The sequence below is a fragment of the Panthera tigris genome, chromosome C1 (assembly GCF_018350195.1).
Source record: "Panthera tigris isolate Pti1 chromosome C1, P.tigris_Pti1_mat1.1, whole genome shotgun sequence".
Taxonomy (NCBI): domain Eukaryota; kingdom Metazoa; phylum Chordata; class Mammalia; order Carnivora; family Felidae; genus Panthera; species Panthera tigris.
In genome coordinates this window covers 172,566,530-172,688,425 of record NC_056667.1, presented here as the reverse complement: position 1 = coordinate 172,688,425, position 121,896 = coordinate 172,566,530, and the positions used below count along the sequence as shown (strand labels likewise).

At 36.3% G+C, this 121,896-nt stretch overlaps 1 protein-coding gene, 1 long non-coding RNA gene and 1 pseudogene across 3 annotated transcripts; 1 reads left to right on the top strand and 2 right to left on the bottom strand.

Annotated features, from left to right (window-relative positions):
- Positions 1-23,350: 23,350 nt before the first annotated feature.
- LOC102971883 lies at positions 23,351-23,486 on the bottom strand (annotated as a pseudogene).
- Positions 23,487-24,310: 824 nt separating this feature from the next.
- Positions 24,311-38,980, bottom strand: LOC122241393. Its single transcript, XR_006221505.1, has 3 exons — positions 38,818-38,980; positions 24,613-24,740; positions 24,311-24,436 (listed from the first exon to the last, which is right to left on the bottom strand). It is a non-coding gene; the product is annotated as an uncharacterized LOC122241393 (long non-coding RNA).
- A 168-nt stretch (positions 38,981-39,148) lies between these two features.
- Positions 39,149-75,783, top strand: ZSWIM2 (zinc finger SWIM-type containing 2). Of its 2 annotated transcripts, XM_042994877.1 has the most exons (10): positions 39,149-39,224; positions 39,868-39,921; positions 45,241-45,317; positions 47,370-47,410; positions 52,892-53,102; positions 62,780-63,031; positions 66,509-66,593; positions 67,289-67,401; positions 73,801-73,954; positions 74,882-75,783. In XM_042994877.1, the coding sequence occupies exons 2-10, from the start codon at positions 39,877-39,879 to the stop codon at positions 75,686-75,688; spliced, it is 1,785 nt and encodes a 594-aa protein (XP_042850811.1). In that variant the 5' UTR covers positions 39,149-39,224; positions 39,868-39,876; the 3' UTR covers positions 75,689-75,783. The 2 variants fall into 2 exon arrangements, with proteins under 2 accessions (XP_042850811.1, XP_007083928.2); XM_007083866.3 differs by lacking the exons at positions 39,149-39,224; positions 39,868-39,921 and adding an exon at positions 43,824-44,061.
- The last annotated feature ends 46,113 nt before the right edge of the window (positions 75,784-121,896 follow it).

Genomic DNA, 121,896 nt, shown 5'->3' with positions numbered 1-121,896 from the left:
GAAACACTTTCCCCAACAGGTGGGATTGTGACTCAGTTCCTTGCCTTGGTGTAGGTAAATCAAGCTGTAGAGCCAGCAAAATGCCTCATTTGACAATTCAATGAGGTAGATCTAAATTCCCTAGTCAGAGTGTGCCCCCAGCTTGGTTCTGCAGATGAACAAAACCACTGTTTGGGATTAGTTCTTGGGCAGTGCAGGTATGAACTTGTTCTGCTAAGATCCATGTGCTGGTTGCAAGCCCCTTCCCCTTCTCCATCATAGTCAAATTCCCATTGGTTGAGCCCCACAGATTTCCCTGCAATCCCCCTGGTGCAGATCAGAGTAGGGACTCCCATAAAGTGACAATGCTGAGGAGTGCTGGTTGTCACCCCCTGTGTTTTCTTTTCCCACTAGAGGAATGGAGGCTCAGGGAAGACCTCTTTGGGTGGTGCTCTGCTGGCCTGGGGGAGGGATAATGTAGTAAATGTGTACTTCTCTTACCCTTCTAATGCCATCTGTCTTGGTGTCTGTGGTGCAGGGGGTGTTTCAACCTTACCCTCACGTTCTAGGATTTGCTCAGTGGTGTCTTGTTTGTGAATACTTGTTAGTTGTTCTTCTGGTGAGGGGGAGCAAAGTCAGGAATGGCCTGCGTCACCATTTTGTTGATGTCACTCTCCAAAAGCTTGACTCATAGTCATAAAATTAGAATTCTATTAGATTAAATCATATCTACCACAATAGCTTCATAAATGTCATTGATGTTCCTGTTAAGTTTTTGATTGTTCTTATTACTATATTCTACTCTTCCTGGCAAAAGACCTTAGAAACTCAATAGCATCATTGCATGTTAAAATTTTAATCTGATTGTGAAGTCTCTTCCTTAACTGGGAGGAGGAGGAAGAAGAGGAAGGGGAGGAGAAGAAGGCAGCCAGCAGACTCAGTGATAATAAAAAATAATGTCTTTGGATCTAAAAGAAGACAGAATAATGTTCCTGGAGACCATAAGAGCTACTCTCTAACAAACTGTTCTTTTAACTTGCAAGATTAACCTTGTCCTCAGGATCAAGTCCTTCTTTAAGTATGTTGAAACAACTACTCCATAAATCAAAGAAAGTTAGTGGCAAGGATTATTAGGAGTGCTTCAAAATGTATTTTTAAACAATGAATAATATGAGGGGCTTTTTCTACATTTACAGTAATCAACACTCTAATAAAGTGTCTGTAAAATTGAATTTAAAAATTAATATTGCAGAAATGGAGACTTCTTTAAACTAACAACTGAGTTTGAGGCTCTTCTGTGGTAGAAAACTATTGATATAACATTGGTCATTAGATACCTAAAAAACAAGTGAAACATTTGCAAACTACCTGACAGCCACAAGCTTACATATGTATCAAACCAAGAAAAGGCAAGCCCTATTTTAACATTAGGGTGAACAGATCAGGTTACCAACTACTAACCTCAAGGGATTACTTCTGAGGTTTCTCAGGGTGGGGGCGGGGGAAGAAATAGTGTACCATTGACGGTCCACCATCAAACCTAAGAGCTCTGAGTATAAGCACTCCACCCACACACAGCTGCATGGCCCAGTTTAAGCATGTGATCTTCACAGGGAAAAGTTGGAAAAAAACAGAGTCAGAGATTGCACAATTCAGGAGATTTTTGCCAAAGTGCTCCCTAGCTTGCCTGAGACACCCTGGATCTGGCTCTCAGACATGCTGAAAGGGCTTTCCTTGATCTCCACAAAGCCAGAAGCAGGGTCCCTCTAGCAGCCAAGTGATTCTCCTGGGTCAGTTAAACCCAAGTTCAACAGCCTCATAACATCTGGGCTGCAGCAGAGAAAGACTCATTCTTCTCTTTGTTGTTGTGTCCAGCATCAGCCCAGCACAAAACTAAACTAGCTAAATAATGTCTGTCTTTTGATATTTCCATGTGTGATTTTCCTAAATAAAAATAAGGCAGAGTTTGTTTTTTAATCAAGCTGTGATAGTAAGCTTCTTTTTTTTAATATATTGTGGTTTTTCAAACACAGTTCCTTATGAAAAAAAAATGAAATAGACTTATTAAATGATAAACTATTTGAAATCAGGGCCATAAATAAGAAAAATGGAATATTTCAATATAAAAACCTGATAAGGTCAACAGAAGGTTAGAGATATAAATGTAATTATTAAAACATCACTATTCCTATGAAGGTAAAAATGACCCTTTATTCCATGATAAACCCTATAAGGCAAAAAGGTACACAATTGCTTCAATGTATTTGATCTCTTAAAAATCTGGTTGTCAAATCCATCCCCTTAAATAAAAAGAATGGGCTGGTGGGAAGAGAAAGAAAGAAAAAATTAGGGGGAAAAGAAGATATAACACAATAATAAAATTTCCTTTCTTTAGTGTCGGAGGCCATACAATAATGTTCCATGGTGGGGGGCACCTGGGTGGCTCAGTCAGTTAAGTGTCCGACTTGAGCTCAGGTCATGATCTTACAGTACATGTGTTCGAGCCCTGCATTGAGCTCTGTGCAGACAGCTCAGAGCCTGGAACCTGCTTCATATTCTGTGTCTGTCTCCCACTCTGCCCCTTGTCCACTTGCACTCTGTTTTTCCCTCTCAAAAATAAATAAAAATTAAAAGAAAAATTTTTTAATGATAATGTTTCTGTGGATGATGACAAGTACTCTGATAAAGTGTCGTTTGCTTTAGGACTTTTGTATTTGGCTCTTCATAAGCAATAGCCAGAGAAGACAATCAATGTATGGCTATTAGAATTTTCCTGGGGTCCTAATTAGTATTGTCCTGGGATCCTAAAAGCAAGTTGCACAACCAGCATAATTTTTCCAACACAAATAGATATAGAGAATCACATATGGACCTAGTGTGTTTTGTAACATATCCAAACAAAACCATACTTTAAGACATTTGTGTTACTTATTAACCCTGATTTTGTCTCAGACATGAGTTTTTTCTATCTGTGCTTTTGCAGTGGACTACCAGCTTAATTCTGCTCTAAGATTGGATGATAGATATTTTAAGCCTCTTTAGAAGTCTAAAGGTCTTTAGACCTTTTCCTGCTCAAAACCAAACTGCAAATGGCTCCTGCCATCGTGTACATTTCTGTACACAAATGTACAGAACTACAACACTTCCTACGCAACACTTTCTATGCAACTTCCTATGCAACAATTAACTTAATGTTTTAATATTTAATACTTTATGCTACGTACAAGTGCATTACAATTGGTCCATTAAATCCAACAGTTTTATCTACATAACATGGGCCTTCCTCATAATGGCCATAAGAAGAAACAAGATATAGGGAGTCACTGTCCCTATGGTAACCAGAAGAGTTGAAGAGTCCATCAAAGAAAGATATTCATACACCCCATACAAATGTTCACTGAATAAATAAATTATGTCTTGCTTAATCATGAAAACTTATGCAGCCATTAAAACTGAAAATTCTAAAAAATACCAACATAAACATGAAAATGTGTGATGTAATATTGATTTTTACGAAAAAGTTATATTCAGAATTATAAACATATATATACATTCGTGTGTTTGTATACACATTTTACTGCAATCTTGAAAATGCATTGAAAAATATACATGGAGAGAAAATGAATCAAAATGCTGATAGTGACTGTCAAAGTTTAAGACTATATATTATTATTGTTGTTTTCTCTTCAAAAGTTTTTGTAATCCATTTTGTTTATATTTTTAATTAGTTAATTATTTTTAGGGAGAGAGAGAGTGTGTGGGGGGAGAGAGAGGGGCAGAAGGAGAGAGAGACAGAATATTAAGCAGGCTCCATGCCCAGTGTGCAGCGCAACATGGGGCTGGATCCCATGACCGTGGGATCATGACTTGAACCAAAATCAAGACTCGGTCACTCAATGGACAGAGCCACCCAGGCACCCTGTTTGTAATCTTTTTAAAAGAAGGGATTTGGAAATCATTTTGCAAACTCTTCAGATATTTTTTTTAACAAATTCAGTATGGTACATAAAACTAGATATCACTAGAATATATCCACCATTAACAAATCCAATATGGTACATAAAACTACATTGGTAGATATGACTAGAATATATCCACCATGACTCTTTAAAACCAGATGCATACCCCAATTAAAACTGACAACATAAAATCCCTGAATGAAATGAGTTCTTTAGTTTCCAAAAGGCATGCATTCTTTATTTGTGACTAAATTTTAGCCACAAAATGGAAATCCCCATTTTTTGTTTTTTTTTTTTTTTGGTTTTTTTTTTTTTTTTTGCAATAAGGGAATACAATTGGAATTTTTATCACACAAAGCAGAGGGGAACAATTTTTAAGTTTTAAGAAATTGTGTAATTGTATGTTTTGAGAAATCATGTCATTTCCTGACTTTTCTGTTTTAAGTGTTATTTTACTATTTTTAAAAAATGGGGTCATAATTCCAAAGTGGGGAAGATAAAATGGCTACTTTCTATATAGGTTTTGACTGTTTAAGGATTTCTAACTACTTTATGGTGAAATCTAATAACATATCTCCGGTTCTATCTGAAATATTATTAGCATAATATTCTCTTAGCAGAGCTCTACCAGCTTTTAACCTACCTGACACTTTTCCTGTATTTGTGCTCTGTTTAACACAAGCAAGCCCGCAGCTTCCTGTGTGATGGTGATAACATATGCCTGACTTTGTTGTTGGTTGCTGGAGTGAAAGGGAAGACAATGCCCTTTAACCTGTGTCAAGTAGAATAAAGCTTATCAGATCCTCCCCAGATATCATTAAAGGAAATGGGCTGAGAAGGCTGCCTCTGGTAGGAAACATATATTTTAGAAAACTGTCACTGCTAATCTTTTTTGTTATGGCACTAGAAAATCACCTCTAGAAATTTCAGCCCTTCTAGACAATGAAATCCTACCAAGATAAACTGAAGAAAGTAACAAGAAAAATGTAACAGGCAATAAATTATCTTCTTGCAACCACTATGACAAATGCCCTTCACCAAAAGAATTACCTCACTATGATTATTGGAAATTGAATCTGAAATCCATTAAGTGTTCAAAAGATAAGAAGTAATACAGAATTTTATTAGCTTGCTTATAAAATCCAAATGTATAAAATATTACTTACATTTAAGTTGCAAAAGGTTTATTACCAACTAAGTTTATTCAGTCTCTTGGGAAATTCTATCAGGCATAATACCGATAGTCGCACACTCAAATCTCCTTGCCCCCTCCCCGTCTCCACTTTCACATACACAAGAAAACTGTTAGACCTAATAAACGAATGCAGTAAAGTTTCAGGATACAAAACCAACAGACAAAAAATCATTATTTTCTACACACTAACAATAAGCAATCTGAAAGAAAATTAAGAAAACAATTCTGTTTATAATAGTATCAAAAGGAATAAAATGTTTAGGAATAAACTTAACCAAGGAGGTAAAAGACTTGTATACTGAAAACTACAAAACATTGCTGAAAGAAATTAAAGGAAACATAAATAAATAGAGATCCATGTTCATGGATGGAAAACATAACATTGTTAAAATTACTATACTACCCAAAGCAATCTACAGAATCAGTGCAATTCCTTTCAAAACTCCAATGGCATTTTAACAGAAATAGAAAACACAATCCTAAAACCATATGGAACCACAAAGAACTGTGAAAAACCAGAATCTTGAGAAAGAATAAAGCTGGAGACCTCATACTTCCTGATTTCAAAACATAAATACTACAAAGCTACAATAATCAAAAGAGCATGGTACTGATATAGAGACCAATGGAACAACAGCAAAAAAAAAGAGCCTAGAAATCAATTCATGCATCAACTGATCTTCAACAAGGGTGAGAAGAGTACACAATGGGGAAAAGATAGAGTCTTCAACAAATGGTGCTGGGAAAACTGGGTATCCACATACAAAAGAATGAAACTGAACTCTTTATCTTATTCCGTCCACAAAAATCAACTCCAAATGGATTAAAGACTTAAACATGAGACATGAAATGGTAAAACCCAGAAAACAGAAAGTAACAGATGTTGATAAGGATGTGGAGAGTGAATCCCTTGTGTACCTGTGGTGGGAATGTGAAATGATGCAGCCATTATGCAGGACAATATGGAAGTCCCTCAAAAAGTTAAAAATGGAATTACCGTATGATTCAGATATCCTACTTCTGTGTATTTATCCAAAAAATTGAAATCAATATCAGAAAGAGGCATCTATACTTCCATTGTTCATTACAGCTATGTTCACAATAGCTAAGAGGTAGAAGCAATCTAAGTGCCTATCAACAGATGAATGGATAAATAAAATATGGTTTAGACACAATATGGAATATTATTCACCCATAAAAAATTCTATGACATGCTACAACATGGATGAACCTTGAGGAAACTATGCTAAGTGAAATAAACTAATCATTGAAGAAAAAATACTGTATCATTCCACTTATATGAGGTATCAAAAATAGTCAAACTCGGGGTGCCTGGGTGGCTCAGTAGGTTAAGTGACCGACTCTTGATTTCAGCTCAGGTCATGATCTCATGGTTTGTGAGTTTGAACCCCACATTGGGCTCTGCACGGTGCAGAGCCTGCTTGGGATTCTCTCTTTGACCCTCACCTGCTCATGCTCATTCTCGCTCTCTCACTCTCTCTCAAATAAATAAACTTTTAAAAATAGTAAAAAATAAAATAAAATAGTCAAAATCATCAAAGCAGGAAGCAGGATGATGGTTGTCAGGAGCTGAGGGAAAGGAGAAATGTGGAGTTGTTATTTAATGGGTATAAAGTTGCAATCACTCAAGATAAAAGAGTTCTAGAGACCTTTTGTTATAACATTGTGCTTATACTTAGCAATACTATACTGTATACTTAAAATTTTTTTTAAGTACAAAAAGTATTATACTTGCACAACACACAAATCACTTCACTTGATATGGTTGCAATCTAAAGATGTAATTCAAAGAATAATCATTAGAATAGTATTTGTACCAATATGTCCATTTTTTCTTAAGAATTATCCAGGTAAATTATAATTCTCTTGTGTCATGTAATGTATACAACAAATTTTGACCACCTTACACGTGTCAAATACTAGTGCAGCTCTTATTAAAAATCCCATACAATGGACACATCAGTCCACTCCCATCTCTTAGATTGCAAAACAGTTTAAATTGTGAGCCCAAATCTATCCCACATCCATTCTCAGAATTTCTACATTTTCAACATTATCAGGTTATTTATGGATCCTCATTCTTCCTATCATGGCACTGTTTCTGTAATCTATACCTCTTACCTCCAGGTAGAGATGGCTTTGCTAAGATACTACCTTGTCTGCTATTTTGCATGCTGTGTAAATAGCTCCAGTACCCTGTTGGTAAACTTCTCTGCAGTCTTTACTCACAGCTCCTAATTTCCCAACAACTAGTAAAACCTTGTTATTTTGTTTAACAAGCAAATAGCTTATGTAAAAAGGTGGAGAAGGAAGTATAAAATGAATATCACAGAATCACAAAGCACAAAGAAAACCAGACCTAGAAAGTTGTTAATATCAGGTTGCTCTCCATATCTCTGCTTCTCTCACTGCTTGGGACTGTGGGCCCTGAGTCAGACTACCTAAGCCTAAAATCTTGTTCCACCATTTGCTAGCTATATCACTCTGACTAAACCATTTACTATGTCTAAGCCTCATTTTCTCCATCTGAAAAATTGGAACAAAAAAAGTACCTTTCTAATAAAGATATGGTGACATTAGAGAGTAAAGTTCTTATGTAGTATGTAGTAAGTGCTCCATATGTGTAAGCTGTCAAATTATTCTCTTTACTTCTTCGTCTACACTGAATCACTCAGACTCAACATGGCTGCTGCCCAAACTCTGGGCATCATCCTATCTGAGAATGCAACACAGTGATATGGCTAATATTGGGTCAACTGTCCTCTGTGGTTTAAATAATTGTTGCCCACAGCCAGGATTTTGAGACATGAAGGGTAGCACTGTCTAAGAGACCTGAACATGCTAAATTTACACAAGCAATAGAATCTATCTTGGACATTGTGTCCTGAATCTATAAATTATATACTCTTGGTTAAGTTACTATTTACAGGTACAGTCATTTTTCTGCTGCTGTTTCCAAAAAAATTGGTGGCACATATAGGGCTAGGTCCAAAGAGGACAAATTCCTGCTGAAGAACTTTTCGCTCTTATGCCTCCAAATAGCTATTTTATGCTAAGCAATTTATTTCACCTCTCTGATCACTCAGTTGAGATCACAGTTGAGATCACAGTTGTCTCAACTGTAATAATGTAAGTTATATTTGTCAACTGTAATAATGTAAATTATATAGAACAGTGTTTCTCAAAATCTATCCACATGCAGCTCACAAGCTAACACTCTCCTATGGACTGTACCACAAATGAGATGGATAGTAGAGTATATGAGAAATTCCTAGAACTTTCTCTGTAACTTCACCTCTTTTCCTCCAAATCAAAAAACATATGTATGTATCAGTGAGTAAATCAGGGTACTTGAAACAGCCTAAATAGATGATCTCTAAAACCTCTTAAGTTCTAAGACTTACAATTCTAAGACAATCTTAAAACTAATTCAAAGAAGATCCTTTAGGTAATCTAAAGTAACACAAATTTGCTACATTTCTCCAGTAATTCTGTAGCCTTATTATATGAGATGAACAAAGATTTCAGTAAGTTATTCTCAAGAATGAGTGTTTCATATGCATTGGAAAAAAAGCAAAAATGGTTGTCCCGTAGACTGGTTGAAGAGCTTATAAAATTATAAAATCGTTCTTTATCTATTAACATTTGCAGAATGATTTATGAAATATTGATGAAGACATATGGAGTTTATTATTCAGTTACAAACATAGCCTACTTTCTTATTCTTAGCAATAATTCATGAAATATATAAAAAGAATACTTCATTTCTAACATCTTTCACATTTATTTTGGGTGTGCAGTTAAATATGGGCATTTCCTTCAGTCAAAAACTTTGGCCATATTTGCAAAAGTGTTTGGCATAAAATAGGCTTAAATCTAAAATTATCTTCTAAATTACTAGGATAAAAATGTTTTATTAACAACAATATTTCCAAGTTTTACATGATCTTATACCAATATTTCTGCAGGGCCTAGTGCCCTCTCAGGTTATTCCCAGTGGTACTTCTCTTCATTAATGGCAGAGAGAACAATTCTTTCAGGATAGGATTTCCAGTTCAGTGGCTATAAAATTACAAGGATGTTAGTTTGGAATAACTTTGATCTAAGTACTTAATAGTAAGTAATAACAGCATATATTTGACAGACCCCAAATGAAGATGTGGGCCTACCTACAGAAATAATTTTCGTTCACATTCTATTTTGTTTTAAAGACATCAACTTGTGTTCCTTTAATTCCCTAAAGTAAATTATGTATTCTATTTTTTGAAGATTAACCTAATCTAATATAATAATATATTAATGTATTAATTAATTAATATATTAATCTAATATAATAATATATTAATCTAATATAATAATGTTTACCAGTTGAGCAACTCTCTATCAACTATTATGAGACTACAATAATAGGTAGCATTCCTATCAAAACTCATTAAATTTTCTGGTTAATTCTCTCCTCTTTTTTAGAGAATAATCTGAAAATCATGCTTACATTTTACTCTAGAAGAGTATTGTAATATCGTAATCAATGAACAATAAAATTTTCATAATTCTGCAGCCATCCAGAAAATATTGGAGCAAGGCTAGTAGTAAGTGGATTCTAAGGAAAATTATAATGGTGTAGAATTGTAATTGTTTAAGTGAATTGATAGGTTGAACTTCTCCAGGAAAATGTTTAGGTGCCAATCTAATTCATGTACAATAGGGAGTTACTATAGAAAGTAGTAGTGGAGATTTACTAACCATAATAATTAGAATTCTAAAACTGTGAGCCCCAATTCCAACCTGTACCGGCTTCCAGATTGGATGACAGTTTCGCCGCAAGGAATATTATTGACTGGAAACAACATAATAAGATGGCTTAAATAACAAACACATTCAGTCATTATACATACTAAGAAATCTGAAGGTGGGCAGTTTAAAGGTTTGTTGGCAAGCTAAAAATGACAGGGTTCTGGGATTTTCTCTTTACAGTTCTTTTGGCCTTTCCTTCATGTTTGTAAAATGGGTTCCACAGTTCTAGACATCATTTGTCTAAAGGCAAGGATCGGGAAGGGGGAAAGCTGTGGGACTAGAGTATGATAAATTTGTGTTCCTTCCTCTTTTTTATAAGTAAGGGTTAAATCTTTCCCAAATGTTCTCCAACAGAGTTCTAACAGTTCTGTCAGATAACCATTCCTGGGTGCACAGGATTATGGGAAAGAGACCACTTGGCCAAGGAAAATGTGATTGCCAGACTACAAATGATTGGTTCAGATCACTTTTGAGTCTGCACAAATAGATTTGTGATTCCATTAGCATTAAAAGGAGGCCAATCTCAGGGGAAAAAAAGGAATAAACTACTCATACATGCAATAACATGGAAGAATCTCGAAAATGTTATGCTAAGTGCAAGCATTATGCCAGATTCAAAAGGCTCCATACTGTATGACTCAGTTTATGACATTCTAAAAAAAAAGGCAAACTATAGGGACAGAAAGCAGATCAGTGGTTTCCCAAAGTGGGAAAGGGATTGATTACAAAGAAGCATGAAGGAGATTTTTAGATAATGGAAATCTTTTCTGGATTGATTGTGGTGTTAAACTACTCTATAAATTTGTCAAAATTCATAGAACTGTACACCTAAAAAAGCATTGCTTTTTATTAAATATTAATTATATGTAAATAAACAAAAAAGTTAGAGACTTCTCTGGCAAAAGGCAATTAGTAGTATATATTACCACTCCCTCTATTACTGTTTCTCTCTGAGACCTTTAGCATATTCTGAAACTCCTCATGGAGATCTAGAATTAAATCAATTCATTTTAAAACTGTAGCCCAAAAGTAGACTAGACCTGGAAAAATCATTTCAGTAGAGACTAGTTAATTAAGAAAAAAACTCCAGGTGTGCCAGAAAGTTCCTGGAATAATCTTAGCATCTGTTTTGGCCAAAATCTGTTTCCCATGGTCAGCAACAACTTGTGGAGCTGGACTTTGCCAGAAAATATTCCTCTGGCTGCTCTCTATTTGCACAGCATTCAGAACTTTGTGTGCCTGCAGAGGATGGCTAATTAACATAAAAGTGTGATCAATTACACAGAACAGCAGTTACATTTCAGTGTTAAAACTTTTAGGAAATGCTAATCTTATAAAATTTCTTTACATAGAAATTTCTTAAATAGAAAACTTTATTTTATCCTCTTTCTACATCTTCACCAATAATCTATTCAAGAGAGTAAAATACAAAACACTAAATATCTTCTACAATAGTAGAGCCCCAGTTCTTAGTGTTGTTAAAAGGGACACTTTAACTTCTCATTTTTAGTGTAGATAATGCCTCTGAATTAACCAAAATTTTATTGGATGAAATTCTAAACATATTTCTAAATGCATATTAGCCATTGGTCTAATACTTAAATAAAAACAGTACTGGCACTATGAGAATTGAACAGAACAATCACTAAAACTAGGCAACAGGCCTAAAAAGCTTTTTAATGACTTTCCGTACAACATTACCCACATACATGTGGCCTCGTCCACATGGCAGTGGTTTTTTTTTTACACAGTTACTAACATGCTAAGTATACACAATAGCAAGTTTGAATAAAATGTGAGAAATTCAATCATTTCTATGATTTAAAAAATCCAGATGTTTAAAATCAAGTAGATCAAACATTTGAACATTTGAATATTCCTTCTTAATTTTATCCAAATGTTTTGACATTTTAGAGGAGGAAAATTAGGAGTAAGAAATAATGGGACTAAAATGAACCAAGCAGAATTTTTATTTTGAGTAGATCTTGAGGAACAGTTGATAAGCATTTGAGTGAATATTTGTGCTTTTCGAAACAATGGACAATCTCCAGTATCTACTCTAAAATTTGAATAGTGATTTCCTACTACCTTGCCTCCAGTCTTCTAATGTGGTTAATCTTGGGAGGTCATTTAGAGATCAAGAGTACTCTGTTAGTTTAGCTGTAAAATGTATCACAACTCCCACCAAATTTCCCAAGCTTGACTTCAGTGGGATATGTGTTTCCTAGTTGCAGAATCAAACATAATACCCTTATAAACACAGCAGTTCTGCTGAGTAACCAAACTTAACCTCTCAAAACAAAGCATTTCTATTAAAATAACTTGTTTGGCACATCATTAGGGTTGTACTATTATTAGTTCCAGGCAAACAGATGTCTTCCTGGATGAAATCCAAGCCAGGCATCTTTTTTCTTTTTTTTTTTTTTTTGGCAAGTGGGTGATAGGCTAAATTATATTTTTTTCCAGCTCAGTAAGCTTTTAGCATTAGAAAGAGATACAGTCTTGCAATTCCATTTGACTTCAATTTTTAATTTATTCTTTTACAGTACATATTACAACAATTTAATTCATTACAAAAGCAAGATAGTAAATTCCATGTTTTCTGAAAATGTAAATATACTAGCCAATGACATAGAAAAGTTCAAGATGAAATTCATAATTTTAGAGCATCATCTCTTAAAAGTAAAAAAATTTGTTAATATTATTTCTAAAATATGCATTGTAATATCAAACATTAAACCATCCTTCAATAGTACCACCATTTGTAAAGGGCTTCTTTTTTTTTTTTTTTTTTTTTTTTTTTTTGCATGGAGCCCAACATGGGGCTTGAACTTATGACCCTGAAACCAAGACCTGAGCTGAAATCAAGAGTCAGATGCTTAACCAACTAAGCCACCCAGGCGCCCCCATTTGTAAAGAACTTTAAAATGTACCAAACATTTATCCTGCAACTTTTTCTTTTATTATGAAAGTGAAAATTCTCTTTTCCCTTATGTTTTCCATAGTACAAGTAGTTTTTAATTTTTCCCCAATATAAGTTTGTACATCTCAAGGTTAAAAGAAGTAACTGTTGCAGAGACAGCTACTTTTCCACTTATACATATTCACCTTCTTCTTTTTAGTAATAGAATCCCTGAACACACTGTTACCCAGAAAGATGCCATATTTACTAGATTCCTTTGCCACCACAAATGGTCATTTGACTATGTTTTGGCCAATGGGATATTAGCAGAATTGATAGGTGCCACTTCTGGATCATTTCCTTAAACAGAAGTTGCTTCCTCTTTTTTTAATTCTTCTGTGTCCCCTTTATCCCTTCCTGGGGACTGCTGCCAATGAGCTTGCTTTAGCACTGGGAAACAAAACACAGCAAAATAGAAGGAACTGGAAATTCTAACTGACCTTAAAAGCCACTTTATATTTAATTCTTTCTTACGGATATTTAGCCTATTTGATGCCTCCATTTTTATGATGTGGTTAATTGATACAATATATATGCAAAAAGATTTTAGATGTCATATTATCTTGTCTGGTAACAGTCTGTGGGGATTTTCACTCCATGCAGTTCAGGTAGGGAATACCTCAACACCAATCGTTTCTTTTTATTTTTTTTTTTTAATTTTTTTAATGTTTATTTTTGAGAGAGACAGAGCACGAGTCAGGGAGGGGCAGAAAGAGAGAGAGACGCAGAATCCTAAGCAGGCTCCAGGCTCTGAGCTGTCAGCACAGAGCCTGATGTGGGGCTTGAACTCACAAACCGTGAGATCATAACCTGAGCCGAAGTTGGACACAACCAACTGAGCCACCCAGGTGCCCCATCACCAGTCTTTTCTACAGGGATACAAAGAATCCAGATCTGATCAGAGTATTACATTGTGCTGACCATCATGAATGCTCCATGGCTGGATTCATGACCTATACCAGGCCCATAAAACCTCTCCCAGCTTTCTTTGCTAAAACTGTCAGCAAAAAGACCCATCTTCTCCTTCAGAACTCAAAAGCACTAAGTGCTAAACAAATTTGGATTATTGATGCTCTCTTGGCCACCCAAGTAGGGAAAATCTGCCTAGAAATAAATGCAACACAAAGAAAACAAAGCCAAGGGAGGAAGAAAGAGGGGGATCTTGATTATATTATTTAAGCTCCTGCATCCAGCTGTGCTAAAGCTATATACATTCTGGGCTTCCCACTTTTCTGGGCCAGTAAATTCCCACTTACTGTTGAAACTAATTAAAGTTGGATTTTTATAATTTGCAATTATATAACTCTAGTTATAGCAATTAATTATAGTCATTTTAATTGACAGAAAATATCAAGACTTTTAATCTAAAAATATTCTTAACTTCAAAGTCATCCCCGTGTTCCCAAGAATATCAGTTGGAGATGTTGCTAGTCTTCTTATTTTACACGATCATTCTGGCTTATTAAAAGCTAAATCTGTGACATTTTCAACTCCATAATACCAAGTCTGATATGAAGTTTTAGCCTATTCTGTGCTGTCAGCCAAACATACAAATACTCTTTACCACATGTTGCCATATATGAATAACTTAATTATGGTATATGTAATGTAATTTAATAATATTACCATTTGAATTATACTTTTTTTAGTGATATGTAGCACCTGTATCCCTCATTTTAGGTAATGAAAGAGATATGAGATTTATTTGGAAGAGAATTTTCAAACTGAATTATATAAACACAAATATATAATTGGTACCTATTTTTGTTCCAATCCAAGTGGAGTAAACAAATAATATATAAATTAAAATAGGCTCTATTAGAAATTGGTAAATCAAATTAATTCCACTAAGTTAAGACTTGGGAGTCTTGGCTACCTCCAACCACTGACAATTCATTCAACAGAAAATATTTAAGTACTCTATGCCAGGCAGTGTTCTAAGTATTCAGAATATTATGAAGAAAATAGTCAAGGGGTGCCAGTCAGTTAGGCGTCCAACTCTTGATCTTGGCTCAGGTCATGATCTCACAGTTCATGAGTTCCAGCCCTGCCTCAAGTTCCATGTAGAGCCCCCTGTAGGGCTCCACGCTGACAATGCAGATCCTGTTTGGGATTCTCTCTCTCCCTGTCTCTCTGCCACTCTCCTGCTCATGCACACACACACACACACACACACACACACTCCCAAAAATAAATAAATAAACTTTAAAAAAAACAGTCAAGTTCTTATTCCATAAGTGGTGAATTGATTTTTCTTCGGTATATTGAGTCTCCTCATACCATCTGATGGGAGGGTTCTCTTCAGAATCCATCCAATCACAGTCAATGTTGTCTTGAATTTCTAAATCATGAATCCTGAGGAAGAACTAGTGCTTGCTTTGGCAACACATACACTAAAATTGGAACAATACTGAGGAGGAACTAGAGTTAAAGATAGTTGGCCTTGTTGGACCTCATATCACCTGAGGCCTCTGTCAGTCTCTGCTTAGAACCTTCAAACCTGAGAAACTAATCCCATTATGTCACTGTTTTTCCAGTCCAGTGTAACATCCATGCCCCTTACTGACCTTTCCTTTCATATAATACCACTCAACACTTCTTAATTTCTAACTGCCAATGCTCTTGTCTTCCCAATGCTTTCCTTTATATACCCGGGAATTCTTTGTTACTGTTTTGTTTTGTTTTTTAATTAGTTTAAACAACAACACATATTATTTATGGTGGAAGGCAGTGTTAAACATGGATTTAATTCTTTGTTGTTGTTTTTATAAATACTGAGCAAAATTGTTCACATAACAATGTGGTATTGGACAGATGGAATGGAAGTTTTGGTATTAGCAATGTAACTCAACTATTTGCCCTCCTTTCAAGTTTATGCCAAAAATTACATGGTGATCTATTATAAAAAAGTATATTTTAATGATCTATTAGTTTCTTCAATTGTTTTGAAAGCAAAGAATTAGAAATGCCTTGACTTTCAAAAGGATTTGTTTCTGAGCCATTAGAGACATTCACTTTCTTATCATCAATACAAATTTTCCTTTTGTTTGGTATACCAAGGACTTTCACATGCTGGGGTGATGAATACCAGATTGGGTGTGAGATATGATTTTGTTTTCTAAAATGAGAAAAGTATGGTTACAAAAGCAAAGTGGGGGAAAAAGACAAGCATAATGTTTTAAGTGAAGGTCTCCTGCCAATTAATATTAGGAAACAGTAAGCATGGGAGTTGAGTATCTTGACACTGAATTTCTTAAAATTCTAAGCCCCATGAACTTTGTAAAAGTCTTTGTGGACTTCAAGAAGTTTGAAAATTGCCAATCCACTGCCCTATAAAATACCACTTTTACATCAAATGGCTTTAAGAAACACCAAGTGACATGTTCTCTTGCTCCTTTTTTTTTTTTTTTTTTTTGCATATCCAAAGTCCATCACAGTATAGTCTACAGTCTATATTCACTGTCTTCACTTTCTTACCTCCCTCTTACCCTCAGTCATACCATAAATTTAGACAGTAAATTCATTCACATAACTCCACTGAACTAGCTCCTATAAGAGTCATCAATAATTTCCTAACTTACAAATCCATACACTTCCTTTATTGCTCAAATGGCTGGACTTATTTGCAGTTTCTGACCCTGGTGACCACTCTGTTTTTCTTGAAATTACTATTCTCTGAGCCTGTTGATTTATTCCTGCTTTTCCAGCCTGCTTTCTAAGACCTCGTTGCACTGTCATCCTAAAATGTTGTTCTGCAAGGTTTCTGCTTTTTCTCTCCTCATTGAACCACTCCACCCAGATGATCTAATCCACCTCTCTGACCCTTCCTACATCATAACTTCTGTATCTCCAGCTCAAACTTCTCCACCAAATGCATGTGTTTTATAGCCAATGCTTTGTCAGACAGCTTTCACTTTGCTGTCTGCTACACTGCCTCAAAATGGCAAATTTTGAACTTTCCTGCCGAATTTGTGTCTCTTCCTAGAGTCTCAAATTTTAATGAATGCTACCACCAAGGCTTCTAAAACCTTAGAAAACACCAAGACTCCTTCTCAATTCTTCACACTCTGCTTCCATAGAGACCAAGTCTTACTAATCAAATCTTTTACACACGCATCTTCTCTGGTCACATTTCTTAATTTATCCTCCTAACAAATATTTATTACATACCTATTATGTTCCAGGTACTGTTCTAAACATAATGAACAGAATGTAGAGACAGACATATTCCTTGTATTTTTACATGTGTGTATGCATATACACGAGTGGGGAATAAGTTTAAGAATTCTGTACACTTGCACCAATGGGTTAACAAGGCTTAGGGAGGGAAGCCACCACAGGGTGAAAGCACCCAAGACCAGTCATTAAGTAAGACAAAGCATAGAGCCAGAAAACCACCACCACTGGAGGAAAGTGCCCAGGGCTAGTCACTAAGTAAAACAAGCCTCATGTCCAAAAGCTGCCTCCACAGGAAAAAAAGCATCAGAGAACAGTTAGAGGTGGAAAGCCACACAGGGCAAACACACCCAAGGTTAGCTAGTGAAAAGGGTGCTTTGTTGGCCTTGAGGCAGCATGCTCCAGCAATCTTAAACTTTGAGATAGCAGCTCCTTGACTGTATCACCTACAGAGAAACACTGTCCATCTGGCGTCTGGCACACCAGTATATCATTGTGCTTTAATCTCAACTTCAAACACCACTTGCCCCCCCAACTCTTTGCTTCTTACACACACAAGTTAATGGTCACCATCTTATTGTTTTCTTCTGCATGTTCACCACATATGTAAAATCTTGATAGCTCGATAAATACATCAACAATAAATACATCGACAAAACATCCAGGGCTCTTGTCTCCTCCTGGACATTAGCCTCTCTCGTTTTCATTTCTGCGTCAGCTCTCTTGCTGGACAAGAGAGAACTCCAGACTCATAGTCTGCAACAAAAACATACACATAATATATATAATATATGTGTACATATCCTCTACTTTAGATTTGTACCATTTAGGGGCACCAGGGTGGCTCAGTCGGTAAAGCGTCTGACTTTTGATCGGTCATGATCTCACAGTTCATGAGTTTGGGCCCCACATCTGGCTCTCTGCTCTCAGCACAGAACCCGCATGGGATCTTCTGTCCCCATCTCTCTCTGCACCTCCCCAGCTCATTCTCTGTCTCAAAATAAATAAATAAACTTATACATATATATGTGTGAGTACATGTATATGTGTGTGTGTATAAGATTTGTATCATTTGAAATTTTTTCAATCTAAATTTTTAAAACATTATTTTGCCAAAAAAATAATAGAACAGATCAATGAAACCAGGAGCAGATTCTTTGAAAAAATTAATAAAATTGATAAGCTCCTAGCCAGACTTATCTAAAAGAAAAGAGAAAAGACTCAAACAAATAACATCATAAATGATAGAGGAGAAATAACAATGAACACCACAGAAATACCAACAATTATACGAGAATATTATGAAAAAGTATACACCAACAAATTGGACAACCTAGAAGAAATAGGTAAATTCCTAGAAACGTTTTAACTACCAAAACTGAAACAGGAAGAAATAGAAAACTTGAACAGACTGATAACCAGCACAGAAACTGAATTAATAATCAAAATCTCCCAATAAACAAAAATCCAGGACCAGATGGCTTCACAGGGGAATTCTACCAAACATTTTTTTTTTGAGAGAGAGAGAGACAGCCCATGTTGGGGAGGGGGAGAGAGAGAGGAAAAGAAAGGATCCCAAGCAGGCTCTGCACTGGCAGCAGAGCTGGACTCGGGGCTTGACTCACAAAACCATGAGATCATGACCTGAGCTGAAACCGAGAGTCAGAGGCTTAGCCACCTGAGCCACCCAGGCACCCCTCTACCAAACATTTAAAGAAGAGTTTTACCTATTCTTCTCAAACTATTCCAAAAAACAGACATGGAAGGAAAACTTCCAAATTCATTCTGTGGGGCCAACATTACCCTAATATCAAAACCAAAGACTCCACTAAAAAAGAGAGCTACAGACAAATTTCCCTGATGAACATGGATACAAAAATTCCCGATAAAATACTACCAAACTGAATCCAACAGTACATCAAAAGAATCATTCACCATGATCAAGTGGGATTTATTCCTGGGTTGCAAGGGTGGTTCAGTGTTTGCAAATCAATCAACATGATACATCACATTAATAAAAGAAAGGATAAGAATCATATAATCCTCTCAATAGATGCAGAAAAGGCATTTGACAAAGTATAATATTCATTCATGATAAAAACTCTCAACAATGTAGAGTTATAGGGAATACACCTCAACAGAGAAAACGTCACATGCAAAAAACCCACAGTTAATATTATCCTCAATGGGGAAAGATAGCTTTTCCTCTATGGTCAGGGACAAGACAGTATGTCCACTCTCACTACTGTTATTTAACATAGTACTAGATAGAAGTCCTAGCCCCAGCAATCAGACAACAAAAAGAAATAAAAGGCATCAAATCAGCAAGGAAGAAGTTAATCATTTCCTATTTGCAGATGACATGATACTCTATATAAAAAACCCAAAAGACTCCATCAAAAAATTACTAGAACTGATACGTGAATTCAGTAAAGTAACAGAATACAAAATCAATGTACCAAAGTTTGTTACATTTCTCTACACAAATAATGAAGCAGCAGAAAAAGAAATCAAGGAATGGACTGCATTTACATTTGCACTAAAACCATAAGATACCTAGAAATAAATCTAACCAAAGAGATAAAAGATCTGCACTCTAAAAACTATAAAACACTGATGAAAGAAATTGAAGATGACACAAAGAAATTGAAAGACATTTCATGCTCATGGACTGGAAAAATAAATATTGTTAAAAAGTATATATTACCCAAAACAATCTACACATTTAATGCAATCCCTATCAAAATACCAAAAGCATTTTTCACAGAGCTAAAACAATCCTAAACTTTGTATAGAACCACAAAAGACTCCAAATAGCCAAAGCAATCTTGAAAAAGCAAAGCAAAACTGGAGGCATCACAATTTTGGACTTTAAGCTATATTATAAAACTGTAGTGAGCAAGACAGTAGGGTAACTGTCACAAAAACAGTCACATAGATCAATAGAACAGAATAGAAAACCCAGAAATGAACCTACAACTATATGGTCAATTAATCTTTGAGAAAGCAGGAAAGAGTATCCAATGGAAAAAAAAAAAGACAGTCTTTTCAACAAATGGTGTTGGGAAAACTGGACAGCAACATGCAAAAGAATGAAACTGGATCACTTTCTTACACCATACACAAAAAATGAATTCTAAATGGTTGAAAGACTGAAATGTGAGATGGGAAACCATCAAAATCCTAGAGGAGAACACAGGCAGCAACTTCTTTGACCTCAGCCATAACAACTTTTTACTAGATATGTTTCCTGAGGCAAGGGAAACAAAAGCAAAAATGAACTATTGGGACTTCATCAAGATAAAAAGCTTCTGCACAGCAAAGGAAACAACCAACAAAACTAAAAGGCAACCTACAGATTAGAAGAAGGTATTTGCAAATGATAATTTGTTAGTGTCCAAAATCTATGAAGAATTTATCAAACTCAACACCCAAAAAACAAATAACCCAGTTTAAAAATGGGCAGAAGATATAAATAGACATTTTTCCAAAGAAGACATCCGGCTGGCTAATAGGCACATGAAAAAATGTTCAACATCACTCATCATCAGAGAAATACAAATCAAAACCACAATGAGATATCACCTGTCAGCATGTCTAAAATTAACAACACAGGAAACAACAGGTGTTGGTGAGGATGAGGAGAAAGGGGAACACTCTTACACTGCTGGTGAGAATGCAAATTTGTGCAGCCACTCTGGAAAACAGTATGGAGATTCTTTAAAAAGTTAAAAATAGAATTACCCTACAACCCAGCAATTGCACTACTTGGTATTTACTGATTTGAAGGCACACATGCCTTCCAATGTTTACAGCAGATTTATCAACAATACTAAATTATGGATAGGGCCCAAATATCCATCGATTGATGAATGGATAAGGAAGATATGTGTGTGTCATGTGTGTGTGTGTGTGTGTGTGTGTGCGTGCGTGAATATATAATAGAATATTACTCAGCTATAAAAAAGAATGATATCTGCCCATTTGCAATGATATGGATGGAACTAGAGAGTATTATGCTAAGCAAAATAAGTCAGCCAAAGAAAGAAAAATACCTTATGATTGATCTCACTCTTAAGAGTAATTTAAGAAAAAACGAATATGGAGGGAGGAAGAGAGGCTAACCAAGAAATAGACTCTTTACTATAGAGTACTGGTTACGGAGGGGCGATGGGCAGGGAGTTGTGTTAAATGGGTGATAAGGATTAAGGAGGCACTTGTGATGAGGACTAGATGTTGTATGTAAATGAGGAATCACTAAATTCTACACCTGAAACTAATATTACACTGTATGTTAACTAAATGGGATTTAAATAAAAATTTGGAAAAAAAAATACTTCTATTTTGCAAAAAAAAAAAAAAAAAAAAGAAGACCTTTAGAGATATCAGTGTACCTAACATTTCTCTGGTCTCTTTCCCTTACAGTATGGAATAATTTAATATCCCTAAATTTCTATATTTTGTAGTGTTGGGTATTAACTTTTTATTATGTAATTAATATTGTGAGTAAATTGACACTGAAAAGAAATCTTTTACTATGAGAAAATAGCATGAAGAAGTGGAACTTCCTGTGAATTCTGAGGAAAAATTTTAAAGAAAAATTTCGAGAGTATAACTGAAAATTAATTAGTGAGAGACTGATAATACTTCATTCAAATCAGAATACATCGGCACTGAGTATCCCCCTTTCCTCTGTGGCTAAAAACTTATTACAATGTTGACCACATTAAAACTACTACTAAAAATGGCAAATGTTAATGCATTTTTATATACTGTTATTTGAAAAATAACTTCAACATGTCATTTTTTCCTTTAAAATGCTAACAGTTGTCTAAACAAAAAGACAAAAATTTTGCCTACTAAGGAAAACAGAACTCAGTATGAAATAACTCTCAACAATTATTCAGCTATTTCTGGCCTATGAACATCTAACCTAAGACATGTTTTCATTATTTAATATAATAAGTTGAAGCTGATGTTCAAATGAATCAAGGTCAAGCCAACACAAAGCCAAAGCCTCTGATGCCACATTGGGTAGTCAGAGAGGGAAAAATAAGTTAAAAATATCTAACTTATGAATTACCCAACACGTTCTTTTAGCAAGAAAACTTATCAGTCAACATGATATTAAGCTAGTCAAGTATTGCTCATATCCTTTAAAGCATATTTATAAACTAGATAACACAAGGGGGAAATGTTATACTTTTGATCTCTCTATTGGCCAAATGTCTTTCATAACCTATTGAAGAAAAAAAGCCACTGGCTGAAAACCCAAAATAGAGTGCAGGAAACAAAGTCATTGCTGTCATTCCTGTGTGTGATTGTTTTCTTTCTCTATTCTGTTAATGTAGATTAGCACGAAAGCTTAACTAATTTAAGCAGCTGACATTAATTTGAATAGGTGCAATAAAAATGAACATTTGAGTAGACAATAATTATTTTAATACACAAGAGATTACATTATTAGATCTACATTTCACATCATCATCCTTGGAATGATAAATAAAAATATGTTTGTGAACAAGCAAGGATTTAACAATTGTTCGCCCAACAGCATTCAGATTCACGGACTTATGCTGACACCTAGTGGAATGAAAACAAGATGCATTGCAGCCAAGATCTTCACTCTCAGGCTTTTTGCACTTAGCCTATATGATAAATAATACATATACATACACACTATATACATTTTCTGAATATATGCCCAAAGAAAATATAGCTTTGGAGTCAATTTGGTAAGAGATTACTTGAAAGCAATTGAAAATGGATGCTATTAGATCTCAAGTAATAATACCTCACCAAAATCTATGAAAATTAAATTACTTAAAACTAGCCATGAAATTTATTTTTATTTTAATCAAAGTTTTTTTCACACCAACCACATTTTAAACTTTTTATTTGCATATTTAAAAATTGTGCATTCCGATAATGAAAATCATTTGAAGGAAAAAATGGCACTCTGATTAAACTGCATTTTACAGTCTGTCTAACACCTGCACCAACTTACTTTCTACTGGCGGTTCCCACCCGCTTCCTCCTTCACCAGCCTTCAAGTTCTTTTCTTTCCCTGCCAGCCAGACAGGCAGACAGGAGAGGAGGCCCAGTGTTCATGGTCAGTAGTTCAGATTCTTTGATGAGAAAAGGGGCAGAAGTCATTTAAACTCGATCTAACCTCTTTTCAGCTTACAAAGTTAAACAGCTCAAACAAGTAAAATAAGGGAATGCTTGTGGAATATACGGCCCATATTGGCAGCTCAGGCCTCATTACGATTCGCCTGCTTGCTCCTCCTGTTCAATTGTTTCCTAGGACGGCAGTGGACTTTTTTTCTTGCATCTTTCTCTTCTTTAGTTTCTACGTATCGAATTTCTCAATCTCAGCCATATCATGTTTGTCAGACATGGTTGCAGAGGAAGCAGAACCAGGCGGCCAGCAAGCGCCGTGGCCGCTGCCGAGTCTTAATCAGGGTGCCTGAGTGGCTCAGCAAGTAAAGCCTCCAACTCTGGATTTTGGCTCAGGTCATGATCTCACACTTAGTGATTTCAAGCCCCGTGTGGAGCTCTGCACTGAGCACAGAACCTGCTCCTAAGCAGGCAGGCCCTCTCTCTCTCTCTCTCTCTCTCTCTCTCTGCCCCTCCCCCGCTCGCTATGATAAGTTAGTAAGTAAATAAATAAATATTTTTTTTTTTACTTTTAAATGAACATAGTTTAAAGAATTAATGCTTAATAAGACAAAAGAGGTCCCTGGCTCCTCTATACCTGTTCTTCTTCCGCAGCAGCTTTGTTTTTTTGGTTTTTTTGTTTTGTTTTGTTTTTTTGTCCATTTATTTACTTATTTTTTTATCTTCAAACAACTTCTTAATTTTTAATTTCCTTCCCACTACAGAAGTTAAGGGTTTGCCTTTTGCTCACCCCTCTCTCACCACACACCACTCACCCTTCTTTCATTTTCCCAATTTCCATCATGCTTTCAGTTGGGTTACTACAAAATATATTAAAATATCGTCAATATGTAAACACTAGTCAGAGTAAAGCCACGCAGTAAGCTATGATTAAATTTCAAATTTCTGTACAATATTTTTATTCCTAGAACTGATCATTGTTGAGGAAGTATTTGTTTGTCTCTAAGCCTGGGTTCCCTAGAAAACAGTACCTAAGATAAAACTTGTATACCAGCATTTTACTGGGTGGTGAAACCCTTAGGAACACAGGAATAAAGGAAAGGAATGAGGGGCAGGAAAATAGTGCAAGCAAATATGAGGGAGTGAATAACTGAACCAGTCTCCATTTGGTATCAGGTGCAGCTGATGCTCCATCTTGCAGGACCATCTTCAGAGTCTATTTCAGGAGGCCTGGAATGGGGGCAGAGGGCAACTTACCCATCAGTTCCCATCTCCCAGGATTTGCAAGCTCTAGTTGTAATGGTTTGCCTGTGGTTTTACTGGGTTTAATAACTGAAAATCCCCCTTGCCAGAACCACCCTCCCACCCCCCACACCCCATCCCCCCACAACAGGATAACTGATTACCTAAAGGCATCTCAAACATGACAGCCAACAGATCAGCCTGAAGAATGGAAGGTTGAGGTGCTGGCAGGTTGGACCCATGTGAGGAAACAAATCCCAATGGCCGCCAAAAGAGTTGTGACCAAGGTAACCTGAGATGGCATATGAAAGGTCTGTTACAGATTCTTTCTTAACTTTCTGTGCCTTAGGACTGATTCAGCTAGAAACTCTAAACATCATGCAAAAAAAAAAAAAAAAAAAACCTTAAACTTTTCATATTCAGTCTGTCAACTTCACTTTCCTGAAGAAACAAATCTGATGGGGTTTTCTGAACTCCAGTTTGGACTGTTTTTCTTCTCCTTATTATTCTGGAGATTCCTTCCACCTGTATCCTCATTAGATTCCCTGTGTCCTGTAGCCTGTGTCTTTCTCTCTATGGGTTTACTTCTGTGTATCACTAGATCACATACTCTAGTAGCTTCCTGAGGACGGGCAAGTTTGATGGGAGGTAAATATTTTAAAAACCTTGCATGTCTGAAAATGTTTTCATTCTTTCTGCATAATACTAACTTCAGCTAGGTGTGGAACTCTAGGATTGAAATCACTTTTCCTCAGAATTTTTAAGGCATTGCTGCATGTTTTATAGCTTCAGTGTTGTTGATGAGAAGTAAAAAGCAATTCTTGTTCCAGATCCTTTCATTTCTCTCTCCCTCTCTTAAAATTCTCTTGTGTCTTATTTTAAATTAAGTTCTTTTTTGTTCTCTTACTATTTCTTTATTGTAGCTTTTTGTTCTTTTTTATTATTTCAGTAGACTTAACTCTCTAAAAAGCTTATGCAAAATTTTTATGTTTTCTTCCCCCTGCAGAGTTTCTGTTTCTTCCTCAGAGTGTTTTGATTTTGGCTATTTGATATTTATTTTTATGTTAAAGGCCTCCCTTAGGTTTCCTATTTTGTGTTCATATTTACCAGTTCATCATTAAGAGTGGGTGATGGAAAGCCCTAGTTTAAAACTGAGTGTGCAGGTGGGGCTTGTTGACTATAAGTATCACTACAAATGATCTAGCCAGGCCATGTCCTTGTCATCAAGGAGCCCGCATTGTATTGTACTGCATTGTATGTATCGTATTGTATTGTATTGTATTGTATTGTATTGTATTGTATTGTATTGTATTTAGGTCTTTCATCTAGAGCTGATCAGATTCCCTAGAGAAGATTCTTTTTTCTTCTCTGAAAGTAAATGCCTGAGGACCAGTGATCTAGCTGTAGAGTAAGGTGCTGGGATTCAGCCTCTAATATGCATATGTTTACTTAATACCACAGTTTTCAGTTTGGTGCAAACATCCTTGATTATGCTCAGGGTTCCCCAGTGTTGAGCCTGCTGTGTCACCACCTCTGCTAATTCACCTAGATGGAGGCAGTTGTCTAAGTGTTCAGAAAGAGGAAGGGGACCTGGGGATATAACCCCCTCCTACATAGGTTTCAATCAATTTTTTCTTATTTTAGAGTATCATCCCACTGCACCTTGCAACTGCCAGAAGTAGCTGAGCCCATAAATCCTTCGTCTCTTTTGCAGTTCTTTAAGGAAACTGGACTGATTCTTACCTTTTACAACACAAGTTCAGTATACAGCTTTTACCAGTTTGCTACAATGCCTACCTACCACTCGTTGGTCATTTCATTTTCCAATATTATGTTGCTGTTGTCTCCACTTTCATCTTTTGCATTTGTGGGTTCCTGCCTTTTAGAATATTTCCTTACTATAGCCATTGGAGTCTGGAAGTTTAATTAGATTTGTATCTTTAATTCACCAAGCAGCAAACTTATATCTCTGTACAGTTAATAGATTTGTTTTAGGGTTTTTTTGTTTTGTGTGTGTGTGTGTGTGTGTGTGTGTGTGTGTGTGTGTTTTGTTTTTGTTTGTTTTATTTTGTTTTGTTTTTGTTTTGTTTTTATTTTTTGCCACTTAGGTAACTAAGAAGAAAAGCCAAAATATAATACACATATGTTGTAAGTGTTTTAATGCAACAGAACCAAAAAATGATATCTAAAGTCCAACTGTCCACCTCCACACCCAAATTATCTGGGATACATTATAAGTTCATGACAGATTCCTCCAGAAACACAATGTGATTGCTAGTTCATAATTTCTCAGTCCTTTAGCAACTAGCTCATACTAATAAAAAAAATGCACAAAGAACTGCTGCATTAAAAAAGCTTTATAATTTATTGACTTAAAGTAAGAAACATACTATCAATTGAATAAAGTATTCAAACTTTATGAATTGCAATTCTATGATCAAAGTACAAAAGGCCACAATAATAATGAGGTTATTTTAAAATAATTAAACATTAAGTATTAATTATATGATGCTATATTAATTTGATGTACTCTTACTATGTCAATTTGCCAGTTAAACCATTCTCAAAATTCTTTTTTTTTTTTTAATGTTTATTTACTTTTGAGAGGGGAGTGGGCAGAAAGAGAGAGAGACAGAATCTGAAGCAGGCTCCAGGCTTTGACCTGTCAGCACAGACCCTGACGTGTGGCTTGAGCCCGTGGACCGCGAGTTCATGACCTGAGCCAAAGTCTGACGCTTAACCGACTGAGCCACCAAGGTGCCCCTCAAAATTCTTAATTATAAATAATTCAATATGAAAGAAATTCATGGCAATGAAGGTTTATTGGGGGGAGTCTGGATATTGCATCAAGACAAGTCCAAACTGATATATCTAACTGTTTAGTATGCATCTCCACTGAAAGCCCCACAGGCACCACAATCTTAACACATTTAAACCTAGACTCAACATATTCTTGACCAACCCTGCTCTTTCTTCTGTGTTACCTATCCCAGTGAGTTGAGACTCATCTTGGCCTCTTTCCTCTATCATCCAAATCCTATTGATTTCTAAGACATTCTGATTCTATACCCGAGACCCATTATTTCTTGTATATCTCCTCAGCTATTAAGTTAATGCAGAACCTCATTTTAGTTACTCATCTGTGGTCACAAAAAACAAACAAAAAACAAAAACAAAAACAAAAAAACAGAATCACTGAGGCTAATTCGAGCAAGAGGATTTATTGTAGTAAGTGTTAAAAGATAAACTGAGGCACATCAAAATTTTCAAGAGTTTACTTGAGCATACATTGATTTGAATCAGGCAGCACCAAACCATAGATAGTTAGGAGTACTCGGAGTATGGGAGCTAGGAGGAAGGCTTTTATAGAAAGGACAGGGAAGCAAAGCAAGGAAATTATTTGATTGGCTATAACTTAAGTAGTTATTTATTTGGGAAAGCCTACTACTTAGCTATGATTGGTTGTTCATATGTTTCATCTTCTCAGACTTGAGTGCATTGACTCTGCTTTAGGTTTTGGTTTGTCTAATGGCCTCCTTGCTTAATTACTTGACATGAGTAAGTGAGGAAATGACAATAATCTGGATGGAGGGACTATAACAGAGACGGTCTGTTAGGGCTAGAGAGTAGTTTAGGTTGATGGTAGCTCCAAAGACTTTGGCAGCAGCAACCCACGGAGCTTTACTCTAGTACTCTGTATGACCATGCAGCACCTTAAAGATCTGCTTATTACTATCTTCTCCAGAAATTTCCCTTTGAGTATTAGCTCAGTTTCCAAAGAAGGGAACTTAGATCATCTTCATGAGCCAGGCCCCTAAGTTAGACTTGCCTGTGAACCTTTGTTGAATGTAGTGTCCACTCTTGGTCCAAATAGCTATAATGAGATAGTATTCACATGATTATTTGCCCTAGGACATCATCTCACTTTGAGATTTTCCAGAGGTTAGGTCGAAGTACGATTTTTTTTCCTGACTCTGAAAACACACACACACACACACACACACACACACACACACACATTTCCATTTCCATTCATTTTGCTTAGGGAATGTAATATTTTTCTATTTATAATATTCTTATGGGCTTTACCCTGAGAATGTCAGGTGTTGTCATTTGTTACAAAGGCAATTTCCAATAATATATTCATATAGATCAGCTGAATTCAGTTCCTGTTCTACAGTTAAGAATAGTGCCAAAATGATATCAGAAAAATTACCATCTGGAGGATATGAAGAGAAGAGATAGACTGAATGTATTTTCCAAGTCAACAATTAAATAATTGAGATAAAAGAAGACACTTTTTAAATATTGATTTAATTTTTGATTTACATAGGCCAAAATGTCAAATATTTAGTCTTGTGATATTACACCCCACGAGGTCCACGAGAAATATTCTCCAATGAATAAGATACTTATATTTACATATCAAATATTCAAAGTCAACTATATGTTTAGAGAACTTTCAAAATGTTTTCATGTTGATTTTCTTTCAGTATGACAACTAAAGTAATATTTCCATATCTCATATTTATAGGAAATAGTCATGAATGGTACTTAAAATTGTATAATAAATCTTAAATTAGACATGGTTTCTATAGCAAGTGAATAGTGAGAGGCAACTATTTCAGATAAGCTTGGGTGGTTTAGTTGGTTGAGTGTAAGACTCTTGATTTTGTTCAAGTCATGATCTCACAGTCATGAGATTGAGCCCCAGTTCAGGCTCTGGGATGGGCATGGAGCCTGTTTGAAATTCTCTCTCTCCCTCTCGCTATGCCCCTCCCCCACTTGCACACACAATCTCTCTCAAAACAAAACAAAACAAAACAAAACACCCCACAACGTTAATCTATATAACTATAGACCCTAAGAAAGCTAAAATATTTCTTATATGACATTTAGGATAATCTTTCATTTCTGCAAGAAAACCCTCTGCAGTATTCCTAGAATATGCCAATTCAGTATGCCTTTAAAAGTTTTCTGTGATGGGAATCTTCAAGCAACATAAGAGATCCACTTCATTTTTGGACAGGTGAAATTGTCCAAATATTCCTTCTTATAAGGAGCCAGTCTGACTCTCTAATATATCAAGCCCTCTAGAATGACATAGATCAAAGTGGTACCTTTTCATATGCATGCCTTTTAAAAGTATTCCTTCTTAAGTGTTCTAAGAACCTCTCATAAGATGTAATGCCTAGAGACTTCCAGATGCAGTTAGTAACTAAAACAAAGGCATCTGACACTCTTTGACTCCTTTATGGCATAAAGATTAAATAAATGCAAAACAGTAGGAGAAAATCTGGAACACTAATCTGCGCTATTTGCAGAAAATTATACCAGAGGAACCAGGGAGATACACCATGTAGACTACATTGCTAATCAAGGAGCTAGTCTATAAAAATCAATAGCTCTAACCTCGACTATGTGAGCTGCAGCAACAGTAAGGAGAGTAAAATGATTTCAAGAACAGCTGTGTCAGGAGACCAGAAGTAAAGAAAGCACACAAAATAAGTTATTAGTGACATTAGTATAGGAGCTTCTTTTTTTAACATCAATATTCTTTGATGCCATTGGGAACAAACTTAGAAAGGAGCTTGGACCAAATTTTAGAGTAAAGCCCCTAAAAATTATTTCACAAAACCTGAGAAAAAAAAACCTTACAAAGACAAGTACCCCTGGTGTATTGACCACAGTCTTAGCTTCTTCCTATTCCCGTATCACTGAACTATGAACCAACCCATTAGTCTAAAATGTTAACATGAGGATTCTAACAATTCCAAGTAGATGTTGAAACAAAACAAGAAGACTCCATTTGTCCCCTGCTAGAGGAAAATACTAAGACTAGAAGAAATTACCACCATCAAAGATGAATGTAGTAGACTCTGGGTCTGGAGTTCTCTCTTGTCCAGCAAGAGAGCGGACGCAGGATTGAAACGCGAGAGAAGCTAACGTCCAGGAGGAGACAAGAGCCCCGAGTAAGGGTCCTTGCTCCATTTTTATTCGGATCAGAAGGCTTACAAGCATGATGGACTTGCACAAAGAGACAATGAAATCTTGAACATTAACTCATGGGCGTGGGGGAACAGGGCAGGGGCGGGGTGGGGGGTGGTTTTGAAGATACAAGCTGTTAGAGGTTTGAGTCAATACAAAACAAAGTCCTTGTGCCTGGCAGATGGTTGTTTAAGGCAGGCTTGAGGAGCCAAATCTGTTTACTTAAACTTGTCTAGGGGACAAGAGAGAGCAGGCTACTTCAGGGTCAACAAGGTACCTTTCTTTTGTTAATTAGTTCCACTCCAGGCAACTTGCTGCTGCTGTCTATAGCCCTGTAGTCTATAACCCTGTATACCTATTTACCAATTTTGGTCTTTCCTTCCAATGAAAGCGGCTTTCTGCTATTGTACTAAACTGGGGGGAGGGGGGGCGGGGGGTGCAGGGGGGGGTGATGTGCTTCCACCCTGAATACCTAATCTTGTTTACCTAATCTTGGATGTTTTCATCCTGAGATTTCCTATTCCTATACCTTTGTCCTATAGTGGGGGCCTTTGCCTTGTTTACCTAATCTGTTTTACCTAATCTTGTATGCGTTCATCCTGTGGCTTTCTATTTCTTTATGCCTTGTTAACCCATTGATGCAAGCTCAGGGAATTCCTAAACTTATTTTTTCCCCACAGATGAATAAAAAGAAGAAGGCAACTTAGAAAAGATTCTATCAGAATAATAAAAAAGTCACACCTTTCAAGAGGTAGACAAAGGGTGTGCTTTAAAAAAAAAGTATAAATCTTCAGCAGCATCTGTTTTAATGCTTGGTAAAATTCACTAAAACATGGTCTCATGGTTTTATTTTTTAAAAAAGTAATTTTTTAAAAAAGGTGATAAGATGTCTGCAATCAAAGGAGAACTGGCTGAGACAAAAGAACTGTATGAAAAATTGGCAGAAATAGCAATGAACTAGAATTTTCTAAAGCGTTGCGAAATAAACATTCAATGACATGATTTTTAAATGCCTTAGGATGAAGAGCGAAAATATGAAAAGCTCTCACAGACCAAAATGGCAACATAGGTTGTTCCTGACTTCACTCCCCCCTCACAAGAAATAAAGCTCACAACTCTTCAAGAACAAGACACCACTAAGAGAATCCTAGAACATGGGGAATGAAGCTGAAGCACCCCCTGCACCCCGGAGACCAAGACGATTGCATTAGAAGGGCAAGTGAAGCAGCTACACGTTGATCACAATGCTCCTTCCTCAGGCCAACATCACACCACTTGGAGAGGTCTCCCCTAAGCTTCCATTCCCCCAGTGGTAAAAGAGAACCCGTCAACCCCCAGCATTGTGGGTTGCATTGTGGAAGCTTCTACTCTTATCTCACACCATGAACATTACAGGGGATCTGCTCAACCAATGGGCATATGACTGTGACCGAGAAAGGGAGAGGAGCTTGCCATGGCCAGCACATGGATCTTGGCTGACTGAGTTCACATCTGCAGTGCCCAAGTACTGATCTCAACCAGAGGTTTTGCTCATCTGCAGAACAAGCTAGGGGCACACTCCGACCAGAGAACTCAGTGGTGTGCAGATCTGACTGATTCAGAAGAGTTTTGCTACCCTTAGAGCAGAGTTTGCTCACACCCAGGCAAGAAGCAGAATCATAGTCCCACCCTCAGTGGAGAGTGTCTTCCAGCCCCATCTGACCAGAAAGGTGGTGACAGCTCCTGGGAGCAGTACAGCTCAGCAATGCTTGTGCCAAGAGGCAGGCAGGCAAGCAGAGCTGATCACCCCCAAAGTAAAGCCAGTACTGGGCATGGAGCATTTCCATGCTACACATAGGCAGGGGATTAACTCATAGCCAAGGCTGAAAGTAGTTCTTGGCCCCTCCACCTGGAGAGCCTGTTTGAGAAATTGAGTAGCCTGGAGCAGCCCTCCCTCCCCCAACCCAAACAAGGGAACTGAGACATAGCCCCACCGGCTCTGTAGCGTGCCTTCTATCCTTATCTGATCAGAAAGGCCTGAGACAACTCCTGAAGCTGAGGGGCTGGCAGGCAGAGCCAGTAGTTTGTAGAACAAAGCCAGTGGCCCTGTTCAGTCAGGGGATTTGTGGTGTAGGTCGGCTTGAGTTAAGACAACAAAGAGCCTTACCAGCTTTACAGCTCTTTCTCCCACTATACCTGATCAGGGAGTCAAATTTCTAGCCCCACTCATTAGTGAACACAGTCTTCAGCCTGTTGACCAGAGAACCTACCTGGAGCACACAGTAAGCTGCATAGCCCATCTTGTAAGGGAGAACCTCTGTATACAGTGGCACTCAAACAGAGTGTACAGCCCATGGTTTCCCCTGTCTACAGAACAAAGCTAGTGGCCTCAACTGACCAGAGAATTCAGTGCACACTCTGGCCTAATTCAGATCCACAAACAATGATCTATACAGGCCTTGGGCCCTGTCCTGCTGCCCTGTCAGGGCAGGGAAGATAATTCACAGCCCTATCTACTACTGAATATAGTACCTAGTGTGATCATCTATTAAGCCTGACCAGAGAATCTAGGCAACCACAAAGCCAATCCTTCAGCCTCACTTGGGAAAGGAATCAAGCAGCAGTCCTTTCCAACTGTTTTGAGCCAATGACACACCCATCCATCCATGTTCTCAGAGCTCAAACAGTTGCCTCACCCCAAAACAGACCATCATAGCAGGCCCCACCTGCCCAAGGACATTATCAATAAACACACCAGAAACCCAAACTGGGCTGACTAGTAAAGAACTGTCTCTGTCAAAACCTGTAAAGTTTGAAAGAAAAGTCTGATTACTCAAATGTACAGATACTAACATAAGGAATCAAGGATCACAAAAAAATCAGGTAAGTGTGGCACCACCAAAGGAAACTAATAAAGCTCCAATAACTAACCCTAAAGAAACAGAGATCTATTAACTGTTAGACAAAAAATTCAGAATAATCCTCTTAAGGAAGTTTAGTGAACTACCAAAAAACATAGACAGACAACTAAATGAATTTAGAAAAACAATGCATGAACAAAAGAGAAGCACAAGGAAACAGAAACCATCTAAAAAAATAAAACAAATCCTATAGTTGAAAAATACAAGAATTGAACTAAAGAATTCAATAGAGAGGTTTAAAAGTAGATTCAATCATAAAGAAGAAACACTCAACTATTTGGAGGATAGGACATTGGAAATTACCTAGACAGAGAAGCAAAAAAAAAAAAAAAAAAAAAAGAATGAAAAGAATAAAAAAAAAAAATCCTGTGGAAATTATGGGACACAATGAAAAGAAACAATATTTGCATTATTGGAATTCCAGAAGGAGAAGCAGAAGAGAAAGGGACAGAAACTATATATAAAGCAATAATGGCTAAAAACTTCTTGAACCTGCAGAGAGAAATGAACACCTCAAATAGGTTGAATCCAAATACAGCTAACCTAAGACACATTATAGTTAAATTGCCAAAAGCCCAAGAAAGAATTTTAAGAGTAACAAAAGAAAAGAAAGAAGCTATATACAAGAAAAGCCCTTATAAGACTACTAGTGGATTTCTCAACAGAGACTTTTCAGGCCAGGAGAAAATGGGATGATGTATTCAAAACACTGACAGAAAATAACTGTCAACCAAGAATTCTAAACCTGGTAAAGCTGTCTTTCAGAAACTGAGGGATAGACTTGCTTGAACAAACAAAAACTGAGGGAGTACTTAAAAAAAATGCCATAGAGGTTCTCCCTTACAAGAAATGTTAAAGATGGTTCTTTGAGTGGAAGTAAAAGAATGCTAATTAACATCATAAAAACTTATGGTGCTTGGGTGGCTCAGTGAGTTAAGAGTCAGACTCTTGATTTCAGCTCACCGTTTGTGGGATCGACTCCCCCACTGTCAGTGCGGAGCCTGCTCGGAATTCTCTGTCTCCCTCCCCCCGTTCATGCTCTCTCTCTCAAAATAAGTAAAATTACAAAAAAAAAAAACCTCAAAAAGGTAGCATAAATCTCACTGATAATAGTAAATATAGTCATAGATTCTACAATATGGTAATAGTGATGCATAATTCATTTACAACTCTAGTTTAAAAAGAAAACAAACCATAACTACAATAATCTGTTATTAGTTACACAATAAGAATAAGTAAATTATAACAGCAATTACCTAAAATGTGAGGGGGGAGGAGAAATAACATTATAAAGCTTAAAAATTCTATTAAAGTTAAGTTGTTATCAGTTTAAAATAGGGTGTTATAAACTTAAGACATGTTCTGTAAGCCTTACCAACCACAAGAAACAAACCCTGTAGTAATTACACAAAGAACACAATAAAGAAGTCAAAGCATACTAATACTAAAAGACATCAAAACACACCAAAAAAGACAGGATAAGAAACACAGAAAAACAGATATACAAAACAACCATAAAGCAATTAACAAAATGATAATAGTAAGTTCTTACCTATCAAAAATCACTTTAAAGATAAACAAATTCTCCAATTAGAAGATATAGAATGACTGAATGAATAAAAAACCAGATCCAACAATATGCTGCCTATAAGACACTCACTTTAGCCTTAAAGACACATAGACTGAGAATGAAGGATGGAAAAAGACACTTCAGGCAAATGGTAAAAAAAAAAAAAAAAAAAAAAAAAGTGCAGTTGTACTATATTTATATCAGATAAAATAGGCCTCAATTGAAAAATGGTTAAAAAAAAAAAGTCATTATATAATGATAAATGGGTGAATACATCAAAAAGATATAACAATTATAAATATTTATGCACCTAACATCAGAGAACCCAAATGTATAAATCAAAAATTAACAGAGCTAAAAGGAGAAATAAAAAGTAATACAGTAACAGTTGAGGACTTTAATTTTTTTTTAATGTTTATTTTTGAGAAAGAGAGAGAGAGTGAGTGGGGAGGGGCAGAGAGAGAAACACAGAATCTGAAGCAGGCTCCAGGCTCTGAGCTGTCAGCACACAGCTCAATGCGAGGCTGGAACTCACAAGCTGTGAGATCATGACCTGAGTTGAAGTCGGGCGCTTAACCGACTGAGCCACCCAGGCACCCCAACAGTTGGGGACTTTAATACCCCACTCTCAACAATGAATCTCTCATCCAAAGAATCAGTAAGGAAATGGTGGATTTGAATAACACCAGAGACCAAATGGACCTAAAAGACATATACAGAACATTCACTCCAACAGCCACAGAATACACATTCTTTTCAAGTGCACATGAAACATATTCTAGATTGACTCTATGTTAGGCTACAAAACAAGTCTCAGCAAATTCAAGAAGACTGAAATCATACCAAGTATCTTTTCTGAACACAATGGCCTGAAACTAGAAATCAGTAAGTGGATAACTGGAAAATTCATGAACACATGGAAATTTATACAATACTCTCCTGAACAACCAATGGATAAAAAAAGAAAGGAAAAATAAAAAGTTTCTTGAGACAAATGAAAAGGAAAACACAACATACTGGAACTTGTGGGATATAGCAAAAACAGTTCTAAAAGGAGTTCAAGGCAGTAAATGACTATATTAAGAAGCAAGAAAGATCCTAAATAAACAACCTAGCTCTTTGCCTTAATGACCTAGAAAAAGGAGAACAATCTGAGTCCAAAGTTAGCAGGAGAAAGGAAATAATAAAAGTTAGAGAAAAAATAAGTTAAATAGGGAACAGAAGATTAGAAAAGACTACCTGACCCAAGAGTTGATTTTTTTGAAAAGGTAAACAAAATGGACAAACACTTAGCTAGACTAAACAAGGCTGACTAAACATTGTAAATGAAAAAGGAGACATTAAAATTGATACCACAGAAATTCAAAGGATCCTAAGAGGCTACCACAAATAACTATACACCAACAAATTATACAACCTAGAAGATATGGAAAAATTACCAAGACTGAATCAGTAATAAATAGAAAATCTGAATAGAACTGATACCATCACTTTAGAAAATCCTCAGTCAGTATGAAGAATCCGCAAAAAATTAAAAGTAGAACTGCCATATGACTCACCAATTCACTTCTGGGAATATATCCAAAGATAACAAAAACACTAAATTGAAAAATGCACTTTCACATTCATAGCAGCATTATTTATAATAGCGAAGGCATGGAAACAACCTAAGCATTCACTGATGGATGAACGAAAAAGATAAGGGATATATGTACAATGGACTATTACTCAGCCATAAACAAACAAATAAAAAGCACAAGGAATTCCTACCATTTGTGACAACATGGATGGACCTTGAAGGCATTATGCTAAGTGAAATAAGTCAAACAGAAAAAGAAAAATACTATATGATCTCACTTATATGTGAAATCTAAAACAAAAGAAAACAAACAAAATTAACTCAAAAAAAGACACCAGACTTGTGGGTACCAGAGATGGGGGGAGGGGAATTAGGTGATAGGAGGAAGGTGGTCAAAAGGTACATACTTCCAGTTACAGATCAGTACTAGGGATGTAATGTACAACATGATGATGATAGCAAACATTGCCATATGACATATAGGAAAATTGTTAAGAGAATAAATCCCAAGAGTTCTCATCACGAAGGGAAAATTTTTTTTCCTTTTTTCTTCCTTTCTTTTCCTTTTATTGTATCTATATGAGAAGACAGATGTTAGCTGAACCTATAGTGGCTATTATTTCACAATGTATATAAATCAAATCATCATGCCATATGCCTGAAACTTATACAGTCATGTATGTCAGGTTTTCTCAATAAAATTGGAAAAGAAAAGCTCTCCCAGAAAGCAGAAGAAAAGGTTGAGAAAAAAATAATGAAACAGTAAATAATATATAAGAATAACCAAAAAGAAGCAAATAAAATCTGATACAAAATATAGATAATTTGTATTCTTTTTAATGGAACATAAGCAATTATAACATAGACTAAGACACTATGTTGACCAAGTGTTAAAAAAATTATGAAAAACAACTTATGAAATGATCCTGGTTGAAGTCTTAAGTACAAAGAATTTTTTTTAATGTTACCAATACATAAAGGATAAAAAAATTAGACTAGTCTCAGAGATATACCCTCTATATCATGGATCACCTACAAAATGTATAGCAATATTTTTAGGGTTAGAGGAGAAAGATTTTTATCCAAGTATTTTATAGCCAGCCAAATTGTCATTCACCTGTGAAAGCAATTTTAAGACAATTTACATTATTCAAGACTGCAGAAAATATATATTGCACATTCTCTTCCTGCAAAAAGTATTCAAGAAACTATTCAAACCAATCAATAAATGAATCAACTAAATAAAGAAAATAGAAAAGCTATGTTATAAAAGGGCAGGTGTTGATTAATAGAAACCATTTAAACATAAAATTAAACAACAAAATAATAATAAATAAACATAAAATTAAAATGACCCTGGTTTTACTAGTATATATCCTCTAGTTCTTTACTCATTAATTATATGTAGGAGATAAACTTTCCCTATTTAGCTAGATATAAATGCAAATAAAAAATTTGATGCTAATCAAATTTTTGCCTTTTTATACCTATTTTTTAATTCTCTTTTTTTAAATGTTTATTTATTTTGAGAGAGAGTAAGCATGAGCAGGAGAGGGAAAGAGAAAGAGGGAGAGAGAGAATCCCAAGAAGGATCCATGCCATCAGCACAGAGCCCAACTCGGGTCTCAATTCCACAACCCGAAGATCATGACCTGAGCCAAGATCAAAAGTCAGACGCTCAACTGACTGAGCCACCCAGACACTCCTGTTTTTTTAATTCTGTAAACAGGTTTTTTCAATCTCTTTAACATTCTGAAATGTGCTAATCACATATGTAGTTATGGTAGTAATTATTATTCATTTATCCTAATGCTTGATATCCTAAGCTCTTTCCACTTGAAGGTAAGTTCCCTTTGTGATGGGATTTTTTTTTTAATTTCACAATCATTTTTAAAACCAAAAACCTATTTCTGATTCTCTAGTTGTTCCCCAAATTATTTTAACCTCTCCCTCTGGCCCATTTTGTTACTGGTCTAATTTCTTAAAACCACCTTTCCATATTTCTCATATTTTTTTTTCTTTTGGCTTCAGATTGTAGTACATTACTAACTTCCACCAAGACCTGAAAGGCAGAAGTGAATGAGAGCATGAAACCCAAGTAGCAATTACAGTTATAAAGTCCTTTGGTTTTCTGCAATAGTGGAGGTACTGATGTCCAGTCCCTAGCTTCTTGAGTGACTCAGAGGTACTTCTGCTGCAAAAAAAAATCTCATGGTATGAGTAAATAATTTTCCTCAGTGCCTCACTTTAGTATATGATCAAATCTTGATCTCTGTGGCCTTACTAGACATTTTGCAAGCTAGCTTAGATCCTATAATAAATTATTTTGTACCTGGAACCAGCCAGAGTGACTCTCTTGTCCAACCCAATGCTGGCAGGTAAGAAGGAGTAAACTGTTCCACGTTTATGCCTTCACTTATTCCCCCCCGAGACAGTCAGCGCCCTCCATTCATATTTGTTCCTCTAGCGGTTGCTGAAATTTGCCAATGGCTCCATGTATTTATTTTCTATTGGTTTTTAAAAAATTACCACAAACAGTGGCTTAAAACAACACCATTATTAGGTCACAGTTCAGTAGGTCAGTAGTTGAAGCAGGCCCAGCTGCATTCTCTGGTCAGAGTATTAGGAGACTGAAATCAAGATGTCAGCCAGTCTGTACTCTTATCTGAAAGCTCTAAGGAAGAATCTGATTTCAACTTTATTTAGGCTGTGGCAAAGTCCAGCTCCTTAGTGTTATAGGTCTGAGTCCCCCATTTCCTTTTTGGCTCTTCTTCCAGAGGCCCCCAGCATTCCTTTAAGGTGGATCCCTCCATCTTCAAGAAAATTATGCTTCATCTCAGACTTCTCCTTCTGCCACTAGCCAGAGAAAACTCTGTGCTTAATTTATTTTATTTAAAACAAATTTTTTTTGAGGTTTATTTATTTTTGAGAGAGGGAGAGAGAACGTGAGTGGGGGAAGGGCAGAGAGAGGGAGACACAGAATCTGAAGCAGGCTCCAGGCTCTGAGCTGTCAGCACAGAGCCAGATGTGGGGCTTGAACTCACAGACTGTGAGATCATGACCTGAGCCAAAGTTGGACACTTAACCGACTGAGCCATCCAGGTGCCCCTTGTGCTTAATTTTAAACGAGTTGTATGATTAGATCAGGATGACCCAAATCATCTTCCTTTTAATTAACTCAAAGTCAACTGACAGCAACCTTAATTACATCAGCAAAATCTCTTCGCCATGTAACAGGACATATTCACGGGACAGGGAAATATAGAAGGACAAAGGTCACTGGGGTCATTCTTAGAAGTCTACTACCTCAGTCCTCCCTAGTTTTTTCAGTAGCAGAGGTTGAAACCTTTTTATTTTTTATTTTTTATTATTATTTTCAAAGGCTCTTTGGATGGAAGTCTGGCATCTTAAACTAAAAGTCCCAATCACACTCACAGTAAGTTGCAAATTTATTTATATTACACTTGGATGTACAAAAAACTGAAGTATGCTTTCTCTCTAAATGATCCAATCACCTTTGCTAGCTACCACTCCACTTGAGGACAAGAAAAAAAAAACTTTTTAGTCTGATTTAATAGCCTTTTTTAGATTAATGAGTATCTATTGCCAAAGAAAAATTGAACTGGACAGGGTTAAACAGTCAAGGAAGACTTGTTCACAATGATTGCTTGGGCAGCCGGGTGGCTTGGTCAGTTAAGCATTCAACTCTTAATTTTGGCTCAGGTCATGATCCCAGGATTGTGGGATCGAGCCCCACATGGGGCTCTGAGCTGAGCATGGAACCTGCTCAAGATTCTCTCTATAAGATTCTCTCTCTCTCTCTCTCTATCTCTCTCTCTCTCCTCCTCTCCCCTGCTCACACTCATTCTCTGTCTCTCAAAAAAAAAAAAAAAAAAAAAAAAAAAAAAGCTTGCAGTAGAGGAGAGAGAGACTGAGAACTCAACTACATTGAAACAAAAGGAGCATTTTGAAGCCTGCAGCAAGCTAGTGGAAAAGTACTAGAGGAGGTTGTTAGGAAGGGGGTTGGTCAATGTAATTAGGCCATCTATGACTGCTAACTGGTGAGTACCAAAGTTAGGTTTCATACTGCCACAAAGACCAGGAGATGGGGGCACTATCATTTTTTTTTTTTTTTAGTTTAGTTTATTTACTTTGAGAGAGACAGAGACAGTGCAAGTGGGGGAGGAGCAGAGAGAGGGAGAGAGAGAATCTCAAGCAGGCTCTGCACTGCCAGTGCAGAGGCACTAGGCTCAGACTCATGAAACTGAGAGATCATGACTCCAGCCAATACCAAGAGTCTGGTTGGCTCAACTGACTGAGCTACCCAGGCAGGGGGCACTATCATTCTTGATGATTCCATTTCAAAGGGATGCTTCCCAGGTCCTTCCGAAATATACTACTGTGTTGTAAAACTGGCAAGAGGCTGGGAGAAGAGGTACATCTCAAAGGGACAAAGAAAAAAATTACGATTTAATGTTTCCTAGAATAAATGCTCTAAGAAAAGGGAGGTCAGGGACCTACTGGTAACTGGCCCTATTGAACTTTGATTAAAAAAAAAAGAAAGGTATTGTGTTGAAGCACCTTCACTGGAGTCCTCGGTTCTCTTTGCCACTTTCTATTGTCTTGAAATTGCTGAGTTCTGCATCATCTTAGTCAGACACTAGTTTACTTCTTCTTGTGCCCATTCTTTGTATGTAAACACAGACTCTATATTCAGTGTATGTCTTTAATCCTTGAGGACCAGGACATTACAAGCAGTTCATTTACTCTCTGTCTTCCACTGGCATCTCGCATATTGCTCACTTCATGTTAGGGGACAGTAAGCAAAAAGCTGAAGTTCCCCAGTAATCTGCACCTCTCTGACACTATTCCAAAAGTAAACACACCTTCCATAGGTGTTCTCAGTCTTCCCAAACCAATCTCAATGTTTCAATCCATCCCTTGCCTCACCCTCACATCTCCCACCCTCACCCCAACACAAACACACCCACATTAAGATTAGCAGCTGACTTCTTCCACTGACTTGTTAGTCTTCTTTTCATCCCCCAATGGCATACTCTTCCACTATTCCAAGTCTAATACTCTAAGCCCAGCTTATTCTATTGTACCCTATAGAGTTAAGATCCATTTATTTATAAAATGTATTAGCTCCTGTCTTTTATGGCTAAATTGTATTGCTAAAGGGGCTAAAACTTAATTCATGAAACTCAAAGCTTATCAATGACTCATTTCTAGTACCACTTCCCTCATCCTGGGGCAATATGCTTCAAAATGTAACTTGGAAGGGAACATGACAAACTTATGGGAGAAATTTAATTCCCTGATTTAATATTTGCAAATATTACTCATGTCATACTCTCTTAATTGATGAAGGAAACATATGGGATAGTCACCTAGCTATAAGAACGTTTTTAAAGTCTTAACTGACAGATATAAAAACAAATGTCTTACATCTAGACTGAAGTTCTAACAATCTGTGCTTTCTCTTTTTAACTTCCATGAAAGTATGAATACTCCTACTTTTATCACCCCCCAAAATGGAATTTATGAACCCACATTTCGCTTACATAAAGTTTATTGTGTCTTAAACATGTGTCCTTTCTGAAAATTATGTCTATCACTTACACATAAGTATTATCTAATTACAATAAGTAATAACAGTTTTAACAATTATTTACTGTTTATTTTTTAAAGTTCTCTTCAAGATAATTCTTAAATAACTATATAATACTTCATATGTATATTATATATAGAAAGAGATATTATATGGATATACATATATATTGTGTGTGTGTATATATATATATATATACACACACACACAATATATATATATGGAGAGAGAGAGCAGGAATGGCAATTGAATAAAATGCCTTCACTCTGAAACCCATCTCATCTTATTAAATAGAAAGTGTAGATTGTCAGTAATTTATATTGAGTTTTTAAATTGTGAATATTAATAAATAAACTAATTCAATTTATAATTTCTTTTGGTTTCAATATGAGGTTTTTCCCTAATGTGTGTTTCACTTTAACACCTAGCACCATTAAGTTGACAGTAAAATTGGGATTATGGTCATATGTATGTTAGTTGTTATTAGTCAGAATAGAAAAGTAGTAATAAAATTTAGTAAGTTAAGATCTTAGACCTAGGATTGGTGGTGTTTATCTGCACATTTAACATGTGCAAGGGGAGCCTGGGTGGCGCAGTCGGTTAAGCGTCCGACTTCAGCCAGGTCAGGATCTCGCGGTCTGTGAGTTCGAGCCCCGCGTCAGGCTCTGGGCTGATGGCTCGGAGCCTGGAGCCTGTTTCCGATTCTGTGTCTCCCTCTCTCTCTGCCCCTCCCCCGTGCATGCTCTGTCTCTCTCTGTCCCAAAAATAAAAAACGTTGAGAAAAAAAAAAAAGTTTAACATGTGCAAGTTACCATTTCCATCATCTTCTCTCATATCGTGGCCTTTGCCATTTTCTCCTCTCTGCTCTTGGCATAGTCTAGTTATGGTCTCCTCCCATGATAAAATGGACAACTATCCTTCATCTTCGCTTATGTTACTGAGCCACCAAGTAGCTATTTCCTGATTTCAATTTCTTAGAAAGATTCTAGTGACATGGCTTCTTTACTTGACTCAACTTTATTACAGCTCTTCTAGTAGAATGCAGTTACACAGTTCGTAGACAATGTGAATTATTTAATCAACATTGCATACCTCAAAAATATTCCTTAGAACAGAGATTGTGGATTTGGGGGACAGGGTCAATGGATTTGGCACCACCCCCCACACCCATCCCTATCTAAGAAATGCTCCTCTGGCTTTAAAACCAAACCCGCCCACACCCTGCACACGTCCCGATTTAAGGATCTAGCTCCCTAGGGGTTAGATTCCTGTCTTTTCTTTCCCCAGCGAATCGCTCAGATTATGCAGATAGTGAGCACTCTGGAAATGGTGGAATATTGTTGAACAAAAAATTACTCTGGGGTTTCTGATAAAGATGATGAATCATCACAGGAAAATTTGAGCACGCAGAGCCCACACAGTAACCCGCTCGTGCGACTGTCCTAACACACATAATTTACCAGCCCTGCCTGCAAGGAACCAGCAAAAGGAACACGAGAGATTTGACAGCTGTGTCTTTAGCCGCCACCTTAACGTTGGGCAGGTCGGGGTATTAGAAACGCTTCCCAGCCAGGAACGTGGCTCCAGGAACGAGCGGAGGCGGCTCTGAGCTGCGGAATCCACTCTCCACCCCTTGCCCTTTGGTTGCCAGCTATAGCTTGGCCGCAAGGCACTCTGGGACATCAGGAAGCTCAACCTTTATCACCAAGGCAACCGGCCGGCACGCGGTTGTCATGGAAACCGGCGGGCACTCGGAGAGTCTCGTAGAGAAGTTGCCTTCGCCCTCACCCAAGCAAGATGCTTCGCCGAGGCTGTAAAGCCTCTGAAAGGCGAAGACACTTGAGCAACCACCTCAGCTGGCAACAGGACTTGGCGCTGAGCGGCAGCATCTACCTCCTACGAGAGATGGGCCCCACCGGCTTCCTGCTGAGGGAGGAGGAGCCGGAAAACAGGGATTTCCGAGTAATTACCACCCCCAACTTGCCTCCACTCCCGCCCGGCCCACCCACCCGGTCCTCCTGGGCCTTCCTTATTTCTAAACCACCTTCACAATCCCTGCGGATTCTCGCTGCCACACCCACCCCACCCGCGCGAGATCCAGACTCTAAAGATGTGCAAATTGCAGAGGGAAGTCGTGTTTTCATAGAAAAGTTTAATTTTGGGAAGTCAGGACTCCAAAATGGCATCCAACTCTTGTAAGATGATGGCACCTGCTTGATGTTTAGGCTTGAAAATGTGAGACGTTTTACTTGAATACATGCTTTGCGTTGCGTGCGTTCTTGGATCCGTTGTTGGCAGTCACGAGCCCTGTAACTAAAACGAAATGAAAATCCTACGACCTATTTCATACTGTAAATACTAAATAAATAAAATCTGTTTTTCTTTACTCTTTAGTCACTCTAAACCTCCAAGAAGATCCTTTTAAAGTATCGTTTAGGTGGCGATGCCTTGGAAAGGTCTTAATAAAAACCTGAAAAAAAGATATTTTATATTTGCATATCCCACTCTTGCCACTCAAAAATCAGCCACCATCCCACCTCCCGGGTGTTGATTTGGAAAATTTTAATGTAGTGTCCTGCATTCTAAGTACTGAATACAAATTACTAGCCTGTGCTTATTTAAGACATCTTTTTTTTTTTACTTTGTCCCTTAGAACACTTAGTTAAAAAATTATTTTAGCCAATATAAACTTGGTGAATAAAATTAGTCTTCTCAAGTGAAATTATATACCAATTAAGTGTACAAAACAAAAGATCCAAAATAAGCTAATTTACAAAAAGTCTTTAGCTCCACTGCAAGGCAGAATGAACTTTCATTAAGAAATGTATCGATACAGAGATATTTTTTAGCTTTTAAAATTAGATTTCTTTTCACTTGCCTGAGTGTAGGTCACTGAAGAAGTCTTAAGTGATAATACAAGTTGTTGAGCAAGACAATATGACAGTGAAAAATCAGCCTGGAGACTGGTGTCAAGCGTTAAGATGTCTCCATAGACTATATTCAACATTTGAAGTCACCTAAACTAAATTACTTCTTGAAATCTCTTTTAATCCTATCGTCCATTAAATTATTTTTATTCTAACTCTAAAAATTAACTGGAGGGTTGTTTTTTTTTTTTAAGTATGCATTTTTCTTTTAAAGGTTTTCTTAGGAAATCCTCATGTTTGTAACTGTTCCACATTTCTGAAAGGAGGGGAACTTTGTAAGCATATATGCTGGTAAGTAACTCTGTAATCCAGATCTGACACAAAGGAACATCTTGGTATATTGCCTTTTTCATGATTTGAGTACTTAAGGTAATAGAAATTTGTTGTTGGGAGATATAAGGGTAAAATGGCTGTAGTTTTTCAGTATATTTTGGGGTATTTTATTTCATTCTGAAAATTAAATAAAGTTTAACTTGAGAAACATACTACCACCTCTGCAAGTTTTAAAAGTTCATGTTTATAATTTAAAAAATCACTTTTTAAATTCTTACTGTCTAAGAATCTTATGTACAAATGTGAAATCTAACTATAAAACAGAAAAAGAAAAACCTCCCTGATTCACATCAATAACAATAATTATGTTCTCACTATAGGATTTCTATTTGCTGTCAGTTAAAAATAAATTCCCGAATACATTTTTATTTTTATTCTTTCTACTGGGTGCATTGTTTGTTTTCTTTGTAAATGTAGTACAACAAACAAATCATTTAATAACAAAAAATTCGTTATGTTTTTTAAATTTTTATTATTTTTATTATTTTCTTCAATTTCTTTAATGTTTATTTATTTTTGAGAGAGAGAGACAGAGTGCAAGCCGGGGAGGTACAGCGCGAGGAGATGCAGAATCTGAAGGCTCTGGCTCTGAGCTGTCAGCATAGAGCCAGACACGGGGCTCAAACCCACAAACTGTTAGATCATAACCTGAGCCAAAGTCGGCTACTCAACCGACTGAGTCACCCACGTGCCCCTCATTATTTTTTTAATTATGATATTTTCTAATGTATTATTTTTATTTTCAATAAGCATTTTACTATGAATCTTTTAAGATAGTAATAGGACTACACTGAGAATTACTTCTGTTGAATCTGAAAGTTTTCCTCTAGTGACAGAACCTACTTACAGGGAAATCCCAAAAATGAAAAGTTTTTAAAAAATTGTTTTAATTTAGTGTTTGGAGTTAGTCTGGAATTCTTTCCCTTCTTTCCATTTTTTCATTCTTTCAACTCATTTTGTTTTACCTATCTGTATTTATATGAACAAATCATGAATTATATTATTATAGAATATTTGTGACTGAAATTGGAGGGTAAAACAAATCTAACAAAAAATTGAGAGAAGAATATGTATCTCACATTTTGAATGCTTTTCTTTATAAGTTAAAAAAAAAAGTATATACCTTCATTTCCAAAGCTTGTATTACCAAGTTTTTGTTGTTTTGTTTTGATCAGTTTTTATTGAGCATTGCTAACACAATTTACTCTAGTTAGCATAGAAGATATAAAATATGGTCCTTTAAAAACTTGCAGTTTGGTTTTATTATTAAAAATAATAAATTATGTTTATTAAAATAGTTTTTTTTCATTTTTTTAATGCCAGCTTCCTCAGGGCAAGGGCCTTCTGTTCTGATTTCTATATAATGTTACTTGTTTTTTACAATATATTAACCAAACTAAATGGAAATATAATTCAAGTATTTAATATACTAAAGTATATTTAATATATTTAAGTAAGAATTTTTTATGTATTTCTCAGCTTTTAAAAAAGTCATATTCCATTTCAATTGGCGATATTTGAAGTATTTTTTCTGTCATACATTCAAGTGGTATATGTAGGAAAACAGTATTGGTACTCTCCAGAAAATTACTCCATTTTCAGGACTAAGAAACTTCTAGGGAAGTTTAAAGGAATTACAATGAATATCTCATTCCTTTACTAACCTGTCTCTGTGAATAAATGTATGTTATAAAGAAATACATGGACTCTTTCTGGCAAATCTCTTTATTATAAATGTCTTTTATTTTCATTTATAATACTTTTTTCACATATGCTTACTTTAAAACATTTATTTAACTACTGTTTTTGTATGAATTTTTTATTTTGATTTCAGTACAGTTAACATTTAACTACTTATTATTATAACAGAAAACTGATGAGAGTGTTAAGTATATTTATAACACCATCAGCAATATAAATTCTATAATGCTACTCCTAATATTAAAATATATCATTTTAGGTTATATCATAAATAAATATTTCTTTTGGTTTTCCACCTGTGAATACTAGGGTCTTGTTGAAAAAATTCAAACTTCCAAGGAATCATGAATGTAAGTTGCATTTCTTCTTTTATTATTTTGAAGTTAACATATTTAATAATTTTTTGTTTAGACATATTCTAAATTTAAACAATTATTTTCCTAGACAATCTGACAACTATCTGTAGCTCAGTTTGTTGCATTTAAGACACTTGGGACATTTTTCTTCCTTAATAAAAAAATGTAACTTTATATGTCATTTCGAATTCAGGGGCACTTAATAAAAAAAGCGATGAAACAATGGCTAGTTATTCTGAAGGCAAAATTTCCTTCATGTGTGCTAAGCAAAGATTCACAGTGGTTTCTAGGCGTAAAATTATTTTAATTATAAAAAAAATCAGAAATGTAATTTTTTAGATCACAGTAATAGTTGACATGGAACATAATTTCATTCAAAAATATCTACTAACTGAAATTTGTATGTAAAAAATATAAATACATGTTTTTAAGAGTAAAATAGTTTTTATGACAGTACTTAAATTGAGTTTAGAGTCAAGCATATAGGTATGTAACTTTAAGTTCTAGAGTCCTCAAAATTAAAAGAGAAAAAATTAATTTTGTTATAGGTCATTTGGATTTATAGATTTTATAAAAAAGATGTTGTCATTATGGTAATCACAGTAAACATTTAAAAGTTGTACTAGATAATAAATTAATATTAGTGTTTCACAGACACTTTTTTTTTGTACTCTTCTCTCATTTTACACATTTCTCTTATCAACAGAGCACTATTTTCAGTTGCCTTCGGGGCAGCTCAGATTTGGAGGTCCCACAGGCATTTTAAATACCAAATTCCCCCCCCTCCCCCATTTGTGCTCCCCTCTTGTATCCCCTACCTCATATATTAGCTTTCCTTTTTCTTTAGTCTCCAAAACTAGAAACCATGGGATTCTCCTTGATTTTTCCTCTCCCAACTTCCTCTCTCCTGTCTAAGGAGTCATTTCATAAATCCCGTTCATGTTACATCCTACCTCCTTCTCAACGGTGTTTTCATCTCTCCATTCTCATTCTCACCTTTGTCCAACCTTCATCAGCCCTTCATAGTGTTCTAGAGCCTGTTTCTTTTCGGTGCCTGCACTTGGTTTCTTCCTTCTCCACATTGTAGACAAAAGGTTCTTTCTGGAATGTCACTTAGTTCTCTACTTCATCCTCTCTTCCAATCCCTTCATACACAATGATTGGGTTGTTTGATATTGCATACACTGTTTATTTCTCTATTTCTTCATTTTATCCACCTGAAGTTAAGCGCTCACGTCCTCTCCAAATCTTACTTGTTCTCTACACTGTTTTACATACCATTTTCACAAGCTTCCATACTAGTGCTGTCCAATAGAAATATAATGCAAACCACATATGTAATTTTCTAGTAGCCATATTACAAAGAGTAAAAAGAAACAGGGAAAGTTTATTTTAATAATATATTTTAATTTAATCTAATACATTAAAATATTACCATATCAACATGTAATCAATATAAAAATATGCAATATTTTTGATACTGTCTTCAAAGTCTTAGTATTTTATACTTACAGAGAATCTCATCTAGACACTATATTTTCAATGGAAATATTTGATCTGCATTTAGATTTTATAAAATACTCAGTTGAAAAATAGATTCATGTAATACCTAAATTGTTACATATACATACTTACAAATTTTTCAGTAACTATATATTATGAGTTTTCAATTTCAATTTAAGTGAAACAAAATTAGAAATTTAGTTTTTTAGTCACATGAACCGTATTTCAAGTGCTTAGTAGTCACATGTGGCTAATGGCTACTCTTATTACAGTGAAGCTCTATACAACCAAATTCAACAAACATCTATTGTACTATGTATTAGCCAGGAGCCTCTGTTAGATACTTCTTTATGAATTGAAAAATGAATACTAACATTTGTGGAGTTTTTCATTTCCAAAAGTAGCAATTTCATATGGATCAACCTAATAGTTAATATTCTGTTATCCTTTTTATTTCTTAAAGGCAGAAACTATGTCTTGTTCTTTTTATAAATATCAGCCTATGGTTGGGAATTTTTTTAAATGTTTTTTAATGTTTAATCCTAAATGTTAATTTTGAAAAATATATACTTCCTACAAAAATAAAAGATCTTTCATATCTCTATATTTAAAAGAAGTTTTGGTCAACATTGAGAGAATCCTATTTGCACAAATATTCAAAAAAGTAGAAGTCTTAATCATCTTAAAATTTATCATGTAAATGAAAGCTAGAATGGGGGTGCCTGGCTGGCTTAGTCCGTTGAGTAACCCACTTTGCCTCAGGTCATGCTCTCACGGTCCATTGGTTCAAGCTCTGTGTAGGGCTCTGTGCTGACAGCTCAGAGCCTGGAGCCTGCTTTGGATTCTTTGCCTCTCTCTCTTTCTCTGCCCCTCCCCTGCTTGCGCTCTCTCTCTCTCTCTCAGAAATAAATAAACATAAGAAAAAATTTTTTAATGAAAGCTGGAACAAACAGATTATTTAAATTAAAGAAAGCTATAAATGATTATTCATTTGGATTATGTGAGTGTTTTGAATATCATTCCTAGATTCTTCTAAAACAAATCAGGAAACAAATATTTGTGCTCTAGTGTTGCATATCAAAAACAATTGACTTTTATTTTTGAACATTTACAAAGATGATTACAAAGGAATTTTATTGTAAAGATATCAGTTTTTGAACATGGAGCATTATTTTTCCCATCACCCAATAAATGTTTTCCAGCAAAACCTACATTTATCACCTAATAGTTTCTTCTAAAGACAATGTCTATTTTTTTTTTATAGTTTACTTTTTAATAGAGAGCTGAGGGACAAAATAGCTAAGAGTCAAAAACGTATCCTTCTCTTTGTTTCATAAACGTTGGCATTAGAGAAACTTTTAGTTTATCCAATTCCCCTCTCTTCTTTTATAAGGGAGATTCTAAAAGTTCCAATGCTAACAGTAGTCAAAACCCAAAGTATAAACTAGATTTTTTTCCCTCTTCTCCTCCATTTTCTCTTTTTCTTTTTGTCTAGTAAATGCCATCCATTCCTTTTTTTAATTAAATATTTACAAATAAATTAAGAACCATGTTTAAGAAAAAAAATTTTAAATTCCCACTACAAAGATGCAATAAACTTTTTTGCTCCCATTTTCATTTATTACTTTATATTTATGTATGTCTAATAGTGCATGGGAATTTTGTCCCCTGCTTTTATCACACATTGTTACTTTATACCCATTTTCAATGCTGTGTAATCTCTGTAATTAAAGTCATCAGGGGCTAAATATGGTATATCATAATTTAGTTAACATTATTCTATTGTTAGGCATTTAATTTATTTCTAACTGTCATATTCTTTGTACATGAAGCTTTCTCTTCTTTCAATCATTTGTTTAGCCTAATGTCTCACTAATCAAATTTTGGAGTAAAAGTATTAAAATTTTTATGTCTGCCAACCAGATGTATTGCCAAATTGGTCTTAAAATACTTTTGCTGATTTGCAATTTCAGCTACCTGTCAATTTTCTGCTAGGTTTGGTTTGAGATTCGTGTTTTAGGTACATATTATTACTTAAGCACATAATGAAAGACATGAACAGAATATTAAGTCCCCAAAGAAAATAATTTAAAAATATGAAGAAATATTTTCAAATGTTAATAATATTTCTATAGTGTAGGGGAAAAAAAGGCTGTCCTACAGAGCACAAAAAAATGCCAGCTACAAGGTTCATTGTAATCTGTTCGCTCCTGGCAAATTAAATAAATTTCCATTCTTCCATACATCTAACATACCCTTAGAAGGTCTAAAGTATCTTCATATAACTTTTTTAAATGCAAAAAGAAATGACATAAGGCAAACAAACATAACATTTCATTGATTTACTATTGCTTATTCAATAGGTTTTATTCTGTGTCTGTGTGTCATTCTTATTTTAACTAATTTTCTTTTATGTTAATGAAGTTGAACATCTTCCATTGCCCTCTGATAAGATTAGCTGTCTTGCTCTTCTCTATAAAAGAATATTCTTTCATAGTCTCATACATTAATTTTTTAAATTAATTTCAGAAGAGTTTGTTTCTGCCTTTCATTTTCCAATTCATGTTATACCACATAAGACATTTATGGCCAGCTCCTCTTATGAACTTTTAAGTTTCAATAATTCTGCTGCCCTAGGAAATCTTTATTCCCAAAAGCACAGTTTTTGTTCTTCATTTTCCTCCCTGTCTTTTTTAGAGAGCAGATGTTGCTCTGTCTCTGTGACAAATAGCTCTCATCCTCCAAAGTAATGGTTAATTAAATTATGTTACCCTCTTACATTCCACCTGCCACCCCACCTCATGCAAGGAACGGAGATTTCTATATTGTTCTATGATGTTTTCAGTATTCTTAGTGTTTAATTTGGAAGTCTTTCCAGAAAAAATGAAGTTTTTATTATCTTGCAAGTATTTTAAAATTTATTAAATAATGTATTAAATGTATTAAAGAATGTATAAAATGAATAGAATTCAAGAGGACCAATAACAGATGGCATTTAAATTATGGCATGTTAAGGAGAGAAAAAAGGAAAGGAGCCTGGGATGGAGAAAGGAATAAAGAATCTAGGATTCCCTGATCAAAACTAAATGTATTAGAAACGATTTCTTATAAGGACAGTAGGATGGAGAAAATTCATAATTCAAAGAATACACATCCCAAGATTATAAGCAACATAGTTCCAAATAGATTATTCAGAAGAATACTAACCAAATCTGTGAAAGATGTGGCTACCAAGACACTCTTGTAGAAACTGAAAACCAAGATAGGAGAGTAGTTACAATTGAGTCTTGCTCTCCTGTTATCTATTCATTCATTATTCATCTAACAAAGACTAATTTCACTAACTACTCAAATATCCCTGTTTCCCCTTTATGTATTTGTGTCCATTTCTTTTGGTGGTATGTTGATAAAATATTATTTATGGACAAATTGAACAGATTAAAATCTAAGACATGATTATAACACCAATCCAAGGATGAACACTGTCATATAATTAATGCAAAACCTTTACAATGCAACATTTGCACTGACTCTTTTCAGTTATAAGAAAAAAAATATAATTTCCATTCATTTACTTTTATGTTTATTTATTTTTTAGGGAGAGAGAACAAGTCAGGGAGGGACAGAGAGAGAGGGAGACACAGAATCTGAAGCAGCCTCCAGGCTCTGAGCTATCAGCACAGAGCCTGGCATGGGGCTCAAACCCATGAACTGTGAGGTCATGACCTGATTTGAAGTCAGATGCTTAACCAACTGAGCCACCCAGCACCTCCCATTCTTTTTATCAATGACTCTTACTTGACCTTTTGGTTCTGAAAAAAAATACAAGAAGTGGTAAATCTCAGTGTAACAATTCAATCAAAACTGTCTTTCTGATATTTGAAAGAAAATTCTAACTTTCAGCATAAGTTATTTACATTTCTGTATCTCTAATTTTGCCACTGAATTTTAATACTTTGGAATTTTTCATAGGTGCTTTGCAGTTAGGTCTTGTGGAAAGAGAAATCAGTGACTTGCTTCGAGGGATACATCGAGTTCAAACTCCACAACAAGGAACAAATGATGAAACTGTGCATATTGAAGAAGATGGGTACATTAAACAGAAGGAAATTGGTTCAGATGATATCTGCTCTATTTGTCAAGAAGTACTTTTAGAGAAAAAACTTCCTGTCACATTTTGCAGGTGACATGTTTTTTCTTTATCTTTGTTATTGAAGTACAATTAAAATACATTATATTAGTTTCATGTATACAGTATAATGATTCAGCAGTTCTGAGGAATATTTAGTACTCATCAAGATAAGTGTACTCTTAATCTGCGTTATCTATTTCACCCATTCCCCTACTCACCTTCCCTCCGACAACCACCAGTATCTTTTCTGTATTTAAGAGTCTGGTATTTTGCTGATCTTTTTATTGTTGTTGTTCATTTGTTTTGTTTCTTAAATTTCACATATGAGTGAAATCATATGGTATTTGTCTTTCTTTGGCTGATTTATTTCACTTAGGATTATACCATCTAGGTTAATCCATGTTGTTGCAAATGACAAGGTCTTATTCTTTTCTGTGGTTGAGTAATATTCCATTCTGTGTGTGTATGACACCTTTATCCATTCATTTGTTGATGGACACTTGGGTTGCTTTCACATCTTGGCTATTGTAAATATGCTGCAATAAGCATAGGGGTACATATATCTTTTGAATCCATGTTTTTGTTTTCCTTCAGCAAATTACCTTTAGTGAAATTACTAAATCATGGTAATTCTATTTTTAATTTTTTGAAGAACCACCATACTGCTTTCCACAGTGGTTGCACCAGTTTGCATTTCCACCAACAGTGCATGAAGGTTCCTTTTTCTCCACATCCTTGCCAACACTTGTTATTTTTTGTGTTTTTTGTGTCAGCCATTCTGACAGGTTTAAGGTGATATCTCTTTGTGGTTTGGATATGCATTTCTCTGACGGTTTGTGATGCTGAGCATCTTTTCACGTGTATATCAACCATCTGTATGTCTGCCTTGGAAAATGTCAGTTCAAATCCTCTGCCCATTTTTTGATCAGATTATTTGGGGGTTTTTGGTGTTGAGTTATATAAGTTCTTTATATATTTTGGATACACCAAAATCAGATATATCACTTGAAAATATCTTCCCCCCATTCAGTAGGTTGCCTTTTGGTTTTGTTGATGGTTTCCATTGCTGTGCAAAAGCTTTTAATTTTGATGTAGTCCCAAATAGTTTAATTTTGATTTTGTTTTCCCTGACTGAGGAGACATATCTAGAAACATGATTCTATGGCTGCAGTCAAAGAAATTATTGCCTGTATTTTCTTTGGGGATTTTTATGGTTTTGGATCTCACTTTCCTTTAATATTTTAGAGTGAGAAAGGGAGAGCATGAGCGGGAGGAGTGGGAGAGAGGAAGAGAGAGAATCCCAAGCAGGCTCCCCATTTAGTACAGAGCCAAACACAGGGCTCGATCCCACAACCCTGAGATCATTATCTGAACCAAAATCAAGAATTGGATGCTCAACTGACTGAGCCACCCAGGCAACCCCAGGTCTTACATTTATATCTTTAATCCATTTTGAGCTGATTTTTGTGTGTGGTGTAAGAAAGTGGTCCAATTTTATTCTTTTTGCCTATAGCTATCTAGTTTTCCCAGAACCGTTCATTGAAGAAACTGTCTTCTCCTCATTGTAAATTCTTGCCTTCTTTGTTGTAGATTAATTGACCATACAAGTGTGTGTTAATTTTGGGCCCTCTATTCTGTTCTGTTGATCTGTGTGTCTATTTTTGTGCCAGTATTATACTGTTTTCAATTACTACAGCTTTATATATATCTTAAAACTTGGAATTTGAAGTGCCAGCTTTATTTTTCTTTCTCAAGCTGTCTTTGGCTATCTTTGAGGTTCCATACATATTTTAGGATTATTGGTTCTAGTTCTGCCAAAACTGTTGTTTGTCTTCTGATAGAAATTACATTGACTCTGTAGATTGCTTTGGGTAGTGTGGACATTTTCATAGTATTAATTCTTTCAGTCCTAGGGCATGGAATATCTTTCCATTTGTTGTCTCATCTTCAATTTCTTTCATCAATGTTTTATAGTTAGGTTTATTCCTAAGTATTTTGTTCATTTTGATGCAATTATAAATGGGATTTTTTTCTTTGTTTCTCTTTTTGCTACTTCATTATTAGTATACAGAAATGTAATAGATTTCTGTAAATTGATTTTGTATCCTGTGACCTTACTGAATTCATTTATTAGTTCTAGTGGTTTTTGGTGGTGTTTTAAAGGTTTACTATATATAGTATTCTGTGATTTGCAAATACTGAATGTTTTACTTCTTACTTACTAATTTGGATGCCATTTATTTATTTTAGCCTGGTTGCTGTGGCTAGGACTCTCAGTATTATATTTAATAAAAACAGTGAGAGCAGACACCCTTATCTTATTATGATCTTAAAGGAAAAGCTCTCAGTACTTCACTGCTGAGTATGATTTTAGTGTGGGTTTTTTATATACAGTCTTTATTATGTTGAGAAATGTTCCCTCTAAACCTACTTTGCTGAGAGTTTTTATCATGAATGGATGTTGTACTTTCTCAATGCTTTTTCTGCATCTATTGAGATGATCATATGGTTTTTGTCCTTTCTCTTACTAATGTATCATGTTCATTGATTTTTGAAATTTTTCTAGGGATAGAGAGAGAGACAGAGGATGAGCAGGGGAGGGGCAGAGAGAGAGGGAGACACAGAATTCGAAGCAGGCTCCAGGCTCTGAGCTGTCAGCACAGAGTCTGACACGGGGCTCGAACCCACAAACCACAAGATCATGACCCGAGCCAAAGTCAGACGCTTAACCAACTTAGCCACCCAGGTGCCCCTGTTTTATTTACTTTTTAGAGAGAGACAGACAGAGACAGAGACAGAGAATGAGCAGGGGAGGGGCAGAGAGAGGGAGTCACAGAATCCAAAACAGGCTGCAGGCTCTGTGCTATCAGCACAGAGTCCAACACAGGGCTCAAACTCGTGAACCGTGAGATCATGACCTGAGTCGAAGTCAGAAGCCTAACTGATTGAGCCACCCAGGCACCCCTCCTTCTTCATTTCTGATTTTATTTATTTGAGTCCTCTCTCATTTTCTCTTAATGAGTCTGATAAAAGGTTTATCAATTTTATTGATTTTTTCAAAGAACCAGCTACTGGTTTCATTGATCTGTTCTATTGTTGGGGGGCGGGAGTTGTCTCTATTTCATTCATTTCTACTTTAATTTTTATTATTTCCTTCCTTCTACTGGCTTTGGGCTATGTTCTTTTTCTAGCTCCTTTAGGTATAAGGTTAGGTTGTTTATTAGAGATCTTTCTTGCTTCTTGAGGTATATCTGTATTGCTATAAATTTCTCTCTTTGATCAGCTTTTGCTGCATCCCAAAGATTTGGACCATTGTGTTTTCTTTTTTAGTTGTCTCCCATGTATTTTGATTTCCTCTTATTTTTTTGATTAACCCATTCATTGTTTAGTAGCGTGTTATTTAGCCTCCATATATTTGCCTTCTGTTTGATTTCTGATTTCATAATGTCATGATCAGAAAATGTGCAGGATAAGATTTCATTCTTTTTAAATTTATCGATATTTGTTAGTGACCTAATATGCAATCTATTCTGGAGAATGTTCCATGTGCACTTGAAAAGACTGTGTAATCTGCTGTTTTGGGATATAATGTTCTGAATATCTGTTAGGTCCATCCGGCCAGTCCTGTCATTCAAAGCTACTCCTTCCTTGTTTATTTTCCATCTGGCAGATGTATCCATTGATGTAAGTGGGGTGTTAAAGTCCCCTACTATTATCGTATCATTGTCAGTTTATTCCTTTATGCCTGTTAATAGGTCCTTTCTGGCTTTAGGTACTTCCATGTTGAGTGCATAAATATTTACAGTTGTTATATCCTTTTGTTGGATTGTTCCCTTTATCATTATTAGTGTCCTTCCTTTTCTCTTGTCACAGTCTTTGTTTTCAAGTCTATTTTGTCCAGTATAAGCATTGCTACTTCAGCTTTCTTTTCACTTTCATTTGCATGGTAAGTGGTTTTCTAGCTCTTCATTTTCAATCTGCATATGTCTTTAGGTCTGAAGTGAGTCTCTTGAAGGTGACATATAGATGAGTCTTTTTTTTTTTTGAAAAATATTTGCTAACATTTATTTTGTAGGAGATAAAAATGGGTCCCAGAAAGGCTAAATGAATAGACCACAATCATACAGGTTGTTAATAAAAGAACTATAACACATAACTCTCTCATAATAACGTAATTAAAAATTCTTCAAAAAACCCATTAGCTGTATCTGAGAAAAAGAATAAAGCTAATTTTTCTTTTTTTTTTAATATGAAATTTATTGTCAAATTGGTTTCCATATAACACCCAGTGCTCATCCCAACGGGTGCCCTCCTCAATGCCCATCACCCACTTTCCCCTCCCTCTCACCCTGCCCCTCCCCCCATCAACCCTCAGTTTGTTCTCAGTTTTTAAGAGTCTCTTATAGTTTGCCTCCTTCCCTCTCTGTAACTTTTTTTCCCCCTTCCCCTCCCCGATGGTCTTCCGTTAAGTTTCATAGGATCCACATAAGAGTGAAAACATATGGTATCTGTCTTTCTCTGTATGACTTATTTCACTTAGCATAACACTCTCCAGTTCCATCCATGTTGCTACAAAAGGCCATATTTCATTCTTTCTCACTGCCAAGTAGTATTCCATTGTATATATAAACCACAACTTCTTTATCCATTCATCATTTGATGGACATTTAGGCCCTTTCCATAATTTGGCTATTGTTGAAAGTGCTGCTATAAACATTGGGGTACGAGTGCCCCTATGCATCAGCACTCCTGTATCCCTTGGGTAAAATCCTACCAGTACTATTGCTGGGTCATAGGGTAGATCTATTTTTAATTTTGTGAGGAACCTCTACACTGTTTTCCAGAGTTTGCATTCCCACCAACAGTGCAAGAGGGTTTCCGTTTCTCCACATCCTCGCCAGCATCTATAGTCTCCTGATTTGTTCATTTTGGCCACTCTGACTGGTGTGAGGTGATTTCTCAGTGTGGTTTTGATTTGTATTTCCCTGATGAGGAGTGATGTTGAGCATCTTTTCATGTGCCTGTTGGCCATCTGGATGTCTTCTTTAGAGAAGTGTCTATTCATGTCTTCTGCCTATTTCTTCACTGGATTATTTGTTTTTCAGGTGTGGAGTTTGGTGAGTACTTTGTACCTTTTGGATACTAGCCTTTTGTCCGATACGTCATTTGCAAATATCTTTTCCCATTCTGTTGGTTCCCTTTTAGTTTTGTTGATTGTTTCCTTTGCAGTGCAGAATCTTTTTATCTTCATGAGGTCCCAATAGTTCATTTTTGCTTTAATTCCCTTGCCTTTGGAGATGTGTCAAGTAAGAAATTGCTGCAGCTGAGGTCAGAGAGGTTTTTTCCTGCTTTCTCCTCTAGGGTTTTGATGGTTTCCTGTCACATTCAGGTCCTTCATCCATTTTGAGTTTGTTTTGTGTTTGGTGTAAGAAAGTGGTCTAGTTTCATTCTTCTGCATGTTGCTGTCCAGTTCTCCCAGCACCATTTGTTAAAGAGACTGTCTTTTTTCCGTTGGATATTCTTTCCTGCTTTGTCAAAGATTAGTTGGCCATACTTTTGTGGGTCCAATTCTGGAGTCTCTATTCTATTCCATTGATCTATGTGTCTGTTTTTGTGCCAGTACCATGCTGTCTTGATGATTACAGCTTTGTAGTAAAGGCTAAAGTCTGGGATTGTGATACCTCCCGCTTTGGTCTTCTTCAATATTACTTTGGCTATTTGGAGTCTTTTGTGGTTCCATACAAATTTTAGGATTGCTTGTTCTAGCTTCACAAAAAAAGAGAACTACAGGCCAATATCCCTGATGAATATGGATGCAAAAATTCTCAACAAGATACTAGCAAATCGAATTCAACAGCATATAAAAAGAATTATTCACCATGATCAAGTGGGATTCATTCCTGGGATGCAGGGCTGGTTCAACATTTGCAAATCAATCAACGTGATACATCACATTAATAAAAGAAAAGATAAGAACCATATGATCCTGTCAATCAATGCAGAAAAGGCCTTTGACAAAATTCAGCAATGTTTCTTAATAAAAACCCTCAAGAAAGTCGGGATAGAAGGAACATACTTAAAGATCATAAAAGCCATTTATGAAAAGCCCACAGCTAACATCATCCTCAATGAGGAAAAACTGAGAGCTTTTTCCCTGAGATCAGGAAACGACAGGGATGTCCACTCTCACCGCTGTTGTTTAACATAGTGTTGGAAGTTCTAGCATCAGCAATCAGACAACAAAAGGAAATCAAAGGCATCAAAATTGGCAAAGATGAAGTCAAGCTTTCACTTTTTGCAGATGACAAGATATTATACATGGAAAACCCGATAGACTCCAGTCTGCTAGCAGTTCTAGTCTGCTAGAACTGATACATGAATTCAGCAAAGTCACAGGATATAAAATTAATGTACCAAAATCAGTTGCATTCTTATAAACTAATAATGAAGCAACAGAAAGACATAAAGAAACTGATCCCATTCACAATTGCACCAAGAAGCATAAAATACCTAGGAATAAACCTAACCAAAGATGTAAAAGATCTGTATTCTGAAAACTATAGAGAGCTTATGAAAGAAATTGAGGAAGATACAGAGAAATGGAGAAACAGTCCATGCTCATGGATTGGAAGAATAAATACTGTTAAAATGTCAATACTACCCAAAGCAGTCTACACATTCAATACAATCCCAATCAAAATTGCACCAGCATTCTTCTCAAAGCGAGATGAGTCTTATATATATATATATATATATATATATATATATATATATATATATATATATTTACTCACCCTGTGTCCTTTGATTGGAACATTTAATTCATTTATATTTAAAAGTATTTATTGGTATATATGTACTAATTGCCATTTTGTTACTTGTTTTATGGTTGTTTTTGTAGTTCTCTGTTCCTTTCTTCTTTCTTGCTCTCTTCTCTTGTGGTTTGATGGCTTCCTTTTGTGTTGTGCTTGGATTCCTTTCTCTTTATTTTTTCTATATCAATTATAAGGTTGTTTTTATATGGTTGTCATTTTTATGTGTGGTTGCCATTGGGTTCATATATAACATCCTATGAATATAATAGTCTATATACGTTAATGTTGCTTTAATTTGAACCCATCTAAAGCACTAGGCTTGTAGTTGGGCAGCATTAGTAGTCACACCAGATGCCTGCCCTCAGCCTGTCTGTTGGAGCTGCAGTCATGCTGAAGTGCAGAGTGCTCTCCTGTGTTGTCACCTGAGAGGGCTTCATTGGTAAATGAAGCCAGATGTCAGACTAGATGCCTACCTCCAGTCCATCTGTGTTGGGGCTGTTGTCACACCTGTCTGCAGGGTACTCTCTCTGCCTTGTCTCCTGAGAGGCTTTCATGGGTGGATGGGTCCAGAAGTCAGACCCCATGCCTGCCCCCATTCTGTGTGCCCATGCTACAGTTGCACTGATTGACAGGGCAGTCTCTGAGCTTCCAACTGTAAGATTTGGCTTCTGGGACTGTGGGTGCACTGGTGTGTGTAGTTACCTTCTCCTCTCCCGAGAGCAGGAGTCGCTTTAGAGTGGTGCTGGTCCTTGCCAGGGCTGCCTACGGAGCATGTTAGGGCAAGAGCTGCTATGGGGGGACACCTACTGAGTGGGGCAAGTTGGTTGTCATGGATCCACATGATAATATGAGGGCCAGAAGCACTGCAATAGCAAGATAGGTGGAAAGTGTTTAGCTGATTGCTGCAAACATCCAGGTATCTAGCCTATGGGGCTGGGAAGAGGATAGAAATGGCACCCACCGGCTCTTTTGTTCTTGAAGTCTCTTAATGATCCTTGCCCTTCTAGGGCATGTTCTGAAATTAGTAAATAATCTCCTTCATGTGTACCCCCTGGTGCTTTTCAAACTGCTGCTTTTATTACTATATCTGGGCTGGGTTATTTGTTATGCTGGCTCTTTAACGGCAGGGACCCAGTTTCCTATCACCCTCTGGCTCTCCTGGAGCTAGGCCCTGCTGGCAGTGTTAAGCCCCATTGGTTTTCAAAGCCAAATGTTATGGGGACTTGTCTTCCCAGTGCAGGTTCCCTGTGCCTGAGGTGCCTGGTGTGGGGTCTGATTCTCTCACTTCTCCATGCTTGTGTTGCCCTTCCCATTGTGGTTAACCTCCACACGGGTTTAGTTCTTGACCACGTCTCTGCTCCCCCTACACTTTTGAATGTTGCATTCTCTCTACGATGAACTGTGAAAAATATGTTCTGCCAGTCTTTGGTTGTTTCTGAGTTAATTGCACTGATGTAGCTGTTATCTCAGTGTGTCCATAGGACAACGTGACCTCAGGATTCTCCTACTTTGCCATCTTCCCAGCGTTCTACGTGTTTTTTTCCTTTGGTGATTTAAAGGTTATGAAAAAATTCTAATTTAATATGTGTGTAATTTCTTGTTAGGAGACATGTTGATAGAAAAACAATAAAAAGCTTTACCTATTGCTTAATTTATATTTAAATGGCCTTCTTTTGTTTCCTAACATATATGTTGTAACGGGTCCTGTTCTTATTCTAAATATTTCTAGGCTACAATATAAAGGGTGAAAATTAAAATCTAACTCCACTTTATTCCCTTCTCCCTTCTCCACTTTAAGCTATTAAGGTAGGATAATTTTCACATTTTTGTTTTATACCCATTGGCTCAGAGAAGTTACAAAGAATTTTCTGAGTAAAGATAGTACTTTAATATTCTAAAAATTCCTTTCAGTTTCAAATTCTATCTTTCAACCTAAGTAATTCAAATTTTTACCTATACACAAACATTTATTGAGAGTGTCATATTCATACTATTCTTCAAGGCACTGTAAAGTTGGACTTGGATATTTGGGCAACCATTTGCTATTGAATTTTTCATTTTCTTACTCCTGATTATTTGCCAAAATTTTCATCCATGTAGTTTTTCATATAGCAGCTTCTTTTTTTTATTTTTTTTCATGTTTATTTATTATTGAGAGAGACAGAGACAGAATGCGAGTGGGTTGGGGCAGAGAGAGAGGGAAGCACAGAATCTGAAGCAGGCTCCAGTCTCTGAGCTGTCAGCACAGAGCCTGACACGGGGCTCAAACTCACAGGCTGTGAGATCATGACCTGAGCCGAAGGCGGACACTCAACCGACTGAGCCACCCAGGCACCCCTCATATGGCAGCTTCTATTGCATATTTTTAAATTATTAACTGTTTCCCAAAATATTATTTCTCTCAGTAGATATTTTTCGGGTACTATCAAATATTGTGATTTCTAGAATGAGGTGATAGCCCTGCTCTCAGTGATGTCTTTCATTTAAAAATAATTACTATTGTTATAATTTTCTTTTTGGTCAAGATTATATTTATCCTGACTTTAAAAATGAAAAATACTGGAGTGCCTGAGTGGCTCTCTTAATCTCAGGGTTGTGGGTTTGAGCCCTAGGTTGGGTGTAGAGATTACTCAAAAATAAAATCTTAAAAAAAAAGAAAATGATGCAAAATTGTTTGCCACCATTTCATTGGAATGGGGGAGAATTTGTTAGGAATTCTGATGTATAGATTAAAGATGATAGATTAGGTAGGTGAGTTAGATAGTGTTTATGTGTATAATCAAGCCATATCTGGAAAATTGGTTCAGAATCTGTTTTTATAGGAAACAAAGATGGTAGCACAGAAAGTTTTATTTATATAAATACATATAACTTTGATGGATACAAATGGTAAACTCATTTTATTTCTAACAGGTTTGGCTGTGGCAATAGCCTCCATATAAAATGCATGAAGATCCTAGCTAATTATCAGGATATGATATCAAATGCTTCCATGTTGAAATGTCCTCTATGTAGGAAAGAGTTTGCACCAATAAAACTTATTTTAGAGGAATTCAGAAACTCTAGCAAACTTGTAACTGCAGCTGAAAAAGAGCGACTGGACAAACACCTTGGAATTCCCTGTAATAACTGTAAACAATTTCCAATTGAGGGGAGATGTTATAAGTAAGTGTCATCAGTAAAATGATAAACATGTTTTCTAACTCTTTTTAACATTAGAAAACTTGAAGCATTAGAGTACTAGTCATTTAGGCTGGGTTCTTCCTTCTGTATGTAGTATGTTTGAGTAAGTGATGGTTGCTTATTTAGGATTTCCAGACTGGTGATCTATGTCAGCCTAGTACCTCAAACACTCATTGTTTTATTCCTTCACTTACAGAAAGGTATTGGCTTTGCACTCCAGTCTAGATTGAGAGTCTGAAGTAGCATTCTGTCCTGGAAGCTCTAGACACAGGCTTGTTGCTTTGGCCTAAATGAGTTTCCAAATTCAGAACCCTCCACTTCTAGACCTCTCAGCTTCTGTAACTTTCTTTGAACCATCATTGATATTGCCAAAAACTTCTATAATTGAGCTAGAGGGATATTGACTAGATTGACTGAATATTTAATTGAGTTTCCTGAACTCCAAATTTCAACAAGTACATGTGTTTTTTGTTTCAATCCTGTGCTTCAATGGCAATAAGATAATTATTAGAGAAAACAGTTTTTGTTACTTTTGTACTTAATCCCCAAACTTTCCCGCAATTGCCACACTAAAACATCAATTAATTGCTATGCTTAGGAATTGTGTTTTAATTAAAATTTTAGCTTAACTCTATGTGAAGAAAATATTTTTTCCAGTCTTCCTAGGAATACATTATGATGAGCCCAATTCATACATTTTTTTAGAACCCTCTCATAAAATCATAAAACTGTTTTTAATTACTCCTGTCAGCAAATGGTAACTTTTCTGGTTTATAGTGTTTTAGTTCTTTGTTTTCCTTATGTGTCACATAGAAGAAAATCAACTGGAACACTGTAAGTAAGAGTCTTTACTGGAAAATGACTGGCCTGAGAAGACTCCAAAGGAACATTTTAACTTGAGAAAGAAGGTCAGAATTTTTGTGGAGGTTTAGCAGGTATTCAGCTAGCATCAGGAATGTTAGTTAAATAGGTTCCAGAAAAAGGAAGGACTTGACCTTCGGTATTAGCAACCGTTGTTTTCAAGAGGTACGGGTCCAAACAGTAAGAAGCTAAGATAACATGTGAAAGAGGGGGGTTGGGAGGAACAGCTGTGAGAGATGAGGACATGAAGCAGACATGGTGTAAAATTCTCAGTCCTCATTGTTGCCTGTTCCTCAGATTATTAGAGTGTTAGTAGATAATTTCAAATCTTTCTTTTAAGTATTTTGTTAATGGTAGTGCACTCTTTTCCTCTGAGTTTTCTGACTGCTCTTTCTGTCTTTGTGGATGATTCTTCACACTACCCCTTGTACAGGAGGAAAAAATTTTCTATACCTTTCTAGGTTCTTTCATCTGGTCTATTAATTAAACTGACGTAAGACAGATTAATAGCAGAAAAAGCAAATTTAAATTTGTTCATGCAGGAGCCTCACACTGACATGAAAGTTTCAAAGACAAGCAGTTAAGGCTTAGAAGCCATCCTGGGCTAAGGAGAAAGGGGTTCGTGTCTTCAAAGGGAAAGAGGACAATTTATGGGAAGTTGGGAAAAACAAATGTCAAGCCATGGTGAGACAATAGGACACAGAGAGGAATTTGAACAAAGAGGTCCTGCTGAGCTCCCTCCAGTTTACCATACCTAGTGCATACTCTTTGTAGTTATCTCTAGTGATAGCTCTCTTCCTGGACTGGGCCTCTATCTAAATTCCTTTAGGTAGTTGAGGGGGAGATAAAAAGCTCTTCCTGACTCTTTTTGGGCCTTGATTGACTTGAGCTCAAAGTAATCCACATGCCAAAGTGGCACATTCTGGGGAGACTTGTTCCAAATACGGGCATTCTCCACTGTTTTGCTCCCTGTTTACTGCCCTACATTCGGATAATAATTTCTCCACTCTAGGTTTGGCTTACAATTACTTACCTCTATATCAGTCCTCTCTTACAAATTAAAGAATTTATTTCAATATTTGTGACTTCACCTTCATTTCATTCCCGCAGATACTGACATTTTAGTCATTAGCCTGAAAAACTATTCCCAGTAGTTTTAGTAATGTATTGAGTAGGAGACAAACTAGAAAGATTTTCAGTTCCTTCTTCATTAGAGTTTCACAACAGAGCTACTTATCTTTTAAGAAGTTAATTCTAAATACATATATATGTGTGTGTGTGTGTGTGTGTGTATGTGTATATATATATATGTATATATATGTATATATATATACATATGTATATATGTATACATATGTATATGTATACACACACACACATATATATATGTTGAAATATAGAGATACTTAATTTTTTCTTGCCTAACAAAATTTGGTGTATCAAATAAAATGCTCCATTGCTATGATTGGTTAATGTTAAAATAATAACAATAATAAATTAGTGCATGCACTTCTAAATGTTTAAAGGACATATTTTCCCAGATTTCTCATGGAAATAGTTTTCTAAAACTTTAATAACTTGCATAAGAAAATAAGTTTGTTTGATTACGGCCCAAAATATTATTTGTTTGGTAAATATTGCTGCAAGTAAATTAAAATTATGTACTTATTGCAAAATTTTTTATAAATGATGTAAGTTTGAGATTAAAGCTTTTGTGGAAAGTGAAGTTTCTGTTTATTTAATAACTTTTTACACATATAACTTTTTACATATTGTGAGAAAAAAAGGGAATATAATTTTTATTTTTAAGAAGTATTCTGCTAAGCACAACTCTCGCATTCTTGAAACAATTGGAAAACACTGGCTAATCAAATGATAGAATATCTAATAGGCTATAAATCCTATAGGAATTTAGATAAAGAAAGAAATGAAAATTAAGGTACTGTGGAAAGAAATCATGGAAGGATTGTGTGGTAGACAAAATAATGCCTTCCCAAATATGTCCACATTCTTATGCCCAGAACTTACCTAACATAGGGGAATTAAGGTTGCAGATGTAATTAAGATTGCTAAACACCTGACCTTGAAGTAAGAAGATTATTCTTGATTGCCTGGGCCCAATGTAATCACAAGTGTTCTTAAAAGTGGAAAGGGAGGCAAAAAAAGAGTCAGAGGGAGATGTGACTTTGGAAGAAAAGCCCAGAGAGACAAAGCATTGCTTGCTTTGAAGATAAAGGAAAGGACAACAAGCTAAGCCAAGGAAGGTAGACAGCTTCTAGAAAATGGAAAGACCAAGGAAAGGGGTCCCCTTTAGAACCTCCAGAAACAAATGCAACCCTGTTGACCCTTTGATTTTGGTCCCTTGAGACCTATGTCAGCCTTCTATCCTACAAAACTATAAGATAATTAAGTTGTGTTGTTAAGCTGCTAACTTTGCTGTAATTTGTTACAGTAGTGGTAGGAAGATAATAACAGGTGAGAAAAGATGGGACTTGTCCTATCTGGCTAGTTCCCAGGAAATTTTAGCTGGAATTTTTCACCAAAACCATCAAAATAATTGGTTTTTTTCTTGTATGTCTTAATATTTTGCCTTTTTAGGTGTACCAAATGCATAGAATATCACTTATGCCAGGAATGTTTTGATAGTTGCTGCCATCTTTCTCATCCCTTTACATTTCGTGAGGTACAGTTTCCATCTTGAATTATATGGTGTTTGTATTTATCCTGTTGTAAATCTAAATAAAGTAAATCTAAGAATAATAATACATAACACTTTGGAATAGAGATGATTGTTTTTTAATAAAAACCTAAGACTATATTTTTAGGAGAATTCTTTTTCATAGAGATGTACAGTGCAACTAACTCTCACATTGGTAGTTTATAAAATCTAACAATAACAAACATCTGATGACATTACACATAAATCTTAAGTATAGGAATTACAGCCACTAAACTTGAAAATTCATTTTAAAAAAAGCTCAGCATTTCTAATTGGCATAACTTATTGACAACAACTTATGGTTTTAAATTTTCTTATATCAACAATAATGAAATTTTATTTCAATCCTTTATACTGTATACTTAGAAGTAAATGCCTCCTGATGTTGAATAATAATCCTACCTTCTACCTATTAGACAAGATAAAACATCCACAAAAAAATTACCGTTATTCATTAATATTCTTACCTTAAAAAGTAATGTTATTATAGTAGCTGTACAATAGTATATTAGACTCACTAATAATTTATAAATTTTTAATGTTAAAAATTTTTAAATGAATATTATTCACATTATGTTGTTAATATGTGGCTGATTTTAATCCACAAAATTAAAAATTTCCATGATTTGCAAAGTAACATTTATTTTTACCTATTACAGAAGAGAAATCAAAGATGGAGATCACTAGAAAAGAGATCAGATGAAACTGTAAAATATGTAGATATTAAAAATGAGACAGAAGAAAAGATGCCACATTTTCAAGGAAAGCAAGGGTAAGATTCTCAGTGAAGCTTACATTTCTTTTGTGACTTGGGACATTTAAATAATTTTTCAGTTTGAATAAGTTTTATTCATTCCTTTATTCAGTAAATATTAATTATATCCTAGTAACATTATTATGCAAGTAAAAAGGAAGGCTTTAGAGTCAGACTGCCTGAATCTAATCCTTGTACAACTATAAGTTGGCAGTGTGACTTTTGGGCTAGTTAACTACTTTGCTTCTCTTCCACATTTTTTTCATCTTTAAAATGTGGATGGGGTGCCTGGGTGGCTCAATCAGTTGAATGTCTGACTTCAACTCAGGTCATCATCTTGTGGCTCGTGAGTTCGAGTCCCACATTAGGCTCTGTGCTGACAACTCAGAGCCTACTAGCCTGCTTCAGATTCTGTGTCTCCCTCTCTCTCTGCTCCTGCTCTGCTCGTGCTCTGTCTCTCTCTCTCTGAAACATTAAAAAATAATAAATAAATAAGTAAATAAGTAAATAAGTAAATAAGTAAATAAATAAATAAATAAATAAATAAATAAATAAATAAAATGTGGATAATTATAAAACCAGCCTCATAGGAATTTTGTGAATATAAAATGGTTCAGACACACAGCAAATACTCAAATAATGTCTGTTATTATTAATACTACCAGAGATTCTACTAGGCATTAGGGATATAGTAGTTTCCTCAGTAAATAATTGATCATCTAAGTAAATGTAAAATTAAAAATGACATAAGTTATTAAAAAAATACAGGGGGATTTGATACTTGTTTTGAAGCGATTGATCTCTAGGGGAAGGAAGTCTTTTCTGCCTCACTCCCTCACTGTTTCTCCCTCATGGAGGAAGAATGCTGAGTGGATTGGTTGTATTTCACAACCTTGATTGAGCTGTTTATTAGTGGACAGGCCTTCAAATTTTTTGTCATATTCCTTATTAAAGAAAATTAAATATACTGTGTATTATTAACACATTAGCTATAAAAATATACAAAAGAAATAATTTTGAAAGGATATGGGATAAAATTAGTTTTTAAAAATAACTTCAGGGGCACCTGGGTGACTCAGTCAGTTAAGTGTCTGACTCGATTTCGGCTCAGGTCATGATCTCACAGTCATGAGATGGATCCCCATGCTGGGCTCTGCACTGAATGTGGGGCCTGCTTGAGATTCTCTCCCTTCCTTTTCCTCTGCACCTCCTCCACTTGCACTCTCTCTCTGAATGAATGAATGAATGAATGAATGAATGAATAAATAAATAAATAAGTCCCTTTATTAGTAATAATAATAATTTTAGTGAATTATCCAAATAAAAATTGTCCTTACTCTCATTAACACAAAAACACACATACATTTCTGTCCAATCCAGTGGATATTTACCCATGTCCTGTGGGTGCTTCAGACACTTTGTAGACCACAGCTCTTATGAAGCATAAAATAACTTGTGGGTATATAATAAGCCTATACTAAGGCTCTCCATCTCCATTTCCTCTGGCTCTGGCTAGGTTCCTAGGCTCTGGCTATTACACTTCAACCTATTTGGATAATAAATTGTATAACTAAATGTGTTGAAGATATTGTAGATAGAGACAAGAGAACATTAAGGTAGAGAAACATTCTAGGCAGAGAAAGTGGATTAAATAAAAGGAGAGAGTTTCAAGATAAGGAATACTCACCACATTAAATAATAAAAATACACAGGTATTTTTTTTTAGTTGACAATCACAGGTATTTTTTTTAGTTGACAATTAGATGATCTTGGTAAAAGCAGTTTCTGCAATATTATGGAAATATATCTGTAGAGTGATAAGAAACACAATAGAACATAGCATGCAACCCATGAATCAATGAGTAATTTTGACTTTCAAGTCTTATTATTTAAGAAATACATTTCTAAATTTTAATTCCAGTATAATTGACATACAGTGTTATATTAGTTTCAGGTACACAATAGAGTGATTCAACAATTCTGCATATAACTCAGTTCTCATCCTGATAACTATATTCAATCCTCTTCACATACTTCATGCATCCCCCACCCACCTCCCCTTTGGTAACCACCAATTTGTTCTCTATAGTTAAGAGTTTTTTGAGGTGCCAGGGTGCCTCAGTTAGTTTAGTGCCCAACTCTTGATTTTGGCTCAGGTCATTATCTCATGGTTCATAAGTTCAAGCCCCATGCTGGGGAAGCCTGCTTGGAACTCTCTCTCTCTCCCTGTCTCTCTGCCCTTCCCCTACTCTCATTCTGTCTCTCTCTTTCTCCCTCTCTCTCTCTCTCTCTCTCTCTGTCTCTCTCTCTCTCTCTCTCAAAATAAGTAAATACTTAAAAAAAAGAGAGTTTTTTGGCTTGTCTCTTTTTTTCTTTGTTTTGTTTCTTAAATTCCACATATGAGTGAAATCATATGGTATTTGTCTTTTTCTGACTGACTTATTTCACTTAACATTATACCCTCTACATCCCATGTTGTCATAAATGGCAAGATTTCATTCGTTTTTATGGCTGAGTAATATTCCAGTGTGTGTGTGTATACTTCTTTTTTGTCCATTCATCTATCTTCTTTGTCCACTCATCTATCAGTGGACATTTGGGTTGTTTCCATAATTTGGCTATTGTGTATAATGCTGCAATAAATATAGAGGCACATATATTCTCTCAAATTAGTGTTTTCATATTCTTTGGGTAATACCCAGTAGTGTGATTACTGGATCATAGAGTACTTCTATTTTTAATTTTTTGAGGAACCTCCATATTGTCTTCAATAATGGGGCCATACCAGTTTGCATTCCCACCAATAGTACAAGAGGGTTCCTTTTTTGTCCACATTCTCACCAACACATGTTGTTGCTTGTATTTTTTATTTTAACCATTCTGGAAGGTGTGAGGTGATATCTTATTGTGATTCCCTGATGATTAGTGATGTTGAGCATCTTTCCATGTGTCTGTTGACCATCTGTAAGTCTTCACTGAAGAAATGTCTGTTCACGTCCTCTGCCCACTTTTAATTAGATTATTTGATTCGTGTTGAGTTTTGTAAGTTCTTTATACATTTTAGATGCTAACCACTTGTCAGATAAGTCATTTGTAAATATCTTCTCCCATTCAGTAGGTTGGCTTTTAGTTTTGTTTGTTGTTTACTTTGCTGTGAAGAAGTTTTTTTTATTCTTATTTTGATGTAGTCCTAATAGGTTTTTTGTCTTTTTTTTTTTTTTTTTTTTTGCTTTTGCTTCTGTTTCCTCAAGAGACATAGCTAGAAAGATGTTCTTATGGCTGATATTTGAAGAGTTACTGCCTGTGCTCTCTTCTATGATTTTTATGGTTTCAGGTCTCACATTTAGGTCTGCAATCCATTTTGAGTTGATATTTGTATATGATGTAAGAGAATGGTCCAGTTTCATTCTTTTGCATATAACTGTGCAGCTGGTCCACAAACCATTTATTGAAGATACTTTTCTTCCATTGCATATTCTTGCCACCTTTGTTGACGATTAATTGGCCATATAATTGTGGGTTTATTTTTGGACTTTCTGTTCTGCTCCATTGATCTATATGTCTGTTTTTCTGCCAGTACCATACTGTTTTGATTACTACAGCTTTGTAATACAACTTGAAATCTGGAATTGTGATACCTCCAGCTTTGTTTTTCTTTTTCAAGATGTCTTTGACTATTCAGGGTCTTTTGTGATTCCATACAAATTTTAGGGTTGTTCTAGTTCTGTGAAAAATGCTGTTGGTAGTTTTTTTTTTTAAGTTTATTTATTTATTTTGAGAGAGAGAGAGAGAGAGCGCCTGCATGAAAGTGGGGGAAGGGCAGAAAGAGAGACAGAGGATCTGAAGCAGGCTCTGTGCTGACAGCAGAGAGCCCAGTGTGGGGCTCAAACCTACGAACCATGAGATCATGACCTTAGCTAAAGTCAGATGCTTAACTGACTGAGCCACCCAGGTGCCCCTGTTAGTATTTTTATAGAGATTGCATTAAAGCTGTAGATTGCTTTGGGTAGTATGGACATTTTAACAATATTTTTTTTCAATCCATGAGCATGGGATGTTTTCCCATTTGAGTGTTGGCACTGCACTTATTCCCACACATGTCTGTGTATCTAGACTGGGGGCTAGGGGAGGGAAATGGTGCCCACCAGCTATTTGGTTCTTGGAATTATCTCCCAAAGATTGCTTCCTCTCCAGCACATACTCTGAGATTTGCAAATACATCTCCTTCCTGTATATCCCAGCCATTTTTTAAACTTCTGTTTCTATGCTGATCTCAGTGGGGCTGTTTGCTTTGCTCTTTTAGGGTGGAGACTCAGTTTCTTATCCCTCTGGCTCTCCCAGAGCCAACCCTTTTGATTTTTAAGGTTCCAGTTGTTAAGCCCCACTGATTATAAGAACTCACAAAGTTAGGCCCCTCTAGTTTTCATAGCTAAATGTTATGGGGATTTGTCTTCCCAGTGCAGATTCCCCATGCCTGAAGTGCCTAGTTTGGGGTCTGGTCCTCCCCCCTTTCCACACTAATGGCATCTCTCCCCATTCTGGACAGTACCACAGGTCAGTTTGGCTCCCAACTGCATCTCCACCCTCCTTACCTTCTTTGATGTAGACTCTTCCCTACATTTAGCTGTGAACAGTCTGTTCTTCCAGTCTTCATGTCATTTTTTGGGTTATTTAACCTGATGTGAGTGTTATGTAGGTGTACAAATGGGACAAGGTGATCCTAAGATACTCCTACTCTGCCATCTTCCCCAGAAGTGTGGAAATACATTTTGTAAGGCTATAGTTGTCATACTGACTCCTCTGATGGATCTGGCAAAGTAAATTGAAAACCTTCTGGAAAAAAATTCACCATTCTAGATGCCATTAAGAACATTATTCATGGGGAGAGGTCATAATATTAACATTAACAAGAGTTTGGAAGAAGTTGATTCCAACCCTCATGGATGATTTTGAGGGGTTCACTATTTCAGTGGAGGAAGTAACTGCAGATATGGTGGAAATAGCAAAGGAAATAGAATTAGAAGTGGAGCCTGAATATGTGACTGAATTGCTGCAATCTCATGATAAAACTTAAATAGGTGAGGGGTTGCTTCCTATGGATGAGCAAAGAAAGTGGTTTCTTGAGAGAGAATCTATTCCTGGTGAAGATGCTGTAAAAATTGTTGGAATGACAACAAAGGATTTAGAATATTATATCAACTTAGTTAATAAAGCAGCTGTAGGGGTTTAAGAGTATTGATTAATTTTGAAATAAGTTCTTCTGTGGGTAAACTGCAATCAAGCAACATCACATGCTACAGAAAAATCATCCATGGAAGGAAGTGTCAGTTGATGAGGCAAACTTCATTGTTATCTTGCTTTAAAAAATTGTCTCAGCCATTCCAACCTTCAGCAACCAGCACCCTGATCAGTCAGCAGTCTTTAACATTGAGACAAGACCAGCAAAATATTATAATGCACTCACAGCTCAAATAACGTTAGCATTTTTAACAGTAAGGCATTTTTTTAGTTCAAGTACGTATATTGCTTTCTCAAACATAGTATTATCGCACACTTAATAGATTACAGTATAATGTAAACATAACTTTTATGTGTACTGAAAGCCAAAAAATTCATTTGGCTTGCTTTACTGTGATACTCACTTTATTGTGGTGGTCTGGAACCAAACCCACAATATCTCCAAGGTATGCCTGTATTTGAACTATGTTCTGAATGACTTTTGAATAATAGGATTGTGTCTAACCTTTAGCTAAGTTGTGTTTTTAAATGTTTATCTGTGTCATCAGTTGGTAATGGCATCAAATAGCAGTTAATTTACATTGATCTGAGTTATGTTGGTTCATACTTCTGGTACAAAAATGGGTTTGGTACTTTTAGAGTCACATTAACATAGTCTAACAACACTAAAGTAGTAAACACATCCCAAGGGAAAATGAGTTTCCTCCTAGATTCGTATCTACCAATTTATCATAGTAGCCTGAAATATTTAATGTGGCTTACTGTGCCCCTTACTTCCTACCAGATGGCAGAGTGAATTGGATTGTATTTTTCTAAACACAAGGTGTATGTGTTGGCTCAGACTGAAATAATTTGAGTATATGTTTCTTATTAAAATTTTGTTCTTGTTTCATATACATTAAAAAGTGCAAATCAAAAAATTTCAGGTTAGGGTTTTTATTTGAAATGACTAAATTAAATTTTGTTATTTATGAAGTTGATGTTGAAGTTGGATCTATCTTGTTCAGCATCAATATAGTAGATTTTTTAACTTTATAGTGTATGAGATTTATTACCTTCAGTTCAAGAAAATATTGGAATCGTTTACATTATTTATATGGAGGTAATTTACCTGTGCTATTGACTACTTCCTGATCTATAATCACATATAAACATATCTTTCTGCTCATTCTCATTCAGCCAAGTTTACACACCAAAACAAGTGGTAAAGTCACTGCCTCTCTTACTGATTACAAAAACTAGTAAGCTGCTTGCTCCAGGCTACCAGTGTCGACTTTGTTTGAAGGCATTTTGTCTTGGTCAACATACAAGATTGCTACCATGTGCTCACAAGGTAGAAGTCACATCATTTTAGTTTGTCTTTCCTTGTAGGGCCAGTGTTTATAAATGAATTGACAGTTTAAGTTTCTCCTGTCACTTTTTAGTTATATCATGTGCAGAGATGTTCATATTGAACAGCGTATGGTAGAAGAGCCGTAGCAGAGACCATTGAGAAGGCAGCTCTGTCCCCTGTGGATGGATTTTTGTTGATTAGGACTCATTTCTGTCTATGCTATCCAGAAAAGATAAATGGCTCTTCAAGTTAGATTATTTTATCTTACTTCAGTTACTTGCAGAAAGAAAAAGCTTATAGAATATTAACTTAACGTGTTTTGTGATTCTTTGGATGAAACAGATGCTTAATTTGACATAGTTTTTATTTCAAATGAATTCACTAGAATTAAAGTCTAATGTTGTTTGATCATTATATTTGGTAACCAGGTTTTTTTCTGAAATAAAGTTACTGTAAATATTTATAGCTTTAGAGTCACCTTTATTTAAAATGTCTGATAGGTTGTTTTCTTCCCAAGAATGTGATTTATTTTTATATATTTTTATATCTTATATTTTACCATTTTATATCTTACCATTACCAGATCTATTTCCAAGTCTAGTTGGTTATGACTGTTTTTATTATTTAATACATGTCATTCATTAGAAAGCAACAGTGAAATTGATGACTTAAGTAGTAAGATTTCATGAGATTACAAAAAAAAATCCATAGAAGGATTTCCATTTTAGTGTTGAAAATAGACATCAGTCCATAACCAATTCAGTTTTACTCTTCAAAATATTTCCATAAAACTTGATAAATTAGTTATCTTCCATTTTTCTAGTTTTAATAATAACATAATAATGAAACCTGGAGAAATTTGCATAGATAATGTACATTATAAACAAGACAATTATATCTCTGATTAATTCGTAATTTTTTTTTTAGTTTCATAGGAAATGTATTGACAGTTGGTTATTATACAAGTGCAATTCATGCCCTATTGATGGACAAGTTATATATAACCCTTTAATCTGGAAAGATACAGCAGTAAATGGACACACACATCAGTCCATTTCAAACACAAACATCACTCATCTGTCAAAACAGGAAGAACCAGAACTTTTAATTCCTGGTACTGGATTAGTCTTAAAACAAAATAAACTTGAAATTTTACCTAGCATACCTCAACATGATTCTGAAAAGTTGAATACACCTGAAAGTCCAACAGATACCTATCAGAATATAACAATAGATGATCTATTCTCCATCAAGTTAGATGATTCAAACTCAAGAAGGTTAATCTATGAATATAAAATTAGCCAACATTTCCCCAAGTATCTTCAAGATTCACTCACTGAACACACTGGAAAAATGTCATCTCAAGCATTTCTTCCTTCCATTACTAACAAGAATATTATATGTCTCACGGCAATGGAAAGCCCATGTATCAGTGAAAAATGGCACACTAGTCAAAGCCAGAAGATGGCCAAGGACTGTAAACATATTAACCACAATCCAAAGAAGACTCTTGGTACTAGAATAAAAGACAAGAAGAGATCAAATACTTCACTACAAGAAGATTTAAATCTTATTGTCAGTTGGGGTACAAGTAAACTTAGTTTGTCTAAAAGATATAGTAATTATATGAGAAAAGTTAGACAAAAATGTAATCTGTCAAGAAGGCCTGTATCTCACCCTTTAAATACAAAAAGTACTGAGCTATCTTTAATATTGGAAGGAGTTCAGTTATGAAAATGCATGTTTTATTAACATCAGAAAATGTTTGAATATTGAATATAAAAATGTTTCATTTGTAGAACATAAACATCGTATATTCTTGACAAATGTGTATAGAATTCTTTGTTGTCATTTTGCCTATTTGTCTGAATGATTAGCTACACTTAAATGACCCCATTCCTTATAAGACTTAAATCATTAGGTGCTTTGATCAATATGTTCAGGATATTAATTATGAATAATTTTTAAAAATTTTATTTCATACTGATTAAAATAACTATTTTTACTTAAATTAAGGAAATAGATTTTCCTTGCATGGAGTCACTGTTTTTAAACATTGAACTTGATACATGTAACATAGAAGGATTCTTTCTAGGTCTTTGTGTATTTTTTGCATTTTAATATTCATACAAACCTATAGGAATATTCACACAAACCTATAAGAAAATCCAGATGGTAGTTGTCTCTTTCACTTTATATCCATAAAGGTATTTTTTATACATTAAAGTAAAATAAAATATAGTGCTGTAAGTTATGCCACATTTACAATGGTTTCACTTATTTCAAGAAACTTATAAGTACTACCAAATTTCTTGATACAATCAGTATTAAAGGATCTGTTTTTTTTAAACCAGCCCCATTTCCAAAATAATGAACTATTGTTTCAAAATATTCACTTGAAAAATATAACCCTTAGATTCTTATTTTGCTTATTTTTAAAAAATTTATGGCTCAGTACTTTTCAAATTTTTGTATTAAAATATTGATATTATTTCATTGACTTTTATTATCTATGACAAGGAAAAAAACCTCACATAATATTTTTGTCACAGTGTTAATGGAATACATAGTTCTATGAAACAGATCTTGAAGACATCAAGCAGAGAAAGTTCTTTGAAATAGCATTTGAATTTAAAGACATGACTAAATTGAAGTTAATCACAGACAGAAATCACTAAAATGTAGTTCAGAAATAGTAACCGAGAGTTCATTAGACCATGAGCTACATTTTTAAATGAATGGAAAATTTGGTTCATTTTTGATATGCAAATGGAGGACCAAATACATTTGTCAGCAATCACAAATTTTATCAGCCTTTTTTTTTTCCCTTGGTAAGTTAAGGTGAAGCAAACTGCAAAATAACTTTCCAATTAATCAAATATTATTTATGTTCTAATTGATATTCTTTTTAAAAGAATTCTTCCAAAAGGAAAAGGAAAGAAAATGCTTTGGAAAGCAAAGTATATGAAAGAGATACAAAAGAACCATAAGAAATTGGGATGTTAGTAAAGAAAAAAAAAGATTTATTATTTAGTTTAAAGAAAGATATACTATGGACACTATTCCTATACTAGTCAAACTTATCATGATCATTCCGCAATTATTTGAGTTTTTATTATTGCAGTAGTATACTATACATAAAATACTACACCCATGATTTTGAAAGGAGAGTAGATAACTACTGGAATAAAAATTTCTTAGGTTATGAGCAAGCTTTGCCCTGAAAGAGTTAGGGATATGAATTGGGTGACAAAGCAGAAGAGGATAAATAGTTCTCTGGTTTGTTATTAGACAAAATGAATTTCATAGAAGATGTCTGATTTCTAAGAATAGAGGTAATCCTATTTATGAAGAAGAAGATATGGCCTGAGATCAAGGGTAGCAATGAATGACCTAACAGCCTGGTCAGGGACCTAGAAGAAGAAACATTGAAAGACTGCAGACAAGCAGGCTAGGTGATGATGGACATATGGGTGAGGGTCCTGCTGAAAGCTCCACCCACTGGGAGAATTTTCTCTTACCACTGCCTTTAAAGGCTACTCCTAGTGAGGCTACAGGGCAGTTGGCCATCCATTTTCAGTTTTCACCTACATATCCAGCCAACCCATCCAGAAGCCAAGACCACATTTTTTTCTCTGTCAGTCAGTCATAGGTTATTAACCAAAGGAGGGACACTGGTCCAACATTAATACTGATGAATGACATGGCAGTCTGGGCTCTCTGCTGATGCAGCTTGCCTTCTGATACTGCTAAAGTTATCTGGATGTACTGCTTCCACATGATGATGGTTTGCTGCTGCACCCAGCCAACTTTATGACATGATGGCTCTAATAGACTCCAGCTTATGATGGGCATTTATGGATACATCATCAATCAAGTGGAATACCATGGTCAGGGGCTCCTCCACCAGAGCATGCCATGAATTGTTTTTCAAAAGGCAAATTTTATGGCCTTGCTCCAAAACCTCAGAAACCACATGTGATTCCCCTATACATGGGCTTGCCACAAGCTCCACTGGTCATGTTACTTATCATCAATACTTCTAATATTATAGGGCCTTCCAGGTTGTATGGCCAGAGCAGCATTATTGCTTATACCACAATCTAGACCTGTGGCAGAGCTCTTGTGTGCCCCAAGTGCCACCAAAGCTAGCAGCCATTAGTGTCAGCCATATGGGCCACAGCAGTATTCCCAGATGTGGGATAATGGAATATACTGCTCCATAACTCAGAGATACCAACCAGGTGTTAAACTTCCTTTTCTGTTGTGGGGAGTGCAAGATGTGATCATTTGTCTTTTATTTTGGAGTGGATATCTGGCATGCCTCTGTCCACAGAAACCCCCAAAATTTTAGTAATAAGAAGTCCCTGAATCTCTCTGGAGCACGATGTGTCTACCAAGGGGCAGGGTCAGATTTCCTGGCTACTAGTTTGAAATTTCCACTTGTTACAATGATTTCATCTACCTGGATTTTGACATTTAAGTGCTACCACTTGGCCTTTATTTAGATCCAGTCACCACCACCACCACCACCCCCCGTGATATCCATGAGCCTATTAGTAAGGGCCTTTCCTACTCTCAGCCCTAGGTTATAGAAGAGACCTACCACTGAACTTTTAGTGATTCTGGTGCTCAAAGCAGAACAGTTTATAACTTTGGTTAGTGGTATATTTTGCAGGCCTTTGATGGTGGGGCTTTTGGCCTTACAAAGTGTATTTACTCCAGCATGCTGGCTTCCATGGGTTTTTAAATCCCTTGGTCTACTGTTTGCTATGGTGTTCTGGTATTTCAACTTAGCATTGGGCGTTGCTTTTTCCACGTCTCTAGGAGTCATCTCCATAGTGAATACACCATCACCTGTAGTCCTCACCAAGCTGATTAACCCAATATCCCTGGAAAGTTCGCAATAAACTCACCCTGCCCTATCATATATTCTGGTCCCCTTGATTAAGCACTATCAGATTTCAGACCCACAGATTCTCCTCCAGTACACAATGTCTAGGTCTTACATATTCTTTAGGATATTAGACCTTATTAGCACCAGCATATTCCTGAGTTCTTCTGTGACTTAACCTTAATTATATGCCTAGTGGCCATAAAAATGTAAGGTCAGATTCTGGAGGGGGGCAAATGATGTTTTGTGGAGAGAGGACTCTGCATTGCCTTCAAGTAAGAGGGGTGGGCAGGCTAGCTATTTAAGAGAAGGGGTCGGCTTACTTAAGCATTTTCAGAGAGTTCAGAAGATTCAAGTGGTTCCAAATGTACAGGGTCATCCACCCAAATGTTCTCTTCCCAAATGTTAGGATCCCATTCTTCCCCAACCAGACCCTGATCTTATCACAATTAACCTGCCTTGATTGGGCATTTAATCTTATCTGGAGTTCTACCACTCCATTAACTCCTGATCCTCAGTATTTCCTCTGCTTCCCTGCAGGAGAGTGTTTTTGTAAGCTACCAGGAAGGTCTGTTGGCTTTCACACTTGGAGTTTCATTGTGAATATCTTTTTCTAGGGTAGCGGTGGGCTTGACAACAGCCATCCATTCTCATTGTCCTAATAATTAGTTTCCCCAGTACTTCTCAAAGGTCTGATTCTTTATGCAAGGAATATTTTCCTACCCCAGGGGTATACTCTCATACCTCACCAACAAAGAGAATTTTAATAATTGGGCATACACCTTCTGCCCAGGATGTCTGTGTTCCCCTTACCAATGACAGGGTCCTCATTGCAAGCTGGGCTGGAAATGATTGATCTCTCAAATCCCATTATTTCACCTAATTTCTCCTACCCCTCCCATTGCCAACTGGCAAAGGTTATTTCTTCCAAAAGCAAATGTTTAAATAGAAATCGGTATGCAAGCTGTTCATTAACTATCAACACCTGTGGAAAGGAGGAACATGAGCCTGTCTTTATTTGAAATTTTGATGTTCATCATCTCTCCTTACCCTGGTCCCTTTTCTGGGGAAAGAAAACCAACTTTGTCAGAGGGAGAAGCAGAACTGTAAAGACTTGTTCATACTCCCACCACAGTCAGTCATGGGATATAGGCCATTATCTTGGGTGTGCTCTTGGCCCAGGTAATGCTCTGCAGCTGAGGCAGATGCTAAAAGAAGCAGACAACTGCAGGCTGTTAGCAGATTGCACGCTCAGGAGCCAAGACAAGTCCTTTTTTGAAGGCTGATCTGGGCAATGCATCTCCAGTTTACTGTAGGCATGGAGAAAATTACTGAATTAAAGAGACGTTTAGAAGGTGATTGATAAGAAAAAGGAGGAAATAGAAGTCTAAACAAACTTTTTTCTGTGGTAGCTATTACTTGTGCTCAGAGATATCTGGTTCCTTTCTGACCATTTACTACACTTCCTAGCCCCTTTGTAGTTAGGTTGAGCTCTGTGACTAGTTCAGACTAAGGAAACGTAAGAAAAAGTGAAGGCTGTCACTTCCTGCTAGAGACTGTGAAAACCTCCTCCGCTGTCCAGCCTCTCTTCTGCAGCCACAGTACTTGCAGAGCCACAGAAAATTTGTTCTAGGTGGTACAGCAACAAAAGAGTGGAGCGTCCAACAGCTCGAACCCTGAGGTAAGCACTTAAACATAAGTTTGGAGGTCAGAAGAAGTTTGGGGTGAAAATACAAATTTAAGGGGCATAGGCATGCTGATGGAACCTACATGAATAAATATCAGCCAAGGAGTGAATACAGCGTAAATACATGACACTGGACAGAGCTCTGAAGAATGTTAACATTAAAACTCAGAATACACTAGCAAAGGAGGCTGAAAAAGAGTAAGAAATGTTCTAATGTGGTTATATCTAACAATATAACTATTCTATCTTCATATAACTTTTGGTGACTCTGTGAAATTACTTAATTCCTCCCCCCCTTAAAATATAAGATATTTGGGGCAAGGACCTTGTTGTCTTGCTTACTGCTGTATGCTTAGCATACAGTGCTTGATAAACATGAGTATTCTATAATATTTGTTGAACTACTGAATTATGAAGACAAGTGACCAAATAGGAGGGAGGCAAAAAGAAAAAAATATGTGGTATTAGAAAACCAAAGAAGGAAATCTAGTCAATTATTGGTCAGGTAAGATCAGGACTGAAAAATGTAATTTTGCTTTAGCAATAAGGAGAATGTTAGTGAACTTAGCTAGGAGAGTTTTGGTGGGGTGGTGGGAGCAAAGTCCAGATTGGATTGGGTTGAAGAGAAAATGGCAGGTGTGGGCATGGAAACAGGGAATGTATACAACTCAAGACAAGAGATTATGAATGAGAGAAGAACAAAAAGTAACTGGAAGGAGATGTTTGTTTCAAGGTTTTTCTTTTTAAGCTATGACTTAAAACTATTTAAATGTCATTAAAAATACATCTGGTGTGTGTGATAATTGATAGCAGACAGATAAAGCTGGTGTGTATGATAGCTGATAAGGACAGAAGGATCTAGAGCATAGATGTCAGGATAGCCTATAGTGGGATGCAGGGACATATCCACTATAACTGAAGGGAGCAGTGCCTAATATAGATGTAGATAGGTTTAGATGCAAAAGGTGGTGAAATTGCAGTCTAGGTCAGCAGAGAATAAAGAAGTGGTTTAAGGTTATTGGAAAAGAATTAAAGAAACTATTTTATTGAGAGAAATGGAAAGTGAACTGGTGAAGGATGATAGAAATTCAGGCAATTTTAAGGTTCTTTTAAGTTTGCTGGCTATACATTTATACAGTGCTACCAATCTGACTCATTTGGATGATGTTTAGCAAGCACAATGCAGTCTATGTGTAACCAGAGAAGTTGAAGGGTTGAATTCATCATGGTTTGCATCTCAGTAGGCAGTTCCAATTAAAGGAAAAGGGGCAAGCAAGTTTGAGGCCTCAGCAAGGGAGAGATCAAAGAGACTCAAAATCTGAACAAATTAGAAGAGACTGTAGGAAAAGGCTGACTCACAAGACAAGATAAATAAGTGAAATGAATTGGAAGACTAAGACTGGTCAAACAGGAGTTCTCAGGCAGACAAGCTGCAAAAACAGGAAGTTTGGGTCAGAGAAAGTGATACCTGAAGAAGAGACTTCAGAAGGAGGCAGGTTTCAGTGAGGTTCCAGGTATGGCCATAGGTTGGTGGAGGCGACAGAAAGAACCTGCAAGAATGAAAACAGGAAGGAAGAATGAGACGCAATGGCAATAACTGGGTCAACCTCCTAGACATTAACATTCTCCTTGATAAGAGGAGTTAGGGAGGAAAGAAAGTTCATAAATCTGTTGCCAAAAATCCTCAGTAGGGGAGTGTCTACAAGGTCTACAAAGGAGAGAATATGTATAAAAGAAGAGAAATCAAGAAATGGTAAACCTTCAAGGACTCTGGCATTTTGTTTCCAATATGTGAAATTTATTGTCAAATTGGTTTCCATATAACACCCAGTGCTCATCCCAAAAGGTACCCTCCTCAATACCCATCACCCACCCTCCTCTCCCTCCCACCCCCATCAACCCTCAGTTTGTTCTCAGTTTTTAAGAGTCTCTTATGCTTTGGCTCTCTCCCACTCTAACCTCTTTTTTTTTCCTTCCCCTCCCCCATGGGTTTCTGTTAAGTTTCTCAGGATCCACCTAAGAATGAAAACATATGGTATCTGTCTTTCTCTGTATGGCTTATTTCACTTAGCATCACACTCTCCAGTTCCATCCATGTTGCTACAAAGGGCCATATTTCATTCTTTCTCATTGCCACGTAGTACTCCATTGTGTATATAAACCACAATTTCTTTATCCATTCGTCAGTTGGTGGACATTTAGGCTCTTTCCATAATTTGGCTATTGTTGAGAGTGCTGCTATAAACATTGGGGTATAAGTGCCCCTATGCATCAGTACTCCTGTATCCCTTGTGTAAATTCCTAGCCGTGCTATTGCTGGGTCATAGGGTGGGTCTATTTTTAATTTTTTGAGGAACCTCCACACTGTTTTCCAGAGTGCCTGCACCAATTTGCATTCCCACCAACAGTGCAAGAGGGTTCCCGTTTCTCCACATCCTCTCCAGCATCTATAGTCTCCTGATTTCTTCATTTTGGCCACTCTGACTGGCGTGAGGTGATATCTGAGTGTGGTTTTGATTTGTATTTCCCTGATGAGGAGCGATGTTGAGCATTTTCTCATGTGTCTGTTGGCCATCCAGATGTCTTCTTTAGAGAAGTGTCTATTCATGTTTTCTGCCCATTTCTTCACTGGGTTATTTGTTTCTCGGGTGTGGAGTTTGGTGAGCTCTTTATAGATTTTGGATACTAGCCCTTTGTCCGATGTGTCATTTGCAAATATCTTTTCTCATTCCGTTGGTTGCCTTTTAGTTTTGTTGGTTGTTTCCTATGCTGTGCAGAAGCTTTTTATCTTCGTGAGGTCCCAGTAGTTCATTTTTGCTTTTAATTCCCTTGCCTTTGGGGATGTGTCAAGTAAGAAATTGCTATGGCTGAGGTCAGAGAGGTCTTTTCCTGCTTTCTCCTCTAGGGTTTTGATGGTTTCCTGTCTCACATTCAGGTCCTTTATCCATTTTGAGTTTATTTTTGTGAATGGTGTGAGAAAGTGGTCTAGTTTCAACCTTCTGCATGTTGCTGTCCAGTTCTCCCAGCACCATTTGTTAAAAGAGACTGTCTTTTTTCCATTGGATGTTCTTTCCTGCTTTGTCAAATATGAGTTGGCCATATGTTTGTGGGTCTAGTTCTGGGGATTCTATTCTATTCCATTGGTCTATGTGTCTGTTTTTGTGCCAATACCATGCTGTCTTGATGATGACAGCTTTGTAGTAGAGGCTAAAGTCTGGGATTGTGATGCCTCCTGCTTTGGTCTTCTTCTTCAAAATTACTTTGGCTATTCGGGGCCTTTTGTGGTTCCATATGAATTTTAGGATTGCTTGTTCTAGTTTCGAGAAGAATGCTGGTGCAATTTTGATTGGGATTGCATTGAATGTGTAGATAGCTTTGGGTAGTCAATTTCAAAATTGACATTTTGAAAATATTCTTCCAATCCATGAGCACGGAATTTTTTTCCATTTCTTTATATCTTCTTCAATTTCCTTCATAAGCTTTCCATACTTTTCAGCATACAGATCTTTTACATCTTTGGTTAGATTTATTCCTAGGTATTTTATGCTTCTTGGTGCAGTTGTGAATGGGATCAATTTATTTGTCTTTCTGTTGCTTCATTGTTAGTGTATAAGAATGCAACTGACTTCTGTACATTGATTTTGTATCCTGCAACTTTGCTGAATTCATGTATCAGTTCTAGCAGACTTTTTCTGGAGTCTATCGGGTTTTCCATGTATAATATCATGTCATCTGCAAAAAGCGAAAGCTTGACTTCATCTTTGCCAATTTTGATGCCTTTGATTTCCTTTTGTTGTCTGATTGCTGATGCTAGAACTTCCAACACTATGTTAAACAACAGCGGTGAGAGTGGACATCCCTGTCGTTTCCTGATCTCAGGGAAAAGCTCTCAGTTTTTCCTCATTGAGGATGATGTTAGCTGTGGGCTTTTCATAAATGACTCTTATGATCTTTAAGTATGTTCCTTCTAACCCGACTTTCTTGAGGGTTTTTATTAAGAAACGTTGCTGAATTTTGTCAAAGGCCTTTTCTGCATCGATTGACAGGATCATATGGTTCTTATCTTTTCTTTTATTAATGTGATGTATCACGTTGATTGATTTGCAAATGTTGAACCAGCCCTGCATCCCAGGAATGAATCCCACTTGATCATGGTGAATAATTCTTTTTATATGCTGTTGAATTCGATTTGCTAGTATCTTATTGAGAATTTTTCATCCATATTCATCAGGGATATTGGTCTGTAGTTCTCTTTTTTAAATGGGTCTCTGTCTGGTTTAGGAATCAAAGTAATGCTGGCTTCATAGAATGAGTCTGGAAGTTTTCTTTCCCTTTCTATTTTTTGGAATAGCTTGAGAAGGACAGGTATTATTTCTGCTTTAAATGTCTGGTAGAACTCCCCTGGGAAGCCATCTGGTCCTGGACTCTTATTTGTTGGGAGATTTTTGATAACTGATTCAATTTCTTCGCTGGTTATGGGTCTGTTCAAGCTTTCTATTTCCTCCTGATTGAGTTTTGGAAGAGTGTGGGTGTTTAGGAATTTGTCCATTTCTTCCAGGTTGTCCAGTTTGTTGGCATATAATTTTTCATAGTATTCCCTGATAATTGCTTGTATCTCTGAGGGATTGGTTGTAATAATTCCATTTTCATTCATGATTTTATCTATTTGGGTCATCTCCCTTTTCTTTTTGAGAAGCCTGGCTAGAGGTTTATCAATTTTGTTTATTTTTTCAAAAAACCAACTCTTGGTTTCGTTGATCTGCTCTACAGTTTTTTTAGATTCTATATTGTTTATTTCTGCTCTGATCTTTATTATTTCTCTTCTTCTGCTGGGTTTAGGCTGTCTTTGCTGTTCTGATTCTATTTCCTTTAGGTGTGCTGTTAGATTTTGTATTCGGGATTTTTCTTGTTTCTTGAGATAGGCCTGGATTGCAATGTATTTTCCTCTCAGGACTGCCTTCACTGAATCCCAAAGCGTTTGGATTGTTGTATTTTCATTTTCGTTTGTTTCCATATATTTTTTAATTTCTTCTCTAATTGCCTGGTTGACCCATTCATTCTTTAGTAGGGTGCTCTTTAACCTCCATGCTTTTGGAGGTTTTCCAGACTTTTTCCTGTGGTTGATTTCAAGCTTCATAGCATTGTGGTCTGAAAGTATGCATGGTATGATTTCAATTCTTGTATACTTATGAAGGGCTGTTTTGTGACCCAGTATGTGATCTATCTTGGAGAATGTTCCATGTGCACTTGAAAAGAAAGTATATTCTGTTGCTTTGGGATGGAGAGTTCTAAATATATGTCAAGTCCATCTGATCCAATGTATCATTCAGGGCCCTTGTTTCTTTATTGACCATGTGTCTAGATGATCTATCCATTTCTGTAAGTGGAGTGTGAAAGTCCCCTGCAATTACCACATTCTTATCAATAAGGTTGCTTATGTTTGTGAGTAATTGTTTTATATAGTTGGGGGCTCCCGTATTCGGCGCATAGACATTTATAATTGTTAGCTCTTGCTGATGGATAGACCCTGTAATTATCATATAATGCCCTTCTTCATCTTTTGTTACAGCCTTTAATTTAAAGTCTAGTTTGTCTGATATAAGTATGGCTACTCCAGCTTTCTTTTGACTTCCAGTAGAATGATAAATAGTTCTCCATCCCCTCACTCTCAATCTGAAGGTGTCCTCAGGTCTAAAATGAGTCTCTTGTAGACAGCAAATAGATGGGTCTTGTTTTTTTATCCATTCTGATACCCTATGTCTTTTGGTTGGCGCATTTAGTCCATTTATATTCAGTGTTATTATAGAAAGATACGGGTTTAGAGTAATTGTGATTCTGTATGTTTCATGCTTGTAGCGATGTCTCTGGTACTTTGTCTCACAGGATCCCCCTTAGGATCTCTTGTAGAACTGTCTAGTGGTGACGAATTCCTTCAGTTTTTGTTTGTTTGGGAAGACCTTTATCTCTCTTTCTATTCTAAATGACAGACTTGCTGGATAAAGGATTCTCGGCTGCATATTTTTCCTGTTCATCACATTGAAGATCTCCTGCCATTCCTTTCTGGCCTGCCAAGTTTCAGAAGAGAGATCGGTCACAAGTCTTATAGGTCTCCTTTTATATGTTAGTGCACATTTATCCCTCACTGCTTTCAGAATTTTCTCTTTATCCTTGTATTTTGCCAGTTTCACTATGATATGTCGTGCAGAAGATCAGTTCAAGTTACGTCTGAAAGGAGTTCTCTGTGCCTCTTGGATTTCAATGCCTTCTTCCTTCCCCAGATCCGGGAAGTTCTCAGCTATTATTTCTTCAAGTACACCTTCAGCACCTTTCCCTCTCTCTTCCTCCTCTGGAATACCAATTATGCGTAGATTATTTCTCTTTAGTGCATCACTTAGTTCTCTAATTTTCCCCTCATACTCCTGGATTTTTTTATCTCTCTTTTTCTCAGCTTCTTCTTTTTCCATAATTTTATCTTCTAGTTCACCTATTCTCTCCTCTGCCTCTTCAATCTGAGCCGTGGTCGTTTCCATTTTCTTTTGCAGCTCATTTATTGCATTTTTAGGTCCTTCCGACTATTCCTTAGACCCTTGATCTCTGTAGCAATAGATTCTCTGCTGTCCTCTATCCTGTTTTCAAGCCCAGCGATTAATTTTATGAATATTATTCTAAATTCACTTTCTGTTATATTGTTTAAATCCTTTTTGATCAGTTTGTTAGCTGTTGTTATTTCCTGGAGAGTATTTGAGGGGAATTCTTCCGTTTGGTCATTTTGGATAGTTCCTGGAGTGGTGTGGAACTGCAGGGCACTTCCTCTGTGCTGTCTTGAATAACTCGTGTTGGTGGGTGTGGCCGCAGTCAGACCTGATGTCTGCTCCCAGCCCACCGCTGGGGCCATAGTCAGACTGGTGTGTGCCTTCTCTTTCCCTCTCCTAGGGGCGGGATTCACTGTGGGGTGGCATGGCCTGTCTGGGCTACTTGCACACTGCCAGGCTTGTGGTGCTGGGGATCTGACGTATTAGCTGGGGTGGGTAGGCAAGGTGCACGGGGGTGGGAAGGGTAGACTCAGCTCACTTCTCCTTCAGTGATCCACTTCGGGAGGGGTCCTGCGGCAGCGGGAGGGAGTCAGACCCGCCGCCGGAGGTGTGGATCCGCAGAAGCACAGCGTTGGGTGTTTGCATGGTACCAGCAAGTTCCCTGGCAGGAACTGGTTCCCTTTGGGATTTTGGCTGGGGGATGGGCGAGGGAGATGGCACTGGCGAGCGCCTTTGTCCCCCGCCAAACTGAGCTCTGTTGTCCCAGGGCTCAGCAACTCTCCCTCCCGTTGTCCTCCAGCCTTCCTGGTCTCTGAGCAGAGCTGTTAACTTATAACCTTGCAGATGTTAAGTCCCGCTTGCTGTCCGAACACACTCTGTCTGGCCCCTCTGCTTTTGCAAGCCAGACTCGGGGGCTCTGCTTGGTCAGCTGGCCGCCCCTCCACGCCGGCTCCCTCCCGCCAGTCCGTGTAGCCTGCACCACCTTGCCACCCTTCCTACCCTCTTCCGTGGGCCTCTTGTCTGCGCTTGGCTCCTGAGACTCTGTTCTTCTAGTCTTGTGGCATTTTACTGGGTTATTTAGGCAGGTGTAGGTGGAATCTAAGTGATCAGCAGGACGCGGTGAGCCCAGCGTCCTCCTACACTGCCATCTTCCAATCGAGCGGAACTGGCATTTTTATAAGAAAGTCTGGAGCTGTGATCTGAAAACATCAACAAGGAGTACAGAGAACTTGACCCCACTCCGTGATCCTGATGCAAGGACAGTGTGAGAAAATAAACGTTTTCTGACAGGGCTTCAGGAAAGAGAATTTCTCAGAAGGAACACACGTTAAAGCAAGAGGGGAGGGAGGAAGGAAATGAAGCATTTTATGAAAAGACCACAGGTGTAGGGAGCTCATGGTAATGGAATCAGAAGTCCAGAGAAAAAAGGTAGGGGTTTGGGTTGGGAAGCAGAGTGTGCTGTTAGGGGAGTTTTGGGAAGAAGGGAAACACAAGGTATTCTAGAAATTAAGGTGAGCATAAGAAGATGGGACTTTTCTTGAGAAGTAACCAACAAATGGAAATTTGAGGCAGAGTTAACAGGTCATTTCTAAGATTGACTTTTAGTTGCCACTCGGTTGTGGACAGGTAGGGAGACTCACAGGTGGATATGACCTTCAGCACTGGTTGCTCCTTAAACTCAATATCTCAGTCACAAATTTATAGGCCCAGTCGTGTTGCCAGGTGTTATGGCAACGAAGCATGTAGTGAGGCAGCAGGAGCCTAAATCAATGGAAGGTTGCTGGGCAGTGCAGCTGTGCACTGGTGGGAAGAGTAACCAAGAACCCAGGGGGAACATGGCAGGAGACTTGGGTGAAAGGAAGCTGGCTGGCTAGTTGGCTCAAACCCTTCTCTGTGTCTCTTAATTTCACCTGTCAGAGTGTAAGAGCTGAAAGAATTTGGAGGGGGTCCTGGGGTTTTTTTTTAATGAGGAAAAATAAAGTTTAAAGGGTTTTAATGTCAAACCCAAGGTGAGAAGCCAAAATGAGAACAAAAAGTCACATTTTCTTCTAGTCTGACACTAGAACATAGTGGTGTTCTTTCTCAGTCTCTTTCTCTGAGTTTCTTTCAGATTTTAATTGAGGGAGTATTATATTATCCCATTTTAAACAATTTTTTTTTAATTTTATGTTTTCTGGAGCTTGTAAAGAAAAAATATTGTTCTTAACAGTGAAATGTAGTTATAGTCAGTATTATACGGAGCACATACCTTCATGAATATTATCATGTTCAGTTACTCCATATAATGTTTCCTTTACACATGGTAATAAATATTTTATTCAAAGCCATTAAAATGAAATATTCAGAGGTACACATTTGCAACAACATTTCCAAAAGCAATTAGAAGATTGCAAACTGATGGAAATATTTTCTAAGTGATGTCTACTGTGAAACAAGTTCTACTTTTAATCTGTTCTTTGAAGAGGATGACCAAATTTTTTTAAGTTAAAATGTCATAATGGTTGGATGAGTGAGCGATCCCTTTGGGCTGGAAGGAGCATTTTTCAAGTTGGAATAGGAAACATTGATTTATATAAGACAATTTGGCATATCCTGGATGTTTAAATCATTGGAGAGGCTCTACTGTTTGAAAGTTAGATTTCAGCTGTTGAATAAATTGTACTGTTTTGTGGCCATCTGTTCCATAATGAAACACATTTGTTAGATGTATACTTGTTCAAATATTTGAAATCCTGAGAGTAAGAACTGGAAGATAACACTAAAGATAAAATTGTGCTTCCGATGCAACTTAATTAGCATGTTACTCTTATAGTGTAAAGGAGCATGGCAGTGAAGAAAATTTAAATATTTTAAGTAGTTGCTTTTATTTGAAAAATGTCAATAATTGACCAGAAGTATTTCAGTGATATTTCAATGATATCTGAACAAAGAGCACCTGGGTGGCTCAGTTGGCTAAGCATCTGACTCTTGATTTTGGCTCAAGTCATCATCTCATAGTTATGAGATCAAGCCCTGCATCAGGCTCTGCACTGAGCATTGAGGCTGCTTAAGATTCTCTCTCTCAGAGTGCCTGCGTGGCTCAGTTGGTTAAACATTGGACTCTTGATTTCAGCTCAGGTCATGATTTCACCATTTGTGAGATTGAGCCCCGTGTCAGGCTCTATGCTGACAGCTAGGAACCTGCTTGGAATTCTCACTCTGTCCCTCTTTCTTTGCCCTTCCCTTGCACTCACTTCCTCTATCTCTCCCCCAAACCCCCCCAAAAAAGAATAAATAAACTTAAAAAAACACACACACAAAGTAGTTGGTATTAATTATAGGTAATATCAGCTGTTCACACTGAATATTTTAGAACTTTATACCTTTCCTAAAGTAATAGTTAAAACTGTGATTCAATTAAGAAAATGCATTCAAGAGCATACACAATTACATTTATTTTTCTATTATAGAGATTTTATAAAAATAATTTTTAAAAATGGAGGCATGAATATCCTGTTTGTATAGCATCAAATGATGTGTTTTTGACCTAACTGAAAATATTGTCAAATATTTTTGAGTTTTAAATATTTTGCATTTGTAAGATAAGTCAAGTGAAGAAATCTGGTCAACAATTACCAATCTTACATAAACATTGCATGTATTAAATATTCTGAAATTTTTTTGTTTATTGATGCTTGAAAGTAATATTTTTTAGACTGAACTTAAAGATGAAGGCCTTCTTATAGTTTTTCCCAATATGTGTAACTTTTATAATTGTTGTAAGTGTTTTGCAGTTAAGATTCAATCAAGTAGAACCAGAAAATGGTTTTCAGATTATGTTGTCTTTTTGTTTGGTAGGATTTTGTGAAATGAAAGAGGATTAGAAAAGGAGAAGCAGTAACCTGAAGGAATAGTACTCAGCGTACTGATGTTAGGAGGGAGCACATTTTTTGTACAGGGTAATGTTTTATTTCCTTTGTCCTATTCTGTCCCAATGCCAGGAGTTACACAGCCCCTTGAAATGGAGTGTTTTGATGGTGATGATTGATGCCCAGATAATGCTCTCTGGACCAAGGCTAAGGATGCAGGCACCTTACTGTATACATTCTGGAAAGAATATCAGTTAATGTCCATTAGCCTCCAAATGGTAAATTTCAGCAGCTGCTTGGAGAAGATGGTGGGGGAAAAGTTGAGGGTCTGAGAAATCATTTCCTTAAAGCAAGATTTAAGAAGCCTGGAAAGTTTGCAAGACCTATTATGAAAATGAAAGCTAACTTGCTTGGCATCTAACCTGTATTTGCTTGGATTAAAAAAAATAGTTGTTTTTATTGAAATATAATTGGCCCAAAATACTGTATTAGTTTCCGGTATACACAATAATGATTTTATATATGTATATATTAAAAATGATTACTACAATAAGTCTAGTTAACATCCATCACCACAGTTATATATTTTTTCTTATGAGAACTTTTAAGATCTACTCTCAGCAAATTTCAAATATACCACACAATATTAACTAAAGCACCATGTAGTACATTAAACCCTATTGCTTTTATGTAACTGAAACTTTGTATCTTTTGGCCACCTATCTCACAGATAACCCACCCCCACCACTAGCAACCACCAACCTGTTCATTGTCTGTAAGTTTGGTTGGTTGATTGTTTTTAAGATTCAGTATATACATGAGATGATACGGTATTTATCATCCTTTGATTTATTTTACTTAACATAATGCCCGCAAGGTCCAACCATGTTGTCCAAAATTTCAGAATGTGTACACCCACACACACACACACATATACATCACATCACATTACATTTTGGTTGGCTATTTCCATCATGTCTTGGCTATTGTAAATAATGCTGCAGTGAAAATGGGGGTACAGTTTTGGTATATTGTATTTCCATTTTCATTTCTCTCAAGGTGTTTTTTGACTTCTCTTTCAACTTTTAACTTCTTTTTTGACCTATTCGTTGACCATAGCATATTGTTTAGTCTCTATGTTTTTGTGAATTTTCCAATTTTCTTATAATTTCTAGTTTCATACCATTGTGGTCAGAATAAATGTTTGATATGGTTCAATCTTCTTAAATTTATTAAGAATCGTTTGTGATATGATCTAACCTAGAGCATGTTCCATGTATGCTTAAGAAGAATGTGTATTGTGCTGCTGTTCAATGGATTGTTCTGTAAATGTCTGTTAAGTTCATTTTATGTAATGTGTCATTTAGGTCCAATGTTTTCTTATTGATTTTCTGTCTGGGTGATTAATCCATTGATAAAAGTGGACATTAAAGTCCTCTACTATCATATTGCTATCTATTTCTCACTTCAGGTGTGTTAATACTTCATATATTAGGTGTTCCTATATTGGGTGCACACATATTTACAAATATTATAATCTTTCATTGGAGGAACAGTTTTATCATTACATAATAACTTTTTAAATTTTTATGTTGCTTTCTTTTTGAAGTATAGTTGACACACAGTCTTACATTAGTTTCAGGTATATGACACAGTGCTTCACCAACCCATTTGTTATATTATGCTCACCACAGTGTAGCTACTATCTGTCACTATGCTAATACCACTTACTATATTCCCTCTGTTGTGCCCTTTATCCCCATGAGTTTATTCCATAAATGAAAGCTTATATCTCCCACTCCCCTTTACCCATTTTGCCCATTACCTTACCCACTTTTCTTACAATCTTGAGTTTATTCTTTGTATTTATGAACCTGTTTCTGCTTTTGTTTATTCATTTGTTTTTTAGATTCCACATATAAGTAAAATCATATGATATTTGTCTTTCCCTGACATTTTACCCAGCATAATACCTTTAGGTCCATCCATGTTATTGCAAGTGGTGAAATCTCATTCTTTTTCATGATATCCCTGTGTGTGTGTGTGTGTGTGTGTGTACGCATGTGCACACGTGCTCACACGCATGTATACTATGTCTTCTTTATCCATTCAACTGTCAGTGGACACTTGGTTTACTTCCATGTCTTAGTCATTGTAAATACTGTGCAATAAACATAGAGGTGCATATATCTTTTGGAATTAATGTTTTCATTTTTTCTGGATAAATACACAATAGTGGAATTACTGGATCATATGGTCATTGTAATTTTAATTTTTTGAGGAAACTCTATACTGTTTTCCATAGTGGCTGTACCAATTACATTCCCACCAACAGTGCATGAGGGTTCCTTTTTCTCCATATCCTCATCAACACTTGTTATGCCTTGTCTTTTTATTTTAGCCATTCTGACAGGCATGAGGTGATGTCTCATTGTAGTTTTCATTTGAATTTTTCTGATTAGTGATGTTCAGCATCTTTTCATATGTCTGTTGGCCATCTGCATGTCTTCTTTGGAAAAATGTCTATCCAAGTCCTCTGCACATTTTTAAATCAATTATTTGGTTGTGTTGTTGTTTGTTGTTGTTTGCTGTTGATTTCTATAAGTTCTTTATATATTTTGGATATTAACCCCCCATCAGATATGTTATTTGCAAACATCTTGTCCCATTCAGTAGGTTGCTTTTTCATTTTGTTGATGGTTTTTTTTCACTGTGCAGAAGCTTTTAATTTTAGTGTACTCGCGATATTTTATTTCTGCTTTTGTTTCCCTGGCCCAAGAGGAGATATCTGGAAAAATGTTACTAAGGTCAATGTGACTAAGGTCAAAGAAATTACTGCCTGTTTTCTTCAGGGATTTTTATGGTTTCAGGTCTCACGTTTAGATCTTGAATCCATTTTGAATTTATTTTTGTGTATGGTGTAAGAAAGTGGTCCAGTTTTATTCTTTTGCATGTAGATGTCCAGTTTTCCCAATACCTGTTTGTTCAAGAAACTATCTTTTCCCCATTGTATATTCTCTTTTGTCATAGACGGACCATACAAATTTGGGTTTATTTCTGGACTCTCTGTTCTGTTGATCTTTGTGTCTATTTTTGTGCCAGTATTTTACTGTTTTGATTACCACAGCTTTGTATATATCTTCAAATCTAGAATTGTGATACCTCTGGCTTGTTTTTTTTCTATCTCAAGATGTCTTTGGCTCTTCAGCGTCTTTTGTGGTTCCATACAAATTTTAAGATTATTTATTCTAGTTCTGTGAAAAATGTTGTTATTATTTTGATAGAAATTTCATTGACTCTATAGATTGCTTTGCATAGTATAGGCATTTAAATATTAATTCTTTGACTCCTGGAACTTGGAATATCTTTCCATTTGTATCTTATTCAATTTCTTTCAATGGTGTTTTAAAGTTTTCAGAGTAGAGGTCTTTCATCTTCTTTGCTAAGTTTATTCCTAGGTATTTTATTATGTTTGGTGCAATTGTAAGTGAAATTTTTTTCTAGTTTCTCTGCTATTTCATTATTAGTATATAGAAAAACAACCAATTGCTGTGTATTAATTTTGTATCCTGCAATTTTGCTTAATTCATTTATTACTTAAAGTTGTTTTTGGGTGGGATCTTCAGGGTTTTCTCTGTGTAGTACCATGTTATCTGTGAATTGTGACAATTTAATGTCCTCCATACTAATGTGGATACCTTCATATTTCTTTCTCTTGTCTGATTGATGTGGCTAAGGACTTCTAATATGATGAATAAAAATAGCAAGAGTTTCCATTCTTGTCTCATTCCAGATCTTAGGAGGGAAAGCTCTCAGTTTTTCACCAATGAGTATGATGTTAGCTGTGTCTTTTTTTACAGATGGCCTCTATTACATTGAGGTATATTCTCTCTAAAGCCACTTTGTTGAGTTTTTGTCATCAACATTATAAATTTTATCAAATGCTTTTTATGCACCTATTGAAGAGATAATATGATTTTTATCTTTTGTTAATGTGGTATATATCACTTTGATTGATTTGGAAATATTGAACCACTCTGGTGAATAATACTTTCAATGAATTTTTTAATTCATTTTAATGCAGTTTGCTAACATTTTATTGAAGATTTTTGCATCAGTGTTCATCAGGGATAATAATGACCTTATTTTTAAATATTAATATAATATGATTAATACCGTTAGAAATTAATACAGTGATATTATACAAGTTGTCATGGGTCAGTTTACAAGAGAATGATTTACCTAAGGTCACAAAAATTGATTCTTGCCACCATTAAATGTGAAACAGTTTTGACCCTTATTACTAAAGAGAAGCCAATCAATGTTGAGTCAAGGTAAATAATGTAGTATTTTAGGAAGTTCAGCTTGCTGGAGTCTGGGGATTAGGTTGGGGGAAAAAATACAAGAGATAAGAACACCAGTGAGAGATTGTTGCTATACCCCAGGTGACGCAAGAGTCAAGGTACAGCATGGTACAAAAGAACAAGCCCAGGCAATGGCATCAGAGAGTTGAAGATACTGGCTCTACCACTTATCAGCCATGTAGTATGGGGGAGTCATAGAATCAATTATCAATTTTATAATGACATTCTTTTCTATTATCACAGTCTTTCTCCTAAAGTCTATTTTGCCTGAAATAAATGTACCTCCCCAGCATTCGTTTAGTTTCTATTTGCATATAATATCTATTTCCATTGTGATATTTTTAGTCTATGCATTCCTCTAGTCTATGTATTTGTTTTTGTACCAGCACCTTACTGTTTTGATTACTATAGCTTTATAATATAGCATAAAATCAGGAAGTATGGTGCCTCCTGCTTTGTTTTTCTTTCTCAGAATTGCTTTTGCTATTTAGGTGTTTTGAGTTACATATAAATTTTAGGATTCTTTTCTTCTGTAAAAAATACCATGGGAATCTAGATAGGAATTTCTACAGGTGGCTTTTCATAGTATGAATATTTTAATACTATTCCTCCAATCCATGAACATGGGGTAATTTATTTGTATCTTCATTTTCTTTTATTAAAATGTCTTACAGTTCTCAGTGTAGAGATCTTTTACCTCCTTGATTAAGTTTATCTCTAAGTATTTTATTGTTTTGATGCTATTGTAAATGGGATCAATTTCTTTATTTTTAGATAATTTATGGTTAGTGTTTAGAAATGCTACTGATTTCTATTTAACTTTGTATCTTGCAAATTTGCTTAATTAATTTATTTGGTTTAGTGTTTTGGTGGGGTCTTTAAGATTTTATACATATAAAATATATCATCTGCAAATAGAGACAATTTTACTTCAGTTCTTTTTTTTCCATTAAAACAAATTTTTTTTTAATTTATCATCAAGCTAGCTAACATACAGTATATACAGTGTGCTTTTGGTTTCAGGGGTGGATTCCTGTGATTCATCGCTTACATACAACACCCAGTGCTCATCCCAACAAGTGCCCTCCTCAATGGCCATCACCCATTTTCCCCTCTCCCCTGGCCTCCCCCAATCAACTCTGTTTGTTCTCTATATTTAAGAGTTTCTTATGGGTTTGCCTCCCTCTCTGTTTGAAACTATTTTTTCCCTTCCCTTTCCCCATGGTCTTCTGTTAAGTTTCTCAAGATCCACAAATGAGTGAAAACATATGGTATCTGTCTTTCTCTGACTGACTTATTTATTTCATTTAACATAATACCCTCCAGTTCCATCAACGTTTTTGCAAATGGCAGGATTTCATTCTTTCTCATTGCCAAGTAGTATTCCATTGTGTATATAAACCACATCTTTATCCATTTATCAGTTGATGGACATTTGAGCTCTTTCCATGATTTGGCTATTGTCGAAAGCACTGCTATAAACATTGGGTTACAAGTGCCTCTATTAATCAACACTCCTGTATCCTTTGAATAAATTCCTAGTAGTGGTATTGCTCGGTCGTAGGGTAGTTCTATTTTTAATTTTTTGAGGAACCTCTACACTGTTTCCAGAGCAGCTGCACCAGGTTGCATTCCCACCAACAGTGCAAGAGGTTCACGTTTCTCTACATACTTGCCAACATCCATTGTTTCCTGAGTTGTTAATTTTAGCCACTCTGACTGGTGTGAGGTGGTATCTCAGTGTGGTTTTGATTTGTATTTCCCTGGTGATGAGTGATGTTGAGCATCTTTTCATGTGTCTGTTGGCCATCTGGATGTCTTCTTTAGAAAAGGATCTATTCATGTCTTCTGCCCATGTCTTCACTGGATTATTTGTTTTTCTGGTGTTGAGTTTGGTAATTTATAGATTTTGGATACTAACCCTTTATCCAACATGCCATTTGCAAATATCTTCTTCCATTCTGTCCGTTGCCTTTTAGTTTTGTTGATTGTTTCCTTTGCTATGCAGAAGCTTATTTTGATGAGGTCCCAATAGTTCATTTTTACTTTTATTTCCGTTGCCTTTAGAGATGTGTCAAGCAAGAAATTGCTGTGGCTAAGGTCAAAGAGGTTGTTGCCTGTTTTCTCTTCTAGAGTTTTGGTGGTTTCCTGTCTCACATATAGGTCTTTCTTCCATTTTGAGTTTATTTTTGTGTTTGGTGTAATAAAGTGGTCCAGTTTCATTCTTTATGTTGCTGTCCAGTTCTCCCAGCACCATTTGGTAAAGAGACTGTCTTTTTTCCATTGGATACTCTTTCCTGCTTTGTCAGAGATTAGTTGGCCATACATTTGTGGGTCCAATTCTGGGTTCTCTATTCTACTCCATTGGTCTATGTGTCTGTTTTTGTGCCAATACCATATTGTCTTGATGATTACAGCTTTGTAGTAGAAGCTAAAGTCCGGAATTGTGATGCCTCCCACTTTGGTTTTCTTTTTCAACATTACTTTGGCTATTTGGGGTCTTTTCTGGTTCCATACAAAATTTAGGATTGTTAGTTCTAGCTTTAAAAAGAATGTCGGTGCAATTTTGATTGGGATTGCATTGAATGTGTAGATTGCTTTGGGTAATATGGACATTTTAACAATATTTGTTCTTCCAATCCATGAGTATGGAATGTTTTTCCATTTCTTTGTGTATTCTTTAATTTCTTTCATAAGCTTTCTATAGTTGTCAGCATACAGATCTTTTACATCTTTGATTAAGTTTATTCCTAGGTATTTTATGGTTCTTGGTGCAATTGTAAATGTGATCTATTTCTTGATTTCTATTTCTATTGCTTCATTATTGGCGTATAGAAATGCAACCAATTTCTGTACATTGATTTTGTATCCTGTGACTTTGCTGAATTCATGGATCAGTTCTAGAAGCTTTTTGGTGCAAATCTTTCAGGTTTATTATGTAGAGTATCATGTCATCTGCAAAAAGTGAAAGTTTGACTTCTTCTTTGCCAATTTGGATGCCTCTTATTTCATTTTGTTGTCTGATTTCTGAGGCTAGGACTTCTAACACTATGTTAAACAACAGTGGTGAGAGTGGACATCCCCGCTGTGTTCCTGATCTCAGGGGGAAAGATCTCAGTTTTTCCCCATTGAAGATGATATTAGCTATGATCTTTCCACATATGGCTTTTATGGTGTTTAAGTATGTTCCTTCTATCCCAACTTTCTTGAGGGTTTTTATTAAGAAAGGATGCGGAATTTTGTCAAATACTTTTTCTGCATCTATTGACAGGATCATATGGTTCTTATTCTTTCTTCTGTTATTGTGATGTATCACATTGATTTGAAAATATTGAACCAGCACTGCAGCCCAGGAATGAATCTCACTTGATTGTGGTGAATAATTCTTTTGATATACTGTTGAATTATATTTGCTAGTCCCTTGTTGAGAATTTTCGCATCCATGTTCATCAGGGATATTGGCCTGTAATTCTCCTTTTTTGTGGGGTCTCTGTCTAGTTTGGGAATCAAGGTAATTCTGGTTTCATAGAATGAGTCCAGAATTTTTCCTTCATCTTCTAGTTTTTGGAACAGCTTGAGAAAGATAGATATTAACTCTGCTTTAAATGTCTCGTAGAATTCCCCTGGGAAGCCATCTAGCCCAGGACTCTTATTTGTTGGGAGACTTTTGATAACTGATTCACTTTCTTCACTGGTTATGGGTCTGTTCAAATTTTCTATTTCTTCCCATTTGAGTTTTGGTAGTGTGTGGGTGTCTAGGAATTTGTCTATTTTCTCCAAGTTGTCCAGTTTGTTGGCATATATTTTTTCATAGTATTCTCTGATAATTGTTTGTATTTCTGTGATATTGGTTGGGATCTCTCCTCTTTCATTTGTGATTTTTATCTATTCAGGTCCTCTCTCTTTTGTTTTTGAGAAGTCTGGCTAGGGGTTTATCAATTTTGTTTACTTTTTCAAAAAAACAGCTCTTAGGTTCAATGGTCTGTTCTACTGTTTTTTTTTTAATTCTATATGTTTTATTTCTGTTCTAATCTCTATTATTTCCCTTCTTCTTGCTTTGGGGCTTCTTTGCTGTTCTACTTCTATTTCCTTTAAGTGTGCGGTTAGGTTTTGTATTTGGGATTTTTCTTGTTTCTTGAGATAGGCCTGGATTGCAATGTATTTCCCCTTAGGACTACCTTTGCTGCATCCCAAAAGGTTTGGACTGTCATGTTTTCATTTTCATTTTGTTTTCATATATTTTTTAATTTCTTCTTTAACTACCTGGTTGACCCATTAATTCTTTAGTAGGATGTTCTTTAACCTCCATGCATTTGTAGGCTTTCCAAATTTTTTCTTATGGTTGATTTCAAGTTTCATAGCATTATTATCTGAAAGTGTGCATGGTATGATCTCAATTCTTTTGAGGGCTCAAAAGGTTTTGAGCCCTCAATTTATTGAGGGCTGTTATGTGATCTATCTTGGAGAATGTTCCATGTGCACTCGAGAGAATGTGTATTCTACTGCTTTTGGATGAAAAGTTCTGAATATGTCTGTCAAGTCCATCTGGTACAGTGTATCATTCAAGGCCATTGTTTCTTTATTGATTTTCTGCCTAGATGATCTGTCCATTGTTGTAAGTGGAGTATTAAAGTCCCCTGCAATTACCGTATTTTTGCCAATAAGATTGCTTATGTTTGTGATTAATTTATATATTTGGGTATACCAAGTTGGAGGCATAAACATTTACAATTGTTAGCTCTTCTTGGTGGATAGATCCTGTAATTATGATATAATGCCCTTCTCCATCTCTTGTTACAGCCTTTGGTTTAAAATCTAGTTTTTCTGGTAGAAGTATGGCTACTCCAGCTTTCTTTTGACTTCCAGCAGCATGATAGATGGTTCTCCATTCCCTCACTTTCAATCTGAAGGTGTCCTCAGGTCTAAAATGAGTCTCGTGTATGTAGCATACAGATGGATCTTGGGTTTTTTTGTTTTTGTTTTTTTTAATTCATTCTGATACCCTGTGTCTTTTGAATGGAACACTCAATCCATTTACATTCAGATTATTATTGAAAGATATGGGTTTAGAGTCATTGTGATGTCTGTAGGTTTCATGCTTGTGGTGATGTCTCTGGTCGTTTGTATTCTTTTCAGCATTCTACTCACAGAGTCCCCGTTAGGATTTCTTGCAGGGTTGGTTTAGTGGACATAAACTCCTTCAGTTTTTATTTGTCTGGGAAAGTCTTTATCTCTCCTTCTATTTTGAATGACAACTTTGCTGGGTAAAGGATTCTTGGCTGAATATTTTTCCTATTCATCACATTGAATATTTCCTGCCACTCCCTTTGGCCTGCCAAGTTTCAGGTCTGCTACTACCCTTATGTGTGTACCCTTGTAGGTTAAGGCCTGTTTGTCTCTAGCTGCTTTCAGAATTCTCTTTATCTTTGTATTTTGCCAGTTTCACCATGATATGCCATGGAGAATACCTATTGTTGTTAAATCTGAAGATGGCGTTCTCTGTGCCTCCTGGATTTGGATGTTTGTCCCTTCCTCAAATTAGAGAAGTTCTCAACTATAATTTGTTCAAGTAAATCTTCTGCCCCTTTCTCTCTCTCTGAGAGTTCTTCTGGAACTCCTATGATATGGATATTATTACATTTCATTGAATCACTTAATTCTCTAATTCTCCCCTCGTGGTCTAGTATTTTCTTATCTCTTTTTTCTCGGCTTCATTGTTTTCCATAATTTTATCTTCTATTTCATTCATTCTGTCCTCTGCTTCCTCTATCTTTGATGTCACTGCATCTAGTTTATTTTATACCTCATTTACAACATTTCTTAATTCATCGTGGCTATTTCTCAGTTCCTTGATCTCTGTAGCATTAGATTCTCTGCTGTCTTCTATGCTTTATCCAAGCCCAGCTATTAATCTTATGATTATTATTCTAAATTCTTGCTCATATATATTGTTTATATTTTTTTAAGCAATTCTCTGGTTGTCATTTCTTCCTGGAATTTCTTTTGGGGAGAATTCTTCCATTTCATCATTTTGGCTAGTTTTCTGTCCCTTGTGTGTTTTACTAGCTTATTGTGTGTACTGCACCTGCGAGCACTATTATATTAAAAAGGGGTCATACACTGTCCAGGGCGTGGCCCCTCAAGAGGTGTTTTTGGAGTGTGTTGCATGCTCTTTGATGTTGTGACTCTGGTTCTTTATCTCCCTACTCGTAGTGGTGGTTTGGGCCTTCAACCAGGTGTGCTTTGATTTGTTCTTTGAAGTAACCATTGAAAAAAATTTTTTTACGTTGGTGGGGGAGAGTGGTAGAAGAAGCCTTATCCCGTACAAAGAGAGAAATGGCAGGGGTGGGGAAAAAGGGAAGAAAAAAAGTTCACCAGGCAGAAAATCAGAAAATCTATACAGTTTAATCCAGAGAGAGAGTGGGAAAAATAAAGAAGAAGGAGATACAGAAGAGGTATAAAAAGAATAGATTAAAAATATCTGCTTAAACAAACCAACACTCAGAATAACCAGAACATAGAAAGGGAGGAAGAGGAGGAGGAGGAAGAAGAGGAGGAGGAGGAAGAAAATATATATATTTGTATATATATATAAGAACTGACCAAGAATCAAATCAGAAAATGCAAAACCACTGGACTGATACCTGATGGTGCCTTGGAACCAGTGGCTGTGCTGGTCTGGAGGAGGGGCTGTCTGGCTTGGTCGGTTTCTATCTTGCTCTGGTAGATATGCAGTTACCAGGTGTGGGGGGCGTGGTTTGGTGTAGTGGGTCCTGCCTGCACTGTAGGCCCTTTGTCCATTCCCTGAAGCCCCACCTTGTTGGTGATGGGGAGAAAAATGGTGACACCCAGTCTCTCCCCCACCAGACCGGGTGTCCCACACCACTGTTCAGGGAGTCAGTCCTCACAGTGCTGTGTGGACGCAACAGTGCTGGCTTGTTCTGTTCCACAGTCTATGGTGCCTCCCAGGTACTCAGCTGAGATTCAAACCCTGATGTCTTAAAGGGTCCCGCTCCACATGCCCCAGTTCTGGGGAAGTGCCATTCCACGCAGCCCACTGACTAAGAGTCTCTGGCTGGTGGGCATCTGCAAGGTCTTCTGTCCTTGAAGGCTATGTGCTTCTTCCCACAGCACTCAAGGGAGAGAACTGCTCTTTCCAACTGTACCTCTGAGCTGCCTACCAAGCCCAGAGCTGGCTCCCCACCTCCCCAGGCATGGGACCAGGGTGGCTGGGCCCAGTCTGGAGAAAGCCCCACAACCCTAGAATGAGGTAGAAATTGGTTCTTTCTCCATTTTTTCTGTTCCCCGGTCCATGGTTTTTCTCTTGTCCAAATTCAGTCCTACACTTCCATAGCCTCTCTTTCTTTTCCTTTTTTCTCTCCACAGAAGGGGATCCTTCCCCTCTGTGCCTACACTGCCTGTTTTATCTTTCCCAGTTCACAGTCACACACCTATGGCCCAACAAGTTGTCCCCATGGGCCCCTGGAGATGTTTCACTCTGTAACTGTGATTGCTGAAATTCCAAGTCTTCTGGCCTCAATCCTGCTGTGTTTGAGGGATGAGGGAAATTCAGGTCCCCCTACTTCTCTACCATGTTGACTCCACACCCTTTAGGGTTTTTTTTATGTTTATTTATTCTTAAGAGAGAGACAGCATGAGCAAGGGAGGGGCAGAGAGAGAGGGAGACACAGAATCTGAAGCAGGCTCCAGGCTCTGAGCTGTCAGCCCAGAGCTTGACATGGGGCTCAAACCCACAAACCGTGAGATCATGACCTGAGCTAAAGTCGGATGCTTAACCAGCTGAGCCACATGGGCACCTGAATTTTACTTCAGTTTTAATTGTGATGCATTTTTTCTTGCCAGATTTCTCTGTATAGGACTTCCAGTACTATGTTAAATAGCAGGGGTGAGAGTAGGCATCTTTGTCTTGTTCCTGATCTTTGAGGGAAACTTTTCAACCTTTCACCACTGAGTATGTTAGCTGTGGGCTTGTCATATATGACTTCTGTTATATTGAGGTACATTCCTTCTATATGTATATTTAAATGTTTTCTCCATGAATTGGTTGGATTTTGTCGAATGCTTTTTCTGCCTCTACTGAAATGTTCATATGATATTTTCTTTTATTCTATTAATTTTTTTGAGCATTTTTACATCCATATACATCAAGGATATTGGGTGTAGTTTTCTGGTGGTGCTCTTTTCTGGCTTTGGCATCAGAGTAATGCTTGCTTCATAAAATGAGTTTTGAAGTGCTTCTTCGTCTTTAATTTTTTTGAAAGAGTTTGAGATGGATTGTTGCTAATTCCTTAAATGTTTTATAAAACTCACCAGTAAATCATTGGGAGATTTTTTATTACTAATTCAATCTTCTTACTAGTAATTGGTCTATTCAGATTTTCTATTTCTTCCTTTTTCAGTCTAAGAATTTTTCCATTTATTCTAAGTTGTTCAATTCATTGTTGTATAGTTTTTCATAGTAGCTTCTTATGATCCTTTATATTTCTGTGATATCAGTTTGTAATGTCTCCATTTTATTTGTAATATTTTTGAGTCCTCTGTTTTTTCCATGGTTAGTGTAGCTAAAAGTCTGTCATTTTTTTTTTATCTTTTCAAAGAATCACATCACATTGTAGTTTTATGTTTTCTATTTTTTTCTTGTTCTTTATATTGTTTTTTGCTCTAATCTGTATTACTTCTCTCTGCTAACTTAGGGCTATTTTGTTTTATTTTTTTACTCTTTTTCTAGTTTCTTAAATGTTGAGTTATGTTGTTTGAAATCTTATTTGTTTCTTAAGTAGGTGTTTATTGCTATAAACCTCCCTCTTAGAACTACTTTTGCTGCATTCCATAGTTTTGGCATGTTGTATTTTTATTTTCATTTGTCTCAAGATACTTTTTTACTTTTTTTTACATTTTTTCTCCATTTGTTATTCATGAGAATGTTATTTAATTACATGTATTTGTGACTTTTCCAGTTTTCCTCCTGTTAATTTCCAGTTTCTTATCATTGTGGTCAGAAAAGAGATCTGGTATGATTTCAATCTTCTTTTTTTCCCAGTTTTACTGAAAAACTATTGACACACATCACTGTATAAATTTAAGGCATACAGCATAATGGTTTGACTTCCATATACTGTGAAATGATAAACACAGTAGCTTCAGCTAACTTCCAGTCTCATCTAGAGACAATGAAAAGAAAGAACAAGGAAAAAAATTTCCCTTTGTAATGAGAACTCAGGATTTAATCTCTAAACAACTTTCCTATATATCATACAGCAATGTTAGCTATAATCATTATGTACATGACATCACAAATACTTATAACTAGGAGTTTGTACTTTTGAGAACCCTCCTCCACCTCCCCCTTTCCCACTGCCTGCCTCTGTCAACCACAAGTCTAATCTTTTCTTCTATGTGTTTGGGGTGGGATTTTTTTGGGTTTTTTGTTTGTTTGTTTTTGTTCGTTTTTAGATTCCACATATGAGTGAAACCATACAGTATTTGTCTTTCTCTAACTTATTTCACTAAGCATAGTGCCCTCAAGCTCCTTCCATGTGGTTGCCAATGGTAGGAATTTTTCATTTTTGTGGTTGAATAATATTCCATTGTATATATATACAAAAACTTCTTTATCCATTCATTCATTGAGGGAAGCTTAGATTGTTTCCTTGTTTGAGCTATTGTAAATAATGTTTCTATGAACATGGAAGGACAGATATCTTTTTAAATTAGTGTTTTTGTTACATTTGCCTATATTCTCAGAAGTAGAATTGCTTGGATTCTGTTTTTAATTACAGTTCTGTTTTTAATTTTTTGAGGATCCTCCATATTTTTTTCCATATTTTTTCACAAAAATCATTTTTTTTCACATTTTTAATATACATTTCTGCAAACAGAGTACAAGTGTTCCTTTTTCCACAACCATGTAAGCATTTGTCATCTCTTGTCCTTTTGGTGGTGTCCATTCCAACAGGCATAAGGCGATATCTCATAGTAGGTTTTTGGTTTAATTTTGTTTTGTTTTATTTTATTATTAAAGCTTATTTATTTATTTATTTTGATAGAGAATAAGCTGGGGAGGGGTGGGGAGGGGGGACAAAGGATCCAAAATGGGCTCCATGCTGACAGCAGAGAGCCCAATGTGGGGCTCAGACTCACAAACCCTGAGATCATGACCTGAGCTGAAGTCAGATGCTTAACTGACTGAGCCATCCAGCACCCCGATTTTATTTTATTTATTTATTTTTTAATTTTAGATTGATGACTTTGCTATTGGTATGCTTTAACTTCTTTATCATGTTCTTTTGTGTAATTACTACAAATTTTTTCCTTGTCGTTTCCATGAGGACTATATAAAATATCTTAAAATTGGGGGTGCCTGGGTGGCTTAGTTGGTTAAGTGCCCAACTTCAGCTCAGGTCATGGTCTCATGACTTGTGATTTCGAGCCCCACATTGGGCTGAGAGCTGAGAGCCCTGGAGCCTGCTTTGGATTCTGTGTTTCCCTCTCTTTCTGCTCCTTCCCCACCCCCTCTCAAAAATAAACATTAAAATTTTTTTTTAATTTAAGAATTTAAAAATATATATCTTAAAATTGTAACACCCTACTTTAAACTGATAACAACTTAAATTCAATACAGTGCCTGAACTTGACACTTTTACTTCTCCTCCAGCTCACATTTTAGGTTGTTGATATTACAGTTTCTATATTTTTTATATTGTGTAACAACAGATTATTGTAGCTAGGGTTATTTTTACTACATTTGTTCCTTACCTTTTAAACTAGAGTTTTAAGTGAACTGCACACCACCCTTACTATATTAGATAATTTAATGTCGACTATATATTTACCATTACCAGTATATTTTGCACTACTTTCTTAAGTTTTTGTGATGTGACTTAGCATACTTTTACTTCCACTCAAAGAAGTTCCTTTAGTGTTTCTTATAAGACAAGTCTAGTGGTATAAACTTCTTCAGCTTTTGTTTGTTCAAGAAAGTCTTTATCTCTTCTTCATTCCTGGATAACAGCTTTAATGGTATAGAATCCATATTGATAGGGGCGCCTGGGTGGCTCAGTCGGTTAAGTGTTCAACTTCGGCTCAGGTCTTGATCTCACAATACATGGGTTTGAGCCCTGCCTAGGGCACTATGCTGACAGCTCAGAGCCTGGAACCTGCTTTGGATTCTGTGTCTCCCTCTCTCTCTGCTCCTCCCCTACTCGCAATCTTTCTCTTTCTCAAAAATAAATAAACATTAAAAAAATTTAGAATCTATATTGATTGTTGTTTTCAAAATTTTGAACTTCTCATCACAATCTCTTCTAGACTGAAACATCTCTGTTGAGAAACCCACTGATTGTCTTATGTGGGTTTCCTTGTGTGTAATTACTTTTTTTCTTACTACTTTCAAAATTCTGTCCTTGTCTTTGACTTTTAACAATTTAATTATAACATGTCTCAGTGTAGCCCTTTTTGGGTACAACATATTTGAGGTCATTTTTGCATCATGGATCCAGACAGATGTCTATCTCTCTCCCTAGGTTAGGTAAATTTTCAGCATTAAACATATTTCTGTCTCTTTCTCTTCTCCTGGAATTAATAATGTGGATATTGCTTCTTTTAATTGTGCCCCATATGTCTCATTGGCTTTCTTCATTCTTTTTCATACTTTTTTCTTTTTGCTCCTTTGACTAGATAATTTCAGGTATCTTCTAGATTATTGATTCTTCTGCAGGTTGAGTCCCCATATGAAGCTCTACGGAATTCTTCCTTTCAATCGTTGTATTTTTCAGCTCAAGAATGTGTGCTTCTTTGCTTTTGATCCTCTTTCTTTGGTGAACTCATTTCTGTCTATGCATTGTTTTCCTTATTTTGTTTAGTTCTTGCCTTTCACTAAACTTCTTTAAAAGGATTATTCTAAATTTTTTGACAGTTCACAGATCTCCATTTCTTTAGGGTCAGTTATTGGAGCTTTATTGGTTTTTTTTTAGTGCTCATGTTTACCAGATATTTCATGGTACTTGACTCCTTACATTAGTATCTGCCTATATGAGTAAGTGGTCTTCTCATCCAGACTTTACAAGTTCACGGTGGCAGAGACAGTTCTTCATCAGTCAGCTCAGTGTGGGTTTCTGGATATACCTGCTAATAATATCCTTGCTCACGTGGGGCTTGCTAATCTGGGTATATTTGGGAACAAGGTAACTGTCCAAGTTCTGAGGTTGGAGTACCACTGGCCTAGAGCAGTTGAACACTTTCCAGACTATGTGAGGCTATAGGATAGGCTCTGTCATTGCCTGGGTTCTTTAAATTCCCTACCAGCATCACTGACTTTGGGCTGCATTATCAGCTCTGCCTGCTGGGCTCTGTTTCAAGTTTGCTAGGCTATGTAACTTTCTAGGCATTGTGGTCAGGCTTTCTGGTTGGGTGGGGCTATGAATTAGCTTCTTCACCTGGGTGGGGCTGAGAAATTCTCCATGCCTGCCACTGGCTTATTCCTGATCAGCTCTGCCTACCATACTCTACTTGAGGTTTGCTTGGCTATGCTGCTTCCAGATGTTCTTGCTTGCCTTTCTAGTTAATTAAGGCTGGGAGCTTTACTCAGCAGTATATGGAGTTATGATTCAGCTCCTCTGTGTGTGCTGGAGCAGACCAGGCTACAGGAACAACAAAACTCTTCATTTGAGGATCTGATTCAGGGAGAACTGTATTCAACTATTCTCTGGTCAAACTGTGCTACCAACTTGGTTCTGCTGATAAGCAAAGCTGCTGGTTATGAGTACTACTTGGGTGCTGTAGGTAGGAATTCAGTCTACCAAGATCTGAGTGCTGGTTACTGCAAGCCCCTTCCCTTTCTCCATCGCAATCGGTGTTTAAGCCCTGCAGACTCCTCTACATTCTCTGTGGAGGAGATCAGAATTGGGACTCCCAAGAAGTAAACAACAATGCTGAAGGATCTAGTCCACCATGAAATCCCTTTTCTCAGAGGAGATCTCTCAGGGTGTTGCTGCACCAGCCTGGGGAAAAGGAATGTAGTCAGCATGTAGCCACTTCCCTTGCCTTTCTAATGCAGTCTGTCTTGGTCTTTGTGGTACAGGGAGGTGCTTCAGCCTCACCTTTGTGTTCTAAGATTCTCTTGGTGTTTCGTCCATGAATAGTTATTAGTTGTTCTTGTGAGGGTGGATGAAGTTAGGAACAACCTATTTTGCCATCTTGGTGACAGCACTTTCCTGTTGAGGATTTTTGTATCAGTGTTCGTTAGGGATATTGGCCCGTAATTTTCTTTCTTGTGGGATCCTTGACTGGCTTTTGTAACAGGGTATTGCTGGCCTGGTAAAATGAGTTTGGAAGTATTTCTTTCTCCTCTATGTTTTGAAAAAGTTTGAGAAGAATTGGCTTTGTTTCTTCTTTGAATGTTTGGTAGAATTTACCAGTGAAGCTGTCTGATCCTGGACTTTTGTTTGTTTTGGAGGTTTTCAGTTACTAATTAAATCTCCTTACTGGAAATCAGTCTGTTCAGATTTTCTAGTATTTCATGATGTAGTCTTATGGCTGTATGTTTCTAATAATTTGTTCATTTCTTTTAGGTTGCCCAGTTAGTTGGTGTATATTTGTTCATTGTAGTCTCTTATGATCCTTTGTATATCTATGTTATCAGTTATAAATTCTTCTTTTTTTTTTTTTAATTTTTTTTAACGTTTATTTTTGAGACAGAGAGAGACAGAGCATGAATGGGGGAGGGTCAGATAGAGAGGGAGACACAGAATCTGAAACAGGCTCCAGGCTCTGAGCTGTCAGCACAGAGCCCGACGCGGGGCTCAAACTCACGGACCGCGAGATCATGACCTGAGCCGAAGTCGGACGCTTAACCAACTGAGCCACCCAGGCACCCCAGTTATAAATTCTTTAACTACTAAGTTTATTTATTTCAGTCATCTCTCTCTCTCTCTTTTTTTTATCTTGGTAAGAGTAGCTAAAAATGTTTCTATTTTGTTTATCTTTTCAAAAACCCAGCTCTATTTAGTCTTTTAGTCTATTTCATTTATTTCCACTCTGATATTTGCTATTTCCTTCCCGCTACTAACATTGGGCTTAGTTGGGTCTTTTTCTAGTTCTTTGAGGTGAAAAGTTGTTTATTTGAGATGCTTCTTGTGTCTTAATGTAGGCATTTATCACTACAAACTTTGCTCTTAGAACTGCTTTTACTGGATCCCATAAGTTTTGGTATGTTGCCTTTCCATTTTCATTTCTCTCAAGGTATTTTTTTTTCACTTCTCTTGTGATTTTTCTTTGGCCCATTCATTGGTTGTTCAGTGGCATGTTGCTTAATCTCCACATACTTGTGAGTTTTCAATTTTTTTTTCATGTAAGCGATTTCTAGTTTCATACCACTATTGTCAGAAAAGAAGGTTGATATGATTCCAATCTTCTTAAATAATATGTTTTGTGGCCGAACATATGATCTAACCTGGAGATCCCACCATGTGTACTTGAGAAGAATATATGTTCTGCTCCTGTTGAATAGAATGTTCTATAAATGACTATTAAGTCCATCTGGTCTAATATGTCATTTAAGTCTGATATTTTCTCATTGATTTTTTTGGCTTGTTTGGATAAACTGTCCATTGATAAAAGTATGGAATTAAAGTCCCCTACTATAATTGTATTACTGTCTATTTCTGACTCCTACTGTGTTAATATTTGCTTAATATATTTAGGTTCTTCTGTGTTGGGTGCATAAATGTATATAAGTATTGTATACTTTTATTGGATTGACATGTGTTTATCATTGTATATTGACCTTCTTTATCTCTTATAAAAATTTTTGACAGGTAGTCTATTGCATCTAATATATATATATCTTTTCTTTAGGTTCCCATTTGCATAAACTATCTTTTTACTTTTACTTTTTTCTTTTACTTTTTACTTTCACTTGTGTGTTCTTAAAGCTGAAGTGAGTCTCTTGTAGGCAACAAATAGTTTTGTTTTTTTTTTTAATCCATTCAGCTGCTCTATGCCTTTGGATTGGAGAATTTAGTCCTGTTTAAAATAATTATTAAGAGGTATGGACTTGGGGCGCCTGGGTGGCTCAGTCGGTTAAGCGTCCGACTTCGGCTCAGGTCATGATCTCACGGTCCGTGAGTTCAAGCTCCGCGTCGGGCTCTGTGCTGATCGCTGAGAGCCTGGAGCCTGTTTCAGATTCTATGTCTCCCTCTCTCTCTGACCCTCCCCCATTCATGCTCTGTCTCTCTCTCTCTCAAAAATAAATAAACGTTAAAAAAAAAAAAATTATAAAAAAAAAAAAAAAAAAAAAAGAGGTATGGACTTACTATTGCCATTTAAAGTTGTTTTCTGGCTGTTTTATAATTAATTTTTTCATTTTCCTTTCTTGATCTCTTTCTCTGGGATTTAATGATTTTGTGGTTATATGCTTAGATTCCTTTCTCTTCACATTTTGTGTATCAATTATAGGTTTTTGCTTTGTGATTGCCATGAGGCTTTTGTAAAGCATTTTATAACATTTTGTGTGTCTATTATAGGTTTTTGCTTTGTGATTGCCATGAGGCTTATGTAAAACATTTTATAACAGTCAATTTTAAGGGGATAAAAACTAAATTTTAAAGGGATACTAAAGCTCTACATTTTTCACTCCTCACATTTTGTTTTCAATGTCACATTTTACATGTTTTTAGCTTGTTTAACATTAACAAATTATTGTAGTTATTTGTAATGATTTTGTCTTTTAACCTTTATACCTGAGTTATAAGTGATTTATCCATCATCATTATATCATTGCACTATTCTGAATTTAACTGTATATTTTCCTCTACTAGTGAGATTTATTCTGTTCTGTGTTTTCCTGCTACTAATATTCTTCCTTCAGCTTGAAAAACTCCCTTTAACATTTCTTCTAAATCTAGTTTAGTGATGGTGAACTCCTTCTGCTCTTGCTTCTGGAAAACTTCTTATCTCTCCTTCAATTCTGAATGACAGCTTTTCCAGGCAAAATATTCTTGGTTGACAGTTTTTTTTTTTCCTTTTAGCACTATGAATATGTCATGTCACTCCTTTTTTGCAAAATTTCTGCAGAAAACTCTTCTGATAGTCTTATGGGGTTTTCCCTTGTACATAGGTTTTTCTCTTTGATTTTGATATTCTTTCCTTGCCTTTAATGTTTGACAGTTTAAATATAACCTGTTTTGGTATGAGTCTCTAGATTCATCTTTTTGGATTTCTATTGGCTTTATAAATCTGGATATCTGTTTCATTCCCAGATTAAGGATGATTTCAGCCACTATTTCTTTAAATAAATTTTCTGCCCCTTTCTCTCATTTCTTCTTCATCTTGGATCCCTATAATGAAAATACTGTTCCTCTTGATGTTGTCCCATAAAGTCCCTCCCTCCCTCCCTTTTATTCTTTTTTCTTTTCACTGCTCTGACTGTATGAATTCCACTGCCCTGTATTCAAGTTCACTGACCTCCTTCTTCTGCTTTATCTAGCTTGATGTTGGACACCTCTATTGAATTTTTCAGTTCAATCATTGACTACTTCAGCTGAGTGATTTCTGTTTGGTGCTTGTCTTATATTTGCTTTTTATTGAAATCCTCATTTTGTTCATGCATTGTTTCCTGAGCTCTGTAAGCATAGCTTTATGACTGTTATTTGAACTCTATCAGATATATCACTGTCTCCATTTCACTAAAGTCTGTTTCTATAGTTTTAGCTTGTTCTCTTGTTTGGAACATATTCCTCTGTTTATTCATTTTCCTTGAATCTCTGTGTTGGTTTCTGCACATTAAATAACATAGTCACATTTCCCAGTTTTGAGGAGTAGTCCTGAGTGTAAGATGAAACTTATTGTTCGCCTGTGTCTGAGCTCTTGGCTGTCTCTCAATTTTTTTGTGATTGTTCAGGTTGCTTCTTTGTTCTTAGTGGCTCACAGTACTTGACAGTGTACCAAGACTGTCAGTGTCCCAAAGGAGAGGATCACAGCACCTGAATGAAACCTGTTGGCAGCAGGACCCTCAGAGAGCAGCTGGGAAAGTATGTCATGGGGTGACCTCCATGGAGAAACTAAGGGATGGGTTTTTTATCTGCTCCCTCCCTTATCTATACCTTGGGGTATAGCTGTGGGGGGCGGAGAATGCTCCTACACCCATTAAGAACTGTTTCATTGTTTGCTACTGTCCTGTAGGTTTGTGAATGCAACCCCTGGGAGAACAGTCAGTTAAGAACTATTTCTTTGCTATAGTCAGGTGTGAATCCTCATGAATATAAGCCTTCTTGGCCACAAGAGTCAGATGATCTAGGTGTCTGTCCCTTGGTTAGCAGCCCCAACAGCTGGGGTACTAGACATGTGTGCAAGTTCCTTCCTTGGAGATATTGGTTACTTGGAGTGGGCTAGAGGAAGAGGTCAGGGGAAATATCCATGGACTTCCCTGGCTGTGGGGGAGGATCACACATCATCCTCTATATGAATGTTAAATTAGAAGTCTGAACTTTGGCAGCAACTTTCAAGGTTATACAAATAGGCCTCTGTCAGGGAAAGATGCAAGTGGCATTTTTTGCCCACTGCCTCTGTGCTGAGTCCCGGGGGAATAGCCACAGTGAATTCTTGTGAGTTCCTTAAGAACTATTTCTTTGCTTGCTACAGTCTTATTGATCCTTCTGGATGTGTGCCTCATTGGTTTTCAGAGCTAGTTATCTTGGGGCCTGTCCCACAGTTGGAACTCTTAAAATTTGGAGCATCATATTTGGAGTCCAAACATTTTGCTTCTCAGAGAGAAGCTGGGAGTTGGGAGTTCCTTCCTGATTGCATGGCTCTATGCTAGTAGTGAAGTTCATGATAAAAGTGTGTCTCCGCCTTGCCTGCCCATTTCAGTGTAGGTGATGTGGGTATTTTCTTGTTTTCCTGAATATAGGATTCACTCAACGAGTCTCTGGATTTCCTTCAGAGGGACTTGCCCCATGTGTAACTGTTGATTCAGTTGTGTGCTTGGGAGAAGGTTAATTCACAAGGCTTCTATGTTACCATCTTGGATCAAAAATCTAAGAAGTTTTTGTCTCCTTTTTTTAAGACTTTATTTTCTTAGGCAGTTTCAATTTTACAATAAAACTGAGAGACAGATACAGAGTACCATATGCCTCTTGCTCCCATACATGTATAGCCTCCACCATTATCAACATCACTCACCAGAATGGTTCCTGTTTTACCAAAGGTGAATCTATATTGACACATCATAAGCACCCAAAGTCCACAAATCACCAAAACCAATAAAGAGTGAACTTTAGGGTTCATTCTTAGTAGTGTATAGTCTTTGGGTTTGGACAAATGTAATAACATATATCCATTATTATCATACAGAATATTTTCACTGCCCTAAAATCTTCTGTGCTCTGCATGTTTATCCCCCCCACCACAACTGATATTTTTACTGTCTCCATAGTTTTGCCTTTTCTAGAAGGCCATATTGTTGGAATCGTATGTAGCCTTTTTAGATTGGAATCTCATTTAGTAATGTGCATTTAAGTTTCTGTCATGTCTTTTCATGTCCTGATAGCTCCTATCATTTTCGCTCTGAATAATATTCGATTGTATGGATATACCACAAGTTTATCCATTCCCCTACTGAAGCCATGTAGGATATCTTGGTTGCTTCCCAAACTTCCACTTTATGGGAGGAGATATTTCCAAGGATTATTTTAATTACAAAATGGGTTATGTATGTTTACTTTGTTTCTTTTAATTTTACAAAATTTTTGTTGTGGTTAGTCCCCTACTATAAATTCTGAAAGTTTAAAGAGTTCCTCTACTACAAATATTATTCCATTGAGGATCTATTCTCTTTTTCTTTTGAAAAGTCAACTTAAATCAGAAGAAATATTTCTTTTCAAAAATGATTCTTATTCAATATATCTCCCTGAGATCCTATGTTTTTGACACTGAGAACCCAAAAGACTGTGTGTGTGTGTGTGTGTGTGTGTGTGTATACACAGATATGTATCTTTTGAAAACTTTACTTTGAGCTCTCAGGAAATTATTAATTTCAAAAAGTAAATGAATATAGATCAATTCAAATTTGACATAATTGTTCAGAAAATAAATAAACTACTCGCCATATTATGGAATCTCTATTTCAAGGGACAGAGCAGGTCCTTATCCTCCAGAAGCTTAATATCTACCAGGGAAGGGAGAGAAGTATGATGAGGAGCATAAGGCAGACTGAGGGAAAAGTATAAGCTAGCACACCCCCCCCCCCACCAGGTGGGATATATATGATATTCCTTGGACACTCCAGGCTCCCCCAAAACAGAAAGGGACCAAAAAAAATGGTTAAGTTGATAAGAGTCTTCACCAGTTTACAAGAAAAAGCCAATCCCATCAATAGCCTAAATCCAGGAACTCCCTACTGTCTTAATGTTAATGCCTTGCAAAAGAGAAAAACAACTTTAGCTTGACAATAGCTAGGCCTCCAGTAATCTATGAGTCTTTAGCATTTGAAAATCTCTTTGGAAACTTCCTTTTGACTTTACCTCTTCCAAGTCCATGGTATATAACCAGTCATTCTTCACAACCCCAGTGCCCATGGGTCCCATCCCCATGCTTTAATAAAATCATCTTTTTTTGCACCAAAGATGTCTTCAAGAATTCTTTCTTGGCCATCAGCTCCAAACCCCACCATCACACCAAAACTTCATCAAGTAGACAACCTAGGTAATTTCAAACAGTGAGAATGAACAGAAAGCATAAGAGCAAGATAATATGATAGGGAGTGTCTAGGGATTAGGGGTCAGAAGCCAATTTAGACAGGGTGGGAGGAGGTCTAAGGAATTCATCAGAGACCTTAATAACAACAATCAGAAATAGGCAGGAGCATTCCAAAGAGGGAAGGGCAAATGCAACATCCCAAGGCCAGAAATATCTTAGAAATTTCAAGGACTTAGAAAAATAAAAACAAAAACCAGTGGGTTTAGAATGCACTGTTCCAGTAGAAAGAAATGTTTTTGTATATGGGCCAAAGAAAGAATGGACCAGGGAGTTTTCCTGATAGTCCGTGAGATTTCCATAGCATGTAAGTCAGATCCTAAAAGACTTTACTTGCAGAGATGAGGATTAGAGTTGTGCTTCTCAAACTGTATTGCCCACAAATCACTTGGGAGATCTTACTAAAATCTGAATGTGAATGAAATGTGTGTGGGAGCAGCCCCTAAGAGTCTGCATTTGTAACAAGTTCACAGGTGATGCTGATATTGCTGGTCTAAGGACCACATTTACATTAGAAAAGTATTAGGTATTAGATTTACAAATCTTGCTCATCATCAAAATCACCTGTTTATCTTCTAGTAAATATATTTTGTTGTGGGCCGACCTACTTGGAATTTCTGGAAATAGGACCCAAGAATGTTAAAACAAAAACAAAGCACCTTAGGTGGCACAGCTACCAAGTTTGAAGAGTACTGACAAAACACTACAGGCCAGGGAAATAAAATATGGGAAGTAGGAAGGTGTAATCTGTAAATATAAGTTAGCTACTCTTTCTTGTTTAGAAAGATATTTTACTTTTATGAACTTCAGAAAATATTGTGTAGTTGGAATCAATTAAAGATTACTTTAAAGTGAGATAACATAATGATCTCTGGATTAAAAGATCAAGAGAGAAGGAGTTCAAGTTGCTGGGAGAAAGAAAGAATAAAGTAGGACTGAAACTAGGGACTTTTGATCCCTATAAGATTTCAGCTTCTAATGGGTTTTGTGGCCTGGTGTCAACCACTGGAACTCTCTAACTCACACTTCTCATAAATAAGATCTCTGAAGTTTTTTTAGTCCTTACACTCTAGGCCTCTTTGGTAAAGGAGTAATTCTTCCCACCTGATCAGAATCACAATGCCATTTCCCCTAATGCTCTTTCCCCACTTGTACTAGGACAGGGCAGGAATCCTTTTGTAATCAAACTAATCTGGGTTTACTCCTTGGTGAGTTACTGTCAGGGAGTAGGAATTCCTGTCCCCTCAAAGATCCTTCTAGCTGGACTAAGAATCAAGTTGACATGAGACAGATTAACAGGAGAAAATCAAATTTAATAGCATATGTACAGGGAATCTGCACAGACTTGGGAATTCCAAAAATAGGCAAAATGAGGTATATATGTCATCCTGAACTAAGGAGAAGAGGGTGGGGGTCTGGGACTTCAGAGGAAAGGAATGCAATTCACAGGGTAATAAGAAGAGCAAATGTTTGGTAATTAGATGTTTGCCCTGCCATACACATGGGTCATTCAGATAAAATTTATCTCTGTTAATAACCCTTATTCTGGGGAAGGCCACCAGTTTAGCTGTTTCTGTATGGTTAAGGGAGGGACAAAAGTTTCTTTTGAGCCCATAGAGATTCAACTGCTTTCAGCTCAAAATACTTCATATGCCAAAGTGGCACATTCGCAGCAGGGGGAGGAGGGAGATGGGAAGAGGAAGGGAGAGCTGTCCTGAACCCAGTCATTACAGATAGAGACTGCACCAGGTGGAGGTGTCAAACAAAGGAAACTTTATTTGCAGCAAATAAGGCGATAACACGGAATAACTTCCAAAGCCATGACTCCCCATGTGGGAATGAGTGGATTTCTTTTATTTAGGTAGGATGAATATTCAGACAGGGGAGTTTTGTCATCATATGTAGAGGTGGGCATAAGGTTGCACAGGCATACTTAGAAAACATACCTAGGCATGCATCCTATGTTAACGAAGCTTGTGTCTCTCACTGGGTGGAGATTCTAACATTATAAAGAGGTAGAAGTAACTGCTAGACACTCCAGGGTCCATCTGCATAGTTGTGAGTTGCTGGTCAGGCTCAAACTGGTTTGGGCCAGCAGGGGCTCTTCCTATTTGACTCTAAAAGATAAGGTTAATATTCCTGTGAAGAAAAAGGGAGATCAGGGGGGTTCTTGCTGGTGATTGTTTTAGTCTCATTAACCCTCTGGGGCACATTTTCACTATCACGGGAAAAGGTATCTATGTCCCCTTATTGTGGAAACCCCCAAACTTCACCAGTGACCTTCTTATTCCCCACCCAAGGTTCTGGAAAAATTCCACTAAGGTGTTCTCTTCACCACCGTAGAAGGTGAGGTGAAGGGGATAGCTCCCTTTATAAACACGCCTCTCCAGAAAAGGTACTTCTCAGCTTCCTGGTGTTCCTCCTACATGAATAAGATGGGGGTAGGAAATGTGAAGTGAGTACCAGTTCTGCAAAAGGGTAGGTCTCAATAAACCCTTTGAAGAAATGGTTGGCCCGATAACTGAGCATTCTCTATACTTAAAACACATTTTTCTTCTATGGACTTGAGTCTTCAGGCTAAGGGGAAATTTCCTATATTTTGGTATGGTCTCTTAAAAGTTTAGAATATATTCAAACTATGAGTGAAAAGATCAAGAAAAAAAACTTTTCTAAAAGCATTTTTTTCTGAAGAAAACTGTATAATTAAATACTTTAAAATTGTGTTACTTATACTTTGACTTAATAAAAAATTACAGAAAAATACTGAGGTGGCAGATGTTAAAAATAAGCCATTTTCCTTCAATTCATGAATCACTGAATAACAGGCCCATTAAAACATTCTTCGTAATGCCTTTTCAACAGTTATTGCTAAATCATTCTAGATAGCTGAGCAATTATTACAGTTATATGAGATTTAGTATGAAGTATGAGAAGCAAACTATGCATGTGAGCATCTGAGCTGTATTACCCCATCCTATTAAATCCCCTAATTGACCTACAATATTATATTAGTTTCAGGTATGTAACATAGTGATTCGTATTTTTATACATTATGAAATGATCACCACCACAGGCCCAGTTACTATTTGCCACTATACAAAGTTGCTACAATATTATTGACTATATTCCCTATGCTATATATTACATCCATGAGACTTAATTTATTTTGTAACTGGAAGTTTGTACCTATAATCCTCTTCACCTATTTTGCCCATTCCCTGAACCCCCCTCCCCTCTGGCAACTGTAAGTTTATTCTCTGTATCTATGAACTGCTTCTATTCTGTTTGTTTTATTTTTTAGATTCCAAGTATAAATCAAAGCATATGGTATTTGTCTTATTTCACTTAGTATAATACCCTTTAGGTTCATTCGTGTTATCACAAATGGCAAGATTTGATTCTTTTTTATGGCTGAGTAATATATCACACACACACACACACACACACACACACATATGTCTCACATCTTCTTTATTCATTCACCTATTGATGGACAAAGATTGCTTTCATATCATGGCTATTGAAAAAAATGCTGCAAAGAACATGGGGTGCATATATCTTTTTGAATTATTATTTTCATTTTTGTTGAATAAGCACCCAAAAGTAGAATTTCTGGATCATATGGTATTTCTATTTTAAAATTTTGAGGATCCTCCATACCGTTTTCCAAGTGACTGCACCAATTTACATTCCCACCTACAGTGCACAAGTGTTCCATTTTCTGCACATCATCAGCACTTGTTATATCTTGTTCTTTTGATAATAGCCATTTTGATTGGTATGAGGTAATATCTCATTATAGTTTTGATTTGCATTTCTCTGATGATTATTGATGTTGAACATCTTTTCATGTGCCTATTGGCCATCCATATGTCTACTTTGGAAAATGCCTATTCAGGTCTTCTGCCCGTGTTTTAATTGTGTTCATTTTTTGTTGTTATTGAAGTGTATGAGTTCTTTATATATTTTGGATATCGACCCTTATTGGATATATCATTTACAAATATCTCTTCCCATTCCATAGGTTGCTTTTTGAGTTTGTTGATTTTTTTTCCTCTGCTTTTTATTTTTGGCATAGTCCCATTTGTTTATTTTTGCTATTGTTGCACTTGCCTGAGAAGACCTGTCCAAAAAAAATATTGCTGTGAACAGTGTTCTATAGCTTACCCTCTATGTTTTCTTCTAGGAGCTTTATGTCTCATATTTAGGTCTTTAATCCATTTTGAGTTTATTTTTGTGTATAGTATAAGAAAGTGGTCCAGTTTCATGCTTTTCTAGGTAGCTGTCCAGTTTTCCCAGCCTCATTTGCAGAGACTATCTTTTCCCCATTTTATATTCTTGCCTCCTCTGTCATAGATTAATTGACCATATAAGTGGGGGGTTATTTCTGGTCTCTCTATTCTGTTTCATTGGTCTGTGTGTCTGTTTTTGTGCCAATACCATGATTAGTACAGCTAATTTGATCAGTGCAGCTTTTATAGTATATCTTGAAATCTGTGATGGTAATACTTCCAGCTTTGTTTTTTTCATCATGATTGCTTTGTCTATTGGGATCTTTTGTGGTTCCATGTAAACTTTAGGATTATATGTTCTAATTCTGTAAAACATGTTGGCACTTTGACAGGGATTACGTTAAATCTGTAGATTACCTTGGGTATTGTAAACATTAAAAATATTATTTTTTCCAAACCGTGAGTATAGAATATCTTTCCATTCACTTGTGTTGTCTTCAATTTCTTTCATCAGTATCTTATGGATTTCAGAGTACAGGTCTTTCACCTCTTTGGTTAAATGTATTCATAAGTATTCTATTCTTTATGATTCAATTGTAAATTTGATTGTTTTCTTAATTTCTTTCTCATAGTTGATTATTGGTGTATAAAAACAGATTCCTATGTATTATTTTTATATCCTGAAATTTTATTGAATTCATTTATTCTGACAGTTTTTTGGTAGGATCTTTAGGGTTTTCTATATATAGTATCATGTCATCTGCAAATAGTGACAGATTTACTACCTTTTTTTTCAAATTGGATGACTTTTGTTTTTTTTATTGTTTGGGGATTTTTTTGTTTCATTTTGTTTTGGTTTGTTTTTGGCTTTGGTTTTGGGTTTTGTTTGTTTGTTGTGTTTGTTTTTGTTTTTGCCTAATTGCTCTGGTTAGGACTTCCAGTACTATGTTGAATAAAAGTGGCAAGAGTGGGCATCCTTTTCTTGTTCCTTATCTTAGAGGAAACGCTTTCAGTTTTTCACCATTGCATATGATATTACCTGTGGGTTTGTCCTATACAACCTTGATTATGTTGAGATATATTCTCTCTAAATGCTCTTTGTTGAGAGTTTTTATCATAAGTGGATGCTGAATTTTGTCAAATGTTTTTTCTGCATCTACTGAAATGATCATATGACTTTTATTTCTCATTGTGGTAAGTGGTACATTGTGTTGATTGATTTGTGGTGTTAAACCATTCTTCCATCCTTGAAGTGAATCCCACTTGGTTATGGTATATGATATTCTTTAATGTGTTGTTGAGGATTTGTATTTATGTTTATCGGGGATATCGGCCTGTAATTTTCTTTCTTTTTTCTTTTTGGAGTGTCTTTGTCTGGTTTTTTTTTCAACGTTTTTTTTTTTTTTTTGTTTTGTTTTTTTGGGACAGAGAGAGACAGAGCATGAACGGGGGAGGGGCAGAGAGAGAGGGAGACACAGAATCGGAAACGGGCTCCAGGCTCCGAGCCATCAGCCCAGAGCCTGACGCGGGGCTCGAACTCACGGACCGCGAGATCGTGACCTGGCTGAAGTCGGACGCTTAACCGACTGCGCCACCCAGGCGCCCCTTTTTTAATTTTTTTTTTTCAACGTTTTTTTTTTTTAATTTTTATTTTTGGGACTGTCTGGTTTTAATCATAGGGTAATGTTGGCCTTGTAAAATGAATTTGGTAGAATTCTTTCCTCTTCAATTTTTGGAATAATTTGAGGAGTTTAGGTATTAACTAATCTTTAAATATTTGGTAGAAATCACTTGTAAAGCCACCTGGACCTGGACTTTTGTCTGGGGGAAGTTTTTGATTAATGTCTCAATTCCATTCCTAGTAGTCAGTCTGTTCAGATTTTCTATTTCTTCATGATTCAGTCTTTGAAGACTGTATGTTTCTAGGGATTTATCCATTTTTTCTAGATTGTCTAATTTGTTAGCATATAATTATTTATAATATTTTTATGATTTGTATTTCTGTGGTATAGGTTGTAATTTCTCCTTTTTTGTTTCTGATTTTATTTACTTGACTCCATTCTCATTTTTTTGTGATGAGTCTAGCTAAAGCTTTGTCAATTTTATCTTTTCAAAGAACCAGCCCTTGGTTTCACTGATCTTTTCTATTTTATTTTTTAGTCTCTATTTATTTCTGCTCTGATCTTTATTATTTTCTTCCTTCTACTCACCTTGGGTTTTCTTTGTTCTTTTTTTTTTAGACCCTTTTGGCATAAGGTTAGATTGAGATTTTTCTTGTTTCTTGAGGTAGGCCTATATCACTATATAAATTTACCTCTTACAACTGCTTTAACTGCCTCCTACAGATTTGGACCACTGTTTCATTTTCATTCATTTCTACATATTTTTTTAAATTTCCTCTTCGATTTCTTCATTGACCCATTGGTTGCTCAGTTGCATGTTGTTTATCCTCCATATGTTTGTGTTTTTGCCAGTCTTTTTTCTTATGATTGATTTCTAGTTTCATAAGGTTATAGTTAGAAAAGATGCATGATAGGGATCCCTGGATGGCTCAGCCAGTTAAGCAACCAACTTTGGCCCAGGTCATGATCTCATGGTTCATGAGTTCGAGCCT

Coding starts and splice junctions, on each gene's coding strand:
- ZSWIM2 (XM_007083866.3), top strand. CDS start 43,897: ATGCTTCGCCGAGGCTGTAAAGCCTCTGAAAGGCGAAGACACTTGAGC. Junction 44,062..45,240: donor CGGAAAACAGGGATTTCCGA/GTAATTACCACC, acceptor TTTCTTTTAAAG/GTTTTCTTAGGAAATCCTCA. Junction 66,594..67,288: donor ATCCCTTTACATTTCGTGAG/GTACAGTTTCCA, acceptor TACCTATTACAG/AAGAGAAATCAAAGATGGAG.